We start from the raw sequence: 141456 nt of genomic DNA on the forward strand, positions 1-141456 counted from the left end.
AGGAAAAAAAAATATCATCTACCACTTCAATTCATAAATTTTACGCTATCAAATAGTCAAGGTGAACCCAATGTCTCTTGTTCTCAGCTGAGGCATTATAAGAGAAAGGTAATAATAGAAAAACACCCAATTTTTTGTTCAACCCTATTCCACACCTACAAAATAATATTTTTCTTTAAAATATAAAATAATTTAAAATAAATCACTTAGAAGAATAAAATAAATATTTTTTGAATAGATGTTAAACAGAGGTAAAAAACTCGAAATGTGTTCATCAAACTTTTTCCATAAGGAACTAGAAACCGATTATAGAATCATAAATCAATAGTCACAAACATGTAATATTTTTGCATGCAATGTAAAATTAGAACAAACATGTTTAAATGAACAAATTGAGCAATAAGAATAAAGCTTAAGGTAAAACAACCTACATGGTTGTTTGTTTGTTTCCAACCTAACAGTCTAGATGTTAACAACTACCGAGTACCAACTCTATTTATTTTTTACTTAATAGTTATTTTTTTAAATAAACTTTTGGTGTTTTTAAAATTGACTTGTTTGATAACTACAAAAATTAACGTTGTCATTAATTTTTTTTAATAAACATGTTAATTTAATATTAAATCAACGACACTAACATATAATTATCATGGTAAAATATTTTCATGTATTATTTTTAAATTATCGCATTACTATTATTAATTCAAACATATAATAAGAGTTATTACTAAATTTTGTATATTTATTAAATGCTTAACATAAGTGTCTCAGTATGGACCTAACAGGTTACGTAACTTGTAATTAGGAATATAGTATAGGTACGATGAATTTAACTTCATAAAATTTGACTTAATTTTCCAATTTAAAGTTTGAAATTGATTCATTTGCCTAATATACGACTTGTAAAGGTTTGACTTGAAAGATTATTTAAGGAACTTTTTTATGATAGGTTCTTTTAGAAACAAGTAACAAAATGCATTTTAATAAACTGTAAAGTTGTTAGGTTTCGAATTTTCTAAGATAGTTAAATTTAAAGTAATTTTGATGGTTAATGATAAAAAATTAAGATTGATTTAAGTCGTTTATTTTGAAGGAGAGATGCCACGGATTTAAACCTTCTATTAGAACAATTTATAAAGTCTGAAAAACATTTCTTTAGATTTATATTTTAATATTAACTTATATTAATATGTCTGGTGGTGTTATGTTATTCAAATAAGTTATCTTTCAAATCTAGAAACTTAAGAATAGTTGGAGTTTGACCTTTCAAATCTAACGAAATGGTCTTTTGAAAATTTAGCCTAACTTTACCAACAAATGTATAAGATGTAACTTTAACTACATAATCCTAACTGAATGTAAGTTAGACAATCCATTTTAAGAGACTGATTTTAACATATATTTATTCCTAATAAAGAACATTTATGTGCAACGTATTTAACTTTGTAAAGAAAATATTGAAACGTGGAGTTAGAGTTGTCAAAACGGATAATTCCGCTCGGTTCAGCTCAATTTATCACGAGTTAATCATTTAGTGAATCCAACTCACTTGTTAGTAACTCAAAAAAATCCGAACCTGATCCGACCCACCACGGGTTAGTGAATTAAATAGGTTGGCTCACAAACTCACTTAATTAAAACATTATAAATTTTTTTAATTTTTTTCAGTCAAAACTAAATTATAATTATAATTAAAATCTAAATAAACTTCAATACAGTTCAAATACAAACTAAAATAAAAAAAATACCGAATTATTGGCTAAAAAAACAACCCAACCTGACCAAAATGCAAAACTTAACTTAATAAAAATCATTTGCGTGACCCTTTATTTGCGGGTTAGTGAGTCAATCCAGCTCACAACGAATTCAATCCGGGCGAGCCAGATCAAAAATCAATCCGTATTGAAATTTATAAAAAGAAATTTCAACTCAACCCATAATGGACTGAATTGACTCGCATATTTCAACCCAATTTAACATCTCTTTATGGAGGAGCGTCTCTAATCTTGTTATAATTAACTGAATATTAAATGTTTTAATTATTATGTTTATTTCAATGTGAGTTTCTATTCGAAGTCGTCGTGTATCTCATAGGTATCTTCCCTAAATATTTCTTATTTTCTTTTATAGTTTAGCAAATTTAAGTAACGCGTAATAAATAATATAACAAAATTTTTCTAATGTCAAACAAACCAAAATCCAAAATTATATGTGGTAACTCTTCACGTAAGTATATCATACTACAGTATAATTAATCAACTTTTTTCAATATAGTTTTAACAGTGTGCTAGTTAATTAAACATATACAGCGTCAATTTAGATGAAAGGATGAGATTTTCGTAAAATAATAAATGATAGTTAAATCTAGATGTGGGTGTATTTACTTACCTCGGTTTAAAGCTAAATCAGAGAGATATTGATTGAGAAAACATCCAAAAATAAAATATGAACAAATACAACTTTAATGTGCTCATCATCCTTTATAATCTTTAAAGGGGAAGAACTCTATCTTTATTTTCTTAAGTAATTTTTTTCCTCGGGAAACTACTTTCTAAATATGTTAAACTTTTAGTATAATTTATAATGTTAAAAAAATAAATGTATTGTGAAAAAGTATTTTCAGAACATAATTTCAAGAAAAATAACAAGAATAGTTGTCTAATAAAAACAAATTACATAATTCAAAACCAGTGGAAATTATATTCGTGTGTTTTTGTTGTTGTTGTTGTAAATAGTTAATTAAAAGTAATTAAAAAATAGTGGTGATTTAAAGAATAGAAATGAAGATATAGTTATTTCAGTTTAAAATAAAAAAAAAGCATATAGAAAAGAAACAAATTATTTTTTATATATAAATATAGATAAAATACAAATTTGTAAAATCTGGACCGTAAATAACAACCGTCAGTCGGATGAATAATTTCCTCCTAAACATTTACCGCAAAAAAAAAGACACAAATTAAATTAATTTTTCTTAATAAATTTTTGTGTAATAATAAGTGATTAATAAACTTTGAGTTCTTAGGTGATCTTAAAATTTAGGTTAAGATATTAATTTAATTTATTTTTTGTTCGATTTTATCAACTTATTTATAATATATATTTTTTGATAATATATTAATTTTCGTTAATTTATTTAATTTAATTATTTTTACTGTTTAAATAATTAATTGATAGTAAACTTTGTATGTAATATATCACTATATCAATTTGTGTTTTTTATAAACTTTTTAACATTTAAATAATTAACAGATAGAAAACTTTGTATGCAATATATCACTACATCAATTTGTATATTTTATAAATTTTTTTAATTAAAAAGAATGTCTACGTGTTAAGTTTATATCTATCAAATCATATTAACTTATATCAGGTCATAATAGATATTTTGTATTATATTTAATCTAATTCTTATATTCATTATTTTTATTAAATTTAATTAATATAAACACAGATTTTATTATATATGTATGTTTTTTTAAAATATTTATAATATCATATTAATAGATAATGATATTGTAATATTATTAAGTTAATAGATAAAATAAAATTATATTTATTAAAAATAAAATGAAATAAATTATAAAAGATAATAAAATAATCGTTGATAAATAAAGAAAAAAATAAAGATAAACAATTTTATAAAAATTTTGTAAAAATAACGGTCAATTTAAAAAAAAATTATATTTTAAAGAATAAAATTAGTATTTTGAAAAGTAACCACACAAAAGATGAAATTTTCTTTTTATACATTGTTATAAATTTTAATTTTTTAAATAAAAAATTGAAATTAAATTAAATATTATATAAATGTTATACTATTTTTAAATTAAACTTAAGTATTAAATAGTTTAATTGATTTTTAATATAATACTAAATAGTTTATATTGGTGCAGGAAGAAATGGGCATCGCCTAAAAGCACATCATACCCGCCACGTGTACAAAAGCCCGAGTAATGGCCCAAAACACGGTTCAGAAGAAAAAGAAAAAGAAAAGCAGCAAGAAGCAACCGCGGTGTTACCATTCTCCGGGTTTAACTCTGGTCTCCCTGGACAGTGTGCGAGCAACTCCACATTGAGGTGTGGCAGTGGTGTAGAAGAAAGATTCCGCGTCCAAGAAAACGCAATGCAAGCTGCATCAACAGGCATTGGTTACGGTCTCAAATATCAGGTTCTACCCACAAAACCCTCTCAAGTTATCCCTATCGATCTAATTGTTCCATTTCTCATACTCTGTTTGTAATGATAGGCCAGATGCATATCAGATGTAAAAGCAGACACAGATCACACTAGTTTTCTTGCAGGAACTCTCAGCCTCAAAGAAGAAAACGAGGTATATCTTCACATCTTTCGTTTCTGGCACTTCAATTTCCCTCGTTAGCGTTTGATTCATGTGGACAATTATAGAATGGTTCATTTGTAGGTACATCTGATTCGGCTCTCGTCCAGTGGAACCGAACTCTTCTGCGAGGGATTGTTTTCTCATCCCAACGAGATCTGGGACCTCGTCTCTTGTCCGTTTGATCAACGGATCTTTTCAACCGTTTACTCTAATGGTAATCAATTTAACTTTCTATTTCTGCATGTTTGTCCTATTTGAGATTTAGTTTTTTCACTTTGTAAATATTTTGCTACCTCTACAGGTAGCTTTTGCTTATGGTGCATCAGTTTAATACTCTTGGTTTGGAAGATTTATGATTGCCTGTGTTCTTATAGGTGAAACGTGTGGGGCAGCGATATGGCAGATACCTGAGTTATACGGCGAATTAAATTCCCCGCAGCTTGAGAAAATTACATCCCTTGACACTGATTCTGGGAAGATTAAATGGTGAGTTTGAATTCCTGTATGTAGGCCCGTTAACTCTAGACTCTGGAATGATGTTTCAGTGTGATCTTTCGCGCTTTGATAGTTTGGGTTCTATGATGTGCTTTGTGCGGTGAAACTGTTTGTGTGGGAAAGTGGTTAGATGCTGATATTAAGCAAGGTGTGATTTCTTTAGTTTACAGTACTGACTGCACTTTTGGCTATATCCTACAAAATTTGCTCTTATTATTTAGGCTTAATTGTAAGTTGGTTCCTCTATAATGACCAATGTGTGTGATTGGCTGATTGATTCTGATGATTTTCGAAGCAATCAATTTCTCTATTTGCTTAATTATAGAAATCAGATCCCAGTATTATCATGTTGTTCGATTAATAATAGAAGTTAGTGACTGATAATTTACATGTGGCAAAACACTTTATTGTGTTGACTTATTAATGATCTCACTGTTAACTTTGACTTAATTAAATCCCCAATATAAATAAAATATACAATGATACATTTAACTGTAATGAAATGATATATTTAAATAGGTTAATAATACTGCCAGTGGGTTTATTAAGTTGCTTTACTCTGTAAAACGTCATGTATAATGTGTGTAAATTGTTGGCCATGTCACCAACTTCTCTATAAGTAATTCGGCCCTAGATTGACAGGGAAGCTGAACCTTCAATAAGGAAATTTGGGGAATTTGATTTCTGCAAAAATTTGGAGCCCCAATATTGGGATAGAAAATGTAATTAAGCCTATTCGTAATCTTTAATAACCTTTATGTTTACTACATGTTTATTGAAACCTTTGAATTTGATACATTGATTTGTATTCCTTACTAAATATTCACACCAAACAGTATTCTTTGGTGGCCATCTGGACGTCATGATAAACTGATCAGCATCAATGAGGAAAATATGTACTTGTGGAATTTAGATGTTTCAAAGAAAACTGCACAGGTATGAAGTTCATGCTATTGTATATTTTTTGTGACACAAGCACATTAAAAAAAAAATCATTTATACATACAGGTAACACATTGGTGCAAAATAACATGCTTTCACTGTTCAAGGTACCATAATTTGTTTTAATGAACGGATAAATGAGCTTCTAAATGGTTGGTGGAAGAATTCATGATGATTGGGGCAAATTAAACAATGAAAGATCATTTTCTCTTGTGTAAAAATTAAGTGGATAGTTTCTCTTGTAGCTCTCTTTTTTCTGGGCATCTGAACTTAGAAAGTAATTCGAAAAATGTTTAACTATTTATATTCCTTCATTTGTCATGCATCAACGGTTAATCAGTTCATTTCTGTTACTGAATCTTATAATGTTATTTGAATGAGAGGCATTATAGAAAATGAATGGTTGAAGATTAGTGAGGATATAGGTCAACAGACTTCCTGAAACCAATCTGTGAGGCCTAAATTTGGTAGAAAGTGTTTCAAAAGGGGATCATATTGCCCATAATGGATTTAATTTTGTTCCCTTATTACAGTTGATTAATTGAGATGGAAAAACTGACATTTATATTTACTTCAATTCTCATTACAAGTCAACCCAAAAATATTTCTAGGAAGTTGGTGTTAAATTGATATTGTATGTATGTGGTTCGTAAATTTAGCACTCAAGATCTAGTTCAGAGTTAAATAGCCAGTCATGTGTGATTATGATCACTACTATTTGTAAAATGCCTAGATTTTTTTCGGCGATTTTGAACTAGTTCCTCCACGGCCTTCCAATACATTCAAACATAACACCAGGTACAATCACAAGATTCAGCTGGTATGCTGCACAAATTATCTGGAGGGGCGTGGGATCCTCATGATGTGAGTTCTGTTGCTGCAACTTGTGAATCATATCTCCAATTATGGGATGTCAGAACAATGAAGTATGTAATGTTTATATAATATAATTCAGTTTATATGGTTTAATTTTTAGCTATAACATGATAACATTCCATCCCATTGAGTTGAAATGTGATTTTGTAGTTGCATTTCTTTTGTGGTTTAGTTTCACTTGGACCTTGAATTATACAGTAATATGATTTTGGTGTCCAGAAAATTGTGTAATATTGTTTAATTTTGGAAGTTAATATATATTTGCAACTCTAACTTTTCCTTTTGGTTAAGTAAAGTGCTTGTTTCATTTGAAGTTCATGATTTGGGGTGCTAGGAGAGGAATTTACATTACCCTAAAACCAATTTGCTTTTTGTCTGAATGGGTACCCCTCCTAGGAGTTTCATGTATACTGATGTGATTATGTTTTGATCACAGGAAGACTATTTCAGTGGAATGTTCTCATGCATGCAGTGTTGATTACCATCCTCAGAAGCAGCACATACTTGTAAGAGTTGAATTTTGTGTTCCTCCTATAATGATACATATTTATACCTTCACTCATTATAATGTGTTCATTAACATTTTTTGAAATTTTCGTGTGGTTTATTTATAGACTGTCAGTGTTTCTTTTTGACATTCTATTACAAATACAAATAAACTCATCCTGGATAGCTATTTTTACTTTTGTTTTCCAAGTATACTTTGACTTGCATACATGCTTTTTTTCACGTGTATTACACATTGAGTTTACAAAAGCAACTGCCTTATGAAATAGTGTAGGAATGCATGATTGATCTTGTTAGCAAAATTGAATTCTATGTTTTGTACAGGTTACTGCTGAGCATGAGTCTGGGATACATATTTGGGATCTAAGAAAACCCAAACTTCCCATCCAAGAGCTTCCAGGACATACTCATTGGTACTTGTCATGTATAGTCGCATAACTGATTTATGTTGTAGCTATATTCCCAGTCTAAGAACCCTACAAGGTTCCAATTTTTTATCATCCTCGTGGTGAAAATATTAAAGAAAAAAGAAAAAAAAAAGCAGAGAGGAAAACAACTGCTTTACTTTTAAAACACACACAAAAAAAAATCATTGAAAACTTGCATCTAAAATTAAAATATATTATTTGATATTATTTTTTCAGACATCTGATTGGCCCCTGTGTGTTACTTGTGTTGCCAGGACGTGGACTGTCAAGTGTAATCCAGAGTATGATGGAATGATCTTGGTTCTCTCTCTTTCTCTCTCTCTCTCTCTCTCTCAAACACACACACACACACAGAGGATGCTGCTCCTCTGAAGTGAGTTTGTTTCTAAAGTGAAGGATGTATCAACCCTTGATTTATTTTAAAGTGGATGGTGAGCTTAACCAACTAACATTTTAGGGTGGATACTCCTTTAATTTCTTACTTTAGAAGTGAACTTGGATTTGAGAAGCTTTTTCCCACACTCACATGTTGAAACACATACAAAAATGCATTTTTTAATGACTTCTAAATCTCTTGCTGGTGTCCATTTATTTGTGAAAGGTGGTCTGCATACTAAATTATCATGAGGGAACATTTAGTTATTTGTCATGGATTGTGGTTGTTACAGAGTAGTGGTACGGATTCAACTGTCAATTTGTGGCTTACCTCAACTAATCATGACGAGCTAACAACTGAAAGGTCATTGTTATCTTGTGATATTACTATATTACATTTTATTTTATTGATACTTGTTTTTTCATTCATCTGTGCTTATGTTTTAGCAGACTAGTAGATTCATCTGCCCGATGGGTTGATCCGTTGCTTAATTCATACAGTGATTATGAAGATAGCATTTATGGTAAGAGATTCAAGATTTTTAATCCATGATCTTTGTAGTTGTCTGGAATTACGTTATGTCAAATTTGATCCACATTCGATAAACATATATAATTGTAGTTTCTGTTTCTTTTGTGAATTTTGACATTCAGCTCTTGCATACATACAAAATACCATTCCAAACACATGCAGACAGACTTTGCTTTACAATTTTTTTATTCATGTTACAGGGCTCACATGGAGCTCCCGTGAACCATGGATCTTTGCATCATTATCCTATGATGGCAGGGTAAGACTACAAGTAAATCTATAGGCTATTCCCAACGACGATGATAAATTCTCTAAATGAAAAAAAAAATGCAGAAAACATGAAATTATACTTTGGGTGTTGAATTTCTTTGTTTCTTATTTCTTACTGTTACATACATGATTGGGTAATGACTTTTTCTGCTAGTAGGGCCACTAATAGGATGCATATGGTCCATCATACTAAGATAAACGAGTGACTTTCTTGAAGCATTGACAACACTTTGATTGACTTGTCTACATTTATAAAAAATTATCATATTAATTTGATATTTCGTTTCGAAAACAGGTTGTTGTAGAATCAGTTAAGCCTTACATACCCAAAAAATGAAGTTCAGCACCAATTACCATGATGCCATCATTTGTTATCTTGTGTATGTCAGTGATGCCCTGTTTCTCGGGATTTAGATAAACAGATGGATCAAATGTCTTTAGACATAAGCAGATGCCTGAAATGCTCGAATGTTTTGTGATCATGCTCGGTCGGTAGGTTTGACGAGACTGAAGAGGTTTAATGCTACATGTGCATTTCATCTTATGGCAAGAAAACGTTGATAGAATGTAATCAACATTTTTTTGTTTAATTTTTTTATATTTGGACATTGAATTGTTTTAGGCTGGACTGTGTTTCTAGCTAATTCTTTTATTACACATCCATGTCATGTAATTCGTGGAGTCATTGTATAATCTATGGAATTACAAGTTTGTACAAGTTCATACCATTCTTTCTTTGAAGAAAGGTAATAACCTCTTCCCTTATTATATAAATGGACTGTAATTGATAAACACAAAAAATGCTAGATGAAAGAAGTTTCAATTTTGCATAATTATCATGAAATGTTACTATTAATTTTTTTATACGGCCGATCAATAATAAATAAAGGTTATCATGACTTAAAATTAGTTGCTGTAAAAACTGATAAACTTATTTATAAGTAATAGTGATTGAATGATAATAATATTATAAACATTTTTATTTGTTGTACTTACATCTTGTAATGTTTCTAAACTAAGGAAGACAGTATTTTATTGTTCTATTTATAATTGGCTGGTCAATAATGGTTAGGCTGAAGCACTGATTCGTGGAAGAAGTGATGATGTAGGTGTATCTTAATCAATAGCAGTGTAATTAGTTTGATCAATCTCAGCCGAGGAAATATTCTTGTGGAAAATCATTTGTATTCTATGTGGTGGTGAATCTAAGATTTCAGTGGATTTTACTCTTCTTAGTCTTGGCAACAAGGCATTGTATCAGGTAATGGAAAGTGGATTTTACTTCAATAGAGGATTCAACCATATCCATTAATTGATGAGAGACATCCTAATCATATAAAGTGGGTGACTAAATTGTGATCTTCGAGAAGAAACAAGAATGTATCAGGAAGGTTGAGTTGCATTGCCTTGCCTTGTTATCCACTTGAGGCAACACTCTTTTTGTTCTCATTCTGAAATGAATGTAATCAACCACAAATAACATTGTTTGGTCTCCTCGTCAAAGTGCAATCAGAGTGATTTCACTTCTTAAACAGTTTATGCGTGCCACGTTAAAAGGTTACTGACCATGAGTTTTATGTCATGTGTCTGGTACCACGTCAGTGTGCACTTGGATTGAGTCAGCTTCTTATCCACCATTTCTGTCAAAACATACACTTTGACGTGTGCTTGTGGAAATGAAAGACACGTGCCGAGACAATGTTTAACTGAAGGGTGGAAGTGAAGGTGCAAGCAATTTTCAGTGACTAGACATAAGACTTGAGGCTGAGGTGTGGATAAGGTGAGAAGACTTTTGCTTTCCAACGGGGATTAATACTTTATTTACTTTTGTGCCTCCTATTTCCACGTTATCCATTCTGCCATCATCCTATTCGTGGATTCTATCCCGTGTTTGCAAATCTTTCCCAATCAGAGGATGTCACACCACTCAATACTTAATGACACTTATTTAGTAATAGTTTTAATTTTATTTTGATGGCCACTATTATTAATTTTATACTTTTTTAATGAAAAATCCATGGATTAGAAAAGACACCTCAGATATTAGTCGATGACAAATTTGATGGACGTATCACAAGCATAGCATGAATATTCAACAATTTTTTAAATTATTCATAATTTTTATTTTTTATATATTTGATTCTCCTATTTTAAAAAATTATAATTTGTCTATTTTTATTCAGCTAAATTGGATCAAAGTAAAGAAAATAAAATATATGCAAAATGATAAGTTGACCAACTTAAAAATTAAACAAAATAGAGGAATCTAAACTTATATTTAAGTCTATTTTTTATTATATAAATTGTTAATAAAAAAATATATCAACATATAATTTCATGTTATATATATACTTTTTTACAAGAAGATTCTTATCCTCCATTCTCAACCAATTAAATACATATTGCTTTTCAAGATAATTTTTTTAATCTAATAAATATTATGTTTTTTTCAGATTAATAAAAAAATTATAATTTCCATATAAAAAATTGAATTTTATTAGTTTTGTTTGAAATTTCTTAATAAGTAATATACTTGAATATATATTTTATTTTTAGTAATTATTAAGTGTATTCATTAAACAAAGTTAACATTAATATTAATTTAAAAGAAATTAGCAAATATTAATTATATATTAATGTTAATTTTATTGATCAATGTAAAATAATTATTAAAAATCAAATATATATTCAATTATATTAATCATTAATTGAATTTTAAAAAATTAATAAAATTAAAATTTTATTACAAATATAATAGTTGTACTAAACTGGTTACTATAGCTTGTTTTATCTATATATAGTTGACTTTTTCATTTACTTATTCTTTTTAATCTAGTTTTTAATATACTTGGATAATTAAAATTTGAGACTCATTTAACACTTTTTGATACATAATATTACCACCACAGTTTTTCACTTCACTCACACCAATATTTGTTATTATATGGAAGAAACTAAGAGGGTGTTTTCTTTCATGTATTTATTATTATATGGAAAAAATTATGGGTGATAACATGGTATGAGTAGATAAATTTGAGAGTGTAAGAACCAATTTAGATTAATTTAAATAAATAAATTTGTGTTTTTATTTTAAGTGATTTAAAAGAAAACGTGGGTGGATTTAAAAGTTAAGTTTAAAAAATATTTTAATAAATTAAAATATAAGATTAATATTTTTTCTTATAATTAAAATTAATATATTATTATTTATTTATATTGGCTTTTATTATTATTATTATTATTATTATTATTATTATTATTATATATTGGATATATAAAATAGACAATTTTAACTGCTTAATTTCATTTAATTGTATAAAGTATATAAAGTATAAAAATTCATAAAGTATAAAATTTCATTTCTTCAGTTGATTTTTATTGTTTTATAATTTATCACTCTTTCTCTCGAAGTAGATCAAAGTTAAACAGGTAGATCAAAGTTAAAAAGTAAATTTGAATAAAAATTTATAAGTCATAATTTATTTATAATTAAATTCATATTAATTATCATTAAATTTTAATATCTCAATCGGTGGTAACAGATCTTTAATAAATATTTTTAGAGGTGTCAAAGTTTTTATATAAATTATAAAAATTGTTGAGAATGTCAAATATATTAATTTTTTTTAAAATAATTTAAATTATATATAAATTTATTTAAGTATAAAAGAAGAATTGAGAGTCCAAAACCTCCTATGTCAACACTCATATCCGTCTCTTCTGTCAGCTATGTGGATACTTTAAAATCCAATAATAGTTATTACAATAAAAATTATAAAAGAAATGAAAATTAAAAAATACATTCCACAAAATATAAATAAATAAGACCTGTTATGAAAAGTATTTTAAATAGAATGTTTCATATAACTTATTCGCATAATAATTTTCTTAGCAAAAATATGAATAATTTTGAGCTCCATATACCATTTATTAGTAGAATCATAAACACAAACAAGTAGTTTAATATCATCTACCACGATAACAAATGAAGTAGATTAATCAATAATATTAAGTAAATGAAAATTTAAACTTCTATCCAGAATCACACTCAACTAAAACTCACAAGTGCTTATTAAATATTTATGTTTTTAAAAATTTAATGTTATTATTTTTTGGGTTATTCAATTTTTTAATACTTTGAATTGACTCGGATTAAAATTATTTCTCTCACTAACCATATTAATTTATGTAAAAGTTAATTTATTACATTCCTTCCTCTTAAACATTAAAAAAATCAAAAATATCTCAAATTACCATAATGCAAATCAAATTATTGTAATTTAGTAAAGTGAGAGTTACATTATATCTTTTAACCCATTAAGCATATATATATATATATATATATATATATATATATATATATATATATATATATATGATAGATGTATTGAATACGACACATATCTGATATATTAATATATTTATTTTTAAAATAATAAGATACAATACGTTATAGATAGGTATAATATAAGATAGTTCTTAAAAACATAATAAATATATAATTGTTTTTGTGTGAACCAAAATTAAAACTATATGTACTAAAGTTGTCAACATAAAAAATATAAATTATTATCATCATAAAAGTATCATTACAAGAAAACTCTTAACTAATAATGATCAATTTTAGTAACCAAAATTATGTTAGAGATAAATTTTTTAGTTAAAGATCAATTTAGAAAATAATTATTTTGGTAATCAAAACCTAAGAACTAATATTAATGACCAAATTAGAAATCAATTCGTAATTAAAATTATTTATCAATTTAAAGATAAATTATAAATTTTTAAAACTATTTTAATTATCAATTTGATCATTATATAGTAACTAATTATTTTTATCACTAAAATTAATCACTATTCAAATAATTTTTTATAATATACTACAATTTTATAAATTAAATAATATTCTAAAATATAAAATACAATACATTCCACAAATTAAAATATGGGTGCATCGTAACTTTTAACTAAAATCGACTAGGTCCTGATTGAAATTCATCCACAAGTTAGATCATTAAAAAAAGAGTACTCTTATTCAGCTGATTTTGTGCTCCTCATCCAACAAAGATACAGACGGAGGTTGTAAGAGTGACACGTGGCAAGACCAAAGTGGAATAAGGGTTAAGGGTCACAAATATTGGTGGGACCCACGTGCTCACGTGTATATGTATATTGGAGTAAATCTTGGGATTCGTATTGTGATCAAAGTCCAGCCCGGATCTGATCTCATCTCACTCTTCTTCTTTCTCTCTCTCTCTCTCTCTCTCTCTCTCTCTCTCTCTCTCTCTCTCTCTCTCCTTTCTTCTCCTCTTCACCATTCCATTCCCCTCCTCTTCACCTCTCTTCAAATTCCACCTTCTCACTCTCTCTCAGATCAAATGCTTATAAACAACGATTCCTCTCACTCACTCCCAACTTCATTTTCATCCTTGCTCAACAAATACCGCGCCGCTACCAATTTCGTTCGCATTGCTATTCTCTGAGCACTCCGCGGCAGAATTCAAACGGCGAAAAGCGACAGCGCAGTCACACGCTTCGACGCACTATCCTTCGCTGCCTAATTCGTCAATGTGATTTGGCATTCATCAATGGCGGCGAGTTCTAGAGGCTTATCCACTACGCAGTTCGATTTCAAGCTGAGAGTAGCGCCGCTCAATGTCGTTCCGCTTCACAAGAGTCACGTGCTGGAGCTGGCTCCGAGCAAGCGTAGAAAGCTCTGCTTCGAATTCGCTGATCGAGTTCGACTCGGAAGTGGCGCAATTCGGTGCTGCTGTTCTGACTCGGTTACTCCGATTCGCAGAACGAGTGGACCTGGCAACGGCGGAGACAAGAACGAGGAATGGAGGTTCGAGACCAAGAAAAACCCTCACATTCACCGAGTGAGGGTTCAGGCCTCTCCTGCCGCAATGCCTTTCGCTTCTCCACCGTACGTTTATAATTAAAATTGTTGTTGCGTGAAAATCCGTTTCTATATTTAGGTCTTAATAACCTTGCGTCTTTGATTGATGAAAAATTAAAAATAAAGGGAGAACAGTGTTGAATTGCGGTTTTTGCATGATATTGGATCTGCATTTTGTAGATGTTACTTTCATTATCTATGCGAATGTACTGACAAGTTTATCATCGCGATTTGTAATATTTATGCCTGTGTGATAGCTGATAATGTGCTTGTACGGCTTTGGCTCAATTAGTAAGTTGAGGTGATTCCCTGGTGAGTTGAATGTGCGTTATAACATCACTGAATGTGAACTAATTAATTACGAAAACTTCTATCCTGTTCTTGCATTCTCTTTCGTATTTTCTAATTATGGGGGCCAACAGACGACATGTTGATACGCGTGAGTACCATGTTATGGTTTTCGTGAGATGAGAGGAAGAGAGTGGTTTTATGCAAATTAGCTTAGTATGTAAAAGTTATGATGCGTCGACCTTATTGGAGACTTGAATGATTTAGCAGGTTAAGTACGCAAAGTGCCAGCTGGGGTAGACAATATTTATAATACCGAGTTGAATACATACATTATGAAGGTTGATTTCATTATATACACTTAAAGGGTCAATTATTTTTGAATTGTTAAACGTTTTTGGAAAGGGGTTTATCTAGATTTTAATAATGTCACGGTGCTGAAAATGTTCTGACATACATTTAAAAGCAAGAAAGGATGAAGCATTTTTTCAATTTTTCCTCCCTGTCTATGTTTTCCAGTTGTCAAACGGTTTTATTGAAAATAAATGAAGCTTTACTTGAGCAAGAGATTTATATCCTTGAATCTTAATTGGCTGTTGTTTATACATTATGCAACATATGGTTGTAATTTAAATTTTTCTCCGTGGTTATGCTGCTTTGTGCCATGATGGCAACAGATCATTTCTGAAGCAGGAAAAATTTTCTCCACGTTGCACCCCGAGAAATTCTGGTCCACAGTCACGTGATACACCACCGAAAAGAGGTATTTTGTGTAATTTATATCCTTACTGCTTTGCCGGAAACATTATTGAAGGCCTTCTGATGATGTTCTCCAGTGGCCAATCATGGAGTGCTAAAGTATTATATCTGTTTGTGTTCACTGATTCCTAACAGACACTGGTATAGCAAATGAGAAGGACTGGGGTATCAGCTTGTTAAATGAAAATGTTAATGAGTCTGGCACAAATGAAGATGGGAGTACCTGGTACAGAGAAAGTGGGGAAGAACTGGGTGAAAATGGATATAGATGTAGATGGACAAGAATGGGTGGTCAATCTCATGATGGTTCTTCAGAATGGAAAGAAACGGTATATTGTAATTTTAATATTTGAATGTCCGAGTACGTTTTTAAAAATAAAATATAATATTAAATGGGGTAGTAAATCTATGATTTTATGCTAATGCAAGTGTTTGAATGAAAGCTATCTTCCAATTCTTTTGTGGAAGTCATCACATATAATCTTGTTGATACCTGCTGTTTATTGTTGTTTGCCTAAAGAAATCGTGATACCATGGTAGAGGACTGATCCCTTGTACCAGATGAAAAGGAGAGATCTTAATTTCCAAACCCTAGATAATAAAGATACCCGTGTTAACCTTCTGGTTATGAATGTTTTATGGTAAAAACGGTAACAATGAAAGCTTATAGCTGAATAATGCTTCATGATTTTTCTTTTAAAGGAAGAGGTCTTGAGTAATTTCTCTCCACTTGGATTAAATAGTACCGTAGTTGAGATTAATGCCTTAGTATACCAAGTATTGCTCAATGTAATAAGATCTTGATATGTAAGCATTTCACATACCTAGAAAATATCTAGCGTTGCATTTGAATATTTCGAGAGAATAACATTGGGATTAGTTCTCTAAACCCTAAATTATTATTGATATAAATATTTTTAGTGCCAAGTAACTCTAAAAATACCCATCTTATTGACGAGGGAATGCTGTACTATTTATAAAATCTGAAATCTGGATGTAATTCTTCTATAGCTGAACCAGGAATGACTTCAATTTGAATTTATTGGGAGTATGGTGGTTTGGGTTTTCATTGGTTTTGTTAAAATCAGTCATTAGGATTGATTTTAAGCAATTAAAACTGGGACTGTTTTATTGGAAAAGAAAGAATTTATTCTTCTTTTTTTATTTTCGATGTAATGACAACTTTCTTTGTCAATAATAACTTTCTACTTTTAGTTAACATAAAAGCCCAAGGGTTGATATTAACAAAACTCTTCTTTTAATGATAGCCTGATTAGCATTTTCCCTGGTGGAGTCATTTTTAATGTTAGATTCACAGTATTCATAGTGTTATCTGTATCACACCTCAGGTGGATTCTTTTAATTGGTTTTATTGATCTAATTGGCAGTGGTGGGAGAAGAGTGACTGGACTGGATATAAGGAGCTTGGTACGTTCTTCTTTATATTTGAAATAGCAACCTTAAAGTACTATAGGGCCAGTGCAGAATTACTTCTGGGCAGAAGTACATGATTTTCCTGGTAAAAAGGAATATAATTTGTTGGTTTCAAACTTACCTTTGGACCCTGGTCAAACACTTCATTTAATTAATTAATTATTATTAACATTTGGATGGGCTACGCTTATATGCACATGTATGTAAAAGTGACATTTAGTTTATAATAGGGTCCAAAATGAATCAACTGATTAAGATTGTGTATATAGGAGAAGGAACAATAAGCTAATAGCTGCCCAGGGACGTGGAATGTGGCATGCCACATGTGATCCGGTTGAGAGGGAAGTCAATTTTAGGAAGCGTGTCAAAGGAGGAAGGCAGGCAGGAATCAATTTGAACTCTTGATTTGGAGGAGACTAAGCACTCCCATAATGCTTAGTTTTTCAGTTCTATACTCATAGACACTGTTTTAGGCTCTATAAATAGCTGATATGGGTCTTATGCACTTGGTAAAATACCAATTTTCCTTGTGTCTAATCCCCTAGTACCTGTCATTTTGGTATTATAGCTCTCGATTCTGAGAGCTTGGATGGTCATCATACAAGCTCTGATGGAGGCAGGAGTGATAGATGTGGATCAAGGAAAGTTGAGTGAGATTAAGAAGCTCTTGCTGTAATGATTGTCATTGGTAAGTATGGGCAGCAACAGTCACATTGATGTGGAAGTTGGAAAGTGTTCATGGATTAGGAGTTATGGGAGAGAACCTCGAAAGTCATATTCATCATCTTGATGCAGTAAAGATACTCCCATTCCACTGTATTGGAGAGAATGGAAATTGGAGATTAGAATATTCTTTGATGATGCATATGGGTGTATTGTTTGGTTTGAATGCTATTTCAAATTAAATTCCATCACTCAGAAGAAGCTCAATATGTTGTTGCTTGTAGGAAGTTCTGGCCTTGGATAGATATCATTGGTGGGGAGGACTTCAAAGTAATTATAACATGGCATTTTAAAACTGGGTTCACCAATTCATCCAAAACCCATTTTGACCTCTACTAAGTATTCAATGGACTATAATTATCATGGATCCCATTAACAATTGCAATGCTCTTATGCAGCTCTAAAGAAACCGGATTATGCCAGTTGAAAGGCTTTTTCTCATTAGAATGAAGGGGACATGAGTCCTAGAGAACCAACTAGAAAGTTAGCCTGATAAGAGTTGCTTATAAGTTAAGACTTGGTTTGGCTGAGCTTCTTCAGAAAGACTTATATAGGAGAGAAAAATTGAGAAAAAATGAGATTGATACCATCAAACTAAATGTTTATAGGTGGTCCACTAACGGTCTAATAGTGAGTGACATGATAGGTTCAACAAACCTTGTTTGGATAGGCTTTGATACCATCTTAGGAAGTAGACTTTAAGTCTAACTGAACCTCACAAAATTGGTTTGGTAAGATGAGGTTTACACACTTATATAGAATTTGACTATATCTCTAGTTGATGTTAGATCTTCAATAGTTAAATCCGTTTTCTCTAGAACCTAGTTCATATTTTCTTCTACTGAGTGATTGCTTGCCTTCTTAGAAATGAGTGGATTTCTATGCCCTTGATAATTTATATTAGAGCAAAGCTCAGCCCCTGCTAATAATATTAATAATTTATTCCATTGCTTTAGTTTCTCAACTACAAGCAATGCAGATTTAACATGATTGTTTACTGCCCCCACCTGTCAAACAAGATGAGGCTGGCTGACCTATGTTTCAACTTAGTTTCTTTTTGTTGATACAAAAGTTACTAAGAAAACTTTACCTCAATCAGAAACAATTGTCAAAGGGTGAACACGTGTAAGCTAAGCACCTCTTGGATTAGGTTTTCTGCCATCTCCTTGTCCATGGAAGGGTGACGGACGTGTACAAAGTGCACATACCTAGTTAGGTGATCTACCACTACAAAGAATGGTATATTGACAAACTTAAGTAGGCATTGTTAGGGGTTGCAATAAAACCACCTAGCTATGTTAGAGATAATGTTTGGTGTTTGTATCACTAGCTGCAACAAATTGCTGCATATCCTTTTTCATACTCTCCTAAAACACTATCCTATATAACCTTTCGATATTTACAAAAAAGCTTGAATGATCTGCCACTGAAGAATTATAAAATTCTGAAAGAAAAGCAATGGAATATGGGGATGTTCTTCATAAAATCAGTATGTTTTTGTATTAAAGGTTATTCCCTTGCAGAGTAGACCTGAGGTGAGACATTGGATCTGCAATCAGATATTGTACACTTAATTTTAACTTCTGATCTGATGGAATTTCACTGGCACAGGCATCTGATTGGCCAAATTGCATAGCAGTGATGGCAGCATATTTCATTATTTTCAGTTTGGGTATTATAAGTATCAAAGTTGAATCCCATCAGCTTGGAGGCACACTTAAATTGATGTTCTCCCATTAAAGTTGCTCATTGAGGAATTTCAAGCTGCTTTAATCACTGTAAATCATAAAATTAGTGTTATTATCAGAATGAGATTCATTGTCTACTCAGTCCGGGTACTGGATTAAATATTTAATTTTTATAATAAATATGTAGTTTGAAAGTTTTTTTGTATATATAACAAAAAGTCGGCTTGTTGTGGTGGTTGAATTTATTTTAGCTTCCTAAAGGAATAAGGCTGGAACCCATATGGGGCCAAAATTTCAAAATTTGGTGATTTCACTCCTAAATTCCATTTGCCTTCCTGCACCTTCCAGGTTCGTTATGTGTGATCAATCCAGTTCGTGAAAAAAAAAAAATTCCACAAAGCAAACAGTGTTGCCATGTTGGTATGAGCTCACTTTTATAGACAGACTAGTTCCCACAGTTAGACAAGACTTGAAACTCCTTACATAGTAGTATGGAGCCTCCCCTATAGTCATGTCCTCTAGCAGATCAAGATAAGTTGTATAAAATTGTATCCCATTATAAAGTTGGGCCCTCACTACATATTGCTGTACCTGATAATGATGGATCTTTTAAGATCACTTTTGCTCAGACTTTTCCAAGTGATTCCATTGAAATTTGCCATGATTTTACCCAAACCAGATAGTCATTCCATGCCTAGTGCCCAACCTTGCAAATGTAGATACAACTTAGAAATCTAGCTGATTGAATTGCAATGTTTGAAATCGCAGATAGGTACATAGTGGCTGGCACTAAAAATGCTACAGTGAGATAGCGTATTAGCAGGATAACTATTATTCTGAAATTTCTTATATTTTATGTAAGGTAGGTACATATAAATTCTAAAAAATTATACTAAAATTTAATGAAGTCACAGGCATAGGTATTTTCAATAAAACATACAAGTAAATACCAATACAAGTCTAATACGAGTTTCGTACATGGGAATTATCAATCATCATCTTCTAAATTTAAGTATTCTTTATAATTGTCACTTTACATCTATTGATCTCAATTCTGGAAATTAAAATCTCAAAAATATCATTCCAAAAACGCTTAGTGTCTCTGCTCACAGGGTTTCTTCTTTTTGTGATCAACACAAAGTGTTGTTATATCATATAATTGAATGATTCGTTATTTTCACTTTTCGCACTTTTCTTTAACCAAATTTCATGAATGAAATTGAAAAGCTATATAAGCTGGAATTGTAAATGAAACTATGAAAGAAATTAAGAAAGTTCTGAAATTATTTTAGTTGATTATTCCTCTACTTTATTTGTCATCCAATCAATCAATGCATACAATATATTTGGTTGTTTTATTAGTTTCTTTCCATTCTTCCAAAATAGAGGCTTTACAAACTTAGATATAAATAGTTGTTTTATAAAACTTTTGGTTAAGTTGTTTAATCTATTTTCAAGTTTAAACTTATTAGATTAAACATTATACATCATCTATACAATATATTTGAAGTAATTTTTTATTGTCTCTAAATTACAGTTCACAATTCAAAAATAAGCTTGTGCATTTTGGGTCTCGATTTATATCTTTATGAATGATCATTTATCAATTATGGTGGGATCGCTGAGTTGTAATTTCATACATTGTCCTTCCCTTATAGGGAATGGCAATATCGCATGAGCTGGCATTAAAACATTTTTTCTGAATCGAGTATCATTATCATCCAATGGTGTAATTGATTGAAGAAATGCTGAATAACAGTTTTTGCATCACTTGTTAGACTCTTAAATAATCTTCGGAGACTTTGGGTTTGGGTGTAAATGAACTTAAAAACCATAACTATAGGGTAAGGGTTGTCCCTCACTTGTATATATTATTTTGTCTCTACAATGTGGGATTTTCAACACTCCCCTCATATCAAGATTTGGGCTTCCTGAGTGAGAAGTTTGTAGGATTCAATATCTACATGTGATTGAATATAGGTGACTCAATAAACCTAACAATAACCACTAGAAAAAGTTTTGAAGCCATCTTAAAATCTGGTGTTTGGGTTTAGTTCAACCCACCAGCTAGCTCAGAATTGTCCCTCACTTGTATACGCTATTTTGGCCACACCATAGACAATGTGCCATAACCAACAAATATAAATTCTGTGATTCGTTTGTGCATTTGATTGATTTTATACACTCTAGCAGGTGTGGAGAAATCTGGTAGAAATTCTGAGGGGGATTCTTGGTGGGAGACGTGGCAGGAAAATCTTCATCAAGATGAATGGAGGTCATTACTTTATTTCTCTGCTTGTGATGATTAGGTAAACCCGGTGAATTCTTGACACCATGTCTTGCATTTTTAAATTTGCAGTAACATAGCAAGAATAGAAAGGAGTGCACAAAAACAAGCAAAATCAGGAACTGAAAATGCTGGATGGTATGAGAAATGGTAAGGTGGTGTAGTTTATCAGGGGGAGGGTATTTGGTTTTCTGTATGCATTATAGGCCTAATTCATTCCAATATTCTATGTCTGTTCAATTCGGTTAGGTGGGAGAAATATGATGCTAAAGGCTGGACCGAGAAAGGAGCACACAAGTATGGTAGATTGAATGAACAATCATGGTGGGAAAAGTGGGGAGAGCATTATGATGGAAGAGGGTCTGTTCTGAAATGGTAAGGGTTCTGATTTTCCCATCTTAAAATGTCATTTACAATGTCATGTTTCTCTGTACTAGATATTTTTTAAAATAGCTTTTTAATTTGATGTAGTGATAACTGTGTGTGGTTTGGTGAGTAGAGTTGGTTTTCATTTGTATTGAAATTTGTGTAATTATACCGTCTAATTTTCTATAACGAACTGTAGAATGGTTTGATGAATCTAAACATCAAATTATTATATTGATTTTGTGCACTAAAATTTAAAAACACTAAATGACTACGGGTATGTGATCAAATGGTGGATATCTTTATTATTTGTATTGGTTAGTTTTAAGACATTGTAGACTGAAAATTAACATGAACTTAATTAGCATGACTTGCAGGATGTACTTTCAGACTTTTAGCCCAGCAATAGATTTTCGAAATTTTATCTTATAAAATAGTATTCACGGTGTAAGATTGATTTTGATTTATGGTAATGTCAATGGACACTATCAAGCATTGAATTATGACAGTTTTTCCAGGAGCACAGCAATGCCTTACCTTTTAATTTGTGGTCATTGTTTTTTTTTTCATTTTTTTTTGCTTTCTTTTTAATGGTAATGTGTTGATTTCTTTCTGCTTCCTCCTCCTTGCTTACACTTCCTCAGGACAGATAAGTGGGCTGAAACCGAGCTTGGAACGAAATGGGGGGACAAGTGGGAGGAGAGGTTTTTTAAAGGCATTGGTTCAAGACACGGAGAAACATGGCACGTATCTCCAAGCAGTGAACGTATGTTACCATCACTAAAATTTTAGTGACAAGTCTACTTTCATATTCTTACCATTCAATAACCAAACATCATAAACATTCAACAAAATTAAATTTGATAAAATATAACATATCGTGATTTATATTGTTAATCCTAAAACTTTCTTATTGATGAGCCACAAAAATTGCACCTATTAGAGCACTTAAGAGAATTATTGAAATAGTTCAAATGAAAGTGTCTTTTCATTCCATTTCATGATTTTCGTAGTGCTCCAAAAGATTTAATAGACGAAGGTTGCATTCCATTTGAATCAAGCATGATAGTTGTTTTCGTATGTAAGATATGAAATATGTAATGCATTTCCTAAATGTTAAGTCAGCAACACTTCCAAATGCCACTTCCTTTAAAGTATTGAACATGAATATATGACTCTAAAGAGTTGAACTAATCTTTGGACAATTTTTTCTATACGCATTATTTAGAGAAGTTATATGAAAGAACTTTTACAAATTAGCTTGTGCAAAAACTAATTTGAGCTCGTGGAAAAGTTCTTCTGATTTTTTTCTCTCCTACTAATACTTAAAAAGAAGTTTGTTCAAGCAAATGTTGGTTCCGTAAATGGGTCTCCTGGGTTTCTCTCCTTTTCACTCCTGCTTTTACATGCTTGCTAACATGGTCTTCTGTCACGATATTCCTACATTTTACCAGGTTGGTCAAGAACTTGGGGAGAAGAACACTTTGGAAATGGGTATGGTATCTAAAGCTTACTTACAGCTGATTAGTGGATTATTTGTTTATGGCAACGGTTTAAAAATGCTTTAAATAGATCTGTATCCAATAACCCAGTTTTTTATTCTAATATCGACTGGTTTTGGTTTGGTTTGTAACAGGAAAGTTCACAAGTATGGAAATAGCACGACTGGTGAGAGCTGGGATATAGTTGTAGATGAAGAAACATACTATGAGTAAGAACATTCTTTTCAACAACTAGCCATTCTATTGCTCATCTATAATCAAAAACTGAATGTAAGGAATATATCTGTCCTCTAGTAATCCAAAGGCCTTTGATGCATATAGAAGTGTGTGTCTAGCAAGTACAGATGCTTTCCGTTTTCATAAAGAAAAAAATTGCTACAAAATACTCAAGTATTACAATACTGGTCCATTTTAAAAATAGAATATATTTGAATTATCAAATTAGTCACAAATTGGTCTCTATAATTAGATTATAAAATGTGATTAACGTTTGTGATTACGAATGTTGGTAGACATATTGGTAATTTGAATATGATAATGTCTTAAATTTAGGGCGGAACCTCATTATGGATGGGCGGATGTTGTGGGTGATTCAACCCAATTACTTTCAATTGAGCCTCGGGAGAGGCCTCCTGGTGTCTTCCCTAATATAGACTTTGGTTCGCCTCTATCGCCTGAGGCTAATGATGACTCCCCTCAAGATTTGCCCCCTTCACAATGAACATCATCTCACTTACAAGCTCCATTATTTATTTTCTTCAATTTTAGGGAGATTCCATCGTAACGATTGGAACCCATTCTGTAATATATACTGTGGATCGATCATTTTATTCATTCTTTCCATTTTAATGTTCTACCTTTACTTTTTCCCCTTTGGTTTCCCTCTATTTATACTTGACGATTTTTCGTCATATTATTGGATAATTTTTCTACGGTAATCGATACTGTGCCACGTAAATGATGCTAAACGCAGCTTGATATTTAACGTTTATACTCATTCGCACGCAACGCAAGCGAATTATTGGAAATAAAATCTACCTTTCACTATGACAACATTTATGGAAAGAATTTATCTATGGTTTTAAAATGGTTAACCTGTCAGGACATCACTATTGATTGCTACGTTCCCTTTAGGCGAATAAACGACAGTTGACATCATACGTCAAAGGAAGACAGGAAGAAATAAACCAGTAAGTACTGTCTATAAAACTGTAAAGGTTTTCAACTCAAGATATACAGATTTTCCGACTTCCTCGAAAACTCGATTCAATTTTGTGTGCATCTATATGTCGAACGGCTGTCCTCTAAAATCTACTTCCATTGCTCGCTTCTGATCCTCTTTTCACAGATTCAAGTACAAGTCCAAAACAATCCCAAAAATCAGCACCAAACTGAGGTCATTATGTCCTTAGAAATGCAGAAGATGATCGTATGATTAAATTTTATGATGTCTTTTAACTACAGTTCGCCAGTATTGAGAAAGGAGCGCCTTTTCTGTTTCATTTTTTGGGCTGTATCAGCAGCTGTCAAATTGAGCAGCAACTGCTCAAGGGAACGTGATGAGGACAAACAACCATAACAAGTCAACAGGTACATCAGCACTGGACAGGGCACCATCACTAATCTGATATAATTTCCTCCAAATCAGGATCCTCGAAGTTCATAGCATCATAGTCCGCAAATGTTTCATTGAATGTACCCTTATCTGCTAGATCATTCTGGTCCTCATCATCATCATCCATTTCTACCCATTCAGGCTCATTGTCAACATCCGGTTCATCATTTGAGGCATTTCTCTTAGTTGTATTATCCTTTCCATGTTTTCGAGGTCCTGAATTTTTCTCAACTTTGGCTGTGGAATCTTCACATATGCAGGTCGATGGATTCTCATGAAATCCGCCTCTACCTGGTCTTACTTCCTTTGGCTCCCCCATGAAGCCTCTCTGGAAATTACGGACACTGGAAGCAAAAACATCCCAAGTCATGTTTGTTCTATTCAAGAACAATCGGTAGAGTTTTTTAGCATTTGGACGAATGGTTGGTTTATGCCCAAAGTATCTCCTACAAGAAAGTTCCCAGAGAGCTAATTAGCTGTAATAGATATCAGTGAACAACAGAAATTAAAATAGATGTAAATGGAGTATAACATACCTTCGTCCAGCTAACATTTTTGCCATATTTCCATTATTATTGGTTACAAATACATCACTTTCATCACAGACAATGAAGTCAAGTGCAGCCATGCGAGAAGAAAATGAAGAAAATGATTGTAATTCTTCCTTGGTAGCAATGGTCTCTTTTGAATGGTAATTAGGAAATAATTCCTTGAGAGGCGCCAGCGTTCTTTCCCCTCCATATACTTCCCCTGATGCAACGTAAATATGAACATCAGAACCATATCCCAATGCTCTTAGCATGAGACCAACTTCTTCTGGGGTTAATGGGCATCTTCCCTGCCTCCTTGCCCTATCAGGATTGCTTCTCTGCATATCAATATCCTCATCATTTACCAGTCCTTAAATCAATTTTCAAAAGTGTAAACACAGTTCAGCCAAACATTTTTTGACTAAGTCCTAATTCCCTAGCATCTTGCCACTATCAGGGTGAAGAATGTTCAGCCGTTTAAAGCCATTGTTGATATTCATTCTATGAAAAGATCCTGTTAAGTTTGAATCCTGTGTAATGCTATGGTTTTGGATGTCCACTCAAGCATATGAAAAGAAGCTACCGAAAAGTGAACAAGATGTGCTTACATTTTCAGTATCACCTATATTTTAACATGAGACTTACATGTAATGTCTTCCACCTCCGCCTTATTGCGCCTAGTTCTTTCTGCTCCCTCTCCCCTCCACCATAATCACATCCAGAAAATGCCAGCATATCAGGTTCAAATCTGTAGAAAAAATGGCAATCAATTTACAAATTTTTCAATTGCCATCTGTTATTCTACCTAATTAACTGCATCTTAAATGTAAAAGAGTAAAAGATATTGCTGCTTGTGCAAATAGAATCAGCCAATGTTTTTAAAACTAAAGCCATCTTTGACTGGTAGAAGTACATAATCAATGGGTCACCGGTGTGTATGGGTGGTGTAAACCTCTCCAAGCTAATACAAGTTGGTGGGTATTGTTCTCACTTCCTATTACACTTTTCACACAATTTAATTATTTTGAATTAATTTTCAGAAACAGCTAGTTACAAGCATATCACGTGGGTCTTGAGGGACACAACAAATGCAGCACAAGTCCCGAGAGAGCACTATCAGGAACGCAGTACATCATATAGGTCTTTTATTAATATAATGGAAAAAATGGACGGTCCATTCGGACAGGTTTATACCGCTTAAATCCCATTTTTTACCAGTCTGATGACCTGGACCCCAAATTAGAGACATGCTCGATCTAAAAAGTAAATTGGGCTGTATACACCTTTGAATCCCAATCGGACCAACCGGTCCAAACAGGGTTTTAAAACTCTGGAATCAACAAAAACTGCAATAAGTACGATCAATCAGATTAAGCTCAGGATATGGACTTGACCTAAATTATGAGCAGTACTTGAGTTCTCAAACAAACTGGCTACTTTTTACGACAAAGAGAAAGGGGAAAAGGCAATAACTGGCTGTTAAGACAAAAAGGGCCAACAAGAATGGACATGGCAATCACTGGCTCAATTTGAATTGTATTACTTGCAAATGCTGTCAATCAAAACGCGGTCCTCCATGAAACAGATCATTCTTGTGTAAGTGTTTCATATTTTATGGAAATAAATTGGATGGATACTTTGTGATATGCTTATCTAGTATATACAATAGAAATGTCGTATATGCATGTAATGCAGCTGCGTAAGATTTATCTGCATAGGTATAAACACTATATATTCTAGAGTTTTGGTGGTCATCATATTGAAAAATCTCATTGGTACCGAAACATGTGAATTTAATGCGATGTATACAGTTAATAAAAGACCAAAATTCAATCAAACTACCTTAAGTGCAGTGCAATATAATGTTTACTTCTCATCCTCATCCAATGGACCAATTTTTGCCCCATTGCAAGTATTGGGCTGGTAAATTTTAAAGCATGGTAATTAACTCTACATCTCAACTTCTGATATTCTGTATCCAACCTGTTTGCTAGCCTGTAGTCAAATTTGCTAAGCTGCACAGCCTGCCACAAAATGAAGCAAACAAATAGATTTCCTGAATAAGTAAACATTCAAATAGTTATCTGTTTATATGGTGGTCAGAAAAAATGTATCAAAATTTAAGGCATTATTAATTACTGTTTACCAAATGTTTAAAACAATACAACATTTGGCAACTAACTACAGCTTTCTGTCTTTCCGAAATCTAAATTTCCTGAACATCTAATGCAGTTTTGTGAACACAAAAATGTCCCATTGTGGAAAGCAAAATTCACAAATAAAAAAAAATCCTGTAATTTATAAAAACTTGGATTTCAAGTCCTCTAAAACTTGAGAACTTCAGGGTTTGAAATTTGAATAAGGTAGTCTTTCTAAGCCGTTGGATATGATGGATCAAATATGTGGCTCTGATGGTTCAGCGAATGATATTTTTTTGACTGAAATTTTTTGGCAAAATTGAGGGGGCAAATGGATTGGGATTTGCAGATAGAGAAATATAAGATTGCTTCGCTGAGAAAAGATTTAGATAAGACATTAAACTGAGGTAAAGGAGTACAAATAACCTAGCTTGATTCATAAGATAAGTTAGGCATCACACACTTGGGGGATAAAATTCATCAGACTCAGGTATGCAACTGATTGGAGGACCAATGTTGAAGAGTTCATACACTCAAATAAAACAACTTAATCAAATCTAATAGACTTGCTATAAGATCTACCTAACGAAGAATAGAATTCTAGTCCTTGATCTAAATGCATTAACGACCTTCCTACATCTACTTAACAGAGAGAATCCAGTATGTTGCAAACCACAGTAGCACCAGTAATAGTTTCAGGAGATAAAAAAAACTTACATGTTTTTTCACGAGTACAGGTAATATGCGATTTATATAACATCTTTCATTACACTTCCTTGGAACCCGCATATTGTATGCAGATAATGGTTTCCTACCCTTACTGGGAAGTTGCTTGATAATCTTGACATCTTGGGACAGATATGATACAAACCAATCAACATCAAAGATCTCTGAGAAGTTACTGCAAAAAGTAAAGTATGTCACCATTTCACAATACTTGGATATCCAAATCAAATCACAGGGGCAATCCGTGCCTCTTTTGTAACTGACCTAGAATCTTTCCAGAAAGATCGTTGATCCAATTTTGGAACAACAAGAGTAGCATTCAAAATTCGTGCAGCAACAACAGCATCTGTAATCTGCCAGTTGCGGAAACAGAAGGATTGGCATTAATAGCAGAGTATGATTATAGAGTGTTCCAACAACAGCTATCATATACTGTAATGTACTATGGCGATATGCATAGTAACCAGAAAAACAGGTGCGCTGGTTGCAGCAAACAATTTAGCTGGACACTTTGTCTAAAACCTAGCACAACCAGAAGGATAAGGGATATATTTCATCCATGGAAGCAAACCATAGGATTGTCAATAAAATAGTGTATTTAGAGAGAGAGAGAGAGACACACACACACACACAAAGACAAGAAAAAAAAGTCCTATACTAATAAATGCCACATTACTCACTACAGCAAAAATAAGTTGATTCCGTTCGACAACATCAATCTACGGCCGAATCCAATTGAGGCAGCAGAAGCACTTTCCCCATTTTTAAGTTCATTTCACATTTTTATTAACTAAAGTGTATAAATAAAAAGATCAGACTCCTAAACCCACAATTTTTTTGAAGTAGAAACAGAAGCCGCATATCAAATCCTTGCTTGACTATAACAATCACAAAGAATCCAAATAATTACCCCCGTTCTTTGCTGATTCAAGCCTCCACTTGTCGCAATACACAAATATCGATTCGAATGTGTCATCACTTGAGCTTCTGCCACACGGAAAGCATAGTTATCGGTCATTACATACATTCATACATCCAAAACCAAATCCAAGTTCCAAACGAAAAGTTTTACATCGCATCACTCCACACTACTGAACCAACAATGATACGCACTTTGAAACTTGTTGCTGGAATTGCTACAGCCGTAGAAGTGCTCTGAATTTCGAGAAGTCCAGATATCGCGTCCCAACTTTCCTCCATCTCTCTAAATATTATCATTAAATTAAAACAAAATCAATCAACAACGGAATCGAGATCCAATAACACAAACGTCAAACCATCGCCAAATTCAAATAGAAGCCAGCAAATGAAAAGCCCTAACCGGAACGCGGAACGCAGGATGTTCAATCGCCTCATCCTTATGAACGCTAATCTGAACAATAATTCCATACATAAAACAAAACAAAACGATTAGGAATGTGCGATCAATTACTTGAACTATCAGAAACCGCTGTTCACGAGAGAGAAATAGTACCGTAGTCTGTTGTCGTTTCAACTGCATACGATCGGTTTCGACGGGAGAAGGAGCTAAAAACGAGAGGAGAGCGAAGAGAAACAGTAGTGCGGCGGCGACGGCGGAAAACACCGGAATCACTACACGGAATCGTTGGTAATAGTGTTGACGCCGCCGCTGATATGCCATTTCTCTTTACCTCTCTCTCTCTGCGTGTGCGTGTGCGTGTGTGTGCTTATTGAAGCACCAACTTGATAAAATTATTACAGTTTCATGTTTATAATTAATAATTAATTCTGAATCGCACACGACTACAGCATGGCATTGCCTGTGGCGTGGTGCGTTGCGTAAACAGATCTGTTTGTTTTATATGATAGCGTTGCAATACGAGAACCTCTTTCTTCTCTCCTTGCAACGCTACCAGGTAAGGTTTATGACGCTTCCCTTCTTCATCTCTCTATCTATTGTGCTCGTCTTATTTCTTATTTTTGCCTCCCACGTGTACTGTGTCATCTTTTCTTTCCTTTAACAAACGCGCATCACTACTCTCTTCTTCCTCCAAATTTTCGAGATTTCATTTCTTGCCAACTTCGCATGCTGAGTGAGTGGTTGGGATAAATATCAACACATGTAACAAATGTTTCCATCAAATATTAAGCCTGGAATAATGGTCCAAGCGTTTTTTCTAAGCATTTCGTAGCTCAGTAATCGTATATCCTCTCTGTAATAATCTTTTCAAGAAACGATTTAGGAATTTATATTCAGAAGAAAAAAAATGCATTCAAAGGTCATTTTTAATGAGAATTTTTATTTTAATGTCAAGACAAGAGAGTTTGGGAGAGGGAAGTTGTAAATAAAAATTTCAATTGAAATCAAATGTGATTAGATTAATTAAAATTAAGTGATCTGTTTGTGTTAAAAACATTGAAGATGTAAAACAATAGTTACAATATTTTCGTTAAATTATTTAATAATTTTATTACAAAAGTTATTGAAATGAGTAACATTTTGAAATTCTTTTCAGTAAGTTTGTTTAACCTTTTGAAAAACAAAAACAGAAACATTTATAAAGATGAAATCACTTGCTTTTTTACAAAAACAGAAACTGGTAAATGGGATGCAGTAAATTTGGTGAGAAAATAGTGTAGCATTATTAATTATATTATGTGAATATTTTGTGATAAAGTGGAGAAAAAGTCATGTTGAAATATGAATTCCTAACTTGGACAGAGAGGAATTTTAAAGAAAAATATATATTCGTTTACTCAAAAATATTTGTATGATTTCGTATTGGAAGGGTCAAATATTTTTATATTGTTATTTAATCACAAATCGTTGTTAGTATTTCATTTCTAAATTAGTGCTGATGTGATTTCTTCGATAATTTGTAAAAAAGTAACAATTTTATTATATATGATTAATTTCAGATTAATCAACTTCGTAAAATATTTCAATTTATATATTTAATACCTGTTTCTTCCCATATAGAAAGAGGATGAGGGTACGTTTTATTCGATTACAACGAATAGGGGTAAAGAATGTTCTGATATTTGAATTTTCTAGAATAAAGAAAAAGATCGATTCAACATTATATTCCTAACTTTGAACAAAAGGAATGTTCTAAGGAGAATAGACTTACATTTTCATCAAGCTTCGTTCAATTTTAATTTATTTTAAACAATCTACCTAATAAAGACATTGTCCTTCTACTTTATTCGTCCACTTTTATTCTTCCGAACGAAGAGAATAGAGATATTAAGAAGCGCACACGTAAAAAAAAAAAATGAAAGAAGAAAAATAAAAATTTCAAGGTTAAAAGGTAGACAAAAGTGAAACAAAATTGAATTTTTAAGTATTGACTTAAATTCATTTTTCTGTATGACTCATTTTGACTTTTGGTTAAAGTTGACTTTAATCAATTTCACCTCAGCTGGTTTGATTTGTGTCGATTTGAATAGATTCAATTTTGACACAATTTGAATTGATTTGACTTTCATCGATTCGAATCAATACGATCAGAATTGACTCGACTCAACCTTCAACTAATGGAAATTGATTTACACCTTATGTCTAGGCCAACTCGATTCGATCTTCGGCCTACTCTAATTTGACTTGACCTTCAACCAAAATTGACTTTGATTTCGGACTGACTCGTCCCGACCTTTTTCCTGGATTAACTCAGCTTGACCTTTGGTCCGAGCCAACTTAGCTCATGCTTTGATCCAGACTGACTTGTTTTGACCTCCTACCCGATCCGACCCGACTCAACCTTTTAGACTTGTAATTTTTTTTATTATAACCAATAAACAATTTCACAACTTTAACTAATAAACAATTTTACAACTTCGAAAATTTCAATTTTTTTAAGTGAATAATAAACTTTTGAAATATTTATTATTCACTAAAAAAATCCTCGTCCAAATACACCATTAAACATCATAAACAAAATGTAAGTGTTTGTTGTGATAACAAACGTTTGAAGTGGAACTTTTAAGCCAATTTCTTCCATTCAAGTCACACTTGAGGATATTTCTTGAAAACCTACTGTGAAAATGGTATGGTTATTTCCATTATTGAAGTTTACTTGTACGAAGAATTAAAATGGTGCAATTGAGAAACCTTACAATGGAGTTGTATGTGGTGAGAGAGATAAGATGATAAATACTTTAATTATGCTAAATCATACTTGGTTGGTCTAAGGTTAATCATAAAAGTCTGACACCCAAACAAAATGAAATCCAAAAGTATATTGGTATGTTAACTTGTTAGAAAAAGTGAGATGAGTTAAGTATTTTAATTGGATAATCCGCATAATCCACAATAAAATTTTCATTATTCTCAAGTCAGTCAATCATATTTTATTTTAATTTAATTTTTCTCATTTTTCATTTATTTTATACTTTAATCCCTAGTTCAATTCTTTTACTTTATTTAACATCGATTTTTAACTTCATAACAAATATAAGAATCAGATCTTATCTGAAGTATGATGATTAATTGTTATAGTATTTTGTCAACTTAAACAATAATTTATTTTTACGTTTCTTTATGATAGTTTAACTTTTACATATATAGTGTAGGTGTTAATTTATCTTATTAATTGTAAATTTGTGGAATAAAAAAAATATAAAGCTTTAAAATAAAATTATTGTTGTGATATTTGTATATAATATTTTTTTTTTTAAGATTTTACTTATGTGGATAGATCCGTAATCAATCATTTTAGGGACATACAATTGTGATGACGTTTTTTCTTTATCAATTTTAGTGTTTATGTGTAACGAAATTGTCTTAACCATTATTTTTTGTTATTTCATATACCCATAGATTTGACAAATTAAATCAAATTAATTCTGAACGAAATTAATATAATTAAACATACTGAGATTAAGCTGATAAAAAAGTTGTCATCATTAGTTTGAGTTAATTCGTTAATGAAAGTAAATTAGAATACTATAATTGTAAAGGATTGGTACGTGGCAGGTGCAAACTCACGTGTGAGCCTCATCCCTGGGAATTAGGAAGCAGAAGAATGCGACTCCACAGTTGCAACACCCTCTCTGAAACCTTTCTCGCTCTGTGAAACCAGAAAAATATTATTTAACCATTAATCATGTATTCGTTCACAGTGAAACCCTTCTTCGTTCCTCACTTTCTTTCTTCTTTTTCTTCCTCTTCAACTTCTACTTCCTCCTCCTCAATTTCTCTCGCCTCCTTCTCATCTCGTTCTCTCTCAGCAATTAGCTTTCCCAGAAATTCAAAGCACAGAGGAAGGTTTGGTCTGAAAGTTGAAGCCTATGATTCCTCCAATAATGACGCTTCTAACCCTGCAAGTGCTGGCGATTCCAAACTCCCGAATGGCACTTTGGTACTGCTTTTCCTTCGTATTCTTCTTAATTTTTTATTAATGGAAGTTCTATTTTTAATGGTATATTTTATTATTTTAATAGAAAAAGTATTTTATGAATTGTGAATGAAAACCTGTTACAATAGGTTAGTGTGATCCTGGATCAGTTAATAATGTATCTGATCTTTAAACTTTCCCATGAAATCTCAATTTTCTTCAGCATTATACGCACTGGCCCGAGTGATTATTTTGATGGATATGATGAAATTAAAATAGGATCTGCTGTGAAAATATAATTTTTTTTTTCTGTGAATAAGTATATCTACTTCTGTCCGGTAAGTTATCCGAGTAGTGGTTTAATGTTTTGAATTCACCAGTCAAAGAGCAGGAGAGAAATTTTACTGGAATATGTTAAGAACGTGCAGCCAGAATTTATGGAATTGTTTGTGAAAAGAGCGCCTCAACAGGTATGGTGATGTCTTGTTTATGAACAGTTTATCTGATTACAGCGGAAAAATGGCTGCTTTTTTATTTTTCTTTTCTCGCCATGCCCTCTTAGTGTGAATAAAACTTATGTTGGTGATTAGGTTGTGGATGCAATGCGCCAAACAGTGACAAATATGATTGGAACACTGCCTCCTCAATTTTTTGCTGTAACAATTACCACTGTAAGATGCGATAAATTTTTTTTCCTCCTCTTGCATAACTTTAGCTATCATTTTTAGTGAGCAATTTTACAAGCTATGATGGTTGTATTTGGGTGGATAGTCATTTTTTAGGTTTCTTTGATGAAACGATTGTATAGAGTGGGATACCTTACTTTGTTTGGTTTACTTGTCCCTGAAATTTGTATTTGCAATGACTATCCCCTTTATTTCATGTCACATATGTTTGCTTTCGGAATTTTGTAAATAAAATTGAAGGTATACTTATTTTACATTTGCTGCCATTTTTATTTCCCTTGTTTATTAATATTTACTATTTGTATTGTTAGCTCCAATTTCAAAGCCTTTTTACAAATTCTTGCTCCAAAGGAAATTGTCTGAATGAATTAATTGGAAAATATTCTGGTCTTGGAAGAATAACATGTTTTAAGCACAAAATGGTTTAATTGGCAGAGAAATGTTGAGCCATGCTCTGGATTGAATTGGAGTTTTTCCTTTTTATTTTATCTTGCCCATGCATCTTACGTGTCTCTGTGGAATCATTTGGCTATTTATTAGGTAGCTGAAAATCTTGCACAGCTCATGTACAGTGTCATAATGACTGGATACATGTTCAGGAATGCACAATACCGTTTGGAGTTGCAAGAAAGTTTGGAACAAGTTGCTGCCCTGCCAGAGGTGCAAGATAAAAAGGTAAGACTGTTTCTCTTTCTTCTCTTTTTAGCATTCTGTCTGTGGTTCAAAAGATAATTAAGTGTTTGGATAAGTGAAAGGATGTCTTATGCTCAATTTGGTGGACAGAATCTTTATTTCCTATCTATATTAACTTTCCCTATTTAGATTCCCGTCCAGCTTAGAGCAAAGAAAAATTGTAAAGGATTTTCTTTAGTTTAATCGGGTGTTGACTAGTAGAAAAAGAAAAGTTTGTTATTGGGTGAAGAATAATATAATAGTTTCTTCTTCTTGTCTCTCTCTTTCTCTATATATTCAATATGGTATCAAGAGCATACATTTTGATTCTTTGGTCATGGTGCATTCTTCACATCCATCATCTTCAGCAGTTCCTTCATTCTCACCGGTCACTCTTTCTCATTTCATTACAGAGAAACTCAATTAAGATAATTTTCTGCTTTGGAGGCAACGAATTGAACTTGTGATAAAAGGTCAATGTTTTTCATGACCAAATCTGGATCTGTTAATCCTTCATATCTTGCATGTGAACAACATGATCAGTCACTCTTCTTGTGACTTCAGTCCACTTTAACAAGTAGTATGCTCACTCAAATCATTGGTTGTGTTTTTTCTTGAGAACTTTGGGAGAAACTGCATGAAAATTTTGATGCACATATGCAAGCTTGCGCAAATCAACTGCACACCGAATTACATAACACAATCCCTGAAGGAAAAACCTTGACTGAATTCTTGGCTTGTGTTAAAGCACTAGTTGCTTTGATTACTAAATGGACATAGTGTTTCCTTTAGGTACCACATTATTATTGCACAAAGCAAATTCAAATAATAATTTAGTTTGTACTTGCTTTAATATATGTTCTTAAAACATTGCAGGATGTGCCAGATTATGCACCTGGCACACAAAAGAATGTTTCAGGTGAAGTTATTCGGTGGAACAATGTTTCTGGGGCTGAGAAAATAGATGCTAAAAAGTACATTGAATTACTTGAAGCGGAGATTGAGGAGCTGAATCGTCAAGTTGGAAGACAACCTAGCAATGCACAAAATGAACTATTAGAATACCTAAAATCTCTCGAGCCTCGAAATTTGAAGGTTAACTCAACTTTTCATTGGTTAATATAATTTGTTCATCCAGTTGTTTTGTGCTGTCTGCTAAGTATAAGTTTTCACATGTTGAGCTGTGCTGTAAGTACTGTAGCTTTTATTTAGATTTTATATGATCTGCTATTGTTTAATCAGTATTGAACAGTCTGGTATTGCATTTTTTTCAGAACTAGGTATTGATTTGATGGTGATATAATCATCACAATTATAAACCCACTTCCACTGTTGTGGATTTACTTGCATTGGTGCTCTATATAGATTGTGATATTTGCTTTTGACATTCCCGTGCAGATTATTCAACATAACCAAAATAATTATCTCTCTGATTCTCTGCAGTTAAAACGCATGTCAACTTTTTGCCATAATAACCCTTCATTTCATTTTGTAGGAGTTGACTAGTAGTGCTGGCGAGGATGTAGTGTTTGCTATGAATACGTTTATAAAGCGTCTGCTGGCTGTTTCAGATCCTAGCCAAATGAAGGTTTACTACTTCATTATTTTGATGTCCTTTGTTTTCGTTTTATATTCACCATTAATGTAAATTTTGTTTCCTTGTCATCTTTCAAAGTGGTCTAACATTTTCAGATTACAGTTACTGTACTTAGGTCTGTTCAAAAATCTTAACTGAGTCGAATTGTATAAAAGAAAAATTAATTGTTCTATTAATTTGGTTATTTAAATTGAATTGCTCTTAAAGAACTAAACTGAATTTTAACTTACAATATTGGAAAATATGCTTCACAATAGGATGTCTATTATGATAATTCAAACGACTCATATGGTTTAAGCAATTTAAAGTAGTTAAATTTAGTTTAGATTTCTCAAACCATGATGTAGTTAAGTTCAATTCCTTTAAATCATTATACAACTCAATTTAGTTCACTCAAACCACTTTTAAAGTTCAGTTTAGTTTTACAATAGTTTAGTTCAATTCATGCATTTTGCCTACCCCTATCACTCTACTCATTATTATCTGGGTCAATATTGAATCCTTTTTTTGTGGGATTAATTTATGTTTAGGGTGCCTATTAAGTGTTAACATGGAAGATGGAACTCATTTTGTTTTGGTTCATAAAATTGAAGTCTTTGTATTACTTGGATGGAAAGTTGCTCAAAAAAACACATTCGATAGCTACTTCCCTAATCCTTGTTGTCATGATGATATATTAGCTATTTTGTCATGTGATACTATGTGAATTGGTAGTGGTTTTGTTTGTATAAACTGAGGCAACCAAAAACTAGAATTTTTCAAATTGAGTAAGTTCTCTGCGAGTATTGTGAAGGAAGGAGTGAATAACCTTTTCTTCTCATTACCGTGAACAAGATCATTCAAGACTTTTGAATTAGTTGTTTTAATTGTGATTTTTCAGACTAGCGTGACGGAGACTAGTGCAGCTGAACTTGCTAAGCTGCTTTATTGGTTGATGGTGGTTGGGTACAGCATTCGCAATATTGAAGTTCGTTTTGATATGGAAAGAGTACTTGGCACTCCTCCAAAGCTGGCTGAATTGCCGCCAGGTGAAAATGTTTAAGCAATCTTGAATAATAAAGTAGGTCATTGAAGTACTAAGTGGCTTATTTAGATTTTGCACTTTTTTGGTTGATTGGCTGAATCAATGGCCACGACCTAAAAGAGAAAAAGTCTGCATTTTTCAGCGGCCTTGAATGATTGGTCTCCTAATATATTATTTAATATATTTGAATGATTTTTTTTTTTATCTGGGTACTATGAAATCGCAACTATACTGACAACGATATCAGGGTTGATTCCCATGCCTCTATTTTTATGTCACTTCTTTGACAGTCTGAACCCTGGTGATTCTTTATAAAGGCAGCAATGATCTTGGTCCCTTTTCAGCGTTTCCATATTCGCCAGAATGCATCAACGTATATTCTATTTGTTATGTACGGTGCAGTGAGCTGGGTTATTCTTCCTAGATTCATTTTAAATTGTTATATTTTCTAATTTCATATTTTAATATTGTTATTCTTTTAATTTATACTTTTTTTAATATATATATGTTATACTTTTAAATGTGACCTATAAATTTAATTTAATTTTATTATATTTAAATTTAAATTCTGTTAATTTTGAAGAGCTAACTAGTGTTAAGAACTAAAATCTGATAGTAGTCAATTTTTATACTGTTTCTGGAATGCCTGTAGCTGAAAAAAATTCTCTGCCAATAATTTCACCGTACTTTCACTCCCAAAGTATCATGGAATCGAAAAGACTTGTCTTTAAATGTTGGCCCAGTTTCTACTATGATAGCCTAACCTAGTTTGGACAGAGGAAGGTTGGGGTTGCCTAAAGTTAGAATCTTGATGGAATTTAAATCTATCAAACTCAACTTGAATGTTTTCTGCTTCTAATTCGAGTTCTAATGGAATTTTATTTTATTTTTAATTAATCTGATATGGATGACTGGGACCAACTTAAATTTGACTCAGTTATAATGGTTGTACGAAAATCTGTAAAAAGAATTCCATCCTAACCTGATTTCATGTATTTTGGATTGTACCTAAATGTTTCTCCATCTAACCTGTATTGAGATGATACATTAAATTATTTTATACAATAAATAAACTAAATAAAAGATGCTTTCTCCTAAACAAAAACAAAAGTAAAGAATAGATAGGTATTTGGTAAACGAGGGTATAAACAAAGTTGCTCAAGAATAGCATGCTTATATTTTTGCCTAACCATTTTGTTTTTTAATATTTAAAAAATATATATTTTAATTGATACAAAATGCAGGTGAAAATTGTTTGTGCATGTATGTTTGACATTTTATATCATTCTAATATTTATATGGAGATATAAATCTAGTCTCATTGTTTAGGATATGACGTGGAGTAGTCTTTTTAACATGCAAAGTATTATCTAAATTGCAGATAAATATAGATTAAAATGTTATTTTCCTCTAAAATATGTAATCAGTTTTTCTTTCGCTAACTATTTTTTTCTTTATAGAACATTATCTAAATCACAGAAGACTAGAATAGAAGTAGTATTCTTCTACATTAGAAAGATACAAAACTTATAAAGTATTTTAGAGACTAAAATCATTTCGCATGTTCACATCACGAGATAATAACTTCAAAGTATATCGTGCTTAAACCATATATAAGAAAACATATTTTCATTACGACACTAGGAAATTACACATGGTATATTGATATCTAAATCAAAAGAAAATCAAAAGAAAACGTGTTGGTATTCAAATTATAACAAAAAACATTATATTTATACGAAATACAAACAAATAATCATACAAAATTTTAATTAGTCAAAAGAGGACAAACTATCCTAAAAAAGTAAAAATACATATAACACAAGGATTTAACGTTCATGAAAAAAAAAATTATGAAAACATTTCAAGTGGTTATGACGACAAATTCCAATTTTTCAAGAGCAATAGAATTATTAAAGAGCAAATTGAGGATTTGCTTCCCTCCGCTTTAAAGAATTAAAATCCAGCAACAGATATAAACGATAAATTGAGTACAAGACTACAATAATTAACAAATTTAGGCAATCAACCTTAAACCGACATTATGTGAATAACTTACATCTCAGCATTTTTGTATGCAAATACAAAAAATTACAAACGTCATATCTCTCTCACTGGCGGTGGAGAAAAAGGAAAATAAATCGTCACAAAACTGCATCCCCGATGCGAGGAAGTCCAATCTGAACCAAAGCTTCATTCCCAATTCCCAATCAATATACACTTCTGAATTCCTTGACCGGCGGAAACAGAATTCAACGGCCGTGCCATCATCATTCAGACAGAGGAAAATAATGGGTTGGCCACTTCGGGTATGCACGTTTGAATAAATTCATACATACAGTATCACGCTGTTCAAGAACCCCGTTGAGAAGGCACTTCATTGTTCCTGCACAACAATTGATCCAATTACATGAAACCGTATTCCACATTAAAAACCTTCACAGCATAACTACTAGATGCGATTGATTGCCTTTAAAACATCTGTGTTGATAGATTACTCTTTCAAAGATAAGAATGCTATCAATATTTATTACCAGACAGGATAAATTCACGTTGGTGGCATATCAAAATCATATCAAGGAATAAAGAGTTTTCTGAAGAAAATAGCAGAAAGCAGCTCAATACTAAGAGAATCATGGAGTTCACAGAAACATCTTTGATCAGACAACATATAATCTGTATTCTCCCCATCAAATAATTAACAGCCAGAATGCTAATAGTAATAAGATTGATGGTAAATATTTCTAGCATAGCCAACATACCATGGGTACCAACTGGTTCTTTAATTCGTCCACGGAGGCCACGTTTGGTATAAAGCTCAACAGGCTGCAATCACCAACAACATTAAAAAATTAGTTAGGGAAATAATGGAAACCAATTTGGAGGGAGTACACCTCATTACTGTCCAACTAAAATTCAAAGAATCCAGATGCTGGGTTATTTTCACCTTAAACCATTTAACATCCTCTGGATTATAAAACATGTGTCTCACAGAAGCTTTGCGTTTCGACACTCTTTGGGGGTAACTGCACCAAAAAAATGTTTAAAATCTCAATAAGGAAACATGAACTCAATCATCAATTTTCAAAAAAGATCATAATACAACCCTGAAATTTCTTAACAAGAATAAAAAATGCAAAGATGTAAAAAAAACAATAAAATCAATACAGGCAACATGCAAGGTTTCCATAAGGTGGGCCCAGACAACATATATCCATACCCTGTCAAAATAACTCGTTTAAGGATTATCCTATCTGGATCAACAGTTTTCAGTGAGCCAACAGCAGCCACTACAGGTGCAGCATTCTCTCCGGATATCTTTAGGATTATTGAAGGAAGAGGAGGAAAAGAAATTGGAGCATATATTGAAGCCACTGAAAAACGCCCAGCATGGAGAAACCTCTCCATCTTGTTCTTGTCAGTATTTATGAACTCACTAGAGAAAACTGGCCTGCAAAAAAATTGCAATTCCCAAAATATTTTACTCTGAAGAGATCTACTATATACCAAAAAGTCCTTCAAATTGAAGACCATACCTGCCAACAAACTGCCTAAAACCAACATGAAAAATTAACTCTTCCTTGGACTTGATTGGTGCATCATATGTTTCATGTTTCTTCACACTACACAGCACAAGTCACTTCAGTTCATGAAATATAAACAAATAGACATTGAAAATAGTAAAATGATAAAGTGCAAAAATACCTGAAATGAAGGACAGATACTTTGGACTCGTGTTTCAACAGGCCACATGTTGTAACTGGCATTCTCTTTGAAAGCAAACATAACTTAGAAGCAACAGCACTGGGCACATCCTTGATTTGTAGCCTAGCATATGAGCCAACTGGAATACAGTGCTCGCAATTTTCTTGATCCAATTCCAGAGCTTTCGCAAGAACATGTTTTTGTGTTCTTTTAAAATTATCAAATTCAAATATTTTGGCATAATCTTGGGGTAGAGATTCCTGATAATATTAGAAATGTCAGATTGTTGTTTTGGGAGGTTAGACACAATGACTTACTATATAGGATCTCCAAAAGATACATACTTTAGGATCCCATGAAGAAGTCCTAAAGGACTTGAGTCCCCTATACTTTGCAAACCGCTTCCTAGCAGGAACATCCAATGGTGTATCCACTTCATCTGGAAACTCTGGAAAAAGACAACAAACGAATGAAAAAAACACAATTAGAAATAGTATCATAAATCAGTAATACCACCAAATTATGCATAGTGTCATCTCTAGCAAACTTCTCAATGAAATACAATTCATAGGAACAATAAAATAGAAATTACACAACCTAATTTAGATAAACTTTAGATGCAGGCAGACAAAAAATTCGAGTTGTCTTTAAAAGAAGCGAATATGCAAATTGATTTTTTTTCATCAGCAAGTGTGTCAATTGAATGTTAATAAGAATACAAAACACAAAGAAATGCACCTTCATCTGCTGCATGTGCTTCTTTAAGTTCCTTGAGTTCATCTTGTATTTTCTCTCTGGTTAAGTTATCTACTTCCTGTAATGCATTGATGATATAGATTAAAATCCATCCAATTACGACCACATTTAACTAACGTGTTGTTACAAGCTCACCATCATCACTGAATCATTGTCAGTTTCTTCCTCAGAATCTCCAAGTCTAAGAGAAATGTCATCACCGTCAAATTCTGAATATTTATTTGCCTCTTGAACAGGAAATCCATCTTCCCCATCATCCAACACCATACCATCATCATTTTCATCATCAGAATCTGACTCGTCAGAATCATCAACTATCCATGCAGCCTAAAAAATTGAACATCAAAATAAAAGCCAGATATCTATCATTTCTTTTCTCAAACGGAATATTTTTTAAGAGCCCAAAAATATAAAATATAAAGAGAAACAACAAATATTCAGAAGAAAATTTCAGACCTGATACTCTGATGTGCCACGAGGTAGACTCCTCTTCTTTATCTTCTTTTTCTTTTGATCTTCATCAGCCTTAGCAATTTCAGCCTCAGTCGGCCATGTCTAGTAACAAGGAAAGACACCATACCCAATAATTAAAAGAAATAAATTAACACGAAATTTTCAAAAGGATAAATAAAAGGTGTTAAGGAAAGACTGAAGCATACAGAAGCTCAAGAAACAAATGAATAATGAAAGAGGTAAGATTTCATTATCTACCTGCTCTCCAGCAAGAGGATCAGGTATGTTCTCAACAACTAACGCTTCATGGTTAAGAGGATCAGGCACAAGAGAACCAATGACCTGAAATATTATAGAGAGGAAAAGGCAGGAAAAACGTAAATACAAATAAAAAAATGGTTAAAGAATGCAAGAGTTTAAAGGGTTAAAATAATTGAAAGATGACAATATCCTAGTGCTTCCTAAACAGCCCAAATTAAAATTTCAAAAAGTCAATTCAAAAGGGGAGGTATGTGCTTATTTTAAGATTTACCAACTGTGTATATTAGAGTACTGAATATCAAAGGTAATCCCTATCGCATATTAGATGTGGGACTGCCATATATATACACATATACTAGGCAAACAGACAGTAACATTATCAAAATTTAACATGTGTTTGATTTATCTATCTCACATATGGAAAAAAGTAGCTTAATGCAACAGTACACACTAAACAACCAAGCCTTTTGCCACTAGGAGGGATTCATGGTGATCACACGTTATTTTGTTCTATTGTGAATCATGTTTATAGACAAAGCATTGACCTCTAAATCTACTTAGCATATGAAACATGTGTGTGAATTACAATTTAATCACAATTATGTTGACATTTTGTTTGACATTTTTGACAATTACATTCCTTTATCAATTCCATGACTGCTCTGGTTTTGTATGGAAAACAGCGGGTAAAACTGTCAAAGTGTACATACCTCTGTATCATTCATTTCATCTGCATCCATTAGGTCCTGATTTTTCCTTGAATTCAAAGGACAAGGATCTTTTAATAGTTCAATTTTAGACAATTGGAAATCTCCTGCACCTGAAACATGAACCTGGCAAAAAATTGTAAGACAACTAAATAATGCAGCTACAATAGAAAAACTGCAAACTTGACAGTTACCAGTTGATTGACCGAGAGATTACGAGAACGAAGGTAACCAGTGAGAAGCACGGTGCATTTTTCTGAGTTGCCCTCGTATACTGCACCAACCTGTAATTTACAGTGGGTGGCAACCATCATTAATGTCAATAAGTAGGTAAATAAATAGCATCAATTAACATCTAGATCAAATTACAGTAAGGGCTCCAGAAAAAAATTGACAGTAAATTTCTCACTAACTTATCATCTAAAATATACAACATTCAGGTTTTTTTAATGCCACAAGATTACAAACATGATCAAACTACACCGTTATTCTCAGTAGGCATTTGGCATGGGCAAATAACTACATTTTATTGAATGACAATCTTAGGAACGTAGTGTGGGGTTTTAAGGCCATAGCCTCTCCAACTACAATAGCTATATGTAATGGTGTAATTCTCCCAAGGTTGTGATCAGAAACTAACATCCACGTCCATCATCATAGGAATAAAACACAAGCCAAACACGGGGACCAAAATTTCCCTGGATTAAGATTATTCCCAGCAAATTCTTGTACCATCATGTACCAAACATTAGAATGTTATATTCACAAGTCCAAAGTTCCCAAGAATAATTCAACAAAACCTTGAAACAAACACAGAAGTTCTATCAGCATAAATTCAAACCTTTTGAGCCAAAAGGTACGAACGTTGAGTTCTCCAATGAGGAACTTTAAGCCTTTGCTCTTTAAAGAGCCACAAGAACTGCATTATTAAAGAATGGAAAAATGTAGGCTTAGACCATCATACTGGGCGTACATTTGATGGAAAAGGTACAGAAGGTACTATCAGAATTGTCAGCTAACAATGAGTTAAATAACCTTATGTAGCTCATCCTTTGTATCAGCAGGATAAAATTTACAATCCTCGGGAAATTCTGAGGCAAGACTAGATGTGCATGTCTTCTTTAGTTCATTCCGTTGTTTCAGATCAGAAGGTAAATCCTGAAAGCATCAAATGGAATTTCATCATAAATATCTAAAAGTCAATTTGTCAGTGAAATATAGGAACTTGTGAATTAGTTCACGAGTTGAAAACAATAGGATCCATTCTAACATACACGAATAAACACAGCAGTGCTTGGTAAACCAAGAGATCTAAATACAGAAAGGCATTGATTTCCAAATGAGTCAACGTAGTTGGAATGAGTTTCTTCACACAAAGACTTTGCCGAGGCCACAAAAACCATTAGATCAGCAACCTACAACATAAAGTACCCAATGCTAATCAACATTTCAGCACCTTTAATACTTAAAAAAATGTACAGAGCACATACAAACGATGATACCTTAGCCATTTCCATGCATGATAGTAGATCACCATGTGGTGCTTTCAATACCTGAAATGTAAAACATTTAGTCAATGTTATAAAATCCTTTTGCTTTGGCTTTAGACAGAAAGAATCATCAAATATCTATTCAATATATGCATAAATTTAAACTTTTGTGCTTATTTTCGAATTAACCAGGTACAGGTCTATATCCAACATACAACAATGAAAAATGTTGATCTTCGTAATTGCATATCAGAAAAAAAATATGAAGTTTTCTATTTTAACTGTTAACTAAATCAATTTTGTAGTTTTCATTAATATTCATCACTCAGTGCTTGCAAAGACACCCAAAGCAGCAGCATTGCACTCCCATATAAAAACCACTGAAGCATATGAAAATAAGGACCACCAGATTATATTCGTCTTGTATTTCAATTTTTCTAAGATTTGACACGAACATTCAAGATAACGTATAGCGGTAATTAAGCAGCTGCAAGAATGGTATGTGCTGCACCAGCGTAAACATATCGTTACTCTGTATAAACATCTGTTACATATTCATTAATTCTTGTCCTGTGCTCAGAAGAAAAAAAATACAGCAATCAAATATACCGTTATTCTTGTCTTATATTCAGAAGAAGCAACGGTTCCTGGCAGCACCGCGCACGTATCTTTAGATAACAATGACAAGAGATCATCAGCAACTGATTCTAAATCCACAGAAGCACAGAGGGCAAAGAGAACCTGCGAGGAACAAAAGATAAATAAAATCAGTATCCAATCCGATTCTGATAAAAAAAAAAAAAAACATGATTCACTCACTATGACTCGAGGAGGACTTCTGGACCCACTGAGTTCTCTTTTCTCTTTCAAGACCGCAGCCCTTTTCTGATCACGTATCTGTAAAATTCCTAATCAGCTACTCTGTAAAAGACAACGAAACGCGCAAGAGACAGTGGGAACAAAGAAACAGTGAGAAATACCATTTTACTTCTCTGAATTCGAGCTGCACGAGCGCCTTTGCCAACATTGCGCTCTGCTTTTGCGATTGCAAGTCTGTCTGAAGAACCCAACAGAAAAGGCAAACTATAAGAAAAAGAAAACAAATCAACGGCACGGCTATGAAATACTAACCCTTGACAGAGGTTTTATGAAGATTGCGAGAAGACTTGGACGAGAAACGGGACTTGTGAGCCTTATTGACTTGAACTCTGGACCCTCCCATTGTGGTCGAACGCACCGGTAGCTTTCACCGCTGCGTCCTCTTGTCGATCTCAGTTGCAAGCAAAACCCTATTTCCTCAGCAAATAAGCCGCAGAGGGTTTAGCAAACAAAAAAATATGTGAGGGACATAAAATTACTTATATAAACCCGGTTCGGACGAAAAGCCCATCAGAGTCATACTGTTAAAACTATTTTCTCTATTTGATTGCTGATTAATTATTATTATTACTATTATTATTATTATTATTATTTATTATATTATTATTATTATTAATGAATCTACGAGTTCTATTACTACTAATTATTATTATTATTATTATTAAATTAATAATGATACTACGAATTCTACAGCTAATAATAACAACTATGATTTTTTTTTATAGTATTTTTAAAAATTAATGTGATTCGAACGTTTTGTTTTGTAATGAGTTTTAAGTATTTTAACAAAAAGTAAGTTCTCAGACTCATATTTGGTTTGAAAATTATTCATATTTAAAGTATTTTGTTTTGTTTTCCAAAAATTATAAACTTAACATGTCAGCTAAATCATATTTATGAGTATAACAATTACTTAAAAAAATTAACTTTTTTATTAATTTATAGTTAATTTTATACTAATAATTCACAATGTTTTATTGTTGATAAATAAATTTAATTGTAATTATTAATATACAAAAATTTACATTATTAATCAATAAAAATAAACACAAATTTTGTTTTAAAAAAAAATATTCATTATAAAAAAATATATTTTATCCACTCATAATATAAACCATTGGATAGTATCACCAATCAATTATAACGATTAGACACGGAAAAGTAATATTAAAAATAACATAATTGTTATTAAAAATTATAAAATTATGTTGTTGATAGCATAATAATAACCATTTACATTGCTACAAAAATCAACACATTTATTTAGGTCAATAATAGTAAGTGACTACTCTGATTTTAATATTATTATTTTGCATTGCATAAAGGCTTAACTTCTTTTGTTGATATTTTGATTTAAGAACCTTACCTTATCTTTGACGTGTGTGTTTGGTTGATAAAATAAGAGTTAAAAAAGTTCCAATCTCTGTGCAATGCAACTTTGGTGATAAAAAAGCTTCGGCCTTGAGAGCACCAACCTTCATGACAACATGTTGGTTTTGCCACCACAACTAACCAACCCATTCCCTTCCCTCCACGTCACCTACTTCTCCACCCACAGCCACCGCCACCACCACCACCACCATGCCCTCCCGCCGCCGCACTCCGCCGCAAATTCCATAACAATCTCTTCCCCGAAACCAATAATCGTGGAAGAAGGCCCCGACGACGTCCTCTCCTTCCACAACCGCCGCTACGACTTCACTCCCCTCCTCCACTTCCTCTCCAACTCCGACCCCAACTCGGACTCCGACTCGGCACCTCCAACGTCCCTCGACTCAACCGAGTTCCAACTCGCCGAGTCCTACCGCGCCGTCCCTGCACCACTCTGGCACGCGCTCCTCAAATCGCTCTGCGCTTCATCGTCCTCCATCAACCTCGCATACGGCGTCGTTTCATGGCTGCAGAAACACAACCTCTGCTTCTCCTACGAGCTCCTCTACTCCATCCTAATCAACGCCCTTGGCCGCACCGAAAAACTCTACGAAGCCTTCTTACTCTCGCAACGCCAAACTCTCACTCCCCTCACCTACAACGCGCTCATCGGCGCTTGCGCGCGAAACGGCGACATCGAGAAAGCCCTCAACCTGATGTCCAAAATGCGGCGCGACGGTTACCAACCGGACTTCGTGAACTACAGCTCTATCATTCAGTACCTCACGCGCTCCAACCGCGTGGACTCTCCCTTTCTGCAGAAGCTCTACTCGGAGATTGAGAGCGACAAAATCGAAATGGACGGCCACCTGATGAACGACATCATCTTAGGGTTCTCGAAAGCGGGTGATCCAACGCGCGCCTTGCGTTTTCTGGCCATGGCACAGAGCAACGGGTTGAACCCTAAACCCTCTACGCTTGCTGCGGTTATCTTGGCGCTTGGGAATTCGGGAAGGACGCAAGAGGCTGAAGCGTTGTTTGAGGAGATTAGAGAGAACGGGTTGGAACCAAGAACTAGAGCTTACAATGCTTTGCTTAAAGGTTACGTGAAAACGGGTTCCCTTAAGGATGCAGAGTTTGTGGTCTCTGAAATGGAGAAAGCTGGGGTTATGCCCGATGAGCAAACATATAGTTTGTTGGTAGACGCTTATGCACAGGCTGGGAGGTGGGAGAGTGCGAGGATTGTGTTGAAGGAGATGGAAGCCAGCAATGTGCAGCCCAATTCGTTTGTTTATAGTAGAATTTTGGCTGGTTATCGTGACAAAGGGCAGTGGCAGAAATCTTTTCAAGTTCTGAAGGATATGAAGAGTTGTGGTGTGAAGCCTGATAGGCATTTTTACAATGTGATGATTGATACGTTTGGGAAGTATAACTGTCTTGATCATGCAATGGCAACGTTTGAGAGGATGTTGTTGGAGGGGATTGAGCCGGATACCGTTACTTGGAACACGTTGATCGATTGTCATTGTAAGTCCGGGCGCCATGATAAGGCTGAGGAATTGTTCCAGGAAATGCAGCGGAGGGGATTCTTGCCTTGCATAACTACTTATAATATTATGATTAACTGCATGGGGGAGCAACAGAGGTGGGAGCAAGTTAGTGAGTATTTGAGCAAGATGCAGTGTCAGGGATTGCTACCCAATTCAATAACTTATACAACTCTGGTTGATGTGTATGGAAAGTCAGGGAGATTCAGTGATGCGATCGAGTGCTTGGAGGTCTTGAAATCCACGGGGTTCAAGCCTACTTCAGCCATGTATAATGCTCTAATCAATGCCTATGCACAAAAGGTATGTACATTGTTCCTCGGAGTCTGTCTATAACTGTCATTGTAAGTAATTCAGTGCTTGCTAATTAATCGTTGCTGGTCTGTAATGTATGCACCGATATGCTGATTGTGCCAGTTTATGAACTGATTTACGTTTAACTGTTTGCACCTTACTAGCTTTGACATGAATATTAGTTGGCTACCTTTTCCTTGAGTGAGGGCTAAAACTTCATTTGTCTTATACCGGCTTGCTGTTTTTTATTGAGTCAAATCACTCAATTGAAACCATGAAACCTTAAATTTCCTTTGTATCAAGTAACTTTGCATTGATAGTTTTTCTTTTTCTTTTTCAAAAAAAACTGATGTTAAATTGTCGTGCCGACAGTCATCAATTGTATTCTTTCTATTCTAAAATTCAGTGGTTATTTATTCTTCTTCCATTGTCAAAAGCATAATGCACTAACTATGGGAAATGAGAGCAGGCTTAAAGGGCACCAATGTTGGTCCACAATTTCATCTTTAACTCATTTGATGAATGGATTGGTTTAGGAATGAATTTGGTAAATATTTGGCTAAACTTTTGCAGGGTTTGTCTGAACTAGCAGTAAACTCGTTCAGGTTGATGACAACTGAGGGTCTGACACCCAGTCTTTTAGCTCTCAATTCATTAATTAATGCATTCGGTGAAGATAGAAGGGATGCTGAAGCCTTTGCTGTGCTGCAATACATGAAAGAAAACGTATGCTTTTCTGACATTTCTTTTCTTTCATTATGGCTATACCCTTTTATATGGTATTTGACTTGTGTCTTTGATCAAGTACTTATTTATTTGTTCGTATTAACGGCAGAACATTGAACCTGATGTGGTTACTTATACCACCCTTATGAAAGCTCTGATTCGTTGTGAAAAGTTCCAAAAGGTACATAATATTAGCATTATCATATCAGTTTGTTGTCTTTGTTCTTCAAAGGCAATTATCATAGATATTTTTTTGCACGTAGTACGTTCCAAGTGTGACATTTTACTGTAGTTCTCTTCTGTGTTGGTTTGCAGACCCTATACTAGATGAATTATAAATCGATGTAAATAACATGATTTCACTTGGCTTTTGGTTATTTTGCCATGTTTTGGGGAGATTAAGTTGCGTTGCATTATGTTCCACATTATCCCTAACATTGATAATGTGATGATGAATAATAATAGCAACTTTGGAGAGAATTGCTTAGCTCGTTTATTAGTTTATTTGTGACTTAATTCTCGCACAAACTATGCTGCATAATTTGGGTTTCAGGTTCCAGGCGTATATGAAGAAATGGTCACATCTGGCTGTGCTCCTGATAGAAAAGCTAGAGCAATGCTGCGGTCTGCACTTAGATACATGAAGCAGACACTGAAATCATAGTTAAATTATCACGCACATTCTTTCATAAAGACAACATAATCAAATTTCCTCACTTTGGTTATACTTCTGAAGGTTAGTGCTAGCTAACTTGCAGCCTTGGCTTAAATTTGCATGTCGCGGGACTAAAATTTTGATTTTGAAATTAATATTTTCTTAGTAACCGCATTGTGGATTTGGTGCTAAAGCATGAAATTGGTTGGCATTGTGTATAAAATTGGTCTGAAGTTGGCTCGTATTAGTGCCTGAGTGGTGGTTGTATATGTTGATACATTTGAACAATGTGTCTGTTATATTTGTTTTGCTGCGTTTACTTGGAAAGCTCAAATTATGATGAATATTTTAATCTTTCAGGTGTGATCGGGCAGAATCATTGTGAATATGTACGCTCCAATAGTGCCTGAAAGAGAAATGAAGTTCGGAAATCACATGGAACGCATAAGAAATTGATGGCTTCGGTAATGCTGTACCAATGTATATCAATCTTTGGGATTTATGTATCATACGTTGATGTAAGTAACAAGTTATATGTTAAAATGCATATTTTGTTTATAAATGTGAGTTCGTGTAATTTAAAATAAGAAAATGGGAAGAGTGAGTAGGTAGGTATGCATGTCATTAGCATTCCCACCATAGTCTTGCATTGCCATGGTTACTTCAGAGGATTGACAGAATGTTTATTTTATCGATTGTTCCAGTTGAATGTATTTTGTCTACTTTCCAAGACCGAACATGGAAAGGGAAAGTTGGATTGTTTTTTTGAAAACAACTAGTTAACAGAAAAAAATACCGACTCGTGCAATTTCTTCGTAGGAAATTAATAAATAAATAATAGCTGTATATTTAATTTACATGTCAATCGAATTTCACTCCAAGCATGTTTGGATATCCGTTACTAACAGCGCAAATTAAGCTTTAGCACATTCCTTAGAATAAAACTGTGAAACAATTATTTCATCGTTTAAGCATTGTAAAATTTAGATAAGAATTAAAAAAAAAAAAAAAAAACATTGGATGATTATAAAGTGACAACAGTTAGGTAATAAAGTGTGCCATTAAGTTATAAGATAAAGATTCACATTCAAGTAAAACGCACCCTTTTACATTCGTGTACAACAAAACTGATTTAGTCCATGAGTTGGACGCATTAAAGAATTAGATTATACAGCCTGAAAGTAAAGGCTCGCATTACATAGTATTACAGACAACAATATAACTTACAATTTTTTTTTCTCAAAATTGGATATACAATTTAACCTATGACCTAATTTTAGAGGGGCATAGAAGAAACCATTGGTCTACTACACTTGCTTTTTGAAATTCTAGAACAGAACATGAACAATAATAACACTGAAGATAATAAAAATAACCTAAAATATGTTCTTATTTCTTGCATTCCAAGCTCAAGCACCTCCATCTTCTTTCCATATCTATTTCTTCTCTCCATCAAATACCCGTCTAGATATTCATCTATAGATACCAACTTTTCCAATTTCAAAATTGGCGCTTTTTCACCAATCTGGAGCGGCACCAATTTGAAAATTGTAAAGAATGTGGCAGACCAGTCACTGAGAACTCTCTGAAAATGACAATATAAAATATTAGAATGATTGGTGTCCCACTTTTTCAAGATGTCCTCTCCCTCATCTTAATTTTTCTCCCAACTAGTGAGATCGGGAGAGTAAAATGTACATATACTTTATAACCGCAAGTAGAGGTTTCCAGAATATAAACTTGCGACCTCTAGATCATAAGGCAGCAGCAGCAGCCACTAGGTCATTCTCTCCCTCACCTTAATTGTAAATTGACAATATTTATTTTATTCATCTATTCATTTATTTTCATTTATTTTAAGTTAACTCGATAAAAGGACAGAAAACACTTCGAAGGAATAGAGTGATCATTGCTTTTAGTCAAAGTAACATACATTGTAGGTAGCAGGGTCGATGGGATTGAACATTTTGAAACAGTCTTTTGATGAAGCTGTTCCATCTCCATATATCTGCCAGTCAATACAGTAAGACAATAAGGACAACGCCTAATCTCAAAGGTGAAAGTCCAACAGAAAAAAGGGGAAGAAGTTCGGCAGACAAACCTCAAAGGTGAAAGCCATTGGTACCCCTACAACGTCATACATGAAATCAGTTGCTGTCCCGTGTGCAAAATACCTGGATAAGCAAGTTCAAAACTTTAAGGAAGGAATGTTGTATAGATGACATTTGACGACCTCAACACCCGTAAGTACAGACTGTGTACTTTGTAGTTTCGAAATTTACAATTTAAATTTTTAAAACTGCTATGGTCAATTTTCTCCTCTGTTCATAAAATATCCCAAAATGGGCATCACCTATGAACCAACCAGGGACAGACGACAGAAGAAAACAGCTTCTACCAGAAATCAACTATCCCTACAGAATCAATTCTGGACACAGCCGTACATTTTTTTTTCTAACAAAGATAGATAACAGAAGAAAACAGATACATAGAATACAAACAATTGACCTTCCAAAAATTTCCATTAATCCAAATCAAATTAAGATAAAAATCAACTGACCCGACTGAACCGCCTCCAGATCCAATCATGCAGCGCCCTTGGCAATGATGATGGCTTACTTCTTCAAGAAACGATTTCATCCGTTTCAGTGGCAATCCATCTAGTGTTGTGTTTTTATGATCGTAAGGCATAAAAAGAGCCTACAGATACAGAGGGGAGAGGGGAAGGTGAGGAAGAAAGATCGCGAAAAATGTCATATGAAGTGATATATGAAGGGTTCCTTAGCGTGTAAACCAAATTACAAATAATGTACTTACTCATTTGCCCATATAAGTAAATATACTGTCAAAGTCAAATAATGTAAATGCAGCAATAATACCAACAAAAATAATTGTAGTAAATAATAATAATAAGAGTTGGTGACAGGGCCCAGAAATTTGGGTAATGGGTCAAAACATTATCCCCTTTACATCGCAAGAAAAAACAATTTGAGAAACATTAAAATCACGGGTGAAATGTTTTCAAGACAGTGAGGCTTAAACGACAATCTAACAATATATTAGTATCATAGAATTTTGGAACTGGGTTGGGGCATGTACCCCATGGATCTGCCCATGTCATGAGCAGAAGAAAGCAGTCAAAGTAATGTACTGTCTATAATATATCAAGACTTTTGGAACTGAGTTGAAGCATCTTAGTGGGCTGTCTATAATCAAGGTTAGGCAAAAGAGAATATCAAGACTTTCCACCAAAACTTTTGGCTATATAAAAATGTCACAAATCTCCATGGATCCTTGAGCTTAACCTTGATTCCTGTTTATTGAACTTTATGCTTCAAAAAATGAGAAATATGTTTTCAAGAAAATAGTTTGCTAAAGAAGAGGAACAGTACAAGAGTACTAGTCACGTGATTCCCTAGATGAAGGATCAAATTTGAAGCTTGCATGGGGAGTGACAAAAAAAAACTAGGAGACTCCAGCGGTAAAGGTTCCTCTCTTTACAAAGGCATGGTGCACAATTGTACACTGTCTTCCCTTCGCATATGCAGAGAGACTCGTATTGGGAGTAAGACAATAAAAAATAAAGCTGGAACTACTATCAAGTTAAAGGGATTTCAGTTGTCCTCAGAGACATGCATTGTGCATCTAGAAAGCCAGTTTTTCATGTTAGCTCAAATTGATTAATTCTTGAAAAGCTCAAGCATTAGAAAGATACAATTGTAATAAACATGAGGTTGAAAACAAGTATAGTGGCGTGTAAGCTATAAGGGTTTTCCGAGAACTAAATAAGAATTAGGATCAGTATGTTTATATATTTGAGCCATGAAATAAAAGGAATGTGTTTGAAAATGTGTAAAGAAACTGATGCAAAACAGCAATAGAATGGATCGGAGCACTTATGAATTATGGTCAACAGTTCAATTATATAATGCAGATTCTGAATCAAAAGCACATATACGGATAAGAAATCAAAGAGAACAATAATTTTGTTTTTAGAGACAGGAAAAATGAACTAAACTTACCTCCATTCCGGAGTGCACATTTATCCATAGATGTGGTTCAAAAGATATAGCAAGTTTCCGCATAATTTGACTTTCAGGCTCGCTGAATGGAGCAACTCCAGGATTCTCCTCATATGGATCATAATCCTATGAATTTGAGAATAATAAAAATGAAAAAATTAGATGCTTCAAAAATATTAAACATTTGACATATTTCTATCAGTGCATAGATTGGCAGGCAGAAAACCAAAAAGAGCAGCATGCAATATCAATACCACAACCTATCTATCTACTAGGCACAAGTCCATAATGGAGACAAGAAAAGAACCATTATAATGAACTAAGATATTGAAGACGCAAAACGAACCTTCTCCTTTTTGCCCCAATCTACACTCCAATTTCGATTGAGATCAACTCCCCTACCTGCACATTACATAACATAAACTAATGCTTTTCCAAAGCAAGACAATTATTATACATAAGGTTATAAAGGAGAAATACAATACCATTTCTTCTCTCACAGAGATCTCCAGCTTCAACAACTTTGCGGCCATTCGGGTTTTCCATTGGAACCACCTGAAAATAAATAAGTGTCAGCATTATATAGATACTACATCTCTCCTTTTACACGAAAATAAATAAATTCCCATCTGAATCTCTTTCATAAACTAGCTTCAAGATATGAATAAAAATATTGTAAATTTCCTAAAAAACCACTGTCAAAAGTTTTTCTTGCATTTGTTTCAACTTTATAAAAAAGAATATAAGATATCATTAAAATCAAAAAGTACTTTGAATAACTTCTTATAAAAATAAACTTCTTTTAAAAAAACAGATTTTATAATGTAAATAAACATGATTTTGCTGATAAAAAAAATAATTGTAAACAAACATAAATTAACTTCTACTTCCTTGATCCGAAAATAACTGGTTCTAAGAGTAAAACTTCAAAATATGGATGGAAGATACCAAAAAAATTATAATTATTATGCCTAACAGAAAATGAAATTTTGAAATGTAACGCAGTAAGCCTGGACAGTATAAAGTGTGAAACAATCGGGAAATATTTTTAATACTTCATAAAGTGTTCAGAAACTTTACTAGCATACTGATAATCAAAGCCGAGTTCCAGATGGAATGATGGATTTCACAATTACCGTCTGAATACTTACGGTAGAAATTTCAACTAACCTTTATGACAAGCTTGTCAAGTACACTGTTTAAGGAAGCTTGGTCCATGCTGGGTAGAAGTATTTCTTCACTTAAGATTGACAAAATCCTTAAAGCAAGTTCTGTGGTAATCAGCTCCCTTCCATGCTGCCCAAAACTCTGGAAGACAAGGAATCATCTGTCAAAAACACCAGAATAACCAATTTGAGATAACTATCCACTACATGCCAAATTATAGCTTTCTCCCATATGAACTTCCAGTCATAATTATATTATTATTATCCTAATTTCCTCCCTTTTATTTAGGCTAACCACTGAAGAAGAATCTAACGTTTTGCATACAATTGTTTATAATATTAAACTACTTGTCACATGAAAGTGTTATCATTAAGACAAATGAATGTAGAAAACTTACAAGTAGAATCCGAAGCTTTGATCTCTTATCTTTCTCTTCATTTTCTTTGCCATAAGTAACCACATTAATCTGAGCACCATAGCCTTTGTTTGCAGCTTTAAGTGTCTCCATCTATTTAGAAACATCAAATATAATAAATTATTCATCCTAAAAAACTGAGATACACGCAATAGGCACTCTAGATACACCATAAATGACCCACGGTGAGCTTATCCGGGTGACGGCGGACCAAGGCCCTGATCTCCCCCATCAAATTGCGACTGCAGAATCCCACAAAAGGGTTCAGCAAACAAATAAACAATTTCATAAAATCAAATGAGCTGGCCAAATAGTTTCCAAAGCATTGCTTCACCAGCAAACAGCAATTCATTAGCACAACAAGAGCATAATAATTGAGAAAGTTGTACATGTTCAGATTGACGCTAGATCATCTAAAATCACCTTAAAGGAACAGTGAACATGAACTAAAATCAATATTCGCATGTTAGATTGTTAGATTCTACCTTAAGGAATCAATTTTGAATCTAAACTTGACCGAATTGAAGTAACTTCGGGTAACTTTTGCTTTGGATAAAAAACCTTGTATTGATTTTTTCTATTAATTTGCTTTAAGAGTATACACGATTTACAAAATCAATTTTCTTCAGAACTAGTTCTGCTCGAATATAATTCGATCAATTCTTCACCAAACACACAATAGGACAAGTGCAATACGCAAGGAAAGCTGCCAAACAAGGAAAGCTTCGAAACTGGAAAGCGTCCTTCAGATTCATTCAACAAAACGCTAACCTAATTTTAACGGTGAAATGAAATGTGATCTACACAACGTAAATAAAACAAACAATAAAAAAAAAAAAAAAATCAGATGGCGAATTGCAAATTCAATTACAAAATTAAAAACAGACGCGGTTCGAACCTACGAAAGCTGAAAGAAAAAAAAGTAGATCGGATGGTGGCAGCGCGAAGAGTTACCTGGAATGGTAGAGATCGTAGTTGATTGGCGTAACTGAATCTTGAGTGATATTCTGATTTTGAGCGTTCACAGAGAGAAGAAGATCTTGGAAAAAAACAAGGTAGGAGATGCTAATTGAGAGCAGAAGAAAGATCGAAAGAGCCATGGCAAGATCCAGAACAAGAAATTAAATTTCATTTCAGTTTTTTCATGGTAATGTGTTGTTTGATTTCATATATATCGTCATTAATTAATAATTAACTTATCATCTTTCTCTAGTGTGTGTCGCTGCCACCAAGAGATTATTTCCACACTATAAAATTATCTTCTAACTTCACCTTTTTCCATGTTCAACGGTCTCGATCGACCATTGTTGGTAGGTCACCTCACACATGCATTTATATATTTGTATTTTATAAGAATAGTGTCATTTGAACAGCAAAGTGAATAATTTATGCATTATTGTGCCAAATGAATGGGAAAAATGTGAAAAAGGTGTAGTGGAGTTACCCAATAAAGAGGATGTATTTTAATAATCTGTACTATATTTAACTTTAAAGGATTGAAAAACAATTATAGAAAAGTTAATTAACTTGACAAGAGAGATACAAAAATTAGCATTAGTTTTAATCTAGAGTTAGTAGAGAGTATGTCGTATTGTCATTTATGGTTATGTACTTAAAACTAATAATTAATAATGAATTCATAATTAATACATATAGAAGAAGAAAGATTAGATAAGGAAACTTGTGATGATGAAAACTAAAAAAAAGGTTATAAATATCGCATTTATGTTATAGATATATTTAGTAGTGAATGAAAGCATTTTAAAAGTTTGCATTTAAAACGAAAGTTTTTTAAAATTATTCTTAAACCAAAGTATTTTAAGAGTCCTTGTCATATTATATTTTAAAAGATATATTTTAGATGTATTTCTTGACTTTAATTTCAAATTTAATTTGATTTAATTGTTTCAAATCACGCTATCTCTTAAGAAGGAAAATTATAAAGGAAAATGATAGTTTAATAAAAAAATTTCTAACAAACTTATACAAACTATCAATTTAAATAAAAATATATTGTTTTATTATTTTATTTTGGTTAAAAAATAAAAAAATATATCCATTTTAATTTTGTTTATAGAAACTTTCTCAATTATGTCAAAAAAAAAATTGTCAAAAACATAATTTTTCAATTATAAATTTATGTACAACTAAGATAAAAGTACCGTGTCCCGAAAAATTCTAAGTATTTAATGAGATTGATATCCAAGATCGAAATTCAAAATTAAAATAATTACTCATTATTTCACTTTCTTGATTCTTAATTTTTTGTACAACTAAATTTTATCATATGCCATTTCTTTGTGGTCTTATTTTTAGAATTTGTGTCTTTCATGGTGTGGACCGAAAAACGCAAATTCTAACCTTTTAAATTAAGAGTTCTTAAAAAAAAGAAAAGAGAAAGAGAGAATGGAATAGAAGAGGGGAAGAAAAAAAAGTTTGACTTTTAATGTTTTGATATATAATGATGTGGTGTGGTGGCGTGCTGTGATATTTATTATCCAAAAAAAATAATACAAAAGAAATTGGGGTAGTAAAATAGGTAATAATTATTATATATATGTTAAATTATACTATTATAATTAATAATTAAAATTTATTTTACAAGTATTAATTATTTAAATTATAGTAGAATTACATATTTGTGTATTTAACTAAAAGTTAATATTTTAAATTGATTTTAATTTTAATTTTTAATTTGAGAAAAAATAGTCTACCTCCACCTAGTTATGGACCACCAATTTAATAGGTTAGATGGTGCGGAAGAGACGGGAAATGGAAAAATAACCCATCTACCTAGACTTGTTCGTGATACTTTTATTTTATTAAAAAGTTATAGTAAGCCTCATTATTTTTAGGATTAACGATTTTCACATGGGTATATGTTATTGTAGCAACTAGATACAAAATTTTCAGATATTCGTGTATACTAAAAGATAGAAACTTTAAATGAAGTTGAAAAGAACGTAAAAGATAAGATATTTTAGAAAATAAAAACAAAGCGTGTTGAAATGTGATTAATCATTAGTCTATTTCTATTTAAACGTACAAGAATAATTTTCAACAATTTTTAAAAGTAAAGAAGTCCTTATTAGAAAAAAAAAACATTAATATTTTGACTATTAAATTGACAACTTTCTAAGTAATTTTTTAATATTGAAAATGAGAAAATAAAAAAAATGAAAAATCATTTAAAATATAACATCTAAAATTATAAAAAAAAATTGTTAAAATTTAATAGTCAAAAAATTATTTTTCTGAAAAAAATAAATATTGCTCGTATGTTTGAATAAGTAAGTGAAACTTACGTTGTGTTTAGAAGAAGGTTGTCTTATGCGTAAAGGGAAGTTAAGAGAAACTAATGTAAGAGTCAATTTTTTTGTTGTTTACTATGCAATGGGAATGTTTGTTACTTGTTAAGCGTTTTTTTGTTCCTTACTATTTGTGTTCCACTTTCATGTGATATCTTCTCCTTTGGCGTGTTAGAAAAGAAAAAAAAATCTAACAATAACCAAAAGCGTATAAACAAGAATTAGGAACCAAAACTAAAACACATAATTTTTGTATGCACTAAAAAGAATTATTGAACTAAAAATCTTAAAGCCAAAGATCATGGGTCAACGGCTCGCACAAATCAAAACCCTATCCAAATATCTTTATTTAAATGGAGCAACTTGGTACAGTTTGTTAATAATTGTCGCAGACCAATAAGGAAGAAAGACAAGCAAATAAAAAAATAAATCCAAAGCATTAATTAATACTTTAATAATAATATTATTATTATTAATAAATAGAGATTACAGGGGACTCGTTAAGATTCAGTATTTCAAACGAAGAATGCGTGAGCCGTGTGATCCAAAATATGACCGTTGTAAACGCTCCAACATCTGTTTCAATTTAAACCCATTCTCTTGATCAATAAAATAATAAAAGGGAGACTACGAAAGACACTGTTTCCACCAACATAAGCGATTTCTGAAGTACTCTGTTTTTTTCATTCATCGATCATGTATTCAGCTTCAACCATGAACAAGCCTCCATTGCCCAGATCTCCGTCGCGTCTTCGACCGCCGCAAGTTCTCCGATCATCAAACTCTTTCTCTCTTCAAACCCCACCAGGTCTTTCTTCTTTTTCTTTAAGCGCTGAATATTTTGTTTTCCTTTCTCGTCTTCTTTACCTTTTTTGTGCGTTTGATTTGAACAGGTTCTTTGACGAAATCTCAGAAGCGTGTTCTCTCTCCGAATATGCGACCGGAGTACCTCACGATTTCGTCCGAGATTCGGGCTCTGGCGAAGATGGTCAGCGACGAAGGCAGTGACGTGAATCTGGAGAAAGCGGCGGGTGGGTATTCTTGCGGTGTGAAATCAAGTGCTCTGTTCGAGAGGGGGAAATTCTACGACGAGTATTCTGCTAGGAGGAACGAGAGGCTCATGAGGAAGAGAGGTGTAACTGCAGTGGATGAAGGTAAGGTTAAACCGGTTCGCGCTCTTGGGGTTTCAGTGGAATCTGGAAAGAAGAGTAGTGTGAGAAAGATTGGAAATTTGAGAAAATCTATTTCTGCTGCTTACTCTGCCGGGGTGAGTGAAACACCAAGGTACATGCTCAGAAGCATGACCAAGGAAAACAAAAAGCCTCCTCTGGCTACAAAATCTGACAAATCTGTTGTGGCTGGGGAGAAGAGAATGGGAACAAGAGCAAGAAGGATTTAAAACGGAAGGTTTTATGTCTTTTTGGGAGGGGAGTTTTTTTTTTTTTTTTTTAAATATTTGGGAGGGGAGAAGGAGAACCTGATTTAATTTGATGTTAAAGGTTGAATCTTGTTCTCTCATCTGGTCATATACTTTGTTTTTTACTTGGAAATTGGTGTTACAGTTATTCGAGTATATGTCAGTATATATAGATCATCTTCTTTCTGATTCATCATCTGTTTTCTGATTCAGGTATGATAAACTATATGGCAATATACATCATTATTCGTTGGATGATTTTCTTTTTGGATATATTTGATTTATAATTACTTGAAAACAAATTGAGTCTCAAATAAATCATCAATTAAATGATAGAATGTTATCGAATTCCAAGAACTAGTAGTCTTTTTCTTTTTCTTTAAATCTTTCTTGAAGATTTTTGGATGTTATCAAAAATCACTATAATTGATCATTTTTGTTTCTCTTTTACTGCCTTTTTGAGTTCGTATGCCAAACCGGTGTTAAGTGCTAATATTTACAATTGAAAAAGATTATAATCTCTCTGCATCTTCTAGATAATATATACATGATGATTTGAAGAGCAAACATTGTCAAAAAATTTCATGTAAAATTTCTTTCAATGATAACCCCCCAAAAGCCTACTTAATCCATCGCATTTTCCTGGATTCCATGCCAAATTTACCCCTCGTTCAAATTTCTACCTTCACTTCTCACAGAAACTTTTTCAACTTCAGCAGAGACATCTGCTGAAGTTAATGTTTGCTTCACCTTCACCCCATCCAAAATAATGTCATCTTCACTTTCTAAAGAAGCAGATTTATCAGGAACTTTTGTTACATCTGCTGCAGCAGAAGTGTCTTCTATGTCTTCTAGCCCAACCAAACTGTTATTGTTGCCTTCTTCTTCGCTTTCCTCCACTCTATAATATACCTATGGAAATTTTTAAATTTAATTAGCAATTGACATATTATGAAAAGAGCAAACAGAAAAACTTGACAATGCAGCTCAAACTTGACATAGCAGAAAAACAAATCAACGACTTCCAGATAGAGATTCTTCCTTCCATATTCATCTTATTATTTTCAATTTCCAGCCAAACTAAATTTGTAATGGAGGAATATCTTATCACATGTATCTAACGAAAAGTGCAAAAATCCATTGTGTAATTAAATCAGACAAAGGAGGATAATTAAAAACAACAGAATAAAAGATTTTAATGGGGACCGTATATGCATACCACGCAAGTACGGGCAGGGGAGAGGACTTTGAATGAATTAGGGCGATTATTAAAATTTGTTTCAGGGACTCCTGGTATGCCTTCTGGAGACGTGAAGTGATCTACATCGTGCCCCACCTATATAACAGTGGAAACGGTCAATTCAGCCCAATAAGCAAAATTAACACGTATATTCGTAACCATCAAATAATAGCAATTGAGTTGAGCTCTAAAAATCACCGCCCTGTGCATGTTATGTATGGTCTCATCCCTCCCGTTCCTCTCTCCTCACCTCTCAGCCACTTTCTCCTTCAATACCATTTTCAGGGAAAATCATAACAGCTTAAATGATTTCACTTATAGCAATTCCACCTTTTCCTCGTTAGTTATTCTCCAACCCCAACCACACCCAACTGAAATCATTGCTGTTCAGAAGTGCCACTCGTTTAATAAATCATTAGTCTCAAGCAGAATACAGAAGGTGTGGGAGGTAAAATGAAGTTTTAATGCTTTATGTTTTAATTTAAAATAAAGACTTAAGGAAAGATCTATTGCAATGACAGAGCAAGTTTAAGAACGACAGGGTGGAATCCCCTTAGACTGACCACAGTTTATATATATACTCATGTTTATCCCCAAAGAGTTTAGGGCTGCTTACTCTTCCATGACCTCCAAATTCCCAAGCATCACTATCCAATGCAACTCTATATTTCCCAGGCAAGTCACATCCAACTTTATACCTGCATGTTCATAGTCATTTCTGGTTAACAGCTATTACTACAGTACAATTTATAAATCTACCATACATGAGACAAACTACCCAACCTATTGCAATTAAAATATCTTAAAAAACACAAATGAAAATTGCACATAGGCTGCATACCCTTCATATGTATTCTCTGGATGAAAATTGAATACAAATATCAGATCTCCTCGCTCAAAGACTATAACCTGTAAAGGTAAAAATTATTAGCCACTTAATTATAAAATAGCAAACGAAGTCTCAGAGAAGACACTGTTCTTTGATCATACATGTTTGAGGAATACTTTGTTCACGTTATGTTCACAACACAATACCTAAATTATTTTCTTGAAACTTGAAAGCAGTATTATTTTGATCAATTTTGACATAAGGAAAACCAATTAATTGAATAGCAGCAAATGGCAAAAAATATCAAATTATGATGAGTATAGTACTCATCTGGGGGCATATTCACCTTGTTTTCATCATCTGCACTGCTCACGATTTGTTTAGTTGATGCAAGGAACGAAAATTTATCATCAAGCAAGTTCATTGCCCTGTCAAATGCATTCATGAACTGCACAAGTTTCAAAAACAAAATCATAACAATTATGTCAGATAAGTAACACGTGTAGAAGAAAAAGAGAATAAACAGAGGTCTCCAGAAAGGAAAAAGGGGGACTCCACAAGATAAAATCACACAGTTCTCTCATGCATCCCACCAAAATATTCTGAATGACAGTGCCCATTTTTTACTACATTATTCTAAGGAAAATGAAGATCTGAAATAACCATGCCTAAGCCCTACAATATTACGTTAACAAAGTTAACACAGATACTCTAATTGTAACGATAATTTCTAATTTATGAATTCTGAGATTTCAAATGCTACAAATATCTGTTTACTCCATTGTTTTATCATATGTACTAAAATCATACGTGAAAACATGCCAACAAGAAAACCCTATATAATACCTTGTATCTCAGGTGATCTGTATCCACCAGATTCCACTGACGCCTGCACTTCTCATAACTCCATCCATTGCCTTCTCTTGGGAAATCAATCCACTCCGGATGGCCAAACTAAAAAAGGCCTCATGAATATTAATTTAAAAAAATATGCTAATGCATGATATACAACTATAGTAAAAGTTCATTGCTCATATGCAATTTGCATTATGTTCAACAAAAAAAAGAACCATGGTTAGATGCATCGTAATAATACAGTGAACAGCAGTTTTGGAGGAAGTGAAGCAGTAAGCACACCTCATTGCCCATGAAATTAAGGTAGCCCTCTCCACCTAATGCCATGGTTATGAAGTGTATCATCTGAAATTAAGATAACAATGACTACAATGAAATTATATAACAAAAATAATTATGTATTGCATTAGCATCTTTGCAATCTAATTTCCACATAAATGATGCAGTGCAGTGATCTTAGTGATCAGATAAAAGACCTTTTGAAGAGCAATCCCTCGCTCAACAATAGGAGAAGGATCAACCAAGCAAGACATGCCAGAATACATTTCTTCATCCATTAGGAGAAATGCAACAGTCTTATCCCCAACGATGGCCTGTCCAATGTAAAATTTATATAACATTGGTAGTAGTGGAATTAAAAACAATGAAATACATAAATTAATGATTATTTGACCTCTCCAGTTTCCATCATTTTGCTGCTCACAAATTTAATTTTGCATAGATTCTTATTGTATTTCCATCACAAAGGTAACACTGAATATACAATAGCAGAGCTCATACCTGGTCATGGCTTTCAGCATAGGAAACACATTTCTCAGTGTATCTCCTATTTGTCAAACTCCAAGAGATTTCCTTCATTGACCATGTGTACTCATTCTTGTTCTTCAAGTAATCAATCCATTTATCAGGGATAGCCATGGCTAGACGATAGTCAAAACCAATTCCACCATCAGAAACTTCTTGACCAATTCCAGGCATGCCAGAAACATCTTCAGCAATTACAGTTGCATCTGGCAAAATACTGTGGATCAGAGAATTAGCCAGCATCAGATAGACAACAGCATCCACATCTGTTGCTTCGCTAAAATATTCATTATAATTCCCTGTAAAAGCAATGTTGATTCCATGGTGATGATACAGCATTGATGTTACTCCATCAAATCGAAATCCATCAAATTTAAACTCCTCGAGCCACCACCTTAAATTAGATAAAAGGAAACGAAGAACTTCCCAGTTGGCATAGTTAAATAGTCTACTATCCCATAACTTGTGATAACCTCTATCTCCAGTATGGAAGTAAGAATCTTGTGAAGTTTGGCCAACATCAAAGCCATTGAGTCCATCGGTGATATTATTACTGGCATGACTGTGGATAACATCCATCAAAACCTGCAATCCTAGGCTATGGGCCTTATCTATCAGATATTTAAGATCTTCTGGGGTTCCAGATCTACTGCTCACAGCGTAAAAATTTGTTACATGATATCCAAATGATGCATAATAAGAATGTTCCATCACGGCCATCAGCTGGACTGTATTATAGTTATTTGCTCGAATACGGGGCAAAATCTCATCTGCAAATTCCCTGTAAGAGTTTATGCGAGGTTCAGAGCTACTCATCCCCACATGAGCCTCATATATACGTGGGGCCTTCGGCTTTGGTGGACGTGGATATTTAAACTCATATCTGCAGAACAGAAAAGAAGGCAAACAAATGAATATAATTCTGTGTGAACATAACCGAGTTATATAAAAGAATGGTAGGATTATTGGATCCAGTTGAGCAATTAACAACTTTTAAATCAAATAGACATTTTTCTCGTTCTGTTTCAAACTAAACCCCGAACAAAGTTTTTTTTGAATGACCAGGCAGAAAAGTGGAACGAAACATGCTAGCGTATATGGAATATAAAAAAGGTGGAACTCTATTGATTCCTCAATGGATTCTATCACAACTCACATTTGAAATCAGTATTTGTTATTCTATCAACCATGATTTGATGTGACAATTTCAAATAATGACATTTGATGGGATTTTGGTAGTATTCATTTCCAAAACAAATTGTATTTCATTTTACAATAAATCATATATCACAGTACATTTATATTTCATTTATGCCTCAGAAGAGACTTTATTTATAATGCAACTAAAATAAGCACGTTCATTTTGATCCAAACCTTTAAATTAATTGTAATTCAACTGAAAGCTATGAAAATTTTTGAATCTCCAACGAAACCGTAAGAAATTATTTACACAAGTTTAAATTCAGTTAATATGTGGCATACACCAAAGTCCCTTAAAGTATCGATCCTTCAGATGCAATGATTAATTTTTATTAAAGAAAGCAAGTCAAAAGATATTCAACAGGTGAATAATGTGACCTCTCTGAGAGTGGTGGATCCCAGTAGACACCATCGTATGGTGCTGCAAATCTGTTAGGATCAACAGTGGCATATTTGATCCAAGCAGGGATGCGATCAACCCAAACTCCATCCCCATGGCGGAATCTAAACTTTACTCTTGTACTGTGTGTTATAGCTGGATTTCCATCAACATCAGGGATCTTAATACTCCAGACACCAAACTGATTTTTTTCCATCTGGTGGTTGGAACCATCCCATCCATTAAAGTCTCCAATAATTTGTGCTTCCCTGCATTGAAAGAAATATAAATTCTGAAAAGATTACTCAATAAAACAATGACAAATAATTGACAAATATATAACTTACTGAGCAGCAGGTGCCCACTCGCGGTACACAATTCCACCCTCTTCTCTGTTAAATCCAAATTTCAAGTAACCTGAGAAGAAAGGGGAAGTGTAAAGGGAAGGAAAACATTGTATCAAAGCTGTAGATAGAATCAATCTATCAAATCAGTGAGGCATTTTGAAAGAGATCAATCCAGTTGAAACACAGTTATGATAGAAGACATGGATAAACGTTATTAGTTGTACTTAGCAGCTATAATATTGTGTATGCACAGATATGTAGAAAAGGCAAACAAACACGAAACAATGCCAAGAATCATCATAACCACCTTTGGCAAATTCCTCAAGACCTCCTTCATATTCTTCAATAAGCTTTTTCTGATCTACATATCTCTTCAGTCTATATTTGAAGTGATCTTTATATGGATTTAGGGACGGATCGGTAGAAAAGATGCCAATGTTTTCTAAGTATTCCTCAGTGGATGATATTGTTGATTTGTCATCTGTCATAACAGCTACACCCTTGAAACGAGAGTTCACCTAGTTGTAGGAAAACAAACCGAGACAACTTATCCACATGCAGCATATTCGCATATGCGTATAACAGACATACAAACTTTCATTTCCAAACAAATGGGGCGAATATGCTCGACTAAAGTCTAAACGTTCAACGTCATTTTAAGAATTCACTTTGATTATTCACTTCTATCTGGACGTGACAAGTAGAGAAAAGGACAAGAGTTTAGCACGCTATAAAACACGTTGAATTTCTTAGCTGTTACCTTTAATTTAATATGTTCATGTCTAAACTACCAAACATACTGAACTATATTCCAAAAGAAAATTGATTCCGACAAAAGCAACAAACAATTCTGAAGTTTCTCAGGAAACATAGACCCTAATTGTTTAATTGTTGAAATAAAAAAACATAAAACATGGTCAAATATACCATCTCGTGCAGTGATCTTCTCAATCCAAAACCAAACCCATATCCAAGTGGATTCCGATAGCCAAGAGCAAGATCAACTGACTTTTGTGGTGCAAGACGCTGCCTGCTTCTCACAGTCTGCCAAAGAAAGAGAGTGTCGAAAGCAATCATTCACATTAGATTTTGATAAACAAGGGGTGGCGTTTGCGGTAATCATAATTCGGTGCTCAAAAACCTCTTCCTCTTAAAATAAAAATAGAAATGAACTAAAATAAGCACTTCACTGACATCTTACTTCAGACTGTAAATTCTAGCAACCAAAACGAACCGTGAGAAATCTAGGGTTAAGGTTTTTCCATTAAGGATGAGAAAACAAATAAAAAGAAACCAAAATGCAGGTTAGCTTGAAACCAAAACAGTGCCAAGAAAGCCACATAAAATTCCTAGAGAATAGAAACAAGAAAGCAGCATAAGCGAAAGTTGAAGATGGTGAATTACGTGGGAGGTGCAGGCAACGTTTGAAGAAACGGAAATGAACGGATTAAGGCAGAAACAGTTAACCATTTCCCCGAGATCCAAAAACGGTTTTCGATCAAGTTGGCCAAGTTCGACTTGAGCTTCAAGCAATGTCCGTGAGCATGATGAAGCGAAGAGTGTGGAAGAAGAGGGGCATTGTTTAATTGTTTAAATAGCAGTAATGAAGGACCCACTTTGGCATGAATCATTACCCTTAACCGTCTTTTTCATTGCTAGATTACAAATAAGAAACAGAGGAAAGGAAAGTATATCCTTCACCACGTGAAGAACCAAGCAAGCAACGGTGCAAGAGTTTCCATCTGTTTGTTTTTCATGCGTTCTCTTTCTTCTACCAAACCTCTAATCATGTTTGTCAAGAAAATAATCGGAATAATTATGGATTTACTCCCCCAATTTTTCGACTCGGTTTAATTTGGTTTTCAAATTTTTGAAAGCTTCATTTTGGTTCTTTTGAATTTTTAGAAGTTTCAAGTTACTATCTTTATGGTTCTTGAATTTTTAGAAGTTTTCAAGTTGGTATCTTTATTTTTTTTTTTAAGTGATTCAATTTATACCTTCTATCATATTTCATTTAACTTAACGTTCTTTTATTTGTATACGGATAGTTGTCACACGATGGAATTGTTAATTTAATTATTTTGTTTGTTGAGTGTAGTTAATATCATTTTAGTTTTTTTATTGATATTTTCTTGATTAAGTATATTTAGTATGAAAATGATATTTTGATTATTAAATTTTGACAATTTTATTTTACAACATGAAGTGTCGTTTTTTAAGTGGTTTTAAAATATTGAGAATAAGAAAATAAAAAATCACTAAAAAAGTGACATAAATTTGTCAAAATATAATAATTAAAAAATCATTTTCCTATTTAGTCTGATATTAAATTAATTTAATTTAAAAAAATAAGGTATCAAATTCAACGTTCCAAAAATTCGGAAACTAAATTAAACAAATTAAAATAAATTAGAAAATCAAATCAATAATTATATCAAAATAATAATAGTATTATGTTTTTTTTCCTTCTCAAATGGGACACTAAAATTAATCAAGTTTTGATTATTTCTCAAAGGGCCCAAGTTTTAGCGTAAATGTAAATAGAATAAAAATACTATAAATTCATCGAAATATGTTTTAATTTATGATATTTATCGAACAGGGTTGCTGCAATAATGTATTGGTGTAAACTTGGAAACTTATAAATTGATTCTTGAGTCATTCATATCATTGATTAATAAGCAGTATAGTGAAAAAATAAAGCTTGTTTCAATTTAGGTGCCAACAAAAAGAAGACGCCAATTGGAAGCAAAATCAAAACCATTAATGGAAAACAATAAACAGACAAAGATTTAGCCTTTACCTTAGCCTCCAACACTTGCATGTTTATTGTCCCCTGCCTTTGCCTCTTTCACTACTTTAAATCACTTTTTTTTTTCTAAATAGTGATAGCCAGATTCTATACTCAGTTTTTCTTTTACTCTCGTGTACTGAACATTAAAAATGTAATATATTGGTATTTAAAAGAAATATATATTTTAAAACTTAAAAATTAGTGATTATTAAAATATGTTGAAGACACAGCAGAAAATATGAATGAATTAGGAGTCACTTTTTCAGAAAACACAAAAGAAATAACTTAAAATGATGTTGGCATTCGTATTCGTCTAAATATTGGTATGTGAAGACGTTCCTGTCAGGTTAATGATTTTACAAGTTTTCTGCTTCGAGACTGTGCTTTTTTAATAGATATGGGTTTGGTTTAGATTTGTTAAATGTTTTATAATTTTTTAAGTTTTATTTTTTGCTTGTGAAGACGTAAGACTTTAGGTTTTAGGTTGTATTTTAACATGTAAAAGTATTTTAATTTGGATTACTTGGATTATTATGTGAATATAGTTTATTTTCTTATCTGGAACCAACATTATTTATGAATTGTCAAGAGTTAAAAGGTGAGTTCGAAATCTTACATCAAATAAAAATAAGTAAAATAATTAATATATAAATAAAATAATCAAAAATTTATTATTTTAAGATTTTGGATCGCCATTAATGTTTTAATCTCTTATCTTGTATATTTATATATTCACAACTCTTTAATTTCAAATTTCTTCTGTCTTTTCTTTAAAATCATTTGTAAATGTATGGTCTAACGAAATTCTGGTTCAAGTATTTAGCTTTGGTGTTTATTAAATCGTCGTTAAAGTATTTAGCTTTAGTGTTTATTATGTTGTTTTAGTTACTTTTTCACTTTGAAGTTTCAAGTTGATGTTGAATTATTGTTACATACTTCTATTATCTAATAAATTTACCATATAACTAAAAAATAAATTACAACAAAAAATATAAATATACAATCTTATTATTTGAAGTATTTGGGTGTAGTGTATATTGTAGTATACTAATGTTATTTCTATTTTGAAGTCAAATTTGATACTATAATAGGTTGGTATATAACTTTCTTTAAGAAAAAACAAGGATAATATTTTTAAAATACTCGGCTAACTCAAGATGACAGATTATCAGAATTGGGTATGAAAATATTGATTTATAAAATGATTTTCACAAAACAACTGATACTGTGTTCACGTTTTGTCCTTGCTCTGCAATATCACTAATCAGACCAAAAACGCATTTTGATACTCTCAAGATTCGCACAAACTTATGACACCGACTAATTTGGGTGTTTCCAAGCCTATCATGTTCTCACCAAAATCACTTAATTTCCACGTTAAACGCGAATCCCAGTAACAAATAGCTTTTAAGAAAACCGCGTCTACACCCACACGCGCCCAAACTATTTCCAATTTCAGAGCTGACTTTTAAAATTGATTTTGTGGGTTTTTCAAATTTTAACATTTGGATGCTTTTAATTTGAATAAGTAGTATATGATGATTCTATTAATTTTATAATAATTAAATTATATATTTCACTACAAATTTTAATTATTTCATATTTTTCTTTTATTTTTATAAATATTTTGAGGGTTAAGCATGTTTTTTGTTTTTTAATTTTAATTTGAAGTAAAAATTAAAATTAGTTTGTCTGTGAAATTTTAGTCTAATTTAGTCTCAATTTTAAAAATACGTGATTTAACCAAATTTTATTAAGTTTATTTGATCTTTTAACTTCGTTTCATAATATTATTTAAATTGCTTACGGTGTCTTGCACGTATCTAATCTTAATTAAAGAACTTGTTTGAAATATTAGATAAACTTAAAAAAATTTAGTTAAAACCATTAATTTCACACATTTGTAAATATTAGAGATTGACAAAATTTTAAATTGGTTTAAAGTTTCTAAAAGACTAATTTAAATTATTATTAAAAGTTAAGAGATAAAACCATAATTAACCCTTCTTTTTTAAGTTTAATTAAATTTTAAATTTGTCATTAATTTGATATCTTTAATTGAGTAATTATTAATTTTGTACTCAAATTAAGTACTCAAATTTTATATTATTCAATTAACTATGTTTTCTTTAATTTTCTTATTAAATGGATCATACGTGATTATTATTTTCCAAATTTTGCTTCCTTTATTTATTTGGCAAATGTGTAAGGTTTTGTGAATAATATAAAATAACATTATATAAAATGATATATTATTTTTATTGAAAATATATTGAATAACAATAATAATTTTATTAATAGTAGAATGTTCTAGGTAATAACATTAAAATATAAAAAAAATATCACATCCTTGTTATCTAACTTGATTTACCTTTAAAACAAGAGACAAAAATAGTGATATTACGCTGATTAAAATGGAATGTTAGATTGAATTAAAAGTTTGAAGAACTTTCAGAACTATATTACATTAAATATCAACTTTCATTGAATTTTTTGGGAAACGTAAATGTTATTGTACTTAAGTAGCAATAAATTAGATTTAAAAAACCAAAACGTCTACGTATACTAACTCACATTAATATATTCACTAATTATTTGTTTATTATTTTATTTCATTAATTTTTCCCTTGAAATAATTTGATTATTTACTTAACTATTTCATTAATATTATAAATTATTTTTTATTATCTATAACAATATATAAAGATGATTCTTTCTTTTGTGTCCACATTTCATAATACCAATTATACTCTTTAGAATATAATTATTTATTAAATTTTTTAAAATTAATGGTTATTTTTACCTGTTTTCTATAAAACTGTTTATCTTTTATTCTTTTTTTTATTCATCAACAATTAATTTTTCTATTCATTTTACTTTATTTTTAACATTTGATTTCATTTTTAATAAATATAAATTTATTTTATATATTAACTTAATAACATTACACCATTATCATCTGTTAAGATATTATCATACACACCTGTGTGTACGCTAGTTAATCAATAAAAGATAAACAAATGTAATATTTTTGTTGATTTTTTATAAAAACAACAACTTAAAATCATGTTTAACACGATTTTTTTTTTTGGCGATTAATAACGTACATTTTCTATATTTTTAATACAAAATAAATAATCAATTCCAATAATTGAAAAAAATATATTGCAAGGACGTACTCGAAGGTTGTCATGCACCCCAGAAGAAAATATGCCCTTTGGGCGCATTTAAGGACCGTGATATGTGATTTATGCAGCTATAATTTTTAAATAAAATTTCATCCACAAAAAGTACACTATTTCATTATATAATTTTAACGAGATAAGTTGCGAAATATATTACAAATAAAAAAGGAAAATATGACGCAATAAAAACAAAATTTCCGATACATCCAATAATCCTCACGTTACTATTCATTTATATATTAGCATTTTTAGGTATTTAAAAAAAATTACGATCCAACTATAATATCTCAGATAATTTAATTTTAATAAAATTTTAAGTCAAAATATATTAAAAATATTATATAAAATAATATAACTATTTTATAATTACGTTTAGGTTTAATGAAAGTTATATGTTTAATTAGTTGGATGGTACTTATTTTCGTTTATATGTGTCAGTTTGGTACACGTTTGTAAAAATGTGTTAATCTAGTTACAATTTTTGAAAAGGTATCTTAAGCATGTTCATTTTATACAAAAATTACTAAAATCGTTAACTTAATTCGTGACATTTATCACTAAATTTTAACATAAATATCAATATTTAATTTTGTAAGTCATTTTAAACAGTATTAATAATTTTTTATTAAAAAAAATTTAACTAATACATCTTTTCAAATATTAACATTTTTTGAAAAACAAGTACCTAATATATCTAAATAAATAAAAGTGATATCATCTGATTAAACTAAAATTCGACAATTAAATCAAAGATATAATAAAGTATTTGTTTTGAATTAAATTTAAGCGATTTTGGTGGGAGACCACGTTTGGAGAACATTGGGTAGCGTGTGTTGTTAGGAATGGTCCATGTCACTATCTCACATATTGCTAAGGCTAAACTTAAAAGAAAAGGCCGAAAAAAAGATAAGGAAGCACCAGTTCACCAGGTTCTCAAATATTTTAATTATTTTTTTTCTCAACTTAATCCATCTCTTATCTATCTATCGCTTTTTATGCTCACCATAAAATATTACACATTCTATACTAATCCATTAATAATAATACCTGTGGTCCACAGTTCACACATCCCATAAAATATCGCCGAGTTATTCGCCAGATTCTCGTCTACTTTTATCAGATTTTATTTCAAGCAAAAAGTGAAATTAAAATGGACATAAAATATAATTAAAGTCACCCGTTAATATAATCCATTTTTCATCGTTATCATCCTACACTTCATACTTTAATACTATTACGAACATGATATATGCAGACAATTCATATTCAATTTTCAACAGAAAATGAAAAAGAATGACACATTATGATGATTAAGCAATAACTATTGAATTTTTAATTTACATAAAACAATATGTCAAAATGGGATATATAAATTAATACTATTTATGAGTTAGTATCTTATATGTTTTTTTTTTTTGTTTAAAACGTTTTTTCTTGGATAAACATTTATTAAGCCTGCATTCGATTGTAAAAATTCGTTTTCAATATTTTTATAATTGTTTTTTAAAAAAATTAAATAATTGGTTATAAATGGGAAAAAACTATGGAATTTATTTACGCAATGAAGTAAATGTATATTTATAAAAAAAAATTATCCACAAGCATAATGATTTACTATTAATATGAATATTTTATTTTATATTAGATTAATTCTTTCATGGAATTAAACGTTATTCTCTTATAGAAACATATATACATATAATCCCTCCTAACTATTCACAAAATAGAATTTATGGAAATAAAAGAAGGATTGTTTTGAAAGTGTCTTTCAATTCTAAACTGCACTCTCCCATTCGAGTCCAGATTCTATATTATTATTTTTTAAAATATTAAAAATACATATTTTAAATATTATTTTAATATATTTTAAAATGTTAAAATTAATATATTATAAAAATATAATAGAATGGCACAGAAAAACCAAATCCAAATTATTTTTACCTCTTTGAGATTTCTGAATATATGGAATTGGAGGAATTTAGATTCTTTATCGGACTAAAAAATTATTTTTTCCCGTGTTTGAATTATCATTAATTTTATAACACCAATTTATTTTTCAACTTCATTAAAGAAGAAAAATATTATTTCGAATCTAAAGATAAATTAATATATATATATATATATAATTTATAACAAGAAATTTATTTTCTCAAGCTTTTATTATAGAAGTATTTGTACTCTATGCATAACTTTTCTTTGTTCAATGATATCTGAATAATTTTGGAGGATAAGAAATTGAAAATATCAATATCATGTCTATTAATATAAGAACCTCCTATTTTCCAAATAAAAAAATTAATATGAAATTTTTTTTCTAATGTAATACTTTACGAGAAGCATAATAATTGAAATAGGCTATCTTTGCTTTTTTTTTTTTTATCTATTGGATGTTAATTGTTAATTATACAATCTGACTTTTTAATGTTTTCTTTATTTAAAAATATTATCATTAATTTTTGTCATTTTTCCTTTCCCGTCTTCCAACGAGGCTATGTCTCGTGTCTCACGGATATTCATTGATAATTATGATATATTTACCAAAAAAAAAAAGACAAGAATGAAATTTCGAAAAAGGAAAAGGAAAAAAAAAAGTCTTTATAAGGCCGTAAGACTCGCGATTGCCACACGAAACGAAACAGCATTGCCGTTTTCCTAATCTCATTCTCATCCTCTTCTTTCGTCTCTAAGTCTCATCCGTTACCATGGATCCCTACAAGGTATTGCTATTCGCCATTCTCTTCTTTAATTGCCTAATGTTTTCCGACTGCACCATTACTAGACTCACCAAATCTTCTTCTTTTTCGTTTTCGCCGTTTCTTTTATCTCAACGTGTTCAATTCTGGATTATTAACTATAACTATAACTTGTGAACTCTTTGAAATCTGCGCTTCGTGGAGCAACTACTGTCGTGTGAATCGGTTATTAGACTCTGTTTGCTTACTGGTTCTTTGTGTGATGCAGCACCGGCCATCCAGCGCTTTCAATTCTCCGTTCTGGACTACAAATTCCGGTGCTCCTGTTTGGAACAACAACTCCTCTTTAACTGTTGGAACTAGAGGTACTCATCCTAGCTGAAATTGTTGCATAATCACGCATTTGAATGATTCCTTGCTTACTAGAATTGTTCAACTTTAACTTTTTTTATGCCAGCGAAGTAGAACCCTGGTAAATAATATGATTTTGCTGGCTTTGTTGTGTTTTGAGGGCTATTAGTACAGGATGTGTGGATCATGTGAATGAGTATGTATAGACTATAGGTGAATCTGGTTTTGGCAGTTAGTTATTACCCTTGGTAGTCACGGTTCACTGAATATTCAGAATGCAACATCTAAGCCATGTTCTGAAAAACTTTTCAACAAACATATATACACTATTTTTAGTTCTTGAATATTCGGTTAAACGTGATCAAGGTCCATGTACTCTTCTATCTGGTCTTCGAACTTTAAAAAAACATGTGTATTTAGATTCTCCTAACTTTAGAAAGATGTTGAATTTTTAGGAAGGAGGAACTAAAATCTATGGAAGACTAAAGTTATCAATTTTTAAAAATATAGGGATCTTAACCATGTTTAACCAAAAGTATAGACTAAAATATTTTTTTTCCCCCGAAAAAAGAGAAAAAAAATGAACCAAGTTTCTTCCAGTTCGCATAGGTTAGTTTATACATTAATTAATTTGTAAAAGTGCTATCATTTACCAAAATTTGATTTGATTTTATGCATAAATAAATTTGAGTTTTGTGGGAGAAACTTGTTTAATTTTCCCTTCATATTTGTTTTCCTTATTACGATTTATGAAAAAAGTTTATCCAAATAGAATCTTTCTGGCATGTATTGATTCTTTGCACTGTTTCTATCATAGAGATTGTATATCTCTATGTATAGTGTAAACTTTGATTTCACTTATCTACGTTGCAACTTGTTAGTTACAATTACGTGGAAAAAGATTACGAGATTTCGGTCCTTTTTTTCCTATACTTTGGCGAGGGTGCCGATGGGGTGTTGGCTTATTTATGTGTTTGTCACACTGGTGTATATCTGTATTGAATTCGGATGAATATTATTTAATCAGAAAAGAGGAAACTTACGTTATTTTATCCATTTTGGCAGGTCCAATTCTCCTGGAGGATTATCATCTTGTGGAAAAGCTTGCAAACTTTGACAGGGAACGGATCCCAGAACGTGTTGTCCATGCCAGGGGAGCTAGTGCAAAGGGTTTCTTTGAGGTCACACATGACGTTTCTCACCTGACATGTGCAGATTTCCTGCGAGCTCCTGGAGTTCAGACACCAGTAATTGTCCGTTTTTCAACTGTCATCCATGAGCGTGGTAGCCCTGAAACTTTGAGGGACCCTCGAGGTTTTGCTGTGAAATTTTACACCAGAGAGGTATAGATTAATAAACATATTGCATGTTTAGAACATGTTTAGGAAATATCTTCCCTAACATTTCAGCTGCTGTTGTTGAAAAATAATATGTTTAAAACTAAGCTCATCGTAGAGATAAAACTTAAAATTTTCTTGTACAGAGACAACTAGAAGAATCAAATATTTAGTTTAACCTTTAAAGAAATATGGCAGTAGTTGTGCTTTGGTGTTGTACATTATTCCTAATTTTGCCTTGTGAAACAGGGTAACTTTGATCTTGTTGGAAACAACCTTCCCGTCTTCTTTGTACGTGACGGCATGAAGTTTCCAGATATGGTCCATGCTCTTAAACCCAACCCTAAGAACCACATCCAGGAGAATTGGAGGATCCTTGACTTCTTCTCTCACTTTCCGGAGAGCCTTCACATGTTCTCCTTTTTATTTGATGATTTGGGTGTTCCACAAGATTACAGGCATATGGATGGTTTTGGAGTTAACACATATAGCCTGGTCAACAAGGCTGGGAAAGCAGTGTATGTGAAATTTCACTGGAAGACCGTGAGTGGTGTGAAGTGTCTATTGGAGGAAGAGGCCATTAAGGTGGGAGGAGCCAACCATAGTCATGCCACTCAAGACCTTCATGATTCGATTGCTGCTGGTAACTATCCCGAGTGGAAACTATTCATTCAGACAATAGATCCTGAGCACGAAGACAAATTTGACTTTGACCCTCTTGATGTAACCAAGACATGGCCCGAGGACATTATACCCTTGCAGCCTGTTGGTCGCTTGGTCCTGAATAAGAACATAGACAACTTCTTTGCTGAGAATGAGCAACTTGCATTTTGCCCTGCCATAATAGTTCCTGGTGTATATTACTCTGATGACAAGATGCTTCAAACCAGGATATTCTCTTATGCTGATTCACAGAGGCACAGGCTTGGACCAAACTATCTGCAACTTCCTGCCAATGCTCCCAAGTGTGCTCACCACAACAATCACCATGAAGGTTTCATGAATTTCATCCACAGGGATGAGGAGGTAGGTTAAAGTTTGGACTCTTCATATTTTCTTATTTTTTCCTGCATGAGAAGCCGATTGCCTTGTTAACTACATTATTGCTGTTAAGTTATTCACGCACATCCTGGTTGGGTGATATTGCTATCAATTCTTTAGTTATTATTACATTTCTTTCGTGGGACTAAATTCTGCCAATTTATAGGTCAATTACTTCCCCTCAAGGTATGATCCTGTTCGTCATGCAGAAAGGTTCCCCATTCCTTCTGCTATCTGCTCTGGAAGGCGTGAAAAGGTTAGATTTTATCATTTGGGTAATATGCAATTGTGGAGCACCTGTTAGCAAAGGAATCCACTGGCCATGAATTTCAGTTCTATTGCATAGTTCCTTTCAGTTTTTGTTTGTTTAAGAAACTAAGAAACCAAATTACACATTCTAGAGTTCTAATAAAAATTTCTGAAAATTCAAACTTCAATCAAAGCATTAGTTAAAACGTGTATTCCTTTGATATGTTTTTCTATTCTAATCTGTTAGACAAAATACTGTTGCTGAGCAAATATATTATGTAAATTGATCTGACAATAAAGGAAGCAAAGAAGTGGACCCATAACATTGTTAAATGTTTCTTCATTGTAGAAGAAACAAATTACAAGATTAGGTTGTGTTCTTTTTTAGCATTGCTTTTGGATAGAAGAGATTAATGCTTTATAAACAAATGGCAAGATTTTGAAAAACAATAAATAGCTCTGGTAAAACTTTTGGAATGCTGACGATATTAATTAGTGCAAATGTATGAACAACTCTACTTCTTAATGCAGAATGCAATTGAGAAGGAGAACAACTTCAAGCAGGCTGGAGAGAGATTCCGATCTTGGGCACCTGACAGGTTCCTGTTATAAACTACTGATATGATCAATGCGAAATATGTTTGGTGATGTCTAATGTCGGGTTCTCTCTTCTGTGCAGGCAAGATAGATTTATCCGCCGATGGGTTGATGCTTTATCTGACCCACGTGTGACCCATGAAATCCGCAGTGTCTGGATATCATACTGGTCTCAGGTGAGATAATGAGATTTAGATTTTAGACATGCTACTTTAGCAGTGTATGAACTACTTGGGTATGGTTTTCTCACATAATGTTCTTTTCTTGGAACTGTCATGCAGGCTGACCGTTCTCTTGGGCAAAAGATAGCATCTCATCTGAACATGAGGCCAAATATTTAATGTTGTTACCAACCCCAGAATGATTGCAAGAGTTGCAATCGTGTAAAGCGTACGATAAGGATGTGATTTTGAAACCTTTGGGAGGACTAATCCTTTTCTTGCATTATTATGTTGTATAACTCATAGGACTCCATGCATGCAACTCTTTGAGCTATCTCGATGCCGTTTGTGTGTTAGTATTTGTTTACCTTATCGGCATGTTTCCCTGCTACTGTTGTGGACTGTGTTCCTCCTTGATATTCTATTAAGAAAGTATTAAATAAAAATAATAACGATAATTTCAAATTATTCTAAACTTTTATTACCATATATACATCTAAAGCACATATGATTCAATTGTTAGGCATAGTCTGACATGTTCAGCTGGAAATTTAGATTAGAGGCTCAATGGGTCCAATGAAGCTGCTTCATATTATTGTTTAAAGGTTGTTCAAAATTCAAAATGAAAATCGACCAATAACAAAATGTCAACATGAATTTGTAGCATTGCTTGTGTTGATTAGAACTTCCATTTTCATGCAAACTCGTTTTTCAAATATGATGCAAGGAGAAAGCAACTCCCAAGTTCATCCATTTTGTTATTTATTTATTTATGCAACTCTGATAATTCTATGAAGCTAGAAATTTTGTTTTGAAGAATTTTATCATCCATAATAATAATCTTATTTAGTTAACATAAAATTTATCTTCAGTAAATGAAGCAAGCACTGTGTACACAAAATTATTATCTGTATTTAATACCATGGGTTATCACCTGTTGAACGACACTTTGGTTAGGTAAAAAGAGTCATTCGCCATACGCTCCAATCCAACTTGATATAGTGTAAAAAACAATAATACTGGTTTCTTAATTATTATTTAAGCTCTCATAATTCTTGAGATAATTATTATTTCATTTTTCAATAAAAAAGGTTCCCCTCTTCAAAAAACATGATACTTTTACCTACAATTAGAGGAATCCAAATTCCAATTAGAGTTGGACATATACCATTTAAGCTTGCATCTACATAACATTTGTATGGTGAAAAAACATGTACGTGTAACTCGATTTAAACAATTTTAATTTTTGCAAACGGTAAATTCTTTTATTAAATATGTCAGTACACGTTCACAAATATATATTAAGATTTTTAGTACTCATTTGCATAAAAAATAACTTAATTCATTAAATAATGGACAACTAATTAAATTTTGAATTAAATGGAACTTGATTATATAGGTTTGAGGGCAACCTACTAAGTCCCAAAGTAAAGTTCATTTAACTCACCAATTGCGTAGGTCAAATATAAAAATCTACATGAAATACTAAAGATGCAAGGCAGTTAAACATGTGTACTAAAGATGTTCTAAACAACATAATATCTGATTAATGCAATACTTTACTTTTTAGAAGAAGAAACTATTTTTTTATGATATTTTTATTATATTACTTTCATTACTTAATTTTTTTTTTCTCTCTCTTTGATGCCTTCAAATAACTATTTGAATTCAAGTTAGAGTTTTTTTTCAAAATACAATTTTTTTAATAAATAACTAAAAAAATCTAACTTTGTATCTGATATGAGTGTGTTTTTGCATACAACATTTTTCATGTAGTAATAATGTTAGGGTTAAATATGTTTTTTATTTTTTAGAGAAAATTGTAAGTAGTTTTGTTGGAAACTTTGAACTAATTCAGTCTTTCATATTTAGAAATGTTTCAATTTAGTCATTTAAATCAAATTTTTTATAATTTATTTGACGTTTCAAATGCGTTTATCAGTTAACACTAAAACGAAAATGTGTCAAACGGTATAAATAAACTAAAATACTATAATAAAATGTGTTTGAAATGTCAAATAAACTTAATAAAATTTGATTAAAATGATTAAATTTACATATTTCTAAAATTTAGGACTAAATTGGATCAAAATTTCCAAAAAAAACTAATTCCAATTTTTAACAAAAGTTAAAAACTAAAAACATATTTAAACTTTTCAAAAACATAGTGTACTTTTTCTTGAGAATATAAAATATTATAAACTTTCATTGTCTCGTTTGAATATAATGGGCTTCTGAACGTTGGTAAGCCTACGAATTTGGGTTAACATGTCGGGTCTTGCATTGTGCGGCACTATGATTTCTAAATGCACCCTTTAAAGGGTAGAACATAACTAAAATACCCTTATAAAAAAATTAAAAGTAAACTCTGCTTCTTCATGGGCTATTCACACATCCATACCTTAATATCTATTTGCATTTTGTTGTTCCTTGTACCGTTGCCAATGATTTCCCATTTTTTGAATTTTCGGAGTTCAAAAAATTATTTAACAATATGTATTTGTAATTTTAAATAATCACCTCACGAGACAGTAAAAATATGTTCTTTAATTTAGAAAACATGTCTCTAACTTTTTTATAAAATAAAATGATTCCTTAATCATTACAAAAAGGTTTTAAAGGTATGCATGTCATTCAATTAACATCCATGCTCTTCTTTTCTATTATAATTATATCAAGATTTTTACAATTAACATCCATTCAATTAAAATGATTTTTAAAATATTATTTAATTTTTATCAAGATTTTAGGATTAAATTTTTCACTTGACTTTAATTTACATTTTCAATTATTTTTTAAATAACCGTATTTTATAAAATGAAAAACTTATTTAAATATCAAGCAATAAAAATATATATTTTAAAAAGGTTCCCAAAAGACATATTTTTCAATCTGATATAAGTAACTAATATTTAAATATCCATTCATATTTAACTTTAATATAAAAGCACTTGAACTATTATTTAGATTATCAGTTTTTTATCTCTTTACATTAATTAAAATTTCTCACAAACTTCTCTTCTACTTCTCATTTTCCATTACTTTGAAACAAATTTATATTTTCTCTTTTTACTTTTTATTTTAGACTCTCTTAGTTTTGGGTGGCAAAACAGTAAGAGAGAGGGATAAGAAGATTCCAATCCAAGTGTAGAATATCCAGCACCTCTCTCCATCGTTACAGAATCTCTCTCATTATATTATTTCTTCCTCCAATCCTGGAGGAACAGCTGTCCAAACATGAGTGGGAGAACCTTCGGGCCCACTTATGGGCCTGGGTGAACTTTTAGTTGGGCCTATAGTGTCTTTGATCTGTTCCATCGAAGGAACATGTCTTAGTCGGTTAATGCCACCAAGTTGGACACATTGATCAGGATTCTATGGTTGTGTTTTGATACGCAGGAGTAATGATCTTATCAACGACGTAGTTTTGATACAAAATGGAAAACAACAACAACATCAACAGCACTACCCATTTTGGCCTCTCCTACAACTTGCCTCATGGTCCTATTCTACTCCTTCAAACCAACCACCAAAATCAATCGAATCATTTTAAAATAATTTAACATATATTTATAATTCAACTTTATATTTATCAACTGAGAAACTAAATTTTTTAATAAATAAAAATGAGTTTTATCTTTTCAAATAAAATACAATTAAACCTAAAACAATGTAAAAAAAAGAAATCATGTTGAATCTACATTCTTAGTTCTCCCATGATGTCTGGTAGCATGCAGCAAAAGCAAAATCAGTAACAACATGGTATAGTACATGCAGAGGTACATCACATGCTACCTTGAATGCCGTATACATCCAAACCGAACCCTAAAATTAATAACAACAACAATATTATTATTATTGGTATTTATTATTAATAATATAGTTGGTGCAAATGAAATGAAATACATAATTATTTTAGACGTCATGTTTCCAGCACAGAGAAAGTGACATTGGTTTTGATTTTGAGGATTCGGTTCGGTTGCCGTATGAGACCGAATATTGTCGTTGTCCGAATTGGTGGTGGATAGTGGATCTTACCCTTCTTCTGGATCTCCTTCGCGTCAAACCAATTAAAAAACACTTGGTGGGGATGGATTCTTATTCCCATTTTGCTATTTAAAACCCTAATCTTTAAACTATCACATTGGGAATCTCTCTATCAACTTATCATTTTCACTCCTAAACGCAAACCCACCAATTTCTTAATAAATTAATGTTTCACACCTCACCTTCAAAATGCCTTTTTTAAATCATTTTTTATTTCGGTCACCCATAATAATTATGCTGAAATTATAAAAAATGTAAGAATTCGATTCTTATGATTATTGAGAATATCAAATCTTCACTATGATCTCGTTTTCCTGTATGATCATGGAGGAGTTATGCCCTGCAACATTTCAAATCCATTTAATTTTAAATTAAATTTTGAAATTTACTAAATATTTGTTCTTTTCGCGTGACTTAAACTGCAATAAACAACTACTAATGTCGGTTTCACTCCGACATGTATAACTTCTGTCAATGAAACATGTACTTATAATACTGATATACGTAATCCTTAAAAATACTACTACTAGTTTCTGATGATTCAATGGAAAATTCAAGATTCATGCAAAAATTCAGATCTTTGTACATTTGGTAATAAAATTTGAAGAAATTCTCATGATCTCACGTCATAATATGCAAATCAAACCTTTTTTTCTTTCGATTTATAATGCATGAGCGTGACTCAGTCCACGCTCTCCTCACGTCATTGACAGTGAGAAATTGTTAGTTATAATCTGTTAATGGTGAAATGAAACCAACTTTTATATATATATATATATATATATATATATATATATATATATATATATATATATATATATATTTGTTTAGTCTATGTGTGACTTTGGTTCTTTAACATTTTTAGTTAATTAAGTGCCTTTTAAAATAATTAAATTGGTCTGAACTGTATTAAAATAGAATGATCCTGTACGATTCACAATAAAAGTGTCAAATTAAAAAAGTATCAAATTTTCTGTAATTTTATAGAAGGAAAAAAAACTAGTTTATTGTCATTTTAGATTATTTATCATTTAGCAACATCAAGGGAATCTTTATAATTTACTAAAATTTGTCTTTCTTTCTCCACACTCTCTTCAAAGAATAATAGCATAAATTGATTCATTTATTTTCTTCTTTACAATAATAAGGTATCAAGAACACACAGTTCCAGAAACAGATAATTCAGTTCCGTATTTAATTTAATTTCCTTTATAGAGTTTAGGACAAATGTTATGTTTCTTAATCCCTGTGCAAAAAATTTAAATTGACATATTTTGAAAAATCGATAGCTCATTTTACAAGTATTTATTGAACTCAGTTCATGATATAAATATCAGATACATAAATATTGAAAATTCTTGTTATATGTATACGGGTGTAGTATTTTTATTTTTCGTTCGAATCTACAAGTTAATTTTTCAGGTAATTAAAACAAAATTAAAATGTTAAAAAGGTAAATTTGAAAGCAGCTCGAGTGTGACTTGCTTTGTAATAATTAAATCATTTAAATAGGTTACTCGTTTCATGTTAAAATACATTATTAGTGTCAAGTTTCATATGATGAATTAACTGGGAAATTTTTATGCTGGTCTAAATGATTTTAAATTATCATTTGATTACAAATGACACTAACATAGTAATGTGTACGATAGATATTATAAAAGTTAGTAATCTTTTATAATGATAATTTATGATATAATAAGATGTATATTATTAGTATCAAGTTTTTTATTTGTAATATAACGTTATGTTATTCAATTTATGTTTAAATACATTATTGTCAAGAATTGTAGTTTTATTTAAGTAAAGATATGATTATACAAAAACTTAAGGTATTTCTATAGAAAATTATATTAAAGATTCGATCTATAATTGTGATTGTCATCTGCATATAAGTGTGAAAGTCGCACTCACATAAAAAAGTGTAATAGATCTTATATATTAAAGATTATACATCTATAAAAAATAACAATTTTATAATATATAATTATATTTAAATCTCATAATATAAATTAATTTTGTGAGATTAAATTAAATTTTAAATTTATTATTTAAGATGATATCAAAATTATCTAAAATTTATTATTTATTAAACTTATCATACTATTCATTATTAAGAGATTTAAATATGTATAAATCTCACCTTAAAAACTATAACTATATCTGCATATATGTAAAAAATTGGTTCATGTATTAACAAATGATATGTTAATATTTTGGACATAGTAGGAAGTGATAAACAATGTTAACAAAAAAAATTAGAACATGGCAATACTGAAATAGTAAAAGAAAAAACTAATTATTTTTATAGTAAACAAAATTAAAAAAAAAATTATTATTTTTTATATGCAGTGGTTGAATAGTATAGGAACAGAAGAGCAGAAGAGGAGTTGAGTTGAGGTCATCTTCCTGAAGTAAAGTAAAAAAAAAAAAAAAAAAAAAAACCCCACGGGTCCCATACGAGCGTGAGCCACACTTATTTATTTTCTAAATTGCATTTTAATAGATTTGTGGGGCTTTCTGATGAAACAACCAAGAGAGAAAAAAAAGAAGAAAAAGGAATGGGCAAATTGCAGAGATCGTGGCCAATGTGGGATGAGCAACATCAACACTTCTTTTACGGCTCCCAAGGATTCTCATTCCAGCAGATACAACTTATTTTAAGATCACAGTAAGAAAAAGGACAAAAAATAATGCAGTTGCACCCAAAGTAGAGTAATACAATTTCCTAAACAAAAATTAGGTTAAAAAGTGCTTAAGAATTCTATAAAATAGTTCCACTATGTTCCCCTCAATTTAACTGCCTGATTGGTAGACATTTACAACCCTCTGCAACTACATTTTCTGATACTCACAAGTTAAAATTGTATGAAGTTATTTAAATTTTAGTTTAGTTTTTCATATATATATATATATATATATATACACACGAGAATATATTATTAGTTTATAAACTTTCATTTATAATAATATAGGAAGAGATTTCATCTTTTGTGTCCAATTTTAAAATATCAATTTTATCTTTTATTTCTTTTTTTTTTTTTATTTATTTATTAATAGTTATTCTTTCGTTTTTTTAAAATATTTCACTTTATTTTTAATAAATATATTTTTATTTTATATATTAACTTAATAATAATATTATATTATCATCACCTATTAATATAATATTATACATATTAAAAAACTGTGTATGTTACGAGTTAATACAAAATAAAATAAATCTAGTTCATGTACAAATTTTTTGATATATTTTAATTCTTAAAATTAAAGAAAATAATATAATTATTTTAATTTAATTATGTCAATTTATTTATATATATATATATATATATTTAGATTAGTATATGAGTCATTACATGACGGTTTGACACCATTCATAATGTAAAAAAAGTTTAATATAATTAAATTAAAATATTATATAAATATTTTAAAATTTAAGATAAAATATATCAAAATTTTCATAAAAAATATTTAATTTTATATAAAATTTTAACAACTAATAACACATCTAATCCTATTAATATTTTTTTAACATATATTAGCCCTAAAAACTAAGTTAAGATATTTGAAGTATAAAACTAAAATGTATCATTGAGTTTGAGCATAGTTTTGTTGGGGTTGTGGTTTGACTTTACCGCGAGAACGAGAGTTCCAAAGGCAGACACAACGCAACACAACTGGGTTGTGTGTGGGGTAGGAGTCTGCATCAGTATCTTCTCCCCTTTTGCTTGGAATCATCACTCTCTGTGGCTCCTTCTGCTGACGTACTCCTATACAAATGCTTCATACTGTTCCTTCTCCAACACCAAACCCTTTTCTTCTTCTCTTCTTTTTCACCACTACTTTCTCTTTTAAAATTCCACTACTTTTCTACCTGCTCTCTTCAACTTCTTCTCTTTTATTTTTTCTTTTTTTTCGCTCTTTTTATATTACCATTTTGGGGTTAGCAATAGCATGGACTAGGGTGGGGGGACATTATAGTAAACAGTTAACAGTGGAGTGTGCAAACTGCAAACAATAAAAAATGAAAACGCAAGTTGGGTATCTTCAAGAATCTTTACATGTCCAGTTATTCAAATTCTCTTTCTCCTTCTCTCATTCTCAGCTTTACTTCACCCAGCTTCGTTCTTCTGCTGTTTTCCTTTTTCAACAAGCGTGGCTTTATCATTCACAAGAGGTGGAAGGAATCTTGTTTATCATTTGCAGCAAAGTGTAGTGTTGTTGGGAGAGAATCTTTCTGAGCACTGCCACACTTTTTCTGGTCCAACTTCCTTCTCTTTTTCGCTCCCTCCCTTTTTATCATGGTTTAGAAGGGGGTATATATTCTATTTCTACGAGGGTGTCAAAATTTCGGGTTGCTTCTGCAAAAAACCACCACTGGTGTTATTTTGACTCTGTTGAGATACTCGGTGGAAAAGAAAACATCATTGTTTGTCGTTCTGTGTCTGATTCCTTCCATATTATTCTTGGCAAGATAGAAATATAGAGATATTTGTATATAATCTGCTGTTATTGACATTATTGACAACTTTGGGCAGAGGACAACGTTTGAGGAGTGAAGACAGATATTATATTATCCAATCCAACCCAACCCAGTCCTGGGTTGTTCTCTTTTGACGAGACAAGAATTTTGAGATCTGTTTGAGAGGTGAGGCTTGTGTTGTTTTGGGAGGAAGTTGTTTTTTTTTTTGCTGAAGCAGCCACCCATGATGAGAGATGGTGGTGTGACATCATCATCACCTGCTTCCATGATGGAAGCTCCACCACCCGATGGAACAACGACAACAATAACAACAATGGATTTTGATTACATGGGTGAGCTTTTCTTAGATGGGTGCTGGTTGGAAGCCTCTGTTGATGGATCTGACTTCTTGCCGCAAAGTCCTTCCTTTTCCAATCCCCTCTTTGACCCTTCATTCTCCTGGCCCGCCTTGGAGACCAACCACAATGAACCCCAGGGTGCTGCTTTTGGGACACAACAAGAAGGCCACAACAACGACAACATGGTTAATGTTGTTGTTGGTCAAGAGTTGCAGCCTGAAACTACTGCAATTGAAGGAGCATCTGAAGGGGTGAGAAGATGGAGGTTTGCACCCGCACCAAGTCCTGCACCTGGACCTTCCATAATGGAGAAGCTGATAAGGGCCCTCATGTGGATCAAAGACTACAACAGGAACAAAAACATGCTTACACAGATATGGGTGCCGGTTCATAGAGGTGGTAGACCGATTCTCGCAGCTAATGATATTCTGTTCTCACTCGATTCCAGGTCTGTGAACCTTGCAAAGTACCGTGAAATCTCAGTGAGGTACGAGTTTTCTGCGGAGGAGGGTGAGGTGAAGGAGTTGGTGGCAGCAGAGAAGGGTGGCTCCAAGGAATTGTTGCCAGGGTTACCAGGTAGAGTGTTCAGAGACAAGGTTCCTGAATGGACTCCTGATGTTAGATTCTTTAGGAGTGACGAGTATCCGCGAGTTGACCATGCTCAAGAGTATGATGTGCGTGGGTCACTCGCAGTACCAATCTTTGAGCAAGGGAGCAAGATGTGCTTGGGGGTTATTGAGGTTGTCATGACTACTCAGCAGATCAACTATGGTCCTGAACTTGACAGTGTTTGCAAAGCTCTTGAGGTTTTTCTCCTTTCCTATTTGCATCACTTCTTCTCTTCTGTTGTTTTTTTTACTGTAGCAGTGTGTAGGTAAATAAACATTCCAGGAAAAGTTGAACCAAACATCTTAGATTTTGAAATAGTGAGATTTTATCTTAGGTTGTTTTGAACATGCATTTGCTGATTCTGAAGGAATAAAAATGCTCAACAAGTGTTCTCGGTATGTCCCTTTTACGAAATATGGCATGGTCATGTTTGTGAACGCAAATTTTCATGCTTATCTGATGTTTTCCACTTTTCACTGTTGTGAGTTGTGATTGAATTGCTTTACTTTAACACATTTGAGTAGAGATGCTTATGGTTAACACCTAACATGCCCAACATGAAAAGCTCGTAAGAACTCATTACACCAGTTTGATGATGATTTGTTGAAATGTGTGATCCTGCAGGCCGTTGATCTTAGAAGCTCAAAACAATTAAGTATTCATAATGTGGAGGTAAATGAAAAACCAACTCTGAGAGGAAGGATTTTTAATGATCTCAACTTTGCAATTCTCCTTCTAACAAGTATTTTTTATTTTATCAGGCATGCAACAGGTCCTACGAAGCTGTGCTACCTGAGATTCAACTGGTGTTGAGATCTGCATGTGAAATGCATAGATTACCTTTAGCTCAAACTTGGATCCCATGTGTTCAACAAGGCAAAGAGGGGTGTCGGCACTCAGAAGATAATTATCTGCTATGTATATCTCCGGTAGAACATGCTTGCTATGTTGGTGATCCCAAAATCAGGCCTTTTCACGAGTCTTGCACAGAACATCACTTGTTGAAGGGTGAAGGTGTTGCTGGGGGAGCTTTTATGACCAATCAACCATGTTTCTCAGACGACATAACATCCTTAAGCAAGAAAGACTATCCACTGTCTCATCATGCGAGGCTGTTTGGATTGCGTGCTGCTGTTGCCATACGCCTTCGAAGCATCTTCAATAGCACCGATGACTTTGTTTTGGAGTTCTTCTTGCCTGTAGATTGCAATGACAGTGAAGAGCAGAGGAAGATGCTGACATCATTGTCCATCATTATACAAAGGGTTTGTCGCAGCTTGCGGGTTATAAGTGATAAGGAATTGGAGGAAGCTAACTTGTCAATTGATGAAGTGATTTCCCTTGCAGATGGTGGATTTGATAGCACTGCAATTTGTGAGGAACTTCAACACAAAGGGACGGTTCTTTCATTAGATACTGAAGAAAAATTAAGTGAAACAACTGGTAGAAACTTCTCTGACCCGAGGCAGCAACAAGAAAGTCCTGTTTTAAAGGGAAACCTTGACTGTGTCAGGGAGTGTTCTACTTCTGTTGAGGGTAACTTATCAAGTGTGGGAATTAGTAAAATGGGAGAGAGAAGACGAGCCAAGGCAGAGAAAACTATCACTTTGCAAGTTCTTAGACAATATTTTGCTGGAAGTTTGAAAGATGCTGCAAAGAATATCGGTGGTAAGTCTTGTACAAGAGCATGTTTCTTTTATTGTTTTTGTTTTTGTGTGCAAACACTAGGTACTGTTTGCCATGCAGATAGAACAGAATGGAACTCAAAGGTTCTATTCTATACTACTTTGTTCCACCCTTTCTCATAGAACCAACATAAACCACATTTTCAACCTCTTGTCTTGTATTGTTTTATTCTTATGTAGTGCACCACACATAGAACTAAACTTTATATCCCTGTTGTTGATTTTAATTTTTGCAAAGAGTTTGATTCGTTTCACTTCCTTCACATGTGCTTATTGAAAAGTTCATCTAAACTGGCTAAGTTTGATATGAACATATTTATATCTAGTCGATGTGGACTTCCAATCGTTTTCTTATATGACAAAAGCAGAAAAAGCTGCGATTACATACATATATTGCAGTGCTTTTTCTTTGCTTATCTAGCAGTAATCTGTTTCATTTCAATATAAGCATGGTTTTATATTTAAACATTTGCCAGTGTGTACAACAACCTTGAAAAGGATTTGCCGGCAACACGGGATAAAGCGTTGGCCCTCACGAAAGATCAAAAAGGTTGGTCACTCCTTACAGAAACTTCAACTTGTGATTGACTCGGTTCAAGGTGCCTCTGGGGCATTTCAAATCGATTCTTTCTATTCAAACTTCCCAGAACTAGCTTCTCCAAACTTATCAGGAACAACCATGTTCTCAACTCTGAATCAAACCGATAATCCAAACTCAATAAGCACGCACCCAGATCCTGGTTCATTGAGTCCAGAAGGCACATCAAAATCTCCCTCTTCCTCCTGCGGCCAGAGTTCCATTTCAAGCCATTCCTGCTCCAGCATGTCGGAGCTACAGCAGCAGAATCCCGCAACCAACATTGCCGGTAACAAAGATTCCACCATGGCTGGTGAAGATTCTGCAGATGTTGCGTTGAAGAGGATCAGAAGCGAAGCAGAGCTTAAAAGCCTGAATCAGGATAAAGCAAAGGTCTTGCCAAGATCACTGAGCCAGGAAACACTTGGTGAGCACCCCAAAAACCAGTATCAACGACCCTTGTTGAAAACAAGTAGCAAGGTGGATGGTCACAGAGTAAAAGTCACATACGGTGATGAAAAAACTCGGTTTCGGATGCCCAAGAACTGGGGCTATGAAGATCTTATGCAGGAAATTGGTAGGAGATTTAGTGTGAGTGACATGAGAAAATTTGATGTGAAATACTTGGATGATGACAGTGAGTGGGTACTACTCACTTGTGATGCTGACTTGGAGGAGTGCATTGATGTTTGTCGATCTTCTGAGAGTGCCACCATCAAATTAAGCCTACAAATTTCTAGTCATAGTATGAGAAGTTCTTTAGAGTTTAGATAACAGATTGATTGTAAATCATAAGATCCTTTTTCATGTATGTTATGTGAATCAGTCTTAGAAAATACACAATTCTTTCTTCTTTTTTTGTGATTTTTTTTTTATTACTTTAGCAGAATGTAAGGATAAACTTCCTTGTGCTCTAAGCAATAAGCAGATTCTGATATGTAATATTTAATTCTCATTGAGTTTTTCCATATAGAAGAGTCTGGTTTATCAAGACTTTAAACCTAACTTAACTTTACAAAATTGACTTGTAAGATAAAGTTTACATTCACATACATACACATATAATAAACTGGTCTTATTTCTAGTTAATGTAAGATTTTGACCTGTCTTATCTTTAGTTAATGTAAGATTTTTAATGAAAATAACCTGGAACACCAAACTAATGTTATTTTTGTTCTTTTATGTTTGATTCCACGGGAAAGTGGAAGAATGATAGCACAAACCCGCTCAAACTATGTTGAATTTTCGATTGCACATTAGAAAATTCTGAATGTAGTTATGGCAGTACTTGTTAAAGAATATTGTACTTCTTCAGTTTTGGTGAGGAAATAATTCGAAGGCAAATAGTATTTTGATATTTTTGTTGCCTGAATCATCGTTTATTTATCTGAAACCTGAGAGAGATTCGTCCAACGTTGAATCCAACGCAGCAATCATGTACTATAGTTGTCGTTTCCATTATATGCCACATCACTATTCCACTAAGATTGTCAATTATCTATTATGCACATCCATGATGCACTTGCCAATGTTAGTTTAATAAAGTTGCAACAACGACATATGCATAAGATAAGATGTTGAGAAATACCAACCAGGGTTACTATTAATGGTTCCAACTATAAGATAATAAATGGAACATTTTTTTTACGCTGTGAATAATTAAATTAAGTAGAAAAAATAAGGACAACTTATGTATAGTTCACCTATGTAAATTTATTCTAATTTATGTCAATCACTCTACATTTTGATTCGAGGTATTCATGAATGAATTGTGTTAAGTCGGTTTTGAGGGGAAAAACCAATAATTTATTTTGCTGTACGTTGGGTCAGGAATAGGGTATAAATGTTATACTTTAAATATTTATTCATTTTTTATTTATGAATGCATACATCACTTACAAATTCGTAGTTGGTGACTACCGTACCACTGACAACTGTTGTCATGTCTCAATTGTTTTAGTATTTTATTAATGTATTAGCCATTAAGTCTACTCATATTTTCTTGCGTCAGAGGCTCAATTGGAATAAGATAAAAAGAATGAAAACAAAAAAAAAAACAAAAAAAAAGTATATACAATAACTATTTATGAAAGTATGTATGAGTGAAAAAGTAATATACTTAATTTTATGTGATTTTTATTGTGAGAAATTGAAGTGTAAAATCATAATACTACATTTAGTAAAGTCTACTAGTTGCTCTGTTAACATTCTTAATTTTGTAATCTTGGATGAGTATAACTATTGCCTCAGACAAACTCTATGCACCAAATATTTCGTAACTTTTTTATTCACATTATTACAATAGTATTTATCTTTATGACTTTCCCATGGTGCTTCCGACTTTGTTATCATATTAATTTCCTCCTTCTACGATAAATGAAATATCATGTTTGTCTCATCCTTTATTAATTCAGCACAATCTTATGGTATTTAGATGACTTCTATTTTTATCCTATATATATAACTTGAAGTTGTTTCCAAAAAAATTCTTAATATCAAACTTGGTAGTCATATTTCATAATTTTTTTATTTTCTTTCTTCACTCTATAGACACCGCCAATTATAAGAGAATAAAAAAAACACTATTGCATTTAATTAGATATACGCAAAATCAAATATCAAAGCATAAGTAAAACATAAAATAATACTTGTATATATAAACTTCAAGTGTAAGACCAACTCATGAAATACTACATTGTAAGTCTACACACACTAGAGAGTCTAGCCTAACACACTATTGAACAACATAATAGATAATCTAATAAACGACCTTCCTAACTTTTGTTTTATATTTTATTATTTGACAAGATCTAAAACAATATAAATCCCATTCATATAGAACTGTTCTTCTAATATTATCTTAATAATTAAGTGCATTCAATTTTAAATATGAATATTAAAAAAAGTAATTTGACTTTAAGAACTTACAGGCATTTAATTATTAAAAAGCTCAAGAAATTCAAGAAAGCAACCTGCATTAATTATTATCCGTATAAATGACATGTTAAAAACACCACAATTCAACAATGAACGGTGTATTAGTGGTGTTAACTTGCAAAGACTTGATTATAAAATTCAAAGTTTCTAAACTAAAAATAATCTAACAAAAAAGAAATACATGTATAGAGGCTCAACTAAAAAGTTAATAAAACTATGGCCTATATATATTAAATTAACACTTTAATTTGGTTTTTCAGAAACTTTCACATTACACTACATACCAGATATTATTATATAGGTACAAAGAGTAATAATGATACACAAAGTTAGTGGGAGATATGTCAAAATTGCTGTATTTCCTGTCTTCTGTTTGGCCTATAAAATTCTGTACTTTACAGATGCTTCATGTGTAAGTTTACTGTCGTGAAGATGTTGATGAACGAATTTCCCCTTGCTCAGTAATTGAACATCTTGAAGGTGGACCAAATATGCTTAATACCACCTGCACCAGAAGGAGAAGAAAGCCATCAAAATATATTTCCAGTATCTCCAACAAAGTTCAAATATTATGGGATAAATTCAATGAAATCCTGGGATACAGTAGAGCTGGGCACCCCATCATCGATTTTTTGACAGAAATTTTAACCATTATTTTTCCGGCTACAAGTATCTCACCAGTTGTAGAACAATTTTTTGGATACAAGTATCTTACAAATTCACAGAAATGTTAACCCTCTCTATCTTAACCAGAGACCCGATTCTCGCAAACCGGTTTATTGATCGGTCCTGACCTATGTTGCTTTTGTTACTATTTTGGTCCTGTGAATTTTTTTGTTATATGAACATTTTATCCCAATTGCTCCGACCATGTCATATGGGACAGAATCAAGTGTTTTGAACTAAGTTAAATTGACAAGTCCGTACACACGACAAATTGTGAAGACAATAATTGAAAAGGACGAATCAAGAATCATGACTGACCGGCAAAAAGACAAGTCCGTGCAAGAAACCAAGAAGCACTAACGACAAGTACATCCGAAAGTAATAAATCTGCAAAATGAAAAGATTAGTTATAGCAAATATAACATGCACAAAAAAAAGAGTAATAGAAAATGTAACAGTCAGGCCTTAAATTCATAATACCACAAATACTTCTGTTCTTGAGAAGCAAAGAACAATAACTCCAACCAGCTTTGTTAGTGTAATGCCACTGCAATCGCATGAAGAAGTAAATTTTGTGCAGAAAAATAAAAATAGAGCACACGATTTTAAGACAAGAATATGGGATGCAGATGCTGATAGAGCACAATCGCAGTGAAATTGGTGTTGCAAATACGATGAGAAAATGATTTTGTAAAAAGGATCACTGCATCTAGTCATTCATAAGTCAGAGTGTAGGACACTGAAGGACAGAGTGAAGAATGACTTCATCATTGAATGCATGCATGCATGTGTGCAATTCAAGCAATTAAACATTAAAAAAAAAACCTAGCACAAAATCACCTGAACACTGAAGCGCCCATTGTACTCAAAGCTTCCTTAGCACGTTGATCTCTGTCTCCACTTGCTACCTGTAATAACAAGATTTGGCCATGTGGAACTAATAAAAACTAGTTCATAGAAAACATAATAATGACATGTAGCTCAGTATTACAGAATTCAAAGCTTTTTACTAATACTATTATTACTTAAAAAATTACAGTAGTCATATAAGCATTTTTATCCATCTACACCTACAATTACGAGATCAAGTTTTAAGGGAGTAATAATATGTGGAAAACAGAGAATGATGAGTTACAAAATTATTTCTCACTGAATTCCACTGAAATCAAGCGAAGACATGATAGATTTGAACTTATAGACGATGACTTAGGTAGAGGTGCATAATGCGTGTGCAATGTAAAAGGGAAAGCTGAGTAATACTAACAGTGAAAGAATGAGTCATATGCACACAAAACTCAACCGCAATGCCCACTGACATAACAAGGTTGACCACCGAGAGAGCATTCAACTGGATATTCAGAATGGTCATCACTCCCTACACAGCATAATCTTGTTATTAAAAAAAATAACTAGGTGATTCAAAATAACTATGTCACTAGTCAATTAGCAAGAAAGTGAAAAATAAAATAACAGGAAAAAACAAAGGTAAAATACCATAAGATCAACAACAACCATTGCCAAGACCAACAAAATTATTGATGAACTCCATAAACTGCATAAAAGTTGAATGAAAAAGTGGATCAGACCAATATTTCACTAATTCATCAAACAATAACTCGTTGGTACCTCTATCTAATTCAGGAAGTTAGAAGTAAAAAACATCTTAAACCATTTGCTAAAATAAATTCATGCTCACCTGCCCGTGATAACCAAACAAACGATAAAAACCGCACCTGTTTACATCATTGAATGATTAAGATAATGTTTTATAGGCTAAATATCAACATACATAATAAATAAATTACACTCTGTATCCATTAAATACACGATTGTATAATCTAATTCTTCTAAAAATTTTCGTAAGATCTATTTTATCCTCGTTTTTCCCTTAACACAAGTTTTTCCCAAGAAAGTAACAACGTACAGCAATGACAATGCACAATAATATATTTGCATATTCTTATCACACCACTTTGAGAAAGCCACTCAAGTCTCAGTACTAACCAATAGCTATAGCAAGGTTGACCAGTGCAGTCTTCCATATATGAAGGTATTGCTCAAAAAACATATAAAACACTGAATATGGAAAGATCTCAATCTGCATCAGAAAAGGAATGTTAGTTTGGATATAGAAAATGTGGTAAAGATCTAAATCTGCCGCTTGACACTTTAGTTCAATCTGATTGAATACCTTCTGTTTCTACATTACGCAAATGGCCAAAAACATTTTATTCAGAGGGTGAACTGATTACACTACCTTTAAAGATTCAGAAACTCTTGAACTGAATTCTCGAGCAGCCCTCATAGAATTAACGTAGTCAATCTAAAACATATTTACAGTTAAACACGAGTCCTTTGATACAAATAAGAATAACTAATTATAGAAGTAACATAGAAATACAACCTGCTTGTTAAGCGGGGTATGATATGTACGAAATGATGAGGCGGGAATAATGCTATTGTTGTAGCCTGGCAACCAAAACACAATCAAATAATTCATGCCATATTACACGTTAAACTGATTCAGACTTCCGGATTTACAGAACAGAATTTGAACCAGACTTAAATTGAATAAAGATTCTTTAAATCAATGAACCTGTCAGTTCAACACTGCTGGTGTATGCTCCGTGACCACCTTTTGCACAATCAGCAGATGGCAGAGAACTAAGGAACCATGGCAGTTTCTCCCTAAATTGGGTTGTAGATGGACGATCATTCTGGAGATCTGAGTGACGGAAACACTGCACAGTTTACAAAGTGCTGGAGTAAGGTCTCAGAACAGAAAAAATAAAGTATTCAAAAAAAATAAAAAATTAAGAGGTTGAAAAATATCTGTTCAATTACCGTTGTGCAATCTTTACATGTTCCAACTGAAACACAGGAGTTGTCCCCAGGAGCACAGCAAGGAGGCTAGAAAGAAAACAAAAAATCTTTCAGCTACAATTAAGTTATTGTATGCTTTGACTGCTTTAGAAAAAAATTATCCACCATCTACAACTTTTCTCTCAATCTTTTGTACAAAATTTTAAACCTAGCTCCATTTCTTTGCAAATATTATTTTTTTTTCATTTAAAAATATTCTTTGATTATAAAACTAATAAAGTAACAAAACTGAAAATCTTAGATCCAACTCTAACACATTAAGTAAATCGGTAAACTCCAAGCCATGTGCATGATTGAGTACATTCCCTCTCATCAAGACAAGTTATCTATTATTCATCGTGAACATTAGCAATTCTAACAAAAAGTACAAGAAACATGTATTATAACAGAATTAAGATTTTACACATTGATCAATAACTTATTATCATATGCACCTGACCTGATCATCAGGAGGGCAATAACTCCCATTTGTAAACTTCCTGCAGCACCCAAATGCTTCTGGAGATACCCACACTAGAAAATCATCCAGCCATGAGGCAGCTGGCTTGGCAATATAACTTGTGTCTGGTACTAGGGCCACTTTAGCAATCTACAAAGGTAAAGAGACATCATTCATTACAGGGAGTATCCGAGTTATCACATGTAGGAAAAGATAAAAAATTACTTTAGCAAACAAGTAGATGGATAGCATGGCCTAGCCACTCATTACAGGGAAAAAGAACTCCAAAAGGCCTCATTAAGAAATGATGGATTTGTAATAACAAATGTTCTGCTAATAACCAAAAGAATGGTTACATAAACATTCTCACACATAAGGAGCAAATAAGCCAAATATGCAGAATGATCAGAGTCGCATAAGCCATACCTCATTTAAAAGAGAGTCTGAATTGCATCGGCTAATGGAGCAAAGCTGATTTGTTTGTGGTGATTCTGAGCTGAGGTGAGGAAAATAGTATTAGAACAAATCATCCGTAACATTAAAAATAATTAGCCAAGGTTAGGCATCTACATTCCTCATCCAATGGTATATTCACATATATTCAACTCAAGTTCAAACACTAATAGCATATCTCTATTGAAGATGGAGTGAAGAATTCAAAACCATTGTTGGGGATAACAACTTGTGACCCATACCACCTCGTATCCAAGGAAGATGAATTTAGAAAAACACAATTTTCTATGATTCATGCTATGGTAATATTAGTTTGTTTTATTATTCGTGTATAAAGCCTAAAAGCAAGAATGAAACATTACAAAAATATAGCATTAAACAATAGACTAAAAGATGACAAAATACTTTATACTATGACTAAATGCAGAAGTTGAAAGCATAAAATTACATTATATCATGATTTAAGAAATTTATTCATTAGTAAGTTTGGACAGAGACTGGCAGTTATCTATATTGGTAGTACAACTAAAAATAAACATCAAATTGGGTGCAATATACACAAAATAACCATGCATTAATATTCCTACCACTTGCCTCCCAGAAAATTAACAAACTATGCAAATACTAATTTCTATACACAACCGTGGGTGGAAAACAAAACACAATAGGTCCAAATTACCTGTAGTTATAGTTTTTCACAACAAAATACAAAGGAGGTCCAATTCTGAGATATTCTGAAACATTACTGAAATAACCCTGCAGAAAGATAAATATGCTATTTGAACACATGCACATAGACAAAAATTCAAAGAAACATGAAGTCTGAGTCAAACTTTAAACCTGAAGATATGAATCTCGAGGAAGAACAATCTCTTGCTCTAAACCAGGTTCAACTCTAGTGCTCAATGCCTTTGTAGTTCAGATATAGATAAAAATAGAGGGCGGAATAAGGAAAGCAATGCATTACAGAAGCACAAATGTATAGTTTAACTACTTTCAAAAACTGTAGAAACATATACAAATACTTACAATGCTAGCAAATGTAAATCCCACAAAAACTGCTATGACAACTATTTTTACACCCCATATACTCAGAATGGGAGCATGAACCTCCTGAAAGGTAAAATGAACAGGCAGCATAAGAAGCTAAGTGCTGATAAGAAAAAAAAGGATAAGAAGCTAAGTATAACTAATTGTCATTGGATTCAAAAGACGTGTAAAAGCACTACAAATGACTAAATAAACTCAAAATTTTGACAAAAGATTCAGTCTTCATTACTAGAAGATTACAAAAATGTTTAAAATGTTAAATTAACATATTAGTCCCTAAATTAACATGATCCCGCCATAACTGATTTTCAACAACACTGAATGTACTTCAACAAGAAAAAACAATGTCAGATATGCTTTCACAGGCATCACCAAACATTATTGTTGACAACGTCATAACTACCTTCATATATCGAGCCAATAAGCCAGGTTTTCTTTGTCCAATGCCTGAGAAATTATAAAAACGCAAACTTCAATGAAAGTGACTGAAACTTCCAATTTTGAAAAGTACGATAATGTTAATCCAAAGACATAGTTACCAAACAGGAAAGAGGAAAAGCTTACGATCAAAATGAAAAAATAAAATAAAAATATGCAGTGATAAACATATAAGTTTCATCTAAGATTAAAATGTAGTCATACCTATATCAGGGTCCGAATGTACTTTTATGCATGGAAAACAGTCAACCCTTTTATCTTCTGCCCGCAGAGAGTCAAGAACTATCAAAGCAACAAAAGCAGTAACTTGCAGGAGAAAGTCCAAAAGAACAGCCAATGCTGTGAATGAAAGTGAGAAGGAAAGCTAAGGATTAGCATTTGACACGAAACAAAAAACTGTAACAGCAGCAAAGGTATAAATTTCCAAGAGGATAAAAATTTACCAGCAAACATGGAAAACACACGGATTGCAGGCATGGAAATAAAACTACCAACTGCAAATGCTAAAACCTCCGAAACACTGGCCAGTGTTATTGATGGTCCAACTTCCACAAGTGCATTGCTTATTCGTTCATCTAAGGGCAACTCCAGTCGTTGTCTTTTTACAGCATGAACTAGTATACACATATTATCAACCCCAACCTAAGAAGATTCAAAAAGAAAAACAGGAAGTGAAGAATGGTAAAAAATATAAGTTGGTAAATTGTAATATGATATACGTATTTAACAGAACCAGTCATTGGGTAATATATTGTTCTGATAGTACACATATTCATTTCTATAAGAAGTTTAATGATCACAGAAATGCACTGTAGCCAATCAAATGACACATTGGAGTAGACAGGGAAGCAATCAATTAAAGAAACGTCCCAGTTTCATTGATGTTGTTCATCTGGCTAGAGCAAAAGAATCATATATTATAGGAAAAGATGCATGATTAATATCATTGTATTCTTAAAGATAATTCTTGGTAGCATTCTATATGGTTGTTTTGTCTCATTTTCCAAAACCAACAATGTGCACTTTACTTCACATTCTTTGGCTCTAAACATTAAGGAAGTCTCACTTTGTTGTCAACTTTTAACTTGATTCCTCGTTTTCTACTCATATTATATAAATGAGAAATTCCTTTCAACATCATGAAACTTGGGTAAACTCATCAAAATAGTGAAAGTTTACATCAATTAATCAAGGAAAATACTATATAGGCTTTTTGTTAATGAAAATCCGATGACACACCGAGTCATGTAAAACATCATATCCAGGTCAATCAAACAAACCTAATTATGAGTAAATAAACAATAACTTCAAGAACATAATAATAATCATCACCACCAACACAAATACCACAAACTAAAAAATAATTATAAATATATGTTTCATAAATAGCCATTATTTTATAACTTTGTAAGAAAAACAAAACTTACAGCTAGGACAAGAAAAGGGATAACTTCCATGATGATCAGAGTAGATTTTACACCAAGGACACTAAAAAATCCAACCGACCCAAGGACAGACAACATAACAAGAATGACTCCAGAAAGACCAAGTAGCACCTGTAATCCAAAATTATTCAATGGATATTAAAATCAGAAATGATTTCCATAAGTAAATACTAATGAAGGATTAGGGAGGAGGAAAGATACAGAAAAAAAAAATAAAGAAATTGAAGGGGAGGAAAGATGGCTTGATATTGTGGTTCAGACAGCACCTTTGAAGAAATATAGAAAAATGAAGGATGCAGTGTATCCCCTAGAGTAAGAGATATATAAGCAAACATCACAAGATAGCTAACCTGCAATAAAATAAGGTACAACATAAGAATTAAACAAATTACACCTACAAAAAGAACTTGTTCAGATAAATCCATAATCATGCCTCACGTAAGAGAAAAATTAAAGTACTAAGGACAAGCATGTGTCAACAATAGAAAGTATAATATTACCAATATAGTAATAGCGTCTGCAGTACTTTCTCTTTTCAACTCTTCTTCAACAGAGCTTTCAGATGAAAAAGCTAGAGTCAAATTTCTTGATTGTACCATTGGTAACAGTTCATCCTATCATAAAGAACACCATAGATGCAGGAAATCAGGAAAACTAGGATTAGTGGTAGAAATAGTAATGTCCTGACTCCATTATACATGACCATATAACATCACAAAGCACAAACAAACATTTAATGCACCTTTGTACTTTCCACAAAGGAAGACCTTGGACCCAGTTATGGGATGTGTAAACTAAACTATAAATGTGAACACTAATACTCATCAGGAATCATACTCGTATGAAGTATTTCCTAGGAATGGATGAAATTGCACCAACCTAAACCAGTTATTTCTGCTGAAGAAATTGGCAATCAAAGCTTTAAAATATACAGTTGACTGTTGACTAGCAAGACGTGATATTAAAATATACACGACACTAACCTTCACCAGCTGAATAAAGGTCTTCTCCCAAGCAATTGCCTTTCTTGTTCCATTACCTTCTTTATCAACGGCATTATTTACTGGATACGTTACAACGAATGCAGATGCCTGTCTTGAATAAATTACATTATGGTTACCATATGTTCAACAGAATCCCAGTCATTCACGACATAGAAGGAAAAAGAGAGTACCCCTGAATAATCATTTCCAGAGAATCCTCCTAATACAGTGCTTGGATCAAGAGGAGCTTTAAATGCACTCATACATAGGTCTGCTGAGGAATAATGCTGAACGAACACAACATTAGAAAATAATAAGGTCATTTTTAAATTATATCATTGACTCCTTTAAAATAAGGAAGTGCATTTTAGATAATAGAGCATTTATAATTATTGTTTAGAAAATCTAGGATTGAGATTTATAATTTTGAAGTCTGCGATATCATAATTTCAACAATTAATATTCTAATCAATGGTATAAAGGATAAAGGTTCTAGATTGCAAGAACGAAAATATACCACTTATTATTCATATCAGACAAAAAAAAGGTCTTTTTCCCCTGATTATTAGTCTTTAAAACTTTCAGAGAGAGATCTGATGCAATATGTAGTGTAAAATGAAGTACAAGTTATCCAATCATGACCATCCACTCCCCCCAAATTCCAGCGAAAAAAAATCAATAACATTCAAAAGGATTTTAAATGACATCCACATCAACGAGATTACCAACCACTGACTTGCGTGATATTAAAATTAAAATTTAGCAGAATGCACAGAGAAGGTATTCCCAGTAGTTGTCATGGTTCTACTTCTATAATTGCTCTATGCAAGAAATTAAAGAATATTTAAATTGCTGAATATGTAAAACAACAGTAGAATATCTAAAACTACAATCAACTTGAAGATGTAAAGTTAAAATTTGGTACCTCGAAACAGTAATTGAGATGGTCAACTCCCCCGTAATTGTCTAAATTTTTGGGATCCATTTTGAAGTACTGTTAATCAGGAGGGGAAAAATTGCTATTCATAATTTTTAAAATGCAAATCATTACAACAAATATGATGAAACATTATAGTTTTGTGGCTGCAAATCAATAACTATACCTGCAGGACACTTTGAGTAGCACAATCTTTGTCTAGTGGCTTCATACATATGTCTTGCAGAGATACCATCGAGCCAGAATAATTAGCACGAATAGCATCAACCTGAAAGCAAAGCCCTCAATGCAACATAATAATCAAAATATTTCAGTAGTACTACAAGATGTAACACATACCTTTTTCTGTATTTCAAACAAAAATTTAATGTTGTCATCTGACACAATTCTTGGTGATGTACTATTTACGTGATCTGGAATTGTTGCCAGTATGAGCTGTAAAAGAAAAGTGGCTGTCTTCATTAAGATAAATTAGCAAAAGTCTAGCCTGAATATTATCTCAAATTGCCTAGTGTTGCAAAATGCAGACTGGTGTTGACTTATTATTGGGAAGACAAAATTGATATCAACATTATAAAAGGAAAAATGATAAACCTCTTAAGAGCGGATTACAATTATACTATTATACAGTTTCATCACCTCCTGCCCTTTTTGATAAAAAAATGCATGTAGGGTAAACCTTTAATAGAGAAAAAGGATTTTTTTCGTTCCTTACAACAAATTTGTCTTTCAGTACATGTTATTCACTGGAAATGCATGTAAGTTGAAAGCAAAATAAATAAGAAATACACATCCTTTTTTTTTCATGAGTGAAGCAAAGAAGTAACTGAATAAAATAAAATTAGCAAAACTTTCACAGGGTGGAGTTGTTGCATATTGTACTGGTAAACAAGCTTATCTTTTAGTACATGCCATCCTCTGAGAATGCATGTAAGGAATCTTAAAGCCAAATAAAATAGAAAGATACATCTTTTTTCCATAAGAGAAAAAAAGAAGTGACTATAAAATAAATAGCAAAACATTCACTGGGAGGAGTTGTTGCATGCTGTACTGATGAAGTAAAGGGGGATCAAAACAAGAACCTGTTCAATTCGGTAAAATGGAGCAAGATGACTGTCAAAAAACTGCTTCTCTTGCGCTGCTTTGCTTCCAGGTCCTACCCAGAGCTAAGAAGTGTAGGAAGTTATTTTTCCAAATCCAAGTAATTTAGAGAAATATATAGTAAGGTAAAAAAATATTATTCGGATACCAAGTAGCCTTGACAGTAAACCATAACACATGATAGCAGTATGTTAAAGCCACTTCTTCCCAGCCTATATATATATTTGCTTATTACATTAAACTTCCAAATTTTAATTGTTCATTTTTCATCTTTATGCTCTAGCAAAACAAATCTTCAATGACACCCTCCCCCCGATTTCCATTTGAATTAAAAATTACAATCAGTCATTAGATTTCTTGATACTCTTATTAGAAAAAATTTCAACCAAAAATTTTCCCCTATTATACAATAGTGGAAACTCAAGTAATGGAGCCAAAAAGAAAAAAAGACCAGCAAAAGAGTTTGCTACATACAAAAGGAGCACTGAAAATCAGAAAATAACAAAACAGTACATTTTTTAACCACAGACAGCTAGTTGCTTAAAAACTTCAGAAGTGAGGAGAAAAAAATTCATTGACTAAATATGGAAATTAATTGCACTTGTATCATTTAACAAAATCTAACAGAAAAAGCTTGTAGAGAAAGATAACAAAATGAGACGGCATTTTAAACAAAAAGAGTAGCAACTATGTGATATTTACCTTCTCAGGTCGTGTCTCAACCTTGAACTGAATTAGACCAACACAGAGGAGAAGAATAATAGCGACAGATGAAGCCAACATCACAATCGGATGTCTAGCTACATACGATCCATATTTCCTATTTGCAAAAGTGAGGTCAGATGACAATCTACTTCAGATGATATATGTTGAAGCATAGGCAGTAACCTGTAAAAATTTGACATATATCCCTGCACTGCAGAGAGCCGGACTTCATTTCTGTTTTCTCGGGCATCTTCCATCATCTTATAATCAAGATCAGTTAAAACAAAGTCAGAATTGGAGAAACATGCATAAGGAAAAGAAACAAAACTTTTCCTTTTAAGTTGAAAAAAGAAAGGAAAGACAAACATGCTAAGATTAAAAAGTAGCATACTAACATGAATCTGCATTGGGAGGTTCTCATCCTTCTCCCTGTTACGAGTATACAGTGCACCGTCACTAATGACATTAGACACTGATTTAGTTCTGTATGTAGGTTTCCTTTCTCTTATCCGATGATACAGTCCCCAACCCAAGAACACACAAATCAGTATAATGTACAAGACTGCCAAAATAAAGTCAACACATTTCACCTACAAATGCCAAAGGTAAAACCACGGTAGTCAGCAGCCTCCACAAACCCCAATTTATTCATCATTATGAACAGCAAGCAAATACATCTGTAAATACCACAATCATTATAATATGCTAGCTTACCACTAAAGTCCCAACTTTCACGGAGCATGAATCCTTCTTACTGGTGGTAGTTGAAGATGAAACGGAGCATACTGAAGATGAAGGGCAGTCACCACAAGAACAGCCAAGAGAAATATCTCCACACGAATAAGTTGAAACATTCATAGGTTTCATGCCAGATGACTCAATTGCATTTGACCTGAATGTAATTGCATATGGTGAACCAAGACCATGAGGGGCTGCTTTTCTACCAATAAAAGCAAACCAATCTGGCAAAAGTATTCTCAGTATAAGCATCAAACTTTCAAGCAATGAACTAAAAAATAACTTTACACAACTAATTCCATGTCAAAAGGAAGATTTACGTTTGCTATGCTGCTAGTATCACATATCAGTCAAATTACCGTAATGATAGTCATACAAGTTTGTTTTTGCATAGACAGGGCTATAAGAGAATATCAAATTATGTTTAAGAGGAAAATCCTGCAAAAACCTCGAAGAAAATAAAATATAACAAATAACAAAAGCAAATGCACTCTACTACAAGTAAGATGCAAAGTTTGTTTCCACCATTGCATGTATGCTAGAGATACAAAAGAAGACAAAAAATCACAAACCAATAACCCTAATGCATCTATGCATGTCACTTTAGGAGAGGTCCTGCACATGTATACAAAAAGCATTATACAAGTCAATTTCAGTGACAGGCTTGATCATCCAAAGTTCAGAAGAACTATCCCCTCCTTCCCATTTGTTGCCATGCTTTAGAATTTCAAAGTTAAATTAATTTATTTTTCTCAACTTTACCCTTACATAAAAACGCTCTGAATTATTTTAAATTTATTTGTTTATGTTTATAAGCAAGTGGAATGCATAGAGAACACCATAATTATTTACACCACTATGGAAAAAAAAATAGTGAGAAACATGAATTGGACAATTTGGTGGGAAATACTATAGTAAACAAAATGGTGGCAGGTAGTAGAAATTTTAGAGTATTAATTCATTTTTACTTAAGACACATGTTATGAAATAAGGGTTTTTAGTTGAAATTTACATGTACTAAGTATATCTTAATCCAAGTGCAACAACCTTAAACATGAAAAGAAATGGGAAGAGGGGAGTAATATATTTCTACGTTTCTACAATTCAACAATGTGGTCTGAAATCATAGACATGACATGAGTAAAGAGAAACAATACTTAGTTAGACTTAAAAGTACAATACCTTTAAAATTCTGAGCACCAGCACCAATGAACTGTAGAGCTCGAGAATTCATAGTGCCAAACTTTACCTCTTTGCATGATTCATATAACCCTTCACCATAAGCATCAGCTATTAAATAATCAATCCCACCCACTGTCAAATTACCATCAACCTGTAAGTTATAATAGTTGGAGTCTATTAGTAACATTGGCATGGTAAAGGAAACACGGTAGCAAGCTATGATTTGCATCCAAGATAATGACAATAGTAATATACAAGAACAACAACATGAAATAGGCTTTTTTTTTTATAAATTTCTTTTGGTAAAAAGATTGATAAATAACAAAACTGAACATACAAAAGTACAACACTTGGAATGTGTACAATCTTACATTGTCAACTGAGGTCACATTGATGAATAAACTCTGGTTCGGAGAACACGTAAGCTCACAAAACAGATTCAAAAAGTTTCTTAAGCATGCTGGACAACCTACAAGAAAAGGAATGGCCTGCCATAATGTACAATGTGTTAAAGGCGTGTTGCACAGCATTTCAAAATTTTGTGGCAATATTAACTAGAAAGATAAAGACATGGTATAAGGCAGACTATGACTAGTCCAAACATTAGTTTCCATAATTCCATAAAAATCTTTGAAAACAGAGAGGCGGAAAGATAAAAGATAGAAGATTGACCTGTTGGACCTGTGTCTTTAATGTGTCAAACTGAGCTTCTGTACAACAAACGTTCCCCGTAATAGTTGGACACAAACTTTGGATCTTCGATGAGAACAAATCATCTGGCTGGGAAAAGAGACAGAGATAAAGGGTTGACCAGATCATGACAAAATTAAATCTTTAAAAGTTCAAACCAGATGATGTGATGCAACTTTACCTTTATGTAATAAAAGAAATCAAAAAGTGCAATATCAAATATCATATCACAGACTAAAAATCTAAATGCAAAAAAAAAAATCAAGAAAATAAATCTTTTGGAGAAAAAAATATAGGACAGATGGATGAACATTACTCAGAAATACCTTAACAGCCGGGGAACCAAATGGACAATTCACTACTTTACCGTCACTGCGTGTTCCACAAATGTCATACATTGCACAGTAATCCTGGGAATGCTTTTCCCTGTATAAGAACAAATGGAAATGAAGTTTTCGCCGCTTTCAGATAGAAAAACACGGGCAGTCAATTCCTGTCTTGTAACTACGTTCATCTAATGTATTGTAGAATTACAGAAAATTACGAAAAAGAGGATCTATGTACTGTAGATAGACAAACAAACAGGATTTTAAAATTGAAGCGACACAGTCAAGACACAGTCAAGAAACACTACCCCGCTGTGTTGGCATTGGAGGTCAAAAGAAGTCTTGTGGACAAGTTGTCGGCTTCAACCGAAGATGAAATTGAAACGAACTGCAAAACACGATCCACAAAAGTTAGCTATCCGACCAAACCAGGTAACCAGTTCTCTTACTTCCAAATCAACTTCAAGCCAGTAAAGCAGCGAACACAGTCTGAGCCGCGTGATAAAAAAGACCATGCCGTAATCAACAATCAACAAAGAACCGTTCTCTTCTTACTCACAGCGTTCGCTTCTTACTCAAGAACATTTTCAAAATCTTGAAGCAAATTCTTGGTAAAGAATTCTTTCATCTTTATTTAAATTTTCTCATCAACGAGACAGAGTATAAAAAGAAATTCAAGAAACACAGACGCATAGACAAAACATGAATTGCATCCTCCGAATCTGGGAAATGATGACCAACTCGGCACATAATTGCAATTGAAGAAGGTCGGTAACGAATGAAGGAAGGAAAAATGCAAAAGGTGTGAGAGAGTGGGGAAAAAATTGCCTGTAACAGAACTAATAAGGTGAAGAATCCTCGGCGAAGGTCCATAACAACCAGTAGCCGCTGGCAACAGCACTTCTCGGTTGACAGAGATGAAAGAGTGAGTGAGCTTGAAACCTGAAACCGTTTGCGGTTGTGGCACACTGAGAGTCAAAAACCGCATTTATAAGATTACAGAGTGGCAACTCATGTGTGTGACCAAGACTCGGTGTTTCTCGCGCGTGATGCAGCCTACTCTGCTTATATATATCTAGGGTGTTAATGTTTGAATTACGGATTTTTTTCTCAACCCCCATCAACCTCGTCATTTAACATTGTCCTTTTGATTACTGTTACTAAAACAATTCAAAGGGAAATTGTACATTTATATATCTCGACTTTTCTAACCTATTCAACGTTTAATCAAAATTTAATTATTTTATTTTTTAAGTAGTTTTCTTAATTTATTTCATGATTTAAAATAAAAATAAAATTTTATTAGTGTTAAGTAAGTATAATAGAATAAAAAATAAAGTGTAAGTATATCATCACGTCAATTTTAAATGCGTCTATCTATGTTTTCATAGATTTAAATGGGTCTGTTAAAAAGATTGAATTTATCATATATTTCTGTTATTTAAAATATTACTTAAGTATTGTATCTAAATTTCATACATGCATGTATCTATTAGGAATTTATGATGTTTTTTGTTTATTTTTAAATTTGTTTTATCATTTGTGGTTGTAATGCATGTATAATGCATAAAATATTTGATACTCATTCTGTCCATTTTAGATAAGTTATTTAATGTCATTGTTGAGTATTGAATTTAATACATATTGGTAATTAATCCATCATAATTATTTTTATATGATATTCATTTTAAATATACAAATGTATTATATATTGTAAATATTGTAATTAAATAATAATGAAAATATGTTTACACCTTCTAAATATAAATGTGTGTACATACTATTTATTGTAATATATATTATTGCTATATATTAAATATAATATATAATAATAAAACAACTATATAGAGCTCAGGTTTGAATTGGTAAAATAAAATTCAATTTTTTTTTTTATTTTTTTTAAAATGTGAATTGAATTAAATTTAACTTACATAACGTATGGATTAAACTAGTTTGAACCGTGTTAATGATAATTTATTAATAACCATACTTTATTAGTACTTTTATTATTTTTTTAATAAATTTTTATTATAAATATATATATATATATATTAATTTTTAGTTACTATCTTTTATAATAATATTTTAAAAATAAGTAAATATTTTGTTATTAATATCAAATAGAGTCAATTTACTTTTATTTATTATAATAAATATATAAAATATATGGTGAGTTTTTCCGTTCATACTCTCAATACCTTAATAAATTTATATATAAGAAACCGCTAGCATTTTTTAATAAATGTAAGAGTGTTAGTATTTATTAGCACTAATAAATAACAGTTGTATGTAACAGTTTTTTTACAAAGATTAAAATCAGAAATAAAAGTTATTTAATATTTTTACACGAAAATAACTTATATGTGGAAGAAACCCTGTCACTTTTCCCTATAACGATCAAGTATATAAACCGCGATATGTAAAAGGATCTTAGTAATTAAAATAAGTAGTGCTTGAAAAAGTTAACATGATTTTTGCATAAGATTAAACGTTGATTATTAATTTACAAGTATGACTATGTTAAACATTTTTGCAACATTTTACTGTCTCACTAAATTTTTTGTTGGTTATTGCTATTATATTAGAAAATGGAAATGCAAATCAGGAAATAATCCCCATATGTGTCATTAATCGGTGTCTTTTTATCGATGTAATGTTATGTTTGTTTGACTTATAAAAAAACATAGCATATGTAATTTTGTTTGCTTGACTTATTATTTGACTTATTATCGATCCAACGGTATGAGTTACCTTCTTGATATAAATATTTGATATAAATATTGTAATTTAAAAATAATGAAAAAAGCTATTAATAATTAAATCAAGGACTTATGAGGGGTGACATTCAAATATATGAAGACATGTGTCCTTTTCAATGAATAATTTCAACTTTAAAATGAATTTTTTTCCTTTTTTTTAGAATATGTAATGTAACTGTTTATACAAGTTTAGATTAAACATCTTAAAATAAACAAATAATAATAAATATGTAGCATCAAAGGTTATAAAAAATTATTAAAAATTCTCCATTTGTTTAAAAGAAATATTTTGTTCAGAAAACGAAATTTCTTGATCTATAAAATATGGAAAAAAAATTCTTCGTCATCTTGAATACAACCGATGCTAGGTTATGGTTTTGATCAAATGTTTCACCAGGACATTTGTTTCATTCAAATAGACAACGAGAATTTCTAAAATCTTGTAATTTTCATGATAAAAAAATAAAAATTAGAGTAGCTTATAAAAACTTCCCATTAGAGCCAAACTTGCCAAAATTTGAATATGCATTGTTTAAAAATAATGTGGCACGAATAATTTCATTAAAACTTTGGAATTTGAAATTCTAATATTGGATTTTTGTCACATGTGAAAAAAAAAATTGTCACCTTTTTTCTATGTTTGTTGTCCAAAATTGAAATATTATTATAATCGAGGAAAATGTTTTTATGTTGGTTGCTTTAGGCTATGATCAATTGATGTAATATTTTGTTCGTACAGCATATGGTTAGTCTTCTTTGGTGTGCATTTGTGTTGAGTTTTAATTTTATTGATAAATTGAATACATAAATGATTATGAGGAGATTTTCCATAAAGGAATTAGACCTTTTCAATTTAAAATAAATAAATAAATAAAATGTTTGAAGGTGTATGAACTAAATTATTTTAGTCTATAAAGAAAAACTTTAAAAGTTATGATTTAGTCCCTAAAAACAAATATTTTGAATTGTTCAAAATAATAGATGTTAAATTATTTTAGTCTATATAAGTAAATATCTTAAATAATTTAAAACTATAGGAACTAAATTATAGAAAACAAACTACATATTTGACTCTAAAACTTAATTATAAAAAGTAAAAATTAAGTAATAATTTTGCACATATTAAAACTATTAAAGGGTCATGTAAACCAATGTTTTAGGGTCACTAGTTTAAAATAATTAATAAATATTGAATTTTATAAAAAAATATGTTTAATTGTGATATTAATTCAATTCTAACTTCAATAATTATATATTTAAAATAATTAAATATAGTAAAACTTAACGTCATTGGATGTAATGTTTCTCTGCTATTAATATTGATAAGTGAAATTTTATAGTTAACTTTTTTATTCATCCTCAGTTTATCTTTTTATTTTATTTGTAAGTATGTAGTAAAATCATGACATTTTAGATTTAATAAAAATAAATGTTATAGAAATATTTTTCCAAATATACTTTTACTAGTGAGATAATCAAAATAACCTCTAAAAGTAAAATAAATTAAAAAAAAATAAAAAATGTGAAATAATGATGACCTGTAATGAGAAATTTTTATATTATTAAATATAAAATTAATTTATAAAATAAAATTATTTAATTATTTTTGCGTCATTTTCAATTACTGTATAGAGTTCTAAATTTAATTTGAATCTTATTATATTATATTTTTTAAACTAAAATATTGTTATAATATTCATATTTTTAATGTAATTTTATTTAAATATGTTACGTTAAAATTATTTTGTTAAAATTATTTTATTGCTTAAATATTATATAACATATTTTATACAAATAAAAAAATTATTAATTACATTTATATAATATTTTTATATATTTTTATCCTCTAAACAAATTAAAATATATTAATATTTATTGATCATAATTTATTTAATTTTTATAAACTTTATGTTTATTAGTTATATCTAAATCGGTCTTTTTAGGATATTGATTAGTATTTTTCCTTATTGAAAATACTTTAATTCATAATTCATGATATTACATCGTCTTAATTAAATTATAGATGAAATGATAATTATTTTATTGTTTTTAGGGGTAATTAATTAATATTTTGTATTTATTTCAATAATTTTGTTTTTATTTGATTTGTGTTATATATATTGAACGTACATTAATATATTTATTTGAGATTTATTACAAAATAGTTAAATATTAATAATTATTTGTACAGTTTTAATATCAAATCTGATAGAATTTTAGTTTGTGAGAAATTTAAGTGTGAAAACAAAAGTGTTATTTTGAATTACATGGACATAAAGACAAATACTCAGAATCCCATTATCTTTAAGGGTTGATTATTGGATGTGATGTTAATATATATATATATATATATATATATATATATATATATATATATATATATATATATATATATATATATATATATATATATATATATATATATATATATTAAAGACGTCTACAAAATCCAAGTAAGACAGAGACTATTTCTGATTTGATATGTTTACTCAATTTTTTTTTGTTTACTTTTAAGATCAATTCAAAATAATATTTAAATTTTAAAGTTGCTGTTATAGATTAAATTAAAAAAAATAATATTGTATCAGTTAAATTAGTTAAAAGTATATAAAGTAAGTTTATAAATTCTTTCACTTTTTTTAAACATGAAAAATCGATATTATCATGTGTGCATTTATAGCTATTAAATTTGAACTAAAAGCATTTAATACGAGGAAATGCATAACAACCTATTTATGTGTAAGATTGTGTGTCGATAAATATAATGTTAGCAACATTTATGAGAAAATGAAAGAAAAATACACATCACAAAATGCATATATATATATATATATATATATATATATTGATAAATAAAACATTAATAAAATTATAAATAGTATCACATAACATTTAAATAGCTGATAATTATATTAATATTTAAAGTGATAGCTTTATTGCATTAATTTATAAAATTAAAAAATTAGTTGAATTATTGAGATGTCAACTAAATTTTTACTATAATTTCAATATGTCAATATATGTCAATTCTATTCATTACTTTAGCCATACATGGTTTGGTGAATGTCGATTTATACTTAAGGATTCCTTTTAGTAAAGAGACTAATGTTACAATATCCCACAAATTTACTCACTTAATTTTATTAGAATGAAATTAATTATTATTATTATTATTATTATTTATTTGATTCTGAATATAGTGTATTTAAAATTTGTGTTAGAAAGAAGTGTACAACGTTGTATATATCAATGTCATCGATTGGAGGAAAAATAAATTGATATGCTTTAATATAAGTTTGGAGGACTCTCATAATGAAGCATAGGGTTGAAATGTAACATCCAATTAAAAGTACTCTAATTAATTGATATGGTATAATTAATTAGCATTAGTAGAATTAAATAGAAAGGATTGGTGTGTTGTATAATCAATGTTGTTGATTGTTGGAACTTGTGAAGTGTGGTAGGTGAATGAAAAAGACTCGTCTTGAACTGGTGCCCAACACTAAAACGTTACCAAATAGCACAAAAACAATTTTCCCTGTATTAATCGCATAAGACAAAGGTTTTAAAATTTCCCTTTTACAGTGCATTAGTAAATTGCACACAACATGTGTTTTTTTAGAAGTGAGAGAGAACTCTTTTATTTTATTTTAAAGTGGTATATTAACAAAAACTATATGAAAATTGAGAAAATCAAAATTAAATATTTTAAATAGAATAATTGTACTTATTTTATCTGCATATACCGGTGAATGTTTTCTGATTCTATAAGTTTATTTTTTATTTTTTAAATAATATCATTAAGATACAGTCCATCATTAAATACTAGGGATGACAATGCGAGTTAGTTCAGTTCGTTTAAGTCCGATCTGCATTTGGTCCGTCCCGCATTTTCAATGCGACCTGAAAATTCTAGTTTGTTCCACATAAGTGCGGGTTCCGCGGACCTGTCTTCTTATTTATTTTTTATTTTTTTAAATTATTATGATGACAAAGTTTTCAATATTCAACAAATTGGGAAACTTTAACAAGTTCACAAGATTAAGCAAAGACTTTGGGAGGATAGATGATAAATTAATAAATTAACATTTTCATCATATTTATATTTCTATTTTGACATACACGATGTATTATTCAAATTTTAGCACATTTAAAAATACATGATACTTGTTTTTTCCAGTTATATAATAATTTGGAATGTCCATACACTAGTCCATAAGGAAGACAACTTATATACATAAGTGCAATTTTTTTTTGCGGGTCAGTGGATGATCCGCTGGCTGCACGAGCTGTGAATTTTTGCGGACTCGCAAATTCAATGTCTTGGTCCATCCTGTATTTTTTTAGCAGGTCTATAAGCCGGTCCACCGAACCAAACCCATATTGTCACTCCGGTTAAATATAGTAATTTTTTTAAAATAAGAATTCACGTTATGAAATCTTTAAATAACCTCAATAAGATATAATTACTTTAAAACATATTAACATTTGTCTAATAGGTAAATTTAAAAGTTCAAATTTGAAAACAATAGGTAACATAACGGGCTAAAATTATACATAAATGATAAAATAAAAATATATAGGTTTACCATTGTATTTTAGTAATTATGTTAAAATTTACCTAGCTAACCATTGTATAGGTTTATGTAGGTTATAGATTCATATTAATCAATTTAGCCAATGATCAATCATCCAAGAAAAGTTAATTAACCTTTTTCAACTTATGTGCTTCTTTTCATTTAACGAACTCAAAACTTACTGGTGAGGTTATACTAACTAAATTTAAAACGTAAAAGTGATCAGAAACAAGTAAGTTTTTCTGCGTGTACGTATTGTTTTTTCTTTCTTTTACAGACGTATTCTTCTTTCTATTTAACAATAACAATTTTACTCTGAGAGGGTTGATTCTGAAATCATACAAATTGTGTGTATGATTAAGTTGCATACAGCATTAACAAAAATTATTTTGAAACTGATTAGCCCAGTACTCCACGCAAGAAACGTAGACTTTAACACATCAATTATTAATTTGCATAATTAAATATGATAGTGTGTTGGATCAATCGTAAATGACATAAATAATTAAATTATATACGGATATACATTTACACTCTAATTATAGTGCATTTGTTAAGTTTATTTAATATTTCAAACACATTTCATAATAGTATTTATCTTAACATTAAAACAAAAATGTGTCAAACAATATAAACAATTCAAATACAATCTTGAAATGCGTACGAAACATCAAATAAACTTAACAAAATTTAATTAAAAAAATTAAAATATTTCGAAAGATGAAAGACTAAATTGGTTTAAAGTTTTCAAATGAACTAATTTCAAAATTCACTGAAAATTAGGAATATTTTATATAATATATGCACACGCATGTATTACTGTTAATCAACATTAAACAAATAGATTAATTATTCAATTATAGATTAGATACACGATTTTTTATGAACCAAAAACATGTAACGAAATTTTGATATATTACCTCAACGGTTATAAATAGATCAAAAGAATTATAGATAGTGTAAGCAGCCAAAAGAAGAATTAGAGTTTAGAGAAAGGGAAGTTTAATGAAATCATAGTGTAGCATCATCATTGATTCGTATGGTTGAGGCTATGAACATCATCATTTGTGATTGACTTTTACTTTTGTATTGATGTATGTTTTTTTTTTTTAGCATTGATAGGGTCAATCGGTTGTATATTATATTATAGGTGAGAAAGGCATGGATGATGATGATGATGAATGAACTTTTATTTTCCTTATTGAAGAGAGGCAATGAAGTAATGTGTAAAGATGAACTAACCGTTACTTAAATTTCCCTCCAAAAAAAAAAAGATTTTGTGAAAGGAGAAGCACATGATGAGAATATTTTACTTGAGCTACCTAATCAGCGTGCTCACACTTCTTCCTTTCTTTCCGCTTTTGCAATCACACCTTCATTTTCTTCTGTCTCAACCCCATGCATCCAAAACCTTATAATTTCAAACTGCCTTAGATCCGACGCTTCTCGTATTCTCGTGGACCTTCGACTATTTAATCATTAATTTCGACCCTTAAGAACATTATATTTTTTTATTGAAAGTTTCATATCCATTAAAAATAAGACAATTTCACAGTATATAGGTGAGGTGCAAATCTCATCTTACAAATCAATTTTGTGGGATTGAATTAGGCTTAAAGTCCACTTCTATGATAGTATCAGAGTCAAGTTAGAGCCTATCCTATCACACTAAAGATATTGTTAATTTGGTGTGTATAAGTAATGGACGCAAACTTCATCTTATAAACTAATTTTATAGGATTAAATTAAACCTAAACTTTGTTCAGAATTCAAAAATAAGTCTAAGTCTGATATTAGTTATAAATTAAAAAATAAGATAACTCTTATAACTTTACTTACCTCTTATCAACTTTGTTTTTTGTTTGCACATGTATCGATCGGAATATAATAGAGTATATTAGTTTGCTATTTGATGTAAAATGTATTTATTACAGTTATCCTGTATTAAATGTGGGAAATGAAAGGGAATTGGGTTGGTGAAAGGGAATGGGTGGATAGAAGAAGATAGAAGAAAGAAGAAGATGATGATGAGATTGTAAAATATTGAAAGGTGTGGTAAAAGAAGGAGGAGAGAGTTGAATGATTGATTGGTGGTGTAGTTAACAGTTGGGGGGGGGTAAGTGAGTGGGAATAATGATGGTGAGTGTGAAGGTGGGCCCAAAGGCAATAAGTGTATGATTTGGCATTGCGCGGGCAGTGATAATGGGGTGATTTGGGTTTGGAGGACCCATTAGCCGTCATAATTGGTTCTTATTCTCTCAACTCAAACAAAAACTACACGCCTTGATCATGCAAATCGCCACACGCTGCTTCACAAAAGCAGATTCTGCGCTGAAACTCCTCAAAAAGAGGTCGAAATGTCAGTTAGATTTGTACCTTGCTTTAGTAGCAACATCACACACTTCATTTCAATATGCTCTCACTCACATATCTTTTTCAACATCTTAACATTACTTACTTCATCCAATTGTTTAATCATATGCATATATTTTGAGGATTAAATATTATTATAGTAGTTGAAATATGTCTTTTTTATAAATTTTAATAATAAATCAATACGGTTTTTTTAATCCAGATTTAACTATCTTTGACTTGTTAGGTGTTAAATAATATTTTATACCAATATTTTATATGTTATGTTAAAATAATGTAAATAATTCAAATGATAGTTTAAAACTTGATTTGATACTTAAAAAAATTAATATAATTAGAATAATAAAACTATACATATTTATTTTTTAGAGTAAAAGTATAAAAATTTGTTATGAAGACGAATTTCAATTTTGAATCTAAATTCAGTACTCCGAACATATTTAATTCATTAAACAAACTATCTAAATAGGTCATGTTTTAAAATAAAGTAAGTTATTTCTGTTTTTTTTTTTCTCAAAAAATATTCGTTATTTAATTTAACTATCCTTTTGCTTCCCTAGTCTCTTCACGTTTGGAAGGAAAAATTGAATGACAAAAAAGTAAGTTGACAAGGAGATTTGTAAAAGATGCATAAATGAAAAATTAGATTGGGTGTAAGAATCAGGTTTAAAAGAAATGGTTTTACGATGACACGTAAATAATATTTCTAATCATTTCATTATTTTTTTAAATGATTTTTTAAAAGTTTTTCCACATAAATAATTTTTAAAAAAATTTTTAAGTAAGCTTTTGAAGTAGTTTATAATTTCTTTTACCAAATTCTAACTGCTAGTAGGTAAATTAAATATAGATTATTTTTAAAGTTGTTTTTCTTACTCATGTTTGAGTTGTTCTAATATATATATATATATATATATATATATATATATATATATATATATATATATATATATATATATATATATATATATATATATATATATATATATATATATATATACTAAATATGACACGTATCCTATATATATATATATGCTTATATATTTATTTTAAAAATAATTGTATATGATACATAATATTCATATATTAAAAGATGTAAAATAAAATTATTGAAAACATAATAAATATAAAATTTTTATTGTGTGAATTAAAATTAAAATCATATATATTAAATATTTTTAACATAAAAAATTATAAATTATTATAATCACAAAATTATTATTGTTTTTATAAATCATATGTTTTATCGATAAATATTATAAAATATCAATAACACAAATACTGTTATACAAATTGAATATTGTTTGTTTGGTTCTTTTTCTCTTCAAAATCACTAATTTTTTTTTTTTATATTTGCTTGACTTTTTTTTTAAATGCCGAAGCTGAAAATAAGTTTAAAACAATTTTTTATAATAGACTATTTAATAGTTTATCAAAATAATGAAATAAAAATTGTTTTGGAAAAGATGAAGGGATTGCAGTGAAATATAAATAATTATTTTTTTAACTTTGTAAGAATATTTTATTTTTTGAGAAACATTTCATTTTTAAACTTAAACTATTTTTCTCATTGTACATCATCTATAACAATATATAAAAGGAATTTCTCTTTTTGTGTCTACTTTTCATTTTCCAATTTTACTCTTAATTATTATTTTTAAAATTAATTATTTTATAATTATTTTTTTTAACTATTTTCTTTTTAAAAATTATTTTGACCATTATTTTAATAATTTTTTAAACAGTTATTTTATTTAATAATTATTTTAAAATGTATTATACATATTTTAAAAATAAATATTATTAATTTTATAAAAATTAAAAAAATGCAGATAAACAGGTACTATAGTGCCTTTCTGTTCGCTAGTAGACAATAATGGAAATGAGTGTGTGTGTTTATTTTATGAAATCTATAAATATGGATGATACCTTTATCTTCACATGTCGGGTTTAATTTATTTTGCATATAGATTTGATTAATTCAAATGTCGAATTTCATACAATTTTAGAATTATTTAAAATTTATCACAATATTAAATGTTAATGTACTATGTGATATTTTATAATATTTATATATTAATTCTTAAATACAATATTTGTCAAATTTAAATCATGTGGAAATTTTGTAAACTTAATCATTAAGACAATAACACGTTTATATGATCGAGTCGATTGAATTTTCATTTCCCGCAAATGATTGAAGACATAATTTGAATAAGTTTTATAGGTGGTGTAAACAATTCATAATTCATCTATATAAGGATATAAGGATGTTAACCGGAATTAAAAAAGTATATAAACAAATTAAAAGAAATTACTTTTAAATATATAAATAAAAAATAAATTCTATATAAAATATACTCTCTTAATCAGTTAAACTTTAATGATTTTTAGAAACAATATTATTTTCATTTAGGCTATATCATCCGTATGAAATTGAGATAGTCCTAATCACAAATGTCAATATCATCTAGAATTCTCTCTTAAGTAATATTATCTTTAATTAATCAACATTAATGATTAATCAGATAATTAACAATAACAAACTTGATCACGAAATAAATTTTAGTAAAATAGGATACATTAAAGTTGTTTATAAAATAAAAAAAATATTCAGCTTCTTTATTATAAATATGTCAATAAAATGATAAAGGAAAAAATATATTTAAACCTCCTTCAACATCAATTTTCAAACGACGTGAGACTATGATAGGAATATATATCAATATGATCATTCATTCATAGAAAAAATTATTTTTTTCCTAAAAAAATAAAAACACAATCAATCGATGGAATTCAAATAACGTCTTTGGAAGTTTTTGTTTTGGTTGAATTGGAAAGTTTGCAGTAATATGAACACGGAAAGTTCACCAACCAACTATCGAAAGAAAGGAGGATGAAGCAATGTGAATACGATTCTGTGAAAGCTGACAATGAACATTATTATGTTGAGAAATTTGAAGTTCACACACAGAGAAGAACCTTCTTATGTATAATGGAACACTGACATGGAAAACAACCCAAGCGAACCAAGAAAGTGACATTTTCAACGAACCAGTTTTCATTGGAATAACATATTTTCCAACAAAAATGGAGCAAAGTGTTATTAGTTTGGTGAATGATGTAACAGATGATGACGGTGGAAACTACACTTTCGCAAAATCACGAAAGGAAGAACAGGTGAAAAGATATTACTCGGTTAACTCAACTCGACTCACTTAATCTACGGGTTAAACGGATTCGAACCGGACAACAAACTTATAATTTGTGTGCACTTTAAAACATAAATTCCTATAACTCAACTTGACTCACTTAATCTACAGGTTAAACGGATTCGAACCGGACAACAAACTTATAATTTGTGTACACTTTAAAACATAAATTCCTAAAAAATTTTATATTTTCTGTCAATTTTATTTTATTAATTTTAGGAAATATTTATCAATTTTGTTATGGAAAAAAATTTGCTGGAAATTGTTATCCAATTATTTTGTAAAATATTTTATATAAAACACTTTTTATAATAAATTTTATAGGAAATAATTATCTATGAAAGAATTACCTGTCAATTAAAATTCTTAGAAAAAATAATAGAAAAATATATTTTCTTACAAACTATTTTAAAAGTTTACAAGAAAAATTTTATATAATATGAAATTTTTTAATACTGATACATGGAATGCTATATTTTGAACCTTTGTTTGAGCCTTCTGGTAGTTTTCTTTGGGCCTGATATTAAGATAATATTATCAGTTTTCCAGCCTTTTCTTTCTGCACCCCCATAATACCCTTACAATTTCTAAAGTGATTATTTTATCCTTCGTGATTGCGACTTATGGATTAGCTGTTTCTTAAGTTTTCTCGAACAAGGTTTTTGAAATTTATGGAACAAAATTTCCCGACAAATTTTTTACTACACTTGTAATGCAATTTGGAATGAGCTTTCATGGACAAAATTTCTAAATAGTTTTTGAAATGAATTATTTTTTAGAATAAGCTTTTTCTCTCTTCTTTTTCCGTTCAAAATAAGGTGTAGAACGGAAGTGCAATGAAGAAGAGGGGTACTGGTGGTGGATGGCGGGGTGCAATAAGAGAGTATTTTAGTGTTTTTCTTTTTTTAGTATAATGGTGCAGTTAGTAATAATGAAGGTGTAGAAAAAAAATATTGTTTTGTATTAAAAGACGGAAAAAAGTTGGAAAAGATAGAAAAGAAAAGTTGAGAAATAAATAAAAATAAATGTAGTTTCATTGAATGAAGAGCTATAGGTAAGAAAAGTTAAAAAATTTGATTTTCTATTGAAAATAAAAATGTTTATTATTATAAAAATACTATACCTATAAAAACAATCAAATAACTTATATGATTTGATTTTAAACATAGATTAAGAAGGGTGAATTTATTATTTATTAAATTAAAATAACCACAATCGTTTTATGTATTATATTGGTGTATTTTAAACAAATTTAAACAGTTTTCGTCATTTTTTAATTGACGTTGAATAAGTTGCACTACTTTTTAGTTAAGGATTTTGTACTTTCATTTCATGAAACACGACTAAGAGTAAGTCTCGATTTTCTTAAAAAAGTTCCAGCAATTCATGAAAATGTTAAACCAAATTTGGGTAATTATTTTTGAGCAATATGATAAAAACAGCTTAATTTAACAAACACGTGCCATTAGTATGTGATCAATTTTGTTTAAAATTTCATCAGACTGGATAAGTAGTGCAAACAAAAACTAAAATGTGATTTAATCATAGTTTTTTTTTTAATTTATTTTTGAAAATTTATTCCAATTTAGTCATTTTCTGTTAGCACATCATTGACCATATTATCTATTCCACGTGTTAACTGTTTTTTCAAGCAATTCTTTTTAAAAAATTAGAAAGAAATTAAAAAAAAAATAAAAAAATCAGGTGCTAACACGTTATATACGGTTAACGTCGTCAATAATATCCTAATAAAAAAGATCAAATTAAAATAAATTTTTAAAAAGTAAGATTCAATTGAAATAACTTAATTGAAATAACTTAAAAGTTAATGACCCACCGGAAGTTTCCATGTTATTAAATCAAACAATTTTATTTTCTTCGTATTATTATACTTTAGAGTCAGTAATTTTATACCGAATTTAATCACTTCTTGTCTTTACGCTTCGGTTTTTGTCAAGTTATACCCTGTAGAGTTGCACGATTTCAAATACGAAAAAGTCAAACTGATATTACCCAACTTTATCATACACAACTCTATCATAATTAGGTTGAAGTCTATTTTATATTGGTATGACTTTTTACTATTCAATTCATATTGAAATATTAACATGATTTACTTAAAATTGTAATTTTCTTAAAACTTTTGATAATTTCGGTGTTAAATTGTTCTGAATCAGTAAATAATCCGTGTTTTGTGGGTATACAACACGAGTTTGTTAAAAATAAGCTCTGGATTTGATTATCAAAGTAATTATGAGAGTGAAACTCTATCAGTGAAAACATTTATGACCGAAAGCGGAAGCTAAGAGGTGTGTATCATCAATAAGAAATATCTGAATTTATAATAATATATGATGATTAATTACTCTTTAGATTCTATATTTTAAAAGAATACTGTTTTTAATCTTTACACTTTTAATTTGTTTTAGCGCACACAGTCTAAATTCGCAAGAACTAAAATGGATTAAAAGGAATGGTTTTTAGAATGATGTAATGAAATGTAAAATTGTAGAGATACAAGAGGTAAATTATGAATACAAGTGCTTAGAAAAGATAGGGGTAGAAAGAGTGTGTGGTGGTGTGAAGGAGAATGAGTGGGTGATTTGGGGTGTAACCTAATCGTTGTTGTTGTAGTGAAACGGTGGCGGTGAAGAACGTGGGTAATTCGGGTGATGCAGGTCTGATGTTTGACGAATTGCAGAGGCTCTGTTCCCTTTGGGTTTGTACTTTATAGTTTGTGCTTTTTCTAAGTTTGCCAAAACCTCCACCATGGAGGGTCGTTTTCTGTGGTCAGATTCTAAACATTTGAGGATAACTTGGGCTATGTGAAACGCAGCCCTTGGTGAATATTGGTCGTCCATGTTTGGGTCCATTATCTTTTGCAGTCTCTTTTTGTCATTCAGAGATGACAAACTGAACTGCACCAAATTCTGCATATCTGTGGGTAGGGTTGTGTCCAGAGCTGCTCTGCCCGTTAGCATTTCTAGCAGAACAACGCCGAATCCGTACACGTCGCTTTTAACATACAGGTGCCCTGCAATTTTTTTATATTACACTTTTCTCTCATCAACAAATCATCATTTTTTGAGATGTAATTTTTATTTGAAGAGGGTACCTGTGGCCATGTATTCAGGTGCAGCGTAACCATAGGTGCCCATGACCCGCGTGGTTACGTGGGATTTACCATTGACGGGGCCAAGCTTTGCCAGCCCAAAATCTGATAGCTTCGCATTGAAATCCTAATGAATGAACAGTCGCAACACAACAACGCGACCAGGTTAAGTCAATGATGATGGATAATAAATTTTCTCACCCCTCACCACACTTTGGTGTAGACGAGGAAAAAGAAAAAGTAATCAATGTTAATAGTAATTTGATGTGACAAAAAGAGGGAAAAGGGTGTGATTATTGATTGAATGAGAAGAGAGGGAATTAGGAGAGTGCACATACATAGATATACATATACATGTGTATACATAGATACATACCCCATCTAGCAAAATGTTTGAGGATTTGAAGTCTCTATATATGACAGATTTCTCTGATGTGTGCAAGAAAGCTAGGCCTCTGGCAGCTCCTATGGCTATCTTCAGTCTTATATCCCATGAAAGTGGTTCTGGACCTCCTGCAAGTGCAACATTGCAACAACAACATCATTGGTAATTTTCACAGACGAATATCCTTGTATTTTAATGTTTCTATGTCACAAAATGTTATTTCTTACTTCTGAACAGGTGGCTTTCAAGGCTTCCCTTTTGCATGTATTCGTACACCAGAAGGAATTGATTATCCTCCCAGCAGTAGCCAATTAGTTTAACTAGGTTTGGATGAGAGAGCTTCCCCAAAAATTGGACTTCACTCTGCATCCAAATTAATATTATCAATATATAAGGTCTTGTCAGTGTTTTTACAATACTCACAACATAATTGATAATAGATTGTTTTTTACTAAATATGAAGTACAGTGGAGATTAGTTATGAATTATAGTGCTACACTTTTAGAAATATTTGAACATTAATGCTTTCTGAAATATTAAACACTGATCAGCATGTGTGAGTAAAATAGTGCAGCCCTACAAAAGTAGACTTGACCCTATATGGCCCATAATTCTTGACATCGACACTTGAATATATACATTCAGATTGTTAGTCCAAGTTCTTACATATGGACCAATTCTTGCAATGGCAGACTACTTGGTTGGAACCAAAGTCACTAAATAGATTTAGCTAAAATCCAAACCACTTCAGGATAAGCTTTATTATTTTTTTAAGATATCTTATGTTATTAACTATGCCTGGGAATTTTCTGTTTTAGTCATACTCTCTTTTACATACAACTTTATTTAAAACACAATCTAACATTAAATACAAACACTTATTTTAACGGGAATTCAAATTTAATTAAACTCATCACGAAAGCATAACTTTTTTTGGACTCAACCCTTTTGGTATGAGATTTTGTTCACATGAAAGTTGCTCCCAAGATTGTCTCTTAATTTTTCTCTACATGGTTGTCTACGAGTTTTTTTATATACAATAACAAAAATGTAATATTCAATCTCACGCCAACTACTCAAATCTCTTCGATCATCTCTATCCATACACACAACGGTGACAAATTAACACTAATGATTGAGAGAGGCAAGTTAATCGGCAAATTTTGTCCAATACGAAGTTTTGGAACAAAGTGGAGACACGATTGAAGTCACCAAAATTAAATAATCAAGTTTGAGGTGGGTTATGTATTGGTTTTATACGCTCAACTCAGAATTCAATATAGATGCATATTCATGTAATGGCACATGAAACAAGTTAAAAAAGACATAAATTATCACTTGTCGACCCAATCATGAAAAGCAAAGACTTTATGCTTTTGGCGCGCACCCACAAACACAAAAGCACAATTGAAGGTAACCGAATCAAATCACTGTGACAAGAATCTTGAGGAATCAGAAGGGAACATACCTTCCACTCTTGCAGACCCTGAAGGCTATCGGGGTTAGATTTCTTCACCGCAACGGGGATTCCAACTCCAACTCTCGAAGGTTTGAAAGTGTTCTTATCAATCCACCCTTTGAAAACACGTCCAAAACCACCTTCACCTAGGACCGTGTCTGGTCTGAAGTTTCTTGTCGCACTTTTCAAATCATCCAACGTGTAATTTATAAGTATCCTCAAATCCTCTTCCTTTCTTCCTTCCACCGTTTCTTTCTTCTCTGGTCTCCCTGCATTTAATCACTTAATGCCTTCATTTCCAATGTGGGTTCACACAAACAATCCTATGTTTGACATACATGATACTAAGAAAACATAAAAGGGTGAAAACAGAAACTATATATACATAGCTTGCAAGGAAAAATAATGAAAGGGTTTGTTTTATGAGAGGGATACACACACAAACAAGCACAATTGTGTATATTGGATCATGATCATATGTACAAGTACCTGGGGGAGTTTTATGGATGGTGCGAATTCTGTACTGATCAGTTTTGTTACCATCATCTGTCTTTCCAAAACAGCTTCCCATGAGTGACAGAAAGTGGTGAGCAACGGAACAAGTCTATGTGATCGAAAGATGAAGTTGACAAAGTTGCGGAGTTATGATATAGTAAGGGTGAGGGTTTCCACGAAAGTGAGGAGAAGTTGAAAAGAAAGGGCTAAGGCAGAGAAATTTAATTGGGGAATTGAAAGGAAGGAGAATAGTGTGGTTCTTGACTTTTTCTTTGTGTCTCCCTAGTCTTGATTTTGTGCTTGTAAATAATAGTTTATGGTTACTGAATAATGAAATGATTCCCTAGTCCCACCCTTGACTTCGCAGTTAAGGCTTGTTTGTTTCCACGTGTATCCTGAAATCGTTGTTGCAAACTGGCAGAGAAATTCATGTCTGTGAAATGAAGGATTTTGAGACTATTTTCCAAATTAAACCTCACGGTAAACAGCATCTGCGACTGCTCCTCCAATAAGAACAGTTTGCAGTTCAAGTGGGCAACGCCATCAAAGTCAGCCTTGGCGTTAACATTTCACACGACGATGTCTAATGCAGCGACGCTCAAAAGAAACTCCGTTGAGACAAACTCTACAAACAATTCATAATTTCTATAGCTATTTTTTCTGCTTCCTCCTCTTCATCCAACATGGACATTTTCACAAACACCTGAAGTTCTACAATATTTAACCTACATGACCTACACATACATGCACAACTAGGTAGAAAACATTCTTGTTTTTTGAAACACACCTTAACACATCTTTCAAGTTTGACTTGTTCATCTAAACATTTATTAAGGAAAATAAAAGAGAAATACCAGGTATGTTGAAGACTTGGTATTGTTGTCCCTGTGCAAATTTTGATTTTGAAATTGCGTTGTTATATAATATAGTAACCAACTATAGTAATGGCTCGTTGAATCTCTCAACAGCGAGAAGGATTAGATCCTTGACCTCTTAAACTATGTAGTCAAGACTTGACTTGGCTATTTTTTTTTACACACACACGTAATAATGTACCAAAAAAAAATGCTGAAATAAGTATGAGTTTAATTAATATACAAAATAGTTTTTTTTCCTATAAAGTAGTCCATGTATATTATAGTATGAAAATAGTTCAGAACATATATTAATTTTATTGAGGTTTGGCCTCTTTGAAAAAGAAACGTAAGAACTTTCCACTAAAAACAAAACGGTCTTCTCGTTTTCACATTGCGATGCAAATTTTTTTAAAAATATGTGTAATATTTTAACTTCTATGAAATGCTTTTATTTGTAGGACACTAGTATTTTGACATCATTTTTTTTTACTATCATTTGACATCATTCCTCATAACTATTTATTTTTTCTTTCTTTTTGAAATATAAAAAATTAACTTTTATTAAGACTATTTTATTCTTACACAAATTTTTAAATGATCGTCAAATAGTGATAAACAATTTTTTCTTTATTTGTAATATGTTCTTTATATTTCATATCGACTCGTGAGTAATGTGTGTGGTAAACGTGTATGGTTGTGGGGCGCACAAAAGAAAGTGAGAAAATTTTCAATTTCATACATGGGAGGAGAATTATAATCTGAAAGTCGTGTGATTGCGTCATGGTTGCATTAAGATGAAGAAACAATGTGAGCAATGCATGCATTGGGCAGTTTTGTTTTGATGCTAAGAATAGGTCGAAGGAGGAAAATTGATGTAAGAAAGAAAGCATGTGCAATGAATGTTGGATGTTGGGGACATTGCACAAAATCATTCACTTTGGAGACTAAAGTGAAAAGGGGTTGGGCCAAGTTTGAACTCCATTTTCTGCAAATTCATTGTAAATGCATGCACGGGTGGGAAAAACAATCTAGAAAAAAATTTACATACACATCTCTTCTTTTTTTTTTTTACCCTTTTTGATACCTAATAAAAAATTAACACTTGAACCTTTTTTTTAATCTATTTTTAATTATTTTATATTTTAAAATGAAAGTGTTATTTTATTGGTGTAGGGAGGGTGGTGAAGGAGAAATGGATGTTTGTGTATCGTTATCCAAAAATTAATAGGATTTGTTGAATCAATTCTCCAATGCAAAATCGATAATTAGTTATTTCTCGCTTAACATGAATTTATTATCCTTTAATTTATTTTGAAAATCAAATACATAATACATAATGATTCTACATGTTAAATAGTAAGTGATAATATAAGTTTTTTATATTATTATTTGATTATAAATTCATATATTCATTCATCTTGGTAGTTTTTATAAAAAAAAAAAATTGGTAGTTTTTATAAAAAAACATTTATTTTTATTTGTATTGCCTAATTGCTTAGTGTATTATTCATATTACTAAGATGATGTTATCCTTGAGTACCATTGTTTTATCATTTTATATGGATTGTAAAATATGTTAAAATTTGTGAGAAAATTTAACTTTTTACATGTTTGGATTAGGTTGGATTGAAACAATTTTAAATTTTTAAATATTTAATTCATGAATTAAACGAATTCAAGAATGACTTAAGGTAAATTGACTCTCGATTTATTAACAATACTTTTTAATTATTATTTTTTGTTTTTTATAAATTACTTATTATAATTATTTATTAATTTATTTATGTATTATAATTTTATTTTTAATTAATGTGAATGAGATATGGAAGTATTTTTATTTTACTAAACAGAAAAAGTATAATCAATTAATTTTAATCGTATTATAGTAATATAAAATAAATTCAAAGAACATATCCACCAACTCAAATTAGGTAAAACAGGGTTATAGAATGTTTAAGTGATTAAAAAGTAAGTTAAATTAAATTCATTTATTTTTAACTCAATATGTGATGTGTCCTCAGTTACCTCATTTTAACACCATTAATTTTACGATCTAATATATTCATTTAAAATGCATCGATAAATGTAATAATTAGAATATGAAAATAAAATAAATAAATATATATATATATATATATATATATATATATATATATTAAAATTGAGTAGTTTCAACGTATGAAAAATAATTAAAAGAAAAAAAAGTAAAACAATAATGAATCAAATGTATAATTTACTCAAACAAAAACTATCATTAGTTTTATATTTTATCCAACTCTTATCGGATGTATCTCACATGTGGGAAACGTAACAAAAGAGAAAAAAAGAAGTAAATCCTGAAAGTGAAAGGCTTATATAGTCTTAATTTGTTTTGACTATGTCACCATCACTATACTACAGTAGCATATTACATATATATATTTGATAGATGGAAAATGATTCAGCTTAATTAAGATTAAAAAAACTGAGACTTTATCTTATATTCAATTAATTTAATAGTGTATACTTTTATTATTGGCATGGGAAGATAATGTGTCAAACCATATTCGTAGACCAGGTCTCAAATGTTCCCTCTTTCTAGTTCTTAGACATAAGTTCCATAAAATTATTTTAGATCTAGAAATACACTTTTTTAATATACGTACATATATAATTTGTATTTTTATAATTGTTTAGAATAAATCAATTGAATTGAATTTAGAATGATATGCATGTAGGCGTGATGATTGAATGTGTGTGTGTGTGAACGCTTGGAATCGCCCACGTGACATCTCTTGCTGCATTCCTTGGACGTAATACATATACGTACCATACAACACAATTTTTCTTCATTTTGCCTTTGAAATATAACCCACAATAAAGTCAAATAATGTTGATGCTAAAACCAAAATATCTTTAAAGTATGAACACCAAGCCGCAGCAGAAGAAGAAAAAAAAGTATACCTTTATTGTAAGTCGCATTCATTTTACCTTTAGAGAAAAAATTTAAAATTTATATTATTTTAAACCTATTTCAATAGATATGTTTAAATCTACATCTATATTTCTAAATTTTAAATTCGATCCATTTAATATCCTGAATTGTTTTAAAATTTTGAAAATACAAAATCAAGAAGACTTTAGTGATTAAAGGAGGACTCGAGGCAAATCAGTCAAGCTCATTAGTGGGTCAAGAGTATATATATATATATATATATATATATATATATATATATATATATAAAATTTGAAGTATATACCTTCTAAAAGAATTAAAATTATTTATATAAATATGCATTAAATAAATAAAATAGTTAACATAAAAAACCAAAACTTCGACAATTAATTAATAATGATAAAAAACGTAACATCGAAAACTTAATAGAAAACATTCGTAAATTGCCAAACAATAAAAAAAGACAAATCTCAAAATATCTCAATATATGATAGAAAAGAAGTATCTTTTTTCTCCAAAATTAATGTTACTTTTAAATCAAACTAACTAATCAATTAATCAACACAGAAATTAAACAATGGCAAAATATTAATGATTGAAGATGAAAACATAACATTAAAACGTCAATAACAAATCCTTACCACTACTAGACAAAGAAAACACACTTAAAATATAGAAGAAAGAAAGCCTAAAGTAAAAAAACAATGTAATATACATCAAACAAATTAATAGATTAGCAAACATAAAAATGAAACATCTTAACATATCTGTATATCTTAATTTAATCATTGAATGCTTACTCAATTATAATATCTTAATTATAAAAGCTGCACTTTTAGAAATAAAACTGGAGAAGGAAACTCGCTGTTCTTTCACAGAGCAATTCTTTCACAACAGACAGAATGAAGGATCATAGTCGAAGAATACTCTAAAGACCAATACAAGACTATAGAGGGGGAAAAAAAGACCAACATATGTACACAAAGTGCATCCATCCTCTCGCTAATCTATCCTTAAAACAAGACCAAAGAATAAAGAAGAACGCATTTGGAAGCATTAATATCCCCTTTCTCAACTAAAATATATAATAAATAAATAAATAAATACCCTTCCTCCAGCCAATATACCTCCACCTCCAGCCAATCTCGCTAAGACCAAACACCGAAAGCAACAAGTAAAAACACTCTCCACCTCCACCGTTTCTCATTTGGTTGAAAAGACAAGATGCATGTCAGAGGTGACTCGAGGAAGTTTAAGCCTAAACAACAACAAAATCATACGCATTGTAATTAAATGGATCCACATGTTTACTACTGCTATTATCACGAAGTGTATCTTCACTACTGCTAATGTCAATAAGTTCATTGAAGTAATAATAACACGACATTAAAATAGCCAAGTTGGTAGTTTATGCTGACCAAACCGTTAAGAAAATCTGTACGCGGGCTAGAATCAGATACCTGTGAATATTAATTTCTGTCGATTTCAGATGATGGTTGTTGTGGTGAGCTGCGCCCACCATATCTATGCACTTCAGTAATACTCTGAGAAGCTAGGTATTCCAGTGCAACAACAATATCACCAATAAGTGGACGGAATTTTGGTTGCTCCTGGAGACACATAGCAGTTATAGCAATTGCCTGATGCAAACAGCGCAAGGGGAAGTTGCCTTGTAAAAGAGGGTCAACCATATGCACAAACTTTCTCCGGTCACTAAAATATGGACGAGACTGGACAAAAGAATACCAAGTATAAGAAGTAATCCTATATGTGAAGAAGGTTCATTTCAACAAAGTCATCCACAAAAAAAAAAAAAAAACATTTGACATGTCAGTTAATCCCAATGATTTATTAGAGTTAATGGAGAAACATCTTATGATCACATGTTATAGCTTTCACAATGAGACATGATCTACTTACTAGTTTTTGCACACTTTTCCATATAAAATGATGTGAGGATTCTCAGTACGTAGAGAAAATATTAAAATCTTAAAAGGAACCACTTACATGCAAAGCTAAGACAAACTAACACACTTAACTTAAAGGGGAATCTCTTTTTAAAGAAACTGTACCAAATTAAACACTTACCCACGAAACCAAGTTCTGCTCTCCTGGCTTTCTAGTGGCATCTATTGCTCTACGTCCAGTGATCAACTCCAACAAAACCACACCAAAGCTGTAGATATCAGATTTAAGAGTTAATTTGCCACTCATGGCATACTCAGGCGCACAGTAGCCATATGTTCCCATCACTCTGGTTGAAACATGGGTATTGTCTCCAACAGGTCCAAGTTTAGCAAGCCCAAAATCTGATAGTTTTGGGTTGAATTCATTATCTAACAAGATGTTAGCAGATTTCAAGTCTCTGTAAATAACAGGTGGATCTGCTTTACAATGGAGATACTCGAGGCCACGAGCAGCTCCAACAGCAATCTTCATTCGAGAACTCCAACTTAGGGGTTCTTTGTCTTGGGTCGGATCTGAAAGGAGGGGGATAAAGTTATGACCTGAATAGTAATAGTATATTTAATCATCACAAGTAGGAGGTAAACATCACATAAAGGAGAAACTAATTCAGGGATATATTTCAAGAGGACTTCATAACAATGCAACCTAATCAAAACTAAACTGGTCTTCTCATAACTCACATTTAAGCCAAGATATCTATTATCTTAAATTTACCACATCTTGGCCAACACAAAAATAACCGTGATCTCTTTTAGGACACAGAATAATTCAAGCACAAAACTACCTCTGCTGAAAAAATTGCAGATTGCAGAAAACCAATAATCTGCTACAGGGCAAATAGCAGTTGAAATATAAAAAGTAAGTTTGTGCAAACAAAAATTAAATGCATAGCATTGTCATAATATTAACTAAAGTTCAAAATTTTAAGTAGCCAACCCTGCATAGCAGCACATAACGGCCAACTCCAAAAAATTCTAAAGCAGGATACCAGGATGTAAGATGATCACTATTGCAAAGTCTAAAAATAATGTGTATAATTTTATCATACACATAAATACTAAAAATAGACAATATTGAAGACATGGTCATAATCAATAAATCCATTATCATTGTCAGCAACATTCAAATCCAATACGAATCAAAGACTTGCTTTTGCCTATTTGTTCAAATGGGAGAAGAGTCAACCTAATAAAGCAAAAAGGGGTGCCGTAAAGACCCAAAAAAAAAATATTAAAACCCCAAAAACGGGGTAAAGTTTGGTTTCCAGTGCTGCTTCAAAATCACAGACACTAAAGCACACGACCTCTGTCATTTGCAGTGAAATAGTAGCTGCATTGCACTTCTTCAAACCTGAAACGTTACACCCTTTTGCATCAATTAGAAGTCAAATTCGATAGTGCTATTTCCTATTTGCTGCAGTAGCAGTGTGTTTGCCAACATAGGATCAATTGATTGGTGACTCCAGAGATGACAAGAGGATATAGGACACTTGCCACAACCACAACACCCGTAGTGGACGGAGTTGTTATCAAAGTTATGAAGAATTCCACAATGCCATATAGCAGCTATTTAATGACACTCTCCAGAAGCTGCTTGTAGCCCCTACACTAAAATAGTTAAATCCCAGAACAAGAAAACAACTAACACCCTTCTTTGGAGGGAGCAAAAACCTTTTCTTCACAAGGCCTAAGATCATTCATATATTTGCATAAATACAAGTGAGTCAGGGACTCTGTCGTGATATAGTCAATGACTAGAAAGCAAAGAATGCAATTTTTCCTCCATAGTGGACCAATTTAATTGGTACGACTCTCCTTAAACCAGCTCCAGTCTGTTTCATAGTCAATTTATATTGAGTAACGGAGAATCTTTTGGAGAAGAAGGAAGAGGACAAAAGCCAGAAATACTACGCATGGAGTTAATAGCAATAAAATATCAACATAAAACAAATGATACACACATAAGGTTAAAAATCATCTCATAATGCTAATGAAAAACCCTTATCTCAGTAAGAACAAGATGTGCATTTGCATAGTTGCATAGACTGTTGACTAACAAATACAGGGGAAGACCAGAAACTGAAGAAGTTATCCGGGAAATTTAACAGCAGGTTTGGTCTTAAAAAGCCGTGGAAACAGCTTTGTTATGCTTCAGAAAGACATGAGTGCAAAGGTGGAAACCGCGCATCCAAACACACATTAAGTTTGTATCACTTCACGCAGTCAAAGTTGTAATGTAGGTTACATACATGATACAAGAAAGCAACTTCAAAATGGTGAAAGTACACTAATCGTAGTTACCAAAAATAAGCAATAATAAGTTTACCAAAAAGATGATCTTCCAGTGAACCCATGGGCATGTACTCATAAACCAAAAGCCTCTGATCTCCATCCGTGCAGTAGCCGATTAACTTCACAAGATTAGAATGGTGCAGCAGGCTCAACATAAGTACCTCCGTCACAAATTCCTGAAAACCTTGTCGACCATCATGACTCAATTGTTTCACGGCAACAAGCTGCGCAAAAAAAAAAATTAATTAAAAAAAAAACATTATCACGAAACAACAACCGAAATATCCAAATGCCCAAAACCAACAATCAGAAACTAACATTCAAAAAAAAAAAAAAACTGAAGAAAATAACAAAAATAGCAAAAATAAAACTTGCCTCGCCCGTTGAAAGTCGACCCTTGTAAACCCTTCCAAAACCACCTTCCCCAATTAAGTTCACTTCCTTGAAACCCCTCGTCGCCGCAGCTAGTTCGCGAAAACCAAAACTAGCCGCTGCAGTACTTCCTTTACCACTACTCACACTCTTCCCCTTTGCCTCTGAGGATTCTCTCTTCCTTTCACCCTCTGCAATTGAAATTAAACAAACAATTTAACAAATTAAACTAAAAAAAAAAAAAAAGAGTGTGGTAACGAACCTGAGGATGCAGCTGTAGCAGATCGAGTGCCATTGTCAATTTCAACCCTCCTCACATCTTTCCGGCGAGAAACAAAGCACGAAAAACAACTCATAGCTACAGAGAACTGAATTTCGTTTAAACTAAATAAATAATAATACCAATTAAGAAGAAACAAGATCCGAAAGAGTGAATCAGACAGAGGTTGTTCTGCATTTCTGATTCCTCTCTCTAGGGATCACTGAGGCCAGTCCCCAAAATAATAATAATAATAATAATAATAGAAAGTATAGTAATATTAAATATTAAATCTATTAAATAAGAAGAAGAATAACAGCAAGATGCGCGAAATGCCGTTTCCGGAAGATAAAATTTAAGACGCGTAGGAAACAATCTGAATATGGTTTTATTTTGTCTGTTAGTTCAGGCTTCTTCTGGAACTAGATGGAACGAACACTGTATCTACATTAGTGGATAGCTTTTTATTTTTTATTTTTATTTTTATTAATTTCCAAGTTGGATTTGGATTTGTATTAGTATCAAGGTAAATTAAAATATAATAAGAGTTTGGCGTTGTTGTTCATTAGTCTTGGCCTTTTCTACGTTTGTTTTGGATTTTGAATTATTCGAGTTCCACTTTGGGTTGCATTTATGTCTCTGCGTGATTGCAGCGGGTCGCTCTCAACCCTTCTCTTTCAATCTAGTGCGCATTTATAAACGTTACGGTCCCAGTCATCATCGTTTCCTTTGTGTGTTTACATTTTTACCCTTACTGTTCCGTTGGTTTTGCAGTCTTATGCGTTCACCAATCACTATCTAACCGTTGCCGAAAGTTCTTCACTCTGTTTAACTTTTAACGCCACATCTACTACTAGTCCGTTGCTCCATAAAAAAAAAACATTTCAAATAACCCCGTTCACTTTCCACCGTTTTCAAAATGTTAGGATATTAAACAGGTGGTTGAATTAGTTGAGATTTTAAAACAAGATATTTTATCTAAATTTTTGTATAATGTAAATTTCAGATTGAAATGTACATGAAAATGTAACTTAAATAAATCTATTTTTTCTTTTAGTTTAGAAATATAATTTAGAATAATAATATGTAATGATAATAATAATAACTTTGTGACGAGAATAATAGTAATAACAATAATAATTATTATTGCTAGCTACCAATATTGTGAACATAGCTGGAGGGTTGAATTGTTATGTGCATTATATTTTCTTTCAAAAAGTTTGACATTTTAAGTACTGACAAAAATATTGAAAATAGAAAATAATACAATTAAATTGAATGAAAACTTTGAATGAACTCTAGAATGGCACAGCTATTTTGTTGAACAGATGAATTAAATTATATTATGATTAGAGTTAACGGAACAAAATTAAACTGTTTTCAAATATTTTATAACAGTTTAAATTGAAACTTGTTTAAACTATCATTAATAAACACGTTGTTTGAAAATATATTATTAATTTTTTAAAATCATAATTCGAGTAGTTTTAAATAAGTAATCAATTTTTTAAAAATTAAATTCAAATAATAATTTGGTTTAACTTTTCTCCAAATAATTTACTTTATGAAATTAATTTCAGTTCATTGCTATTTTTTTTCATTTAAACAGTCAAACATTTATTCTAAGGTGATGAACTAAAATAAATCCATAAAAGAAAACGTATACATTTAATAACTGAGTTTTTTATTTAATAAGATTATGTCCAAAATAAGTATACATTTAAAAGAGATCATTTTTATATTACATGAAACAAATTTGTTACAAAGTGAAATATATATATATATATATATATATATATATATATATATATATATATAGAAAACACATGAAAAGAAAGAAATCAAGATTTTTACATTAGCCATAATTGAGAATTTTTTTTCCTTTCTACAAAAGATAATTTCTATAGTATCATCATTACATTTTAAAAAAGTCGAGATCTCATCTTTCAATAATCTTATACTTTTGAAAAAAAAATATTATATATAATTAAAACTAAATACAGACAAACATAAAGATCAAACAAAAATGCATATTAACGCGAGAATCAATATTCAAATATGTTAAACATATAATACGGATAGTAAAAATCTCACACCAAACATTATTTTAATAATCTATTATCTACAATTCAAGCTAAAAACATTTAATATTATGGAATATATCTTCGAAACATAATATGTTTTTAATGTAAAATAAATTCTCTATTTGTATGACTTACTATTTAAAATTCACGGTCTTAACTTTAGTGTTCTCTATTTTATGACTTCTCTAATATATCAATTTTATAAGAGTCAAGTCTTGAACTTATGACTTGGATATATTTCCTGCAATGGATCCTTAATTATATATAGTTCATGTTTAATTAAATTAAATTAAATTAATAAGCTACAAAAATAATTAGATGATAATTAATTTGTTGATATTAGGTGTGCATTATGTTAAGGCATTTCCTTCACAGAAGTGATTTGATGATATTTTAATGTATTTTTAAGATCAATGATGGTCAACATCTTTCAATATTTGAAAAAGGTCAAAATGAGAGAGAAGAGTATTGTCGCGCATTCTGTGCGCAAGAAGTTCGCAACGTCGTGAAGAACAAGGTTTGAGTTTACTATTACCCTTGTGGTTGGCCATTTTGACCTCCACATGCCATGCCTACAACTGCATCGTCCCCAACAACACAACACAGAAACCTTTTCCACCCTAACATCTCTGTCTTTTTCTTTCTCTCTGTCTTTCTTCTACCTTTTTTCTCCATGCACACCCTCTACCACTTTCCCATCATCTTCTTACACTGCTCCTTCTTTCTTTCATCCCCTCGACTACTTTTGAGTTTCAGACGCACATGTATATATAGTTTCTCTATATATATATATACAAAAAGGGACCTCAACTATTTATAACAAACACTCGAAGCTTTTCACCTCATAGAATAACATGATTCTTAATAAAGAAAATGAAAAAACTTTCTCTTTTCCAATACCGTTCTCCAACCTCAAATTATTCTTCCTTTTTCCACCGCAACATTTGCGACCCTCCCATTTCGACCACAATATTAACAACCCTAGTTTCCCCAACAATTTGTCGTCGTCGTCGTTGTTATCTTTCTTTGGGGAAACCATGCGACGGAGACCCCGCACCACCTTCATTGTCTCCATACTCTCCATTATCACCTTCGCTTCCTTCTCACTTTACCTCTCTCGCAATGCCATTTCCACTTGGCAACCTTACTCCGACATCCCAAAAACAAAAGCCATCAACGCATTCCTTCTTCACACCACCACCACCACAACCACTACCACCACCAACAACAACAAGAATGTCGTCGAGAGTAACAGTAACAACAATAACGAACTCACCCGCCAAACACGTCGTGTTTCCTCCGTCAAGGACTCCTTATCCACCGTCTCCGTTCTCATCCCCGATTGGGAGATTCTCGTCATCGTCGTCATAAACACGCCTTTCTCCCCCTCCAATCAATACTATTGCCTCTTCCCCAACAAGGCAAGGTCTTTGGCCAGATTCTCCGGCGTCTTACCGTTCACCAACCGCTCCACCTTCAAGTGCGACCTGCCGGAATCCGTCCGGCGGCACCGCTTGTTCTCCCAGCCCACCCTTGTGACGGGTACATCGGAGACGGAGTTGCCGAAACCCATGCCTCAACTCATCAAGTGGAACTTTCTCGTGTTCGAGTCTTTCTCCACGGAAAATGATATTGTGGTGTTCGCCAAAGGGGTCAACCATCGCAACGGATACGACAGGTCTCCGGAGGAACTCCGCTGCGTGTTTGACTTTGGAAACGGAGTTCACAGCGCCGTCACGAGCTCCGTCCAGGAAGTGTTTCGTTGCCCCCACCCAGACTTTGAGCCGGTGTTAGATTCTTACTATGGGTTACCCAACAGAATCGGAATCTCCCTTGAGATCGTTGCGGAAAACATCGTTGTCCCTTCGGTAGCTTATTACAGTCCTAGGTCTAACCCCAAGCGAAACGCCGTCGCCGCTGTACAAGGACACCCGGTGGAGGCACAACCCAAATATGAGCTATGTGCATGCACCATGGTCTATAACGTGGCGAAATTTTTACGAGAATGGGTTATGTATCATTCGAAAGTTGGTGTGGATAATTTCCTCTTATACGACAACGGAAGCGACGATGATTTGTATAGTTTGATCAGGGAGCTCCGACAAGAAGGGTACAACATCAGCACTGTGTTTTGGATCTGGCCGAAGACTCAAGAAGCCGGGTTTTCCCACAGTGTTGTGTACTCCAAATCAAAGGGACTGTGTAAATGGATCATGTACGTGGATGTTGACGAGTTCGTGTTTTCTCCCTCTTGGGTACATGAAAGCAACCCTTCGTTAAAATCGTTGCTGCCACAGAACCAGACATTAGAAGAAGGAAGAAAGAACAAGGTGGGACAAGTGTCGATGAAGTGTTTGGAATTTGGACCTTCTGGTCGAGGAAGACACCCGGAGGAAGGTGTGACGCAGGGGTACACGTGTCGTATGAGGACGGAGCAGAGGCACAAATCGATGGTGTTGGTGGATGCGGTGGACCCCAGTTTGCGGAACGTGATACACCATTTTGAGGTGAACGAAAAGGAAGGGTTCGTGTCGAAGCCGGTTAGCTTGGAACAGGGTTTGGTGAATCACTACAAGTACCAAGCTTGGGATGAGTTCAAGAACAAGTTCCGAAGGAGGGTTTCTGCTTATGTCGTCGATTGGAAACAAGAGTTGAACCCAACCTCGAAGGATAGAACTCCTGGGTTGGGATTCAAACCCATTGAACCCAATGATTGGACACACAGATTCTGCGAGGTTAGGGACCTGAGGTTGAAATTCTTGACCCGAAAATGGTTTCGGTTGCTCACGCCCAACGGCTACACAATGGCATGGCAAAACTTACGATGATTCCTGTTTCGACACAGACACACACACCATAGCTTTTATGGTACAGTGATAAATTTATTTATTCAGAAACATCATCACCTCCTTTTGTTTCTACACATGTCACATTCATCACTCACTCCATGTAGAAAAAAAAAAACTAGAAGGTTTGAGGTATTTCGTGTGGCATTGTCGTTCCATTTTTGTTTTTCTATTCCTCGTTTTTTTTTTACACGAGGAATGGAATTTTTGGAGGAACCGTCATTGTTCCATTTTTGCGTTGATGTCATTTTCTTTCACTTTCTTCAATTTTGACATGCTTTCTCTCCCTCTCGTTTTCGTCTGTGGGTTAATTTTGTTTCCTTTTCTTTCTTATTTTTTGATGTGAAACACAAATCAAACGTATAAATCAGAAATTCACAAATCTACAAAATCAAAATATTAGTATAGCTAGCATACTCCAATTTACCTTAGTTGTTGAGGTTTTAAACCAAACTTATCAAACATATGTTTTTTTTTTTCTTTTTAATTGTCTGTTATATGTTTTAGATAACAAATGGTTTCAATTTAAATTGGAAACACTCTCAGTAAAATAAAAATTCTGATAAAAAAAATATAATTTTGACAGCAAAATTTGACAGGATGTACTCTGTGTTTGATTTTATGTTAAGTTACATTGAATGACAACAACATGAGAACAAAGTGTATCTTCAATGTGTCTCAAAATGTTTACATAATCTTTTCTTTTATTATTTGTTGGAATTTTTTTCCCTTATCACAAATAATCCATTCTTGTCGAGGGTACTTAGTAATGTTCTTTGTGAAAATATTATATTAATATATTTTTTTTCTTTTCAATTAAATTAATAGACAATTATTTATCTTCAACATCTCTAGAAAATGAATATCATAAATTTAAACTTATTTTCCAAACCTAAGATGATGAAAAAAAATGCCAATATATCTTATTTAAAGAGTTAGTACAGAAGGACATGACCCAAATAGTTACTTATTAAAAGATTGGAAATAGTACTGACTTTACACTCTCTTTTTTTATTTCCTTTGTGTTGTGTCTTTTAATTTTGATTTTTTTTAAAATTCAGGAAATCTTTTAAATACTTACCATATATAAATTCATTAAAATGCATATTCTAAATACTTAATTAAGTATAAAAATATTGACAATAAGTTATAGTATTCTTACGATAACCTTTTACAAATTTTAAAATTTGCTTGACTTTTTTAGGCAGCATTACTATTCCTAAAATCCCAGTTCAATATAACTCCTAAACTCTTTATTTTATATCATCTTTTAACACATTAAATTCTAGAAATGAATCATGGAGAAAAATAAAATATGAACATCAACAAAGTAAACTTAAATTACATAACAACAGATAAATTGAATCTAAATTTTAACTTTTGTAGGTTTAAATAATAAATAAAATATTGACATAATTTTGTTTCATAACTTGAGCTTAAGTTTCAAGCTTTCAACTAAAACTCATCACACATGTCTAACATCATTGTTCAATTTTTTACCCAGAGAAATATCCATATTTAGTA

The 141456-nt window shown here is 31.7% G+C and overlaps 15 protein-coding genes and 1 long non-coding RNA gene across 24 annotated transcripts; 9 read left to right on the forward strand and 7 right to left on the reverse strand.

Moving 5' to 3' along the window:
- The first annotated feature begins 3984 nt into the window (after positions 1 to 3984).
- DWA2 (DWD (DDB1-binding WD40 protein) hypersensitive to ABA 2) lies at positions 3985 to 9495 on the forward strand. 2 transcript variants are annotated; one of them, XM_028048615.2, is made up of 13 exons: positions 3985 to 4171; positions 4250 to 4333; positions 4424 to 4556; positions 4717 to 4828; positions 5674 to 5773; positions 6513 to 6643; positions 7092 to 7161; positions 7487 to 7575; positions 7845 to 7890; positions 8259 to 8329; positions 8416 to 8489; positions 8698 to 8756; positions 9063 to 9495. In XM_028048615.2, exons 1-13 carry the CDS (start codon positions 4127 to 4129, stop codon positions 9102 to 9104), a joined length of 1056 nt encoding a protein of 351 aa, XP_027904416.1. In that variant the 5' UTR covers positions 3985 to 4126; the 3' UTR covers positions 9105 to 9495. The 2 variants fall into 2 exon arrangements, with proteins under 2 accessions (XP_027904416.1, XP_027904417.1); XM_028048616.2 differs by having other exon boundaries at positions 3986 to 4171; positions 6578 to 6705.
- A 4492-nt stretch (positions 9496 to 13987) lies between these two features.
- Positions 13988 to 24569, forward strand: LOC114196085 (inactive purple acid phosphatase-like protein). 2 transcript variants are annotated; one of them, XM_028086606.2, is made up of 11 exons: positions 13988 to 14693; positions 15632 to 15717; positions 15849 to 16042; positions 17102 to 17141; positions 21749 to 21833; positions 21918 to 21995; positions 22095 to 22220; positions 22856 to 22977; positions 23666 to 23705; positions 23848 to 23922; positions 24266 to 24569. In XM_028086606.2, the coding sequence occupies exons 1-11, from the start codon at positions 14356 to 14358 to the stop codon at positions 24432 to 24434; spliced, it is 1353 nt and encodes a 450-aa protein (XP_027942407.1). In that variant the 5' UTR covers positions 13988 to 14355; the 3' UTR covers positions 24435 to 24569. The 2 variants fall into 2 exon arrangements, with proteins under 2 accessions (XP_027942407.1, XP_027942408.1); XM_028086607.2 differs by having other exon boundaries at positions 13990 to 14693; positions 21752 to 21833.
- A 327-nt stretch (positions 24570 to 24896) lies between these two features.
- LOC114196084 (O-fucosyltransferase family protein) lies at positions 24897 to 30763 on the reverse strand. 2 transcript variants are annotated; one of them, XM_028086604.2, is made up of 10 exons: positions 30197 to 30763; positions 30044 to 30094; positions 29836 to 29926; positions 29633 to 29709; positions 28987 to 29075; positions 28714 to 28897; positions 27701 to 27882; positions 26504 to 26606; positions 25865 to 26196; positions 24897 to 25774 (listed from the first exon to the last, which is right to left on the reverse strand). In XM_028086604.2, the coding sequence occupies exons 1-10, from the start codon at positions 30362 to 30364 to the stop codon at positions 25333 to 25335; spliced, it is 1719 nt and encodes a 572-aa protein (XP_027942405.1). In that variant the 5' UTR covers positions 30365 to 30763; the 3' UTR covers positions 24897 to 25332. The 2 variants fall into 2 exon arrangements, with proteins under 2 accessions (XP_027942405.1, XP_027942406.1); XM_028086605.2 differs by having other exon boundaries at positions 29795 to 29926; positions 30197 to 30761.
- Positions 30764 to 33659: 2896 nt separating this feature from the next.
- LOC114195880 (uncharacterized) lies at positions 33660 to 38202 on the forward strand. Its single transcript, XM_028086308.2, has 7 exons — positions 33660 to 34043; positions 34400 to 34489; positions 34610 to 34690; positions 35246 to 35380; positions 36254 to 36472; positions 36873 to 36965; positions 37855 to 38202. The coding sequence occupies exons 1-7, from the start codon at positions 33789 to 33791 to the stop codon at positions 38014 to 38016; spliced, it is 1035 nt and encodes a 344-aa protein (XP_027942109.1). The 5' UTR covers positions 33660 to 33788; the 3' UTR covers positions 38017 to 38202.
- Positions 38203 to 40006: 1804 nt separating this feature from the next.
- LOC114164392 (pre-rRNA-processing TSR1-like protein) lies at positions 40007 to 46714 on the reverse strand. The gene is made up of 21 exons (XM_028049055.2): positions 46502 to 46714; positions 46351 to 46427; positions 46190 to 46267; positions 45980 to 46111; positions 45383 to 45433; positions 45155 to 45295; positions 44916 to 45038; positions 44722 to 44799; positions 44075 to 44164; positions 43884 to 44006; positions 43171 to 43254; positions 42916 to 43014; positions 42595 to 42786; positions 42442 to 42517; positions 42048 to 42151; positions 41704 to 41963; positions 41535 to 41621; positions 41219 to 41449; positions 40946 to 41024; positions 40761 to 40824; positions 40007 to 40384 (listed from the first exon to the last, which is right to left on the reverse strand). The coding sequence occupies exons 1-21, from the start codon at positions 46590 to 46592 to the stop codon at positions 40269 to 40271; spliced, it is 2376 nt and encodes a 791-aa protein (XP_027904856.1). The 5' UTR covers positions 46593 to 46714; the 3' UTR covers positions 40007 to 40268.
- Positions 46715 to 47655: 941 nt separating this feature from the next.
- Positions 47656 to 51404, forward strand: LOC114163373 (Pentatricopeptide repeat (PPR-like) superfamily protein). Its single transcript, XM_028047647.2, has 5 exons — positions 47656 to 49470; positions 50035 to 50187; positions 50297 to 50368; positions 50741 to 50923; positions 51203 to 51404. The coding sequence occupies exons 1-4, from the start codon at positions 47737 to 47739 to the stop codon at positions 50849 to 50851; spliced, it is 2070 nt and encodes a 689-aa protein (XP_027903448.1). The 5' UTR covers positions 47656 to 47736; the 3' UTR covers positions 50852 to 50923; positions 51203 to 51404.
- Positions 51405 to 51903: 499 nt separating this feature from the next.
- LOC114164512 (Zn-dependent exopeptidases superfamily protein) lies at positions 51904 to 57749 on the reverse strand. Of its 2 annotated transcripts, XM_028049213.2 has the most exons (11): positions 57401 to 57749; positions 56631 to 56688; positions 56429 to 56539; positions 56035 to 56172; positions 55350 to 55419; positions 55211 to 55266; positions 54865 to 54990; positions 53403 to 53542; positions 52944 to 53016; positions 52776 to 52850; positions 51904 to 52427 (listed from the first exon to the last, which is right to left on the reverse strand). In XM_028049213.2, the coding sequence occupies exons 1-11, from the start codon at positions 57544 to 57546 to the stop codon at positions 52119 to 52121; spliced, it is 1302 nt and encodes a 433-aa protein (XP_027905014.1). In that variant the 5' UTR covers positions 57547 to 57749; the 3' UTR covers positions 51904 to 52118. The 2 variants fall into 2 exon arrangements, with proteins under 2 accessions (XP_027905014.1, XP_085522324.1); XM_085666198.1 differs by lacking the exon at positions 56631 to 56688 and having other exon boundaries at positions 57401 to 57541.
- A 2556-nt stretch (positions 57750 to 60305) lies between these two features.
- Positions 60306 to 61426, forward strand: LOC114162725 (uncharacterized). The gene is made up of 2 exons (XM_028046686.2): positions 60306 to 60562; positions 60648 to 61426. Exons 1-2 carry the CDS (start codon positions 60451 to 60453, stop codon positions 61151 to 61153), a joined length of 618 nt encoding a protein of 205 aa, XP_027902487.1. The 5' UTR covers positions 60306 to 60450; the 3' UTR covers positions 61154 to 61426.
- Positions 61427 to 61673: 247 nt separating this feature from the next.
- LOC114163090 (1,4-alpha-glucan-branching enzyme 1, chloroplastic/amyloplastic-like) lies at positions 61674 to 68486 on the reverse strand. Of its 2 annotated transcripts, XM_028047168.2 has the most exons (14): positions 68230 to 68485; positions 67753 to 67869; positions 67133 to 67343; positions 66826 to 66895; positions 66478 to 66747; positions 64876 to 65782; positions 64572 to 64688; positions 64378 to 64440; positions 64087 to 64194; positions 63587 to 63688; positions 63253 to 63320; positions 63028 to 63109; positions 62391 to 62507; positions 61674 to 62083 (listed from the first exon to the last, which is right to left on the reverse strand). In XM_028047168.2, the coding sequence occupies exons 1-14, from the start codon at positions 68293 to 68295 to the stop codon at positions 61832 to 61834; spliced, it is 2550 nt and encodes an 849-aa protein (XP_027902969.1). In that variant the 5' UTR covers positions 68296 to 68485; the 3' UTR covers positions 61674 to 61831. The 2 variants fall into 2 exon arrangements, with proteins under 2 accessions (XP_027902969.1, XP_085522525.1); XM_085666399.1 differs by lacking the exon at positions 61674 to 62083 and having other exon boundaries at positions 62411 to 62794; positions 68230 to 68486.
- Positions 68487 to 75361: 6875 nt separating this feature from the next.
- On the forward strand, positions 75362 to 79701 carry LOC114163102 (catalase). Its single transcript, XM_028047190.2, has 8 exons — positions 75362 to 75521; positions 75766 to 75862; positions 76914 to 77191; positions 77435 to 78211; positions 78393 to 78482; positions 79007 to 79074; positions 79155 to 79248; positions 79354 to 79701. Exons 1-8 carry the CDS (start codon positions 75507 to 75509, stop codon positions 79411 to 79413), a joined length of 1479 nt encoding a protein of 492 aa, XP_027902991.1. The 5' UTR covers positions 75362 to 75506; the 3' UTR covers positions 79414 to 79701.
- A 7283-nt stretch (positions 79702 to 86984) lies between these two features.
- LOC114162381 (Plant regulator RWP-RK family protein) lies at positions 86985 to 91968 on the forward strand. The gene is made up of 5 exons (XM_028046252.2): positions 86985 to 87544; positions 87822 to 88910; positions 89338 to 89385; positions 89475 to 90381; positions 90875 to 91968. The coding sequence occupies exons 2-5, from the start codon at positions 87990 to 87992 to the stop codon at positions 91747 to 91749; spliced, it is 2751 nt and encodes a 916-aa protein (XP_027902053.1). The 5' UTR covers positions 86985 to 87544; positions 87822 to 87989; the 3' UTR covers positions 91750 to 91968.
- Positions 91969 to 94110: 2142 nt separating this feature from the next.
- On the reverse strand, positions 94111 to 109014 carry LOC114163314 (Patched family protein). 3 transcript variants are annotated; one of them, XM_028047545.2, is made up of 39 exons: positions 108777 to 109014; positions 108257 to 108336; positions 107949 to 108048; positions 107605 to 107712; positions 107304 to 107420; positions 106933 to 107083; positions 105727 to 105974; positions 105408 to 105602; positions 105196 to 105272; positions 105010 to 105127; positions 104289 to 104372; positions 103546 to 103641; positions 103373 to 103474; positions 103195 to 103263; positions 102461 to 102556; positions 102270 to 102377; positions 101787 to 101900; positions 101553 to 101636; positions 101269 to 101397; positions 100285 to 100483; positions 100046 to 100180; positions 99807 to 99850; positions 99383 to 99466; positions 99194 to 99262; positions 99033 to 99109; positions 98327 to 98396; positions 97901 to 98050; positions 97423 to 97488; positions 97175 to 97319; positions 96983 to 97047; positions 96836 to 96901; positions 96583 to 96676; positions 96275 to 96311; positions 96073 to 96130; positions 95843 to 95953; positions 95419 to 95486; positions 95059 to 95125; positions 94897 to 94965; positions 94111 to 94417 (listed from the first exon to the last, which is right to left on the reverse strand). In XM_028047545.2, the coding sequence occupies exons 1-39, from the start codon at positions 108819 to 108821 to the stop codon at positions 94331 to 94333; spliced, it is 3882 nt and encodes a 1293-aa protein (XP_027903346.1). In that variant the 5' UTR covers positions 108822 to 109014; the 3' UTR covers positions 94111 to 94330. The 3 variants fall into 3 exon arrangements, with proteins under 3 accessions (XP_027903346.1, XP_027903348.1, XP_027903349.1); XM_028047547.2 differs by lacking the exon at positions 108777 to 109014 and having other exon boundaries at positions 107605 to 107708; positions 108257 to 108342; XM_028047548.2 differs by lacking the exons at positions 107304 to 107420; positions 107605 to 107712; positions 107949 to 108048; positions 108257 to 108336; positions 108777 to 109014 and having other exon boundaries at positions 105727 to 105904.
- A 14295-nt stretch (positions 109015 to 123309) lies between these two features.
- LOC114196128 (putative serine/threonine-protein kinase PIX13) lies at positions 123310 to 127047 on the reverse strand. The gene is made up of 6 exons (XM_028086660.2): positions 126315 to 127047; positions 125835 to 126094; positions 124594 to 124729; positions 124358 to 124494; positions 123985 to 124108; positions 123310 to 123903 (listed from the first exon to the last, which is right to left on the reverse strand). The coding sequence occupies exons 1-6, from the start codon at positions 126394 to 126396 to the stop codon at positions 123485 to 123487; spliced, it is 1158 nt and encodes a 385-aa protein (XP_027942461.1). The 5' UTR covers positions 126397 to 127047; the 3' UTR covers positions 123310 to 123484.
- On the forward strand, positions 123712 to 125031 carry LOC146884000 (uncharacterized). 2 transcript variants are annotated; one of them, XR_014984361.1, is made up of 4 exons: positions 123761 to 123898; positions 124003 to 124146; positions 124405 to 124528; positions 124604 to 125031. It is a non-coding gene; the product is annotated as an uncharacterized LOC146884000 (long non-coding RNA). The 2 variants fall into 2 exon arrangements; XR_014984362.1 differs by lacking the exon at positions 124003 to 124146 and having other exon boundaries at positions 123712 to 123898.
- Positions 127048 to 130960: 3913 nt separating the features above from the next.
- Positions 130961 to 135403, reverse strand: LOC114164087 (putative serine/threonine-protein kinase PBL21). The gene is made up of 6 exons (XM_028048596.2): positions 135006 to 135403; positions 134747 to 134934; positions 134406 to 134595; positions 132201 to 132592; positions 131573 to 131842; positions 130961 to 131370 (listed from the first exon to the last, which is right to left on the reverse strand). Exons 1-5 carry the CDS (start codon positions 135097 to 135099, stop codon positions 131582 to 131584), a joined length of 1125 nt encoding a protein of 374 aa, XP_027904397.1. The 5' UTR covers positions 135100 to 135403; the 3' UTR covers positions 130961 to 131370; positions 131573 to 131581.
- A 2344-nt stretch (positions 135404 to 137747) lies between these two features.
- LOC114163038 (glycosyltransferase family protein (DUF23)) lies at positions 137748 to 140221 on the forward strand. The gene has a single exon (XM_028047084.2). It carries the CDS (start codon positions 137941 to 137943, stop codon positions 139912 to 139914), a length of 1974 nt encoding a protein of 657 aa, XP_027902885.2. The 5' UTR covers positions 137748 to 137940; the 3' UTR covers positions 139915 to 140221.
- Positions 140222 to 141456: the final 1235 nt, after the last annotated feature.

Source organism: Vigna unguiculata, chromosome 9 (genome assembly GCF_037176805.1).
Source record: "Vigna unguiculata cultivar grain cowpea cultivar isolate G323 ecotype 2 chromosome 9, ASM3717680v1, whole genome shotgun sequence".
In the NCBI taxonomy this organism is placed as follows: Eukaryota; Viridiplantae; Streptophyta; class Magnoliopsida; order Fabales; family Fabaceae; genus Vigna; species Vigna unguiculata.

Coding starts and splice junctions, on each gene's coding strand:
- DWA2 (XM_028048615.2), top strand. CDS start 4,127: ATGCAAGCTGCATCAACAGGCATTGGTTACGGTCTCAAATATCAG. Junction 4,829..5,673: donor GATTCTGGGAAGATTAAATG/GTGAGTTTGAAT, acceptor CACACCAAACAG/TATTCTTTGGTGGCCATCTG. Junction 7,162..7,486: donor CTCAGAAGCAGCACATACTT/GTAAGAGTTGAA, acceptor TGTTTTGTACAG/GTTACTGCTGAGCATGAGTC.
- LOC114163102 (XM_028047190.2), top strand. Junction 78,212..78,392: donor TCATCCACAGGGATGAGGAG/GTAGGTTAAAGT, acceptor GCCAATTTATAG/GTCAATTACTTCCCCTCAAG. Junction 79,075..79,154: donor CGATCTTGGGCACCTGACAG/GTTCCTGTTATA, acceptor TCTTCTGTGCAG/GCAAGATAGATTTATCCGCC.
- LOC114163090 (XM_028047168.2), bottom strand. CDS start 68,295: ATGGTTAACTGTTTCTGCCTTAATCCGTTCATTTCCGTTTCTTCAAAC. Junction 63,689..64,086: donor CAGATCACCTGAGATACAAG/GTATTATATAGG, acceptor AAACTTGTGCAG/TTCATGAATGCATTTGACAG. Junction 63,110..63,252: donor CCAGAGAATACATATGAAGG/GTATGCAGCCTA, acceptor ATGAACATGCAG/GTATAAAGTTGGATGTGACT.
- LOC114196085 (XM_028086606.2), top strand. CDS start 14,356: ATGGCGGCGAGTTCTAGAGGCTTATCCACTACGCAGTTCGATTTCAAG. Junction 15,718..15,848: donor TGATACACCACCGAAAAGAG/GTATTTTGTGTA, acceptor GATTCCTAACAG/ACACTGGTATAGCAAATGAG. Junction 16,043..17,101: donor CTTCAGAATGGAAAGAAACG/GTATATTGTAAT, acceptor TCTAATTGGCAG/TGGTGGGAGAAGAGTGACTG.
- LOC114195880 (XM_028086308.2), top strand. CDS start 33,789: ATGTATTCGTTCACAGTGAAACCCTTCTTCGTTCCTCACTTTCTTTCT. Junction 34,490..34,609: donor TGAAAAGAGCGCCTCAACAG/GTATGGTGATGT, acceptor GTTGGTGATTAG/GTTGTGGATGCAATGCGCCA. Junction 34,691..35,245: donor TTGCTGTAACAATTACCACT/GTAAGATGCGAT, acceptor GCTATTTATTAG/GTAGCTGAAAATCTTGCACA.
- LOC114163373 (XM_028047647.2), top strand. CDS start 47,737: ATGTTGGTTTTGCCACCACAACTAACCAACCCATTCCCTTCCCTCCAC. Junction 49,471..50,034: donor TCAATGCCTATGCACAAAAG/GTATGTACATTG, acceptor AAACTTTTGCAG/GGTTTGTCTGAACTAGCAGT. Junction 50,188..50,296: donor TGCAATACATGAAAGAAAAC/GTATGCTTTTCT, acceptor TATTAACGGCAG/AACATTGAACCTGATGTGGT.
- LOC114164512 (XM_028049213.2), bottom strand. CDS start 57,546: ATGGCTCTTTCGATCTTTCTTCTGCTCTCAATTAGCATCTCCTACCTT. Junction 56,173..56,428: donor CAAAGCTTCGGATTCTACTT/GTAAGTTTTCTA, acceptor CTTGTCTTCCAG/AGTTTTGGGCAGCATGGAAG. Junction 54,991..55,210: donor ATTGGGGCAAAAAGGAGAAG/GTTCGTTTTGCG, acceptor TCAAATTCATAG/GATTATGATCCATATGAGGA.
- LOC114162381 (XM_028046252.2), top strand. CDS start 87,990: ATGATGAGAGATGGTGGTGTGACATCATCATCACCTGCTTCCATGATG. Junction 88,911..89,337: donor GTGTTTGCAAAGCTCTTGAG/GTTTTTCTCCTT, acceptor GTGATCCTGCAG/GCCGTTGATCTTAGAAGCTC. Junction 90,382..90,874: donor TGCTGCAAAGAATATCGGTG/GTAAGTCTTGTA, acceptor AACATTTGCCAG/TGTGTACAACAACCTTGAAA.
- LOC114164087 (XM_028048596.2), bottom strand. CDS start 135,099: ATGAGTTGTTTTTCGTGCTTTGTTTCTCGCCGGAAAGATGTGAGGAGG. Junction 134,935..135,005: donor TGCTACAGCTGCATCCTCAG/GTTCGTTACCAC, acceptor TTTCAATTGCAG/AGGGTGAAAGGAAGAGAGAA. Junction 131,843..132,200: donor AGCAGAACTTGGTTTCGTGG/GTAAGTGTTTAA, acceptor TCTTTTGTCCAG/TCTCGTCCATATTTTAGTGA.
- LOC114162725 (XM_028046686.2), top strand. CDS start 60,451: ATGTATTCAGCTTCAACCATGAACAAGCCTCCATTGCCCAGATCTCCG. Junction 60,563..60,647: donor CTCTCTTCAAACCCCACCAG/GTCTTTCTTCTT, acceptor TGATTTGAACAG/GTTCTTTGACGAAATCTCAG.
- LOC114164392 (XM_028049055.2), bottom strand. CDS start 46,592: ATGGGAGGGTCCAGAGTTCAAGTCAATAAGGCTCACAAGTCCCGTTTC. Junction 43,255..43,883: donor ATGAAATGAATGATACAGAG/GTATGTACACTT, acceptor ATAATATTTCAG/GTCATTGGTTCTCTTGTGCC. Junction 42,518..42,594: donor ACAATGATTCAGTGATGATG/GTGAGCTTGTAA, acceptor AATGCATTACAG/GAAGTAGATAACTTAACCAG.
- LOC114163314 (XM_028047545.2), bottom strand. CDS start 108,821: ATGGACCTTCGCCGAGGATTCTTCACCTTATTAGTTCTGTTACAG. Junction 107,713..107,948: donor TTGGTTCCCCGGCTGTTAAG/GTATTTCTGAGT, acceptor CTCTTTTCCCAG/CCAGATGATTTGTTCTCATC. Junction 99,263..99,382: donor GATTTACATTTGCTAGCATT/GTAAGTATTTGT, acceptor TGAACTACAAAG/GCATTGAGCACTAGAGTTGA.
- LOC114196084 (XM_028086604.2), bottom strand. CDS start 30,364: ATGGCATATCAGCGGCGGCGTCAACACTATTACCAACGATTCCGTGTA. Junction 30,095..30,196: donor TGAAACGACAACAGACTACG/GTACTATTTCTC, acceptor ATTATTGTTCAG/ATTAGCGTTCATAAGGATGA. Junction 29,927..30,043: donor ATCCTGCGTTCCGCGTTCCG/GTTAGGGCTTTT, acceptor GATAATATTTAG/AGAGATGGAGGAAAGTTGGG.
- LOC114163038 (XM_028047084.2), top strand. CDS start 137,941: ATGATTCTTAATAAAGAAAATGAAAAAACTTTCTCTTTTCCAATACCG.
- LOC114196128 (XM_028086660.2), bottom strand. CDS start 126,396: ATGGGAAGCTGTTTTGGAAAGACAGATGATGGTAACAAAACTGATCAG. Junction 124,730..125,834: donor AGGGTCTGCAAGAGTGGAAG/GTATGTTCCCTT, acceptor ATTTGGATGCAG/AGTGAAGTCCAATTTTTGGG. Junction 124,109..124,357: donor CAAACATTTTGCTAGATGGG/GTATGTATCTAT, acceptor TTCATTCATTAG/GATTTCAATGCGAAGCTATC.